This window comes from Brassica napus, chromosome C7 (genome assembly GCF_020379485.1).
Source record: "Brassica napus cultivar Da-Ae chromosome C7, Da-Ae, whole genome shotgun sequence".
NCBI lineage: Eukaryota > Viridiplantae > Streptophyta > Magnoliopsida > Brassicales > Brassicaceae > Brassica > Brassica napus.
This window is the reverse complement of record NC_063450.1, coordinates 37,193,692-37,304,100: the sequence shown is the minus strand read 5'-3', so window position 1 is coordinate 37,304,100 and position 110,409 is coordinate 37,193,692. Positions and strand designations below refer to the sequence as shown.

The 110,409-nt window shown below is 33.7% G+C and overlaps 9 protein-coding genes and 2 long non-coding RNA genes across 14 annotated transcripts; 8 read left to right on the top strand and 3 right to left on the bottom strand.

Annotated features, from left to right (window-relative positions):
• The first annotated feature begins 11,477 nt into the window (after nt 1-11,477).
• LOC106408118 (disease resistance protein RBA1-like) lies at nt 11,478-11,947 on the top strand. The gene is made up of 2 exons (XM_048764224.1): nt 11,478-11,692; nt 11,782-11,947. Exons 1-2 carry the CDS (start codon nt 11,478-11,480, stop codon nt 11,945-11,947), a joined length of 381 nt encoding a protein of 126 aa, XP_048620181.1.
• An 18,177-nt stretch (nt 11,948-30,124) lies between these two features.
• LOC106409826 (transmembrane emp24 domain-containing protein p24delta8) lies at nt 30,125-31,582 on the bottom strand. Its single transcript, XM_013850381.3, has 4 exons — nt 31,036-31,582; nt 30,737-30,946; nt 30,525-30,601; nt 30,125-30,415 (listed from the first exon to the last, which is right to left on the bottom strand). Exons 1-4 carry the CDS (start codon nt 31,246-31,248, stop codon nt 30,271-30,273), a joined length of 645 nt encoding a protein of 214 aa, XP_013705835.1. The 5' UTR covers nt 31,249-31,582; the 3' UTR covers nt 30,125-30,270.
• A 16,431-nt stretch (nt 31,583-48,013) lies between these two features.
• LOC106409554 (phosphate transporter PHO1 homolog 2-like) lies at nt 48,014-57,907 on the top strand. The gene is made up of 14 exons (XM_013850167.3): nt 48,014-51,005; nt 51,090-51,431; nt 53,286-53,607; nt 53,691-53,739; nt 53,825-53,896; nt 53,984-54,113; nt 54,209-54,329; nt 54,412-54,670; nt 54,760-54,864; nt 54,943-55,137; nt 55,226-55,516; nt 55,625-55,761; nt 55,903-57,271; nt 57,784-57,907. The coding sequence occupies exons 1-13, from the start codon at nt 50,732-50,734 to the stop codon at nt 56,000-56,002; spliced, it is 2,397 nt and encodes a 798-aa protein (XP_013705621.1). The 5' UTR covers nt 48,014-50,731; the 3' UTR covers nt 56,003-57,271; nt 57,784-57,907.
• Nucleotides 57,050-64,597, top strand: LOC106407514 (phosphate transporter PHO1 homolog 2). 2 transcript variants are annotated; one of them, XM_048763701.1, is made up of 15 exons: nt 57,050-57,271; nt 57,784-57,854; nt 58,576-59,526; nt 59,622-59,958; nt 61,409-61,735; nt 61,812-61,860; nt 61,952-62,023; nt 62,107-62,236; nt 62,342-62,462; nt 62,550-62,808; nt 62,878-62,982; nt 63,057-63,251; nt 63,322-63,612; nt 63,716-63,852; nt 63,946-64,597. In XM_048763701.1, the coding sequence occupies exons 3-15, from the start codon at nt 59,247-59,249 to the stop codon at nt 64,043-64,045; spliced, it is 2,403 nt and encodes an 800-aa protein (XP_048619658.1). In that variant the 5' UTR covers nt 57,050-57,271; nt 57,784-57,854; nt 58,576-59,246; the 3' UTR covers nt 64,046-64,597. The 2 variants fall into 2 exon arrangements, with proteins under 2 accessions (XP_048619658.1, XP_022562926.1); XM_022707205.2 differs by having other exon boundaries at nt 59,622-59,963; nt 61,432-61,735.
• Nucleotides 64,387-65,631, bottom strand: LOC106409176. Its single transcript, XR_007326602.1, has 3 exons — nt 65,426-65,631; nt 64,877-65,187; nt 64,387-64,787 (listed from the first exon to the last, which is right to left on the bottom strand). It is a non-coding gene; the product is annotated as an uncharacterized LOC106409176 (long non-coding RNA).
• A 10,442-nt stretch (nt 65,632-76,073) lies between these two features.
• Nucleotides 76,074-76,934, bottom strand: LOC106408115 (glutathione S-transferase T3-like). The gene has a single exon (XM_048764223.1). The coding sequence runs from the start codon at nt 76,932-76,934 to the stop codon at nt 76,074-76,076; it is 861 nt and encodes a 286-aa protein (XP_048620180.1).
• Nucleotides 76,935-79,519: 2,585 nt separating this feature from the next.
• Nucleotides 79,520-83,887, top strand: LOC106410301. Its single transcript, XR_001282297.3, has 3 exons — nt 79,520-80,799; nt 80,877-80,937; nt 81,016-83,887. It is a non-coding gene; the product is annotated as an uncharacterized LOC106410301 (long non-coding RNA).
• An 8,168-nt stretch (nt 83,888-92,055) lies between these two features.
• LOC106407516 (phosphate transporter PHO1 homolog 5) lies at nt 92,056-96,574 on the top strand. The gene is made up of 10 exons (XM_013848385.3): nt 92,056-92,754; nt 93,531-93,937; nt 94,028-94,099; nt 94,186-94,436; nt 94,541-94,799; nt 94,879-94,983; nt 95,301-95,495; nt 95,577-95,864; nt 95,946-96,082; nt 96,178-96,574. Exons 1-10 carry the CDS (start codon nt 92,118-92,120, stop codon nt 96,275-96,277), a joined length of 2,451 nt encoding a protein of 816 aa, XP_013703839.1. The 5' UTR covers nt 92,056-92,117; the 3' UTR covers nt 96,278-96,574.
• A 1,598-nt stretch (nt 96,575-98,172) lies between these two features.
• LOC106411127 (galactoside 2-alpha-L-fucosyltransferase) lies at nt 98,173-100,303 on the top strand. 2 transcript variants are annotated; one of them, XM_013851820.3, is made up of 2 exons: nt 98,173-98,527; nt 98,807-100,303. In XM_013851820.3, the coding sequence occupies exons 1-2, from the start codon at nt 98,248-98,250 to the stop codon at nt 100,201-100,203; spliced, it is 1,677 nt and encodes a 558-aa protein (XP_013707274.1). In that variant the 5' UTR covers nt 98,173-98,247; the 3' UTR covers nt 100,204-100,303. The 2 variants fall into 2 exon arrangements, with proteins under 2 accessions (XP_013707274.1, XP_013707273.1); XM_013851819.3 differs by having other exon boundaries at nt 98,174-98,527; nt 98,792-100,303.
• Nucleotides 100,304-100,470: 167 nt separating this feature from the next.
• LOC106411126 (fucosyltransferase 2) lies at nt 100,471-102,352 on the top strand. Of its 2 annotated transcripts, none has more exons than XM_013851817.3 (2): nt 100,471-100,802; nt 100,888-102,352. In XM_013851817.3, exons 1-2 carry the CDS (start codon nt 100,502-100,504, stop codon nt 102,309-102,311), a joined length of 1,725 nt encoding a protein of 574 aa, XP_013707271.1. In that variant the 5' UTR covers nt 100,471-100,501; the 3' UTR covers nt 102,312-102,352. The 2 variants fall into 2 exon arrangements, with proteins under 2 accessions (XP_013707271.1, XP_013707270.1); XM_013851816.3 differs by having other exon boundaries at nt 100,490-100,802; nt 100,879-102,352.
• A 249-nt stretch (nt 102,353-102,601) lies between these two features.
• LOC125590271 (aspartic proteinase nepenthesin-1-like) lies at nt 102,602-104,184 on the top strand. The gene has a single exon (XM_048763699.1). It carries the CDS (start codon nt 102,745-102,747, stop codon nt 104,128-104,130), a length of 1,386 nt encoding a protein of 461 aa, XP_048619656.1. The 5' UTR covers nt 102,602-102,744; the 3' UTR covers nt 104,131-104,184.
• The last annotated feature ends 6,225 nt before the right edge of the window (nt 104,185-110,409 follow it).

Genomic DNA, 110,409 nt, shown 5'->3' with positions numbered 1-110,409 from the left:
TTTGAGGCGGACAAGCTCGTGATTAGGAAAAATGGGATGTATTTGGGAAGAGGGTATGTTAAGGGTGGACTTGTCAAGTTGAATGTAATGACAGTCCCTCCGAAAGTTGTAGCTTCAAAAGTTTCAATGAATAAGAAAGAGCCAGTTGCTTATTTGGTTGAGTCTTTTAATATATGGCATGAAAGATTAGGCCATGTAAACTACAAATCTATACAAAGATTAATGAATTTAAATCTAATTCCTAAATGCAAAACAAGTAAACAAAAATGTGAAGTATGCGTACAGGCTAAGCTCACGAAAACGCCATCACCTCGTGTTGAAAGAACTAATAAACCTCTAGATTTAATTCACACAGATTTATGTGATTTAAAATACTTACAAACTAGAGGTGGTAAAAAGTACTTTGTGACCTTCATAGATGACTGCACAAAATATTGTTATGTATATTTATTACATAGCAAAGACGAAACCTTAGAAAAATTTAAAGAATTTAAACTCGAGGTCGAAAATCAGCTTAAAACAACTATTAAAGTAGTTAGAAGCGACAGAGGAGGCGAGTATGATGGTCCATTCAATGCATTCTGTAAAGAACATGGAATAATCCATCAAACTACAGCTCCTTACTCACCAGAATCTAATGGAGTTGCTGAACGCAAAAATCGAACTCTAAAAGAGATGATGAATGCAATGTTGCAGGAATCTGGGTTACCCCAGAACATGTGGGGGGAAGCATTGCTTACCACTAATTATATCCTCAACAAAATTCCACACAAAGTAACTGGCAAAACTCCATATGAATTATGGAAAGGTAATTTACCTTCGTATAAATACCTCAAAGTGTGGGGGTGCCTGGCAAAAGTTGCAGTACCGCCACCAAAGAAGGTCACTATTGGACCTAAAACAGTGGATTGCATCTTCATCGGATATGCACATAACAGTAATGCTTATCGATTTCTGGTACATAAATCTGAAATATCAGACATTCATGAAAATACAGTCATGGAATCAAGAAATGCATCTTTCTTTGAAAATATTTTTCCATATAAGGAAAAACAAGGTTCAAAACGAACTCGAGAAGAAAGAGACAATGACAAAAACTCAGAAACTGAGACAAACGTCGAGATTTCTATAAATGATATTTCAGAAAATGAAGAAAAAGATGAACCTCGAAGGAGCAAAAGAGCTCGGAAGGAAAAATCTTTTGGGGAAGATTTCCTAATGGCATTTTTAGTAGAAAATGTTCCAAAAACTTTGGCAGAAGCCATGGCTTCACCAGAAGCTCCATTCTGGAACGAAGTGGTCAGGAGTGAATTTGATTCGATCATGCAAAATTATACTTATTACATAACGGATTTACCACCTGGCTGCAAAGCATTAGGGAATAAATGGATAATGACACGAAAACCTGGTGGAAAATACAAGTCTAGGCTTGTAGTTCAAGGATTCCGACAAAAGGAAGGCCTTGACTATTTTGATACATATTCTCCAGTGACGAGAATAACATCAATAAGACTGATGATAGCAATCGCAGCCTTAAGAGACCTAGAAATCCATCAAATGGATGTAAAAACTGCTTTTCTAAATGGTGATTTAGAAGAGGAAATTTACATGAAACAACCTGAAGGTTTTGTCATTCCCGGACAGGAAGACAAAGTATGTCGACTTGTAAAGTCACTTTATGGGCTTAAACAAGCTCCTAAACAATGGCACGAAAAATTTGACAATACAATGATGTCAAATGGTTTCAAAATTAATGAATGTGACAAATGCATATACTACAAAACTACCAAAAATGCGTATGTTTTGCTATGTCTATATGTAGATGATATGCTCATTATTGGAAGCAATAAAGACATTATCAATCAAACAAAGAACATGCTCAAAGGGACATTTGAGATGAAAGACTTGGGATTAGTAGATGTAATTCTCGGGGTTAAAGTCACAAGAAATTCAAACGGAATTATCTTAACCCAATCTCATTATGCTCAAACAATATTAGAGAGATTTAAAAATTACTCTAATAGTACGGCGAAAACTCCGTTAGATCCCCAAATGCACTTGACAAAGAATTCAGGTGAAGCGGTTTCACAAAACGAGTATGCACGTGTGATCGGAAGTCTCATGTACTTGACCAATTGTACTAGACCGGATCTGGCGCATGCAGTAAACGTACTTAGTCGATATACAAGTAATCCAGGTCATACACACTGGAAAGCTATAACGAGGGTACTCAATTACTTGCGCTACACCAAAGATTTTGGGCTTCACTATGGTAAAGAACCAGCAGTTTTAGAAGGATACAGTGATGCTAACTGGATATCAGATTCTAAAAACTCAAAATCCACGAGTGGATATGTCTTTACACTAGGAGGAGCAGCAATATCATGGAAATCTACCAAACAAACAGTGTTAGCCAGATCTACCATGGAATCTGAGTTCATAGCCTTAGACAAAGCAGCAGAAGAAGCTGAATGGCTTAGAAATTTTTTGGAAGATATTCCTATGTGGGAGAAACCTGTGCCAGCTATACGCATACATTGTGATAGTCAATCAGCAATAGCTCGGGCTCAGAATAATCTCTACAATGGAAAATCTCGTCACATCAGAAGACGACATAAAACCATTAGACAACTTATCTCAACTGGTGTAATCACAATAGACTACATCAAATCGGCTGACAACCTAGCGGATCCATTTACTAAAGGTTTGCCACGAGATGTTGTTGCTAAATCATCAAAAGGAATGGGTTTAAAGCCTATAACGAATGAGGATGCTTGATGGCAACCCTACCTATCATGACTGGAGATCCCAAGACGTAGGTTCAAAGGGAAAACAAAATCAAACAGAATCTAACCAAAGCACTTGAGACAAAGTAGTCTATTCCCAGCTCCTAAGATGATAAAAGTGCTAACAAATGTGTGAAGGATAAGCATAAGCTTTTAATGATTCCATAGCTTCTAAGCGGGGTATTACTCAATACTTTTCATGGTCAATCACCTAATGAGTGTGAAATGGGGCCGTTTCTAGGAGAATGAATGCAAGGCTATATTCTCTAAGTTCACTCATGAAAACCAGGAATAGTTCAGGGCCACAATGAACACAATAGAGAACTAAGTTCTACGAGAAAATGAAGCTGCGTTATGCCTGTTGTCTCGGTTTACATAAAACACCGGTTGGTTCAAGACATCATGTTCACCTTCTGGTAAAGTAAACCCGACAGATATTAACTATGAGTGGTTCAAGGCTTAAAAATGCCACCAACTCAAACACAGTGAATTTTTCGCAAACACTCTCGATAAGTCTGTCTAGTCTAATCATGATTAGAATAAGTATAGTTTTTCTTTAGAGTCTATCGAGTCTGCATTTAGTCTGCATATGTTTTAGAAGAGTCATTTCTATTCATGTGGGGGATTGTTGGGCCTAATTATTAAGCCTAATGGCTCAAATAATATATGGCAAAATGTGAAAATGAAATGGGCCTATGGGTTCTTACAAAAACCCTTGTTGACTTTAATGAAATGAAGTTAACAACATCCCACATTGGTTGGGAGAGTTGATTTTGAGGAGTATATATATGTCTTCATGACATGAGAGGTTAAACAGCTCAGAGGAAGAGAGAGCTCCCCACGCGCGCGCCGCCGCCGCCGTCCGGCTCGGCTCGGCTCGGCTCGGCTCGGCTCGGCTCGGCTCGGCTTGGGCTTGGGCTTGGGCTTGGGTGGAGGGCCTTTGGCCCGATAAGAACTATTCTTTTTGGACCAAGTTAAGCTCAACGTTTTGCCAATTATTTCGGGAAAAAATAGCATACAATTTTATTTAAAACGACAAGTAGTTTGTCTAAAAAATAAAAAACGTCATGCATGTTATCCTCTCGAAAATTTAAAACGAGATAAGAGAGAGTCTTGAGGAAGAAGTTTCGGAACTCAACTTCCCTCGATCTCCGCGAGATTCTCGCCCACGTGCAGCAGCTGTTGCGGGAAGTGGGTCTTCCCCGGCTCTTTAAAATATCGTCTCTCCTCTTCCTTCATTTCAGAATTTTTTTTTCCTGATCGAAATCCAACAGCAAAATATCCCTCTGCGTAAGTCTATATTGCGAGAGTGTTTCGTAGAGTTTATAGTTCGATAGGGCCATCACGAGTGAGGCGTGATTCGTCTCCCATGGTTGTATCCTGGGACTCTATATTCGTACAGTCCCGTCTCACTAACGGAGCGAATATTTTGAGTTAAGGAAAGAGATCATATCTCGCCTCCATGTCTATTTGCGAATACGGTTTCTTATCGTCCTCGTATTCGTTTTTATATATTCGTCTATTTCCTTAACTTCGCTTTTGTTATATCGTTTACATCAGTCCGGTTTTCCGGCTTCTACAGTGGTAACATATTGTTCATGTAGGTAGCAATAACTTTCTATTAACATTATTTTATTACTAATGGAGGAGGGTTCAAATACGATGACCAAAACGTTCTCTTATTTATTTATTTTTTTTGTTCTGGAATTTATATTATACCTAAGATTCTTTTTATATAAAGCAAAACATTTCTATCTATATTCATATTTTACTTGATTTTTTGTAATTGTGATTGATAGTATACAGAAAGTACATGCGACTATCATAGTTTTGTTTTATTTGCTAATGTTGTATGCATGCGAATATACCCTTGCGAATATAGTTATCCCTACGTACCATGTGATTTTCGAAATCTTAGTTTTCCGTAAACTTTTGAAGCTGAAAAAAAATCAAAGATGAAGACGAATAAATACTATGATATACATCACATAAATCAGAAGAGAGATCAAAAGCCTCGTACCCATATGCTTTAGCCATTCACGCAAGCTTGGGATCATTTTTCGAATTTTATCGATAACAATCTACGTTAAGAAGAAGCTAGGTTTGTAAGAAAATAATTCGACTATAAACCAATTAAAAAACAATAAGAATATAAGCTAATAACGTAATTAATATAACCATGCATGCCAATTAAAATCTGACTATAGACATGCACGTGTATATAATGTATTGATCACCGAGCAGCATGAAATAATAATAATTCATAAGTATTAAATTTATTAAAATAGACACCCAACGATCATATCTTCTTATTGTATAAAGTTTCGTTACTCAAAATTGCTAATTAACATGATCGCGACACATGACACTTATATATTTAAGATTATGACATGTGTTAATCTATCTTATAATTAAAAATATATATACTAAGATATTAAGAAAAACAAATTTTATTAACAAATAATTATAAATTATTTAATAGTAATTTTCTTTTTTAAAATCCTAATCAAAAGATAATTTCAAAATATTATTTGATAATATTGTGACATGTGTTTGTATGTATAAGAGAAAATATATAAATAATTTAACAGAATTGTTTCTATTAAAAATAAAATAGCTGTATAAAAATGTACGTAAAAGAAAAACTAATTATCAAATAATTAGTTTCCCTTTTAAAAGTCTAAATAAAATAAAAATGTAAAAGTAATCTTATTTTTCTTATAATTAACTAACTTTACTTTTTAATAATTTTGTGTTAAGAAAATATAAACCAAAATTAACTTCAAATATTTCACTTGATATAATTATGACATGTGTCAACTAAAAAAATTAGATTGTGAATGTGTCAATAAAAACTGTCATTATCTGAAAATAATTTATTCCTTTCCTAAAATCCTGAATAAAAGAGATTTCTAAAAAAACTTATTTTCTAATCTTAACCAATCAAGTTTTTTCTTTTTTTTTAACATCCTGACGAGAGAGAATTGTAAAATTTCATTTAACAGTATTTTTTACTTAAAACATTAATGATAAACATGATAGTAACAATTATCTAACTAACAAGAAAAAATGTAAAAATATTAATGATATTGAAAAATCGAATTTTGAAAATGAAAACTCTTTCAAAAAATTATTATTAAATGAAATTAATTATTTGATAGAAATTTTATTTTTCTAAATCCTAGACAAAATATATTGTAAAAGATTATATAATATCAATTCCTTTTCTAATATCCTAAAAAACTGTAAAAGAATATTTGACAGTTGTTTTTGTTTTTTATAAAAAAATCCTATAAAAAAATTTGTATCATATTTTTAAGTCCTAACCAAAAGAGAATTGTAAAAATTTACTTGATAATATTTTTAAGAGAGTATTTGATGATGAACATGATACTAAAAATTATTTAATAGACAAAAAGTGTAAAATTAGTATTAATACGAATTGTAAAAATAGTAATTTTAAAATTATATATTAATCACTAAAAATAATTATTTGATAGTAATTTTTTTTTCTGAAATTCTAACGAGAAGATAATCGTAATAGGTTATACGAAAATAATTTTCCTTTTCTAAAATCTTTAAAAAAATTATAAAAGAGTATTTTTTATTTTTTATTTTTATTTTATTGTAAATAAAAAAGATATTTATAAAATAGAATGTTTTCCTTTTTAAAAAAAATCCTAGCAAAATAAAACTTTAAATACTTATTTAATAAAACATTAAATTAGTACATAAAATCATGTTTAATGTTGTCATTGACTCGATTGGTGTATTTGACTTTAATTTCTTTTTACTTTTCATTCAATTTCTTATTTCAGGTTGTGTTCAGTTTAAACGTTTAGGTGTAGTATTTTCTCTAATCCTTTGTACAAAGTTTATAACAATTCATCTATGCACCATGATTATAAAATACAAATATTAACTTGAACTTATATGTGAAAACGAGTTTTAATTATAAAATAAATCTCAAATAACATATGCAAAAACCAATCACAAAACTATAATAAATTATTTATTATTTTATGATTTTTTTCAAATTAAAACATCAAACAAAACCCGTTGCGTTGCAACAGGCTCATATCTTGTATATATATACTAAGAGTTTTGCCCGCACATGCGGACATAGTTATTTAATAAATATTTATTAATAAATATATTATTAGTTTTAAGATCAAAAAAATTAAATAAACATTAAATTTATACTTTTTTATGAATCTTTCAATTTCTTAATTTCTTAATTTTTATTAATTTAAAAAAATATTTTGGATAACAACACTAATATCTTGTAAATATGTTGTTATCTTGAACAAATTTTTATTATATTAATTTATAAATAATGATATAATTAAATAAACAAATATATAGTTGTTAATATAAAGTAATGTCATTAAACCAAATTCTATGAATTAGCATAACCTACAAAATCTCAAAATAAATCAAAAGCACAAGAATGTTAAACCAAACTCAGCTTTACATATTATATTAGTCAAAGTAAATAAGAATATTGATACATGTATAATTATATTGTGAAAAACTTCCTATAATAATTGAGTAAACACTCAGGCAGACCAACTATGTTGACAAACAAAACATTAATATGTAATGTATATTAGATAAATTTTAATTTAAACAAAGTTATAATTCCTTAAAACTCTTGAAAAATTCAAAGTAAAAAAATTAAAATTAAAATTTCATAAATATAAGGTGCTTGTTGTAAAATTTCATAAATATAAGGTGCTTGTTGTAAAAAAAATATTTTGAAAATATTCTTTTTTTAAAGTTATTCTTACAACTGGATGATAACAATAAACATTTAGTAAAAATAAAAGCAAAGAAATATTAAATTTTCAACTTAAATAACAAATACAAGTTATTCTTGCAACTGAATGATAAGAATAAAAATGTAAATATCACAAAAATCACGTTAACAAACAAATATAAATCAAATTTATTGTTATTGTTAATATACTTCTTTTTAGTATTTTAATACTAAAATAAATTTAATAATTTTTAAAAATATGCCATGACGTATTATGTTTACAAAAAAGTATAAATCAATTTTTGCTATTTTGTATAAAACTATTTATAATATTTTTAGTATAATGATAAATCTAATTATGATATGTGTATATATAATACTAATTATAAAAATAAATAAATAAGAAACAAAGATGTAGATAAACACAAAATAAATACATGGAATTATCTTCTTCTTTTTTCAAAAATGTTTTCCATTTATTTTTGAGATATTTTTATAATATTAGTTTGTAATCAGTTAAATAATGAATTATATCATTTATTTATTAGATATTAAAACTTTAATCAGTCAAATTAAAATTAAAATTAAAATTGTTTAATGACTAAGCCTAAAATCATAGAGAACATGACAAATAAGCAAATTCACTTCACAAATAATAGTATAGATATCATCGAGAGCACGTTAAGAAAAAAATACCAAAAAACGTATCATGCTAAATTTAACTCCTATATTTTATGAATGTGAATAAATATCCGGGACTGTAAACTGAATCTTTACTAAAATATTTATAGATATCTTATTGATTATTGATTGTAGAAATATTAGGCCATTTCCATCAGCAGATCAATATCTTAGTACTTATACTAATATTTACGAATTAATTTTTTAATTTGACTTCTCACGTTAAAAATTATATTGATTAAACTTTTATTATCCTTAATAAATAAATTTAGATTGGATTGATGGTTATAAATTAATATAATAACAATTAGTCAAAAATAAAAACGATTTATAAATTTATTAAGTTAGATAATTCAATTAACATTGATAAAAAAAATTACCCAAATAAAATTAAAATAGTTCATATATATATATATATTGTATTGTTATCCAAAAAATATTTTAAGGTATTTTAAAAAAACAAGATAATTTTTTGTATATATTAAAAAAACAAGATAATTTTGTATATATTATGTTGTTATAGCAAACAATCTTCTTACAGGGGAGCCTTTCCGTGTGAGTTCTCACTAATACTCACCATCTGTGTTTCCTTAAAATTTAAATATCAAAATGAGGTATTACAAAAAAACAAAAGTGTAGTTTTCTTTTGGCATAGTTAATGGTTTGGGTAACTTTTTTAAATTAGTGGTTTGTATTATAGGCAATGTTTCACTACTAAAGTTCAAATTCGCATATTGTTGCCTGAAAATAATAATTAGTTAAAATTCAGTTTCTAGTATGATATTTTCATGTTTTTGACATTAGATATTTTCATGTTCAATACATGTTTAGTCAGTTTTTGATGTTTTTAAGGCCGCCACTCGCAGCAGTACTCATCTTAATAATAGACACCATTTTCTCCTATGCAAGGTGAGTGATGTAACAATGTGAATGAAATTACTCTTAACTTTTCAGTTTTTTAGATCCTTACATATTTTTAAAAAATTGAAACAAATTAGCGGTTACCTACGGTATTCAAAATATGTTAGTCCATGTTTAGTATTAGATAAGAATTAGAAAACATAATATGACTCGGACTCTCAAATTGGCTTCATGCCAACAAAGGTGCTATTTCTATGATCTGATGTTTAAATTTTGTGCATGCGGTGATAAGCTGTATATAATATGCATCACTGCTGCGCAATACATGCTGGAGTAGATTTAGCAAATCATCCTTTCACAGAGAATCCTTACTGTGTATCAAAAAATAAATATTAAAATGAGGTATATTACCAAAAAAAAACACAAGTATAATTTTTTTTTGAACAGTAAAGAGTTAAATCCGAGTCTATTTAAAGTCATAGATCTAATCTCCGGGTGGGAGGTGCAGCCCACAGATAGATTATTTCCCGGGTATTCAAATAGACCGAAAAGCAGTAGCCCGTATCCGTGTAGGGTGATCAGAAAAATGTGACTTAGTTTCGTATGACAGGTGGATCGAATTTGAAATATGGTGACATCCCGAGCTATTCTCTTTACCACTTGATCACAAGCTCCCGGTCCACAAGTATAATTTTTTAATTAATATAATTTTCAAATGATTTTCATAGTAAATTAAGGAAGATAAATTTACAGGTAAAAGAAAGAAGATGGGGTGAGACACACTAATTAAATTTATCTAAGGATTGTGTTCTTTCATATTCGATATTTTTTAAAAAAGGAAACAAAATATCGTCAAATTATATTATGTTTTTTAAATTAAAAGGTAAAAATAAAAAAAAAATAAAAAAAAGTATTAACTACAAATTTTTTTTTTTTAAATCGTCAGCAAAACATTAAACCCTAAATCCTAATCCCTAAACCCTAAATCCTAAACCCTTGGGTAAACCCTAAACTCTAGGATAAATCCTAAACTCTAAATCAAAATCACTAAACACTAAAACACTCAAGGGTTTAGGGTTTAGGGTTTAGGGTTTTAGTGTTTTTTATTTAGAGTTTAGAATTTATCCAAGGGTTTACGGTTTACCCAAGGGTTTAGGGTTTACCCAAAGGTTTAGGGTTTACCCAAGGGTTTAGGGTTTAGGATTTAGGATTTTGATTTAGGGATTAGGATTTAGGGTTTAGTGTTTCGTTGACGACGTTAAAAATATTTTTTTTTTAATTCTTTTTCTAGTACTATCTCTTTTTTTTATTTTTTTATTTTAAAAACATAATATAACTAGCCAATATTTTGTTTCTTTTTTTAAAAGATATCAAATTTGAAATAATGAAATCTTATTGGTTGGTGAAACTAGAGGTTCAACCTAGGGGTTCAGAGTAACTCCACTAATTAACATAGTTTTTAATATTATTTCTTGAAAATGTTGCGGATTATACTCATTAATTGATATGGCCATTTGTATTGTTCATAGGTTACATTTCCTGGAGGTACCACTTTCATTCAAGGATACTATTAACATAGTTTTTTTTTACCAAAAAAAGACGGTTTCCACCTCAGTCCTTTGAAATTTCGTAGCATGTGAGTTTTAGTTTATTTAAAACTACTAAATTAAGACGGCGCATATCTTATAACCAAAATCTACTAAACCTCCTATTCCAATACACCCACCCCCTTATAGAAAAATATTTGGAGTTTGGACGTATTTAAACAAAGGTTTTATTCGTTTCCTTAAAGTACCTATTTCCATCTTTGTTTTTTGTGATATTATATTAGATGAGTTTGTTGTTTTGTAAGAACTGTAAAACCCACCCTTGTTTACATATCTATACAGATCGCCCGTTTTCTTCTTATTATATTTGATAAATGATATCAAATTACATATGAGCGTTTATTCGGTTTGTTTGATAAAAGAAAAATGCACGCTTGTTGCCACTTCTTATGCTTTTGAAAAACACACGTCTTAGCAACGTCAGTTCTTAACTTCCTACGCTATCGTGGAACGATGAAAATGTTATTTGCCACTGAAGCCCATCACGTCTTCTTGAACTACCGAGGGGAGAGCAATTGCGTTACAGCTTTGCTAGTCATCTCGTTGATGCTTTTGAAAGGCATGGTATCAATCTTTTCGTAGACAAATACGAGCAGAGAGGCAAGGATCTCGAGAATCTCTTTGAGAGAATCAAAGAATCGAGGATCGCGCTTGCCATCTTCTCTACCAGGTTTGTATAGTATTTCTTTCACGCTCCCACTTCACTGAACCAAAATTAGTAACAAGAATCGTAATCATTATAGGTACGCAGAGTCGAGCTGGTGTATGGATGAGTTGGTAAAGATGAAGAAACTAGCGGACAAAGGAAAGATCCAAGTCATTCCAATATTTTACAAGGTGAGAGCACGTGACGTGAGGAGAGTCAGGAGACAGACAGGTGAGTTTGGTGATAACTTCTGGAACCTCGCGAAAGCTTCTAGTGGAGATCAGATCAAGAAATGGAAGGAAGCACTGGAGTGTATCTCTGGCAAGATGGGTTTGTCGTTGAAAGATGAGAGGTACTTTCCATTCACATTCGCTCTAATTCCTTCCCTCCACAATATGAAATTATTTTTTATGAATTACTTAAGGTGTACTCTTATCGCAGCTCTGAAGCTGATCTTGTCAAGGAAATTGTTAAGGAGGTTGTGAGAGTTGTAGCAGCAGCTAGACTCAAGGAAGTAGAAACCCGTTTTGAGAAAAAAAGGAGAAATGATTGCAATTGCCCATGTCAGCTTCCCGTTATCAAGAGGATCAAAACCGAAAAGTTGTGACGTAATTAAATTTCTTTATTTTGTCATGGTGATTCTTCTTTATAGCCGTGTGTGTATTTTTGAAATATATTTTTTTTTGAAAAAAAGGTTAAACCCAAGTCTATTAAAGACACATACTTAATTCCAGGTGGGAGATGCAACTCACGACAAACCCTCTCCCGAGTTTTAATACAGACATATCCGCAGCCATGGTGAGCAGAACAATGTGACTTAGTTTTTACAGCAGGAAGATCAACCCCGTTTAGCAGGAGAATCGAACTCGGAATGCGTTTGAAATATATAGGAAAGGTATTTTTTCCTATTTGTTGCAGATTATCTGATTAATTCTCAACGAATAAAGATTTTTCGTGTGATATAAATCTACTAAAAAAGATATAGTAGATATGGGTATTCGGATATTTGATCCAGATGAAATGCCGAGGAAGAAGATATGCTTTTGACCCGATAACCTGTCACTTTCCAATTTCCATGATAATTAAACGTATCTCTTGTGTCACCATTATCCTATAATATGGTTTGTAACAAAAATATTATAGTTCTTTTTGAAGTTTGTCTTAAATTAACTGACCATAACCAACGTAAGTTCAAACGTGCTCAAGAAGATGACCGACTTTGTGAGATTCTTAATGTTAGACTAATTGGTTTATAGGCCAGCAAAAGTGAACAACACTCTGGATTATTTTATTTGTCGCATTGGTCATCTTTTATTTTAGCTGACGTTTGGTCATTATTGAATTTGGCCATACATGCATCGACGAATTTTCGCCGCATAAAGACTTCCCCTGACGTCACTATGAATTACCAAACTTTAAAAAAAAAAAGTTCTTTTGTGATTGAGGTGTTCATACTAAAAATTTAAAACAACTGATATGACAACATTAACTCGTCAAGAGTTTGTCATTCGATCATTTTGTTTCAAAAGAAAATCAGTAAATGTGAAATTATTGCTCAAAAAAGTTTTGTTTACCAACTTATATCATGTCAAAGCCAGTTACAAAAAAAAAAAAAAACTTATATCATGTTTTATACAATCTTACATAAATTATTTCATTCCAAAGCTGATGATTTTCTCTTCTATAAATTCTACTGTACATGATTTCTGATCTAATACTTTTTTTTATAAATATACGAAAATGTAATGACACAAAAGGCGTTATAAAAGGATTTAATGTACTATTCCCTTTTTATTTTTTTAGAAAGACTTTAATATTTTTACAGGATAAGTAAAATTGAAATAATAAATAATAAATTATTTCGAATTAATCTCATTTTTAATTTGATGCAGAAATAAAAATATAGAAAATTAAAAAAAAACTTTTGCTGCAAAAAAGAATAAGTAAAAATGGAATGAAATTATAAATGCTCCAAGGCAACAAGTATTTGGACTACTGGCACAATTAAAAAGAAAAATCTATTAAAATATACTAAATTGGATATCACTTTTTAAAAGACCTGCTTTGCGAGTCCATACATGGTACACGTAGTCCCAATAGACTGATTTAGCAGGTATGATGTATTGCAAGGAGTCTCTAAGTTCTTGCTGCAACCGCAGACAGCTGCTCACTACATACCCAATTCTCATAATTCGAGTGAGATTGTCAAAATACCATAACATCTGAATTTATAGTTTATTAATTATTATTTAGGATTTAGTATTAGGGGTAGAGTTGAGTTTATAAACTTTTACAAAAAAAAATTAAAACATTTATAAATGATTTAGGATGAATAACTTTCTCCATTTATAATTCTCAAATTAAAACTGCACGCGTTTACACTGTCAATCCCAATCAAACTGGAATCCTGGTTTAACGGCAATGGTAGAGAATTTCACTTAAAAGTATTGTGAATAGAAAAAGAAGAAATCGGTTAATCTTATTATTCTATAGATTACGATACAATATATAAGGATACAACATTAGGGTTTAAGAATCCTCTAGAACATGAGCTTATGGGTCTAATGGACATCCACATAATAGTTCATAACACTCCCCCTTGGATGTACATTAAAAAATATTTTCTAAATCGCATAAGATGATGCCTCATTAAAAACCTTACCAGGAAAACCCAGTGGGAAAAACCGTGGTGAAGGGAAAAAGAGTGTGCGCATCTACTCCCGCTGATGAGAACATAACTTGAGATATCTGATAGGACATAATCCAATGTGATGAATTAACTCCTTCTTCTTGGGGTTGGACCGGTTTACTTCTCTCGACAGATTTGACACTCCTCACTAAAACTTGAATATCTTGGTGACCATAGGACAAAATTACTTCAAACCACTTGGAAATCGAAGCTAACATACATGTCTAACTTTAGGCACCGATCTCGCTCTGTTAAGACGGAAATATCGAGTGGTGTTTTGAATATCATATGATATTAGGTATTCTAAGACCGTTTGTACATGTCCCACGAAAAAAGCTACATCTCGAGTTCTATAATGGATAATGACTTGATTCAAATTGGAAATGAAAATAGACTCAAAGATCTTTCTCTGGACACCAATTTCATATTTTAATTCCATCTAAAAAGTCTCCTTTGATTAGAAAACTATTGACCTTCGATTCTGTCTCAAAAATAGAATGTGTTCATACATTGATTCTTCTTCAAGACCTTGATAATTCTCTTCTCCTTCTCTTTTAGTCTCAAAAATACATTAGAAGATTAATATATCTTTATCACTTAAGTGATAATATTCCTCTCAAGGTATCTATCAATTGTGTGTTCTTTGTTGCCTCGTTAAAACCTTAACATAGAAAATCCAATGAGACAAAACTAATGATAAGGAAAAAGAGTACAACCACACACATGATAATATTCTCCCCCTGGAAGCATCATCTTCGGGGGATGTATTCTCATCATATATATCATCTTTTAAGGAATTGCTATAAACATATCCTTAGTGAATAAACTCGTTTGATTGTCAGATAATCTCTTAAGACCATTGGACTTCTTGTCCATAACATTTCTTTCACACAAAAGGTCATATCTTGGTCTATTTGAACTCTATTTCCAAATTTTCTCTTATAGACAATCTTCTAAACCTTCACGTTATGCATACTTATACATGCGAGTTATCCTTTTGCTTCTCGTAAAATTTACAATTATGACTATCCTTCTTGTCATACAAAATCACATCTTTCAATCATGAAAGAAATCAGTAAATTTCCCAATATTATGGTACTCATGACCAATAATTATTTTCTTTATATGCTCAATATATGCGTACGAAATTTGAGCTTTCTACGTATAAGAATTCGTGCATCTGCAAATTAGATATTTCGCAATTCTTATTATCAGATCTGATTAGTGCATAATCTGTGCGAATCTTGGCTCGTGCATAATTCAGGCGAATATTGCTACAAGCAAATGCAATAATAAAGGTTATTCGTATAAATCGTACTACTTTGTGCATACTTTGTGCATACTTTGTCCAGTAGTGTTCTCGAGAACTAGCACTTATTGTGCAGCCCAAGTTTTTATGGGGTTTACTGCTTCTTACAATTTACATCTTTCTGGATCTTTCACATAATTGTCATCTTCCAATGGCTTTCAATTCTTGCCAGACTAAAGAAACTTGAAAGTTGATGCTTCCACCACATGATGATGTGTTTCTTTATAATCAATTATAGGTCTTTGTGATAATCCTTGTGCAATTACTCTTTTGCATCTCATAACTTTTCATCATCTCATTCATTCTTTCACATAAATGCCTATTTATATGCCACTGGTTTTACACCATTAGGTGTATGGACTACTTGTCCAAATACTCTCTCTTTCCAAGAGATTTAATCCCGCATCTATTGCTTATTTCCATCTTGGCCAATCATTTCTTTTTGTACACTTTTCAATAGATGGTTCATGATCCTCATTCTCATCAACTGCTACATTGCATGCATATATATTTACGACGTCGATTTGATATCAGTTCCATATTTTTCCAGACATGACATAGCTATTTGAGATTTTTTTTATTCTCAGGTACCTGGATTCTTTCTTGTCATGTTTTCTATCTCTTTTGGAGATCCTTAATATTTCATTCCTCGATTATGCCATTCTCATTCATGCTCCTTTTCTTTTTAGAGGATTATTATATTTGGAACCGATAGGTCTTTCACGCTCCACGCTCTTTAGACTCACTAATAGTTTGATATTGTCCTTCTGGGACATCCATTTTAATTGGAGCATTTACAGCTGGTACTTGTGACTAAATCACTTTCTTAGGGTCAGTAAATGAGTCTAGCAACTCATATGCTAATCTTTGTAATAGAATTATCTCCATACATTCGTTTTGGACTTCTATTCACATTTTTTAGTCCGAGGATCATTGATAATTCGTTTTAACTCATTCATTCTCCGGCTGTTTATTTTCTCTCTCTATTGTTGGATAGACTGACTTTGAGTCTTTACATAAATCTTATAAAAGCTTCTAGATTTTATCATCAATGGAGATCAGATCCAGCATATTCATAACCTCCTTTGAGGTCCCATCTTTTAGTTGTATGGTGGAGCAATTACAACTTGTGCAACTCTAGATGGGGATCTTTGGTTCCCGACCCAAAACCAATTTAATAGAGAAAGTTTTTAATTACTCTTTGGCATTACGCGAATCATTGCTGCTGCATCTTACGTATGAACATTAGCTGCAATATGTTCATCACGTATATCCACATGCATAAAATAATCATCAAAGGCTTGTGAATTCACCAGTTTTACCAATTAGTCTCGCAAACATTTGGTTGCGATTTATGACAAGGATACATACGAACTTCTTGTCGATGCATTAACATATGATGGATGATCAGTCCACCAGTGGGTGATCAAGCCCACAAACATGTCCTTGTTTAAATAGGTTCTAAATCTATTTGACTGGTGAAACCCGTATTCTTATATTGCCTTGTAAGCAAGCAGCATATATCAGATCATTCGTAAGAATCTTCTGGTTCTTCAACGAATATGCATATATTATCTTTCGCATCATTACTAAACCGGGATGGCATAACCGGTTTGCCAAACATTACACTTTCGGTAAACTTCTGGTTATATTATCTCCATTTTCTAATCATTGTGTAGTACAATGCACTAGTGTCGTGCGTAATACTTCTGATTGAAGGTATTCAACATATCTCTTTACTTTTGTCTCAACATTATTAGATTCTAAATCAAATGGTTTTATTTTATAAATGATTTTTCGAGTCTATTTCCACTCACTAGGGATGTGAGATTCTCTAATTCTCCCCCTCGAGATAACGATACTCTAAGTTCATATATCTGGAATTGCATCCCATTTTAGAATCAACAACATACCCAACTTAAGGTTATATGTTATATATTAGATCCGTTTGACCTTGAGACTTGATAAAGTATAACGCATTAATGATTTCAAGTTGTCTTTCTATAGACAAACAGCTCTTCTAGAGCTTTCAGTAATCTTGATACTACAAAATATTGTACTCACGCTAGTTTCTTTTCTTATAAGGTATAAGAAATATCTCTTATTTGATACCATTTTTACTTTGACAGTATCTATATCAATAATCTGATAATAACTACTTTTATTGTCATTTCTTTTACCAATGTTCTTAGTGTGGTCATTTTTTTTTAAATATAATAGAATATGACCAACGGGACATGATTCATGATATTTCATTAATAACTCATTAATTATTATTTTTATATATATTACTGTATAAACTGTATAAGATGATATGCAAACTGTTTTAGCTAGTCATATTTTAGCTGATTATATATTGATAAAAGGCCTGAAAATAAGTAGTACTTATCTCAATAAACAGAACTGCAGTCGGAAATTTGATATGGAGCTGGTTAGAATGTCATGTAAACCTTGTCTTGTATTGATGTATCCCTGAAATAATTATAATTTTGCTCATAATACATGGCCACATTCTGTTAGTAATCATCAAGATTAATATTAAAATTAACAATAGATGATAGTATTAATTTTTTTTCTCGTATATTGGCACTAATCATGACAATCATATTAAAATGAATATGAACCAAACTAAGCGCAACATAATTTTATTTAATATCATAAAGTCTTTGATAATCTTAGACACAATCATAACAAAATACTAAATAAATTTATCTCTTGCATGCATGAATTTACTTTGAGAAAAAGACAAAAATAGCACTAAATCAAGTTTTTGTTCCCAAACTAGCACTCAAGGTCAAAAGTCACAAAAATAGCACTTAATGTTTTATCAAAAGTCACAAACTTAGGGTTTAGAGTCAAAGGGTGGGGTTTAAGATTTAGGGTTTAGGGTTTAGGGTTTAGAGTTTAGGGTTTAGGGTTTAGAGTTTAGGGTTTAGGGTTTAGGGTTTAGGGTTTAGGATTTAGGGTTTAGGGTTTAGGGTTTCGAATTTAAGGTTTAGGGTTTAGAGTTTAGGGTTTAGGGTTTACAGTTGAGAAATGAGGTTTTGGGGATAAGATTTCAAATTTTGAAAAATAAAAAAATTAAAATTTTCAAATGATAAACTTAGAAATGTGCTATTTTGGTCATTTTAGTTTTTGAGTGCTATTTTTGTGATATAAACTTATAAAGGTGCTATTTTGGAGATATGCCCATTTACTCTCGGTAGATGATAATTTTGATTTAAATAATTCTGATAAGTCACGATGCAATCACTTTACAAACAAACTAGGTGATAACCCGCGCTTTGCGCGGAATGAGATGATTATTTTTGGTATTTATAAGATAAAAAGACATAAAGTCTGTTATGTGGACATCGGTTTGATTGTATGTTGGATTTTGTTGTATTTTACTCTATTGAAATATAAGAACCATTCGAAAGTCTTATTTATTTTGGTTTGGAGAATTCACAAAAGTGCTGGAGGTTAACGATGAAAAATATTGTAGAAGAAGTCTTATAAATAAAAAGCTCAATTTTATTAAGACACATAGAGATAAAACTGATAGTACGATTTAAATCTATTGCCATAAACTAAGTTTTTGAAATATATGCAAATCACCTATTCATAATTAACTCAATCACGCATATTAGCAAAATAGGCAACCGTCGTATAGTAAACTTGAAATAACCGAACTGAAGCGTGGTTTATCTTCGTTGATTTCAATAGACGTTCCACTTCGGAACCGACCGGTTCGATTCGGTAAACCCACAATCAGAAGTTCCAACTTGGAACTAATAACAGTCGCGTATGAATATATCTTTTTTTTTGGTTTGTACGTGGCTCTCTTAGCCATTCATCTACAACAAACTGCACAAGTGAAGAAAAAAAAAGGAGAATCTTCTAGTTTAGCTTAAAAGCTGTGTGTTTATCCTATAGATTTTGTACCGATTATCAACTCTGTTGCAGAATCTCCATGATCTCATAAGACTTCGACCCTTTTTGCCTTCGCATGCACCGCCTCCATTAATTTGTACGTGATAATAAAGAATAAACAGTATGCTTAAAAGAACGTATGGTAGGTAAGAGTGTGCTGGCCAGCCATGCAAACGTAAAATTATTATCATTGGCAATGTAAAAATGTTATCATTTGTGTTCGTGAGCTTGACAAAAGAAAGGGGAGAAGAGTTCGTGAGCTGCAGTAGTTTATAATAACGATAATTCTAAGCTTGACGAAACAATGGGAGAAGAGTTCTCTTTTTGACAGTAATAATCAACAGCTACACACAAAATGCAAAAGAAGTCGCCTCACAAAGCCGATCTAATGAACCGAAACTTATAGGTTCTCTTCTCCTCTTCAAGACTTCAACAATGCACTAACGGATGCGTTGGATTTCTCACAGGTTCGGTCGAGAGACACAGTTCTTTTCATCTTAGTTTGTGTGACGTTTGTCCACGACTAAAGTCCCCATCTGAAGAACCTTGCCGAGAATAACCTAGATGGATCGTCGTGTAGGCTATGCGAAGAAGGAAGAGGAGACTTCTATGTTCATTAGACTAACAGATGTATTGGATTTCTCTATTTTGTCTTAAAACACAGTTCTTTTCATCTCAGTTTGCAATTTATAATCTTTTTTGTCTATAAAAATTGTCATCACCTGATGTCTGATGAGATATGTTGAAACCTCGAAGGTGTGAAGAAGATTACAAACTGTTTAGAAAGTGTTTCAATCCTCAGGCTAGTTTATAATCAAAAGCTCGTTAAGAAGATCACACAAAAAAAAAATACCAAGATGCTCCAAAAGATGGAAAAATAAGGAAATAAATATGTGAGAGTGTCTCTCTAAACGACACGTGTCAATATTGGTGTGAACACATTAATTGCAATGCTCCTCTTTTAATATATAAGAGATCTATTTATATGACATTGGTTTAGATTCTGTAACAAACAACTGTGCGTTCAGATTTTATAAGAATATTTAGCATTCAATCTCAAATCTAAACCATCTCAAAGTAAACTAAATAATTAAACATGAACGAAGATAAAGTTCAGAAATTCGATAATAAATAAACCCACATATCATTCGTCACATTCACTAATTTATTACTATTATTTTATAAAGTCAATGATTAATCAATCAATCTAGTGAATAAATTTCATATCAAAGGTGCCTAACATTCATACAAATCATCTTATCTAATCAAAATTCAATTGATTATGTATTAAAGCATGAGAAATAAAAATACTTATCTTAACAAAAAGATTGCATCGAAGATCAGAGATTCAGCCATCACTACAAGAAAACAGCGACATACCGAGGGAAAAAATCGTCGGTATGTCGTCGGAATAACGTTATTCCGACGACATACCGACGAAACAAGTCCTCGGAAATAACTCCTCGGAAATCCCTCGGAAATTTCCGACGGAATTCCGAGGAAATGAATTTCCGAGGACCACCAGTTCGTCGGAAAGGTCCTCGAAAGATACCGAGGGAGAACTTCCTCGGGATATTTCGATGGATTTTCCGATGGTTCAGTCCTCGGAAGTTCCGACGAAATGTTCCTCGGAATTTTCATCGGGAATTTCCGAGGAACAGATCCCTCAGAAAATTCCGAGGAATGAGTCCCTCGTTATATTTTGAGGAAGGAGTCCCTCGGTATATTCCGAGGAACTGTTCGTCGGAAATTTCTGAGGGTTCATTTCCTCGGAATTTCAAAAAAAATTAATTTTTTTTTTTAAAATAAAATTTTTTAAAATTCAAATTCGAAAATATAAAATTAAAATTAAAATTGAAAACATATTAGATAATATTCAAAGTTGTACAAATAAAAATAAAACATTCCGAGTTTTTGAAAAAAAAAAAACTACGGGTCTTGCACGTTCAGGAACACCTCGTTCGGGTACATCCTCTGCATCATCTCCATCATTTGCTGGTTCAGCCTCTTCTGTGCCTCATAGCCCGCCTGTTGAGCCGCCATCTGGGTCTCCAACAAAGATATGCAATCATCTTTGTCCTTCAACTGAGCCTTAAGTACTTCTGGATCAGCAAAGGGAGGTGGTGCAGAAGAAGGAGGAACCGACCGGGTGCGACGACCCAAACCGACCAAACGTCCCTTCTTCTTTGGAACCGACTGAAATAGAAAATAGCCAAATTTAAATAATATAAAAAGATGATAAAATAAAAATCAAGAAATAAATGAATTGAACTTTAAAAAAAGAACTTACCGATTCAACAATATCGTTGATTCGAAACCGGGACAAGTTGGTCGAAGCCGTCGAATCGTCATCCTCGGTTTGAAGCTGAGACACTTCGTCTTGCACCTGAGTTTGGACCAGGGTGACCACTTCTCTCACAAGACCGTCATCAATCTGGCCGGTCTTCTTGTTGGTATACGCCCTCTTCATTAAGGCGAGATCATCAACCGGCTCGCCATCATTTTCTTCCGCCTTGAAAAAACATAAATTAAACAAACATTAGAAATTAGAAGAAATTCACAAAAAATAAATTTCAAAACTTAAATAATTGAAGAAAAAGCGGCTGAACTTACCATGCAATCCCCCAAAGTGGCAATAGATTGAGCAACCAAGTTATGCTTGAAGACGCCCTTCCCTTTACAGTCGCTCCTGCGGTTGGTGGAGTTGGTGGAAGAAATTTCTTTCGTCTCTTCCTTATCCCAAATAATAGTTTTTAATCACAAAAAAATTTTATAGATATTAAAAATGTTTAATAAATATATAAAAATAGTTCTAATAAACAAAAAATAGTTTTAATAAATAAAAAATAGTTTTAATAGTTTTAAGTCCCAAATATTTTTTTTTTAAATCCCAAATATTTTTTTAAAAATACCAAATATTTTTTTTTAAAATCCCAAATATTTTTTTTAAATCCCAAATATTTTTTTTTTAAATTCCCAAATATTTTTTTTTTAAATACCAAATATTTTTTTTTTAATCCCAAATAATAGTTTTTAATCACAAAAAAAGTTTTACAGATATTAAAAATGTTTAATAAATATATAAATGATTTTATAATGCAAAAAATAAATTTTATATACAAAAAACGTTTTCATATTATATATACATAATAAATATAAATATTTTTATAAATATGAAATCGTCTTTTATAAATCCAAAAATCAAATTTGTATACAAAAAACGTTTTGTAAAATCCAAAAAATCGAATTTATACACAAAAATCGAATTTATATACAAAAATCGATTTTATAAATACAAAAATAATAAAACATTTATAAAAAAAATCTAAATCAATTCAACAAAACAAATTATTCAACCAAATCACAATTCTAAACCTATTATACAACCAAATCACAATCCTAACCAATCACCCTAACAAAAATCTATCAAAAAACTTCTAAAATCATCAAATCTACACAAAAACCTAACAAATAGAACCTAAGAGAGTGAGATAGGGTCCTTACATGATTTGTGTAGGTTAAGAGAGGATTCACCGGAGATATCGCCGGGAGAGAAGGGGGAGATCGCCGGAGAGGAGGGAGAGGAGCCGGAGAGGAAGAAGAGAGAAATGGGGAAGAAGAAGTGTTTCGTCGTTATAAAACCTAGGGTCTGACGGATAGTTTCCGTCGGAATTTCCTCGGTATTTCAATTTCAATTTTCGCGAAATATTTCGCAGCTGGTTTGCCCGGTTAAATGAAAATATTCCGAGAAAATTCCGACGGACACTTAAATATCCGTCGGAATTTCCTCGGATATTTCATTAATTCGAGGAAAAAGAATATCCTATGCATGTGTTTCTGTTGGTTTATATTGTTCCTCGGAATTTCCTCGGAATATTCCGAAAAAATTTAGAGGAACACATGTTTGGGGTTTCTAAACATCAAATTTTTTTGCCCTATATCATTTCTTATACAAATGCAATGCATACCATTGAGGAATCTTTGTATAGATGATCATAAACTATGAAATAACAAAATTTCAAAACGGATTGTAAGTATTCCCTTTACCGTTCATTAAAGTGTATAAGTGTTTCTCTTATGTTGTGGGGATTTCGTTCATACAATCGGAAAAGTGTTTATTATAGGGTAATGAACAAATTTTTGACTTCATAATCAGTCTAAGACACTTAATAAGGGTTATATAAGTGTTATTCAAACCGCAAAACGTTGTTTTCGGTTTAAAAACCCTACTTCCTCGGAATTTCCTCGAAATATTCCGAGGGAATTCCAAGGAAACCCTTATCTTCCTCGGAATTTTGTCGGAATATTCCGAGGAAATTTCGGGGAAAAAGACTCTATAATCAAATCCCTAAATCGACAAGGTCTATTCCGAGGAAATTCCGAGGATAACCTATCTTCCCTCGGAATTTCCTTGGTATTTCTATTAAAAAAAAAAAAAGTCGATGCTAGTCTGTTTCCGAGTCATCATCACCAGATGAATCTGAATCTGGATCTTGGTGAAACTCTCCAATCACTGGTTCATCCTCTACGTGAACGACGACTTCCTCTCCGAAGTCGGTTAAATCGACTACAAGGCCAACTCCAGCTAAATCTTCTGCTGCACTTAAGTTGCCGGATGTGCTTGGTTGTAGTGGGTCTTCCAGCTCAGAACTTCTCTGAACTCGGCCTCTCGGGTTGAGTCTTGTAACAGTAACCCATGGATCATCTCTGTTCCTTACCTGGGGGTACTTGATATAACAAACCTGTAACATTTAAAAAATTATTAGTAAAATTATAAATTAATACACATGATGATGAATCATTCTGAATAATTAATATTTAATTACCTGATCGGCCTGAGAAGCAAGAATGAAAGGATCATAATATTGCAGTTTTTTCCTCGAATTTACTGATGTAACACCAAATGCATCTGTTCTCACACCTCGATCTAGAGTGTTGTCGTGCCAATCACAATAGAAAACAGTACAGCGCAATCCAACCATGCCCAAATACTTGATTTCCAAAATCTCATGTATGTGTCCATAGTATACATCATCTCCTGATGCAGAACAAACGCCAGCATCATAAGTCGTACTCGAACGTCTCCTCTTCTGAGTTGTGAATGCATATCCTCAAAGTACAAAATCTCGGATATGACTTCACAACAAAGTTTGGTCCAACGACCATCTCGCGTATCCAATCGTCAAATGTTTTACCTCTGGCCAAACCAGCAGACACCTACTAATAGCACATATATATGTCATATCAATAAATGTGAATTAGTATAAATATATGATAAATGATATTTTAATTTGTTTAAAGCACTCACATAAGTAAACATTCATCCAGAAAATTCTCTCTGCTTCATTTCTTCTAGTTCGTCCTCTGTGGCGTCTCTATATTCGAACCGCAATTCTGCCATGAAAATCCTATACATATGATGACAATAATGTAATTAATTAAGATTTAAATTTCAACTTGTTAAAATAAAAATTTGTAAGCTAATTTATTTACCTCTCATATTGAAGAACATCTTCGCAGTTGGTGAGCAAATATGTTTGCAAATTACTGCGCTTCTGCTCAGTAAGTCGACGGTCCTTTGGTTTTCCGCTAAGTCGTCCAACATCTGTGAAAATGTCTGGAACCGTAACATGATATGTTGCCCGTTCGCCTCTATCATCATGCCGAGCAGGTCTTCTGTTTTTGGTCTGAACTTCTGTTGGAAAGTAGTACTCGGCAAAGTTTGAAGTTTCTTCATTGATCATCTGTGCGACTATAGAACCTTCTACCCTACTTAAATTTTCACCATCTTTTTCAAATGGAACATATACCGCTCATACAGATACATCCATCTATACTGCACAGGACCACCAAGTTCTAATTCTCTTGCCAGGTGAATAACAAGATGCTCCATAACATGAAAAAATGAGGGAGGAAATATCTTCTCAAGGTTGCACTGAATCACGGCTATGTTAGTCTTCAAATTTTCAATACCTTCAAGAGTCACTGACCTCGTGCATAAATCGCGGAAGAAACCACTTATTTCTGCAATTGCTTCATGAACATTTCGTGGTAATAGTTCCTTGAAGGCAAACGGAAGGAGGCGCTGCATCATTACATGGCAATCTTGGCTTTTCAAGCCAGTAAACTTTCCTTTCTTTCTGTCGATACAGTTACACAAATTAGATGCATAACCGTCTGGAAATTTCACATCGTTTGAAATCCAATCAAAGAACGCATATTTTCCCTCTGCATCAAGTCGGTATATGGGAAAAGGAGCCCTACCATTCTCATCAACATGAAGTTCTGAACAAGCACATATATCGACTAAATCCAGTCTTGACTTCAAATTATCTTTTGTTTTACCTTGAACATTAAGGATCGTGTTCATGAGATTGTCAAAAAAGTTCTTCTCAATATGCATGACATCTAAATTATGCCTTAGCAGATGATCTTCCCAGTATGGCAGATCCCAGAAAATATTTTTTTTGTGCCAGTTATGTAGGTCTCCAACAGCATCTACCGGAAAACGCTCATGTCCACCAACGTCTGGCGTCCTTTCTGCACCAAAATCTCTTAGTTGTGTCTTCAAATCTTTCCCACAAATTTCCGGAGGTGGACTGTCAAACACCCTCTTGTTCTTTGTAAACAAATTCCTACTCCTACGATATGGATGATCAGGTGGTAGGAATCTCCTGTGACAGTCAAACCAACACGTTTTCCTTCCGTGTTTTAGTTGGAAAGCATCAGTGTTATCTTGACAATATGGACATGATAGCTTTCCATGCGTTGTCCATCCAGATAACATACCATATGCTAGAAAATCACTTATTGTCCACATTAGTACTGCCCGCATTTGAAAGTTTTCTTTACACGAAACATCGTATGTTTTAGCACCTTGAGCCCATAGTTGTTGCAACTCATATATTAGTGGCTGAAGAAACACATCAAGTGATCTCTTAGGATGCTCTGGTCCGGGAACGAGAATGGAGAGAAACAAAAACTCTCGTCGCAAGCACAAGTTTGGGGGTAGGTTGTATGGTGTCAGAATGACTGGCCATAGAGAATACTGTCTTCCACTCTTGCCAAACGGGCTGAAACCATCAGTACATAATCCAATGTAGACATTTCTTCTCTCATACGCAAAGTCGGGATACTTTGATTGGAAATGCTTTCACGCTTTTGTATCTGAAGGATGTCTGATCTCACCATCTGTTGAGTGCTCCGCATGCCATCTCATTGGTTGCGCTGTGCGTTCAGACAGATACAACCTCTGCAACCTTTCCGTCAAAGGCAAATACCACATCCTTTTATATGGCACTGGAACTCTTCCACTCGTATCTTTATAACGAGGCTTCCCACCAAATTTGCATGTAACCCGCTGTTCATCCGCCCTCCAATAAATCATGCACTTATCGCTGCATACATATATTACCTGATACGATAAACCAAGACCAGCTACGAGTTTCTGAACCTCGTAGTATGAACCATGAGCTACATTATCCTTGGGTAGAACACCTTTTACAAAATCAGCAATCGCATCCACACAGTCTTCAGCCAAATTATAATCTGTTTTAATGCCCATCAATCTTGTAGCAGATGATAAAGCTGAATGACCATCTCTGCAACCTTCGTACAATGGTTGCTTTCCAGCATCCAACATATCATAAAATCTCCTAGCTTGTGCATTGGGTAAATCTCCCACTCTAAAATGATCATTTACCATCTGCTCAGTACCTACACCATAATCTACATCCGTTCTAATTGGTTCTTCTAATATAACCGCTGGCTGAGGTTCGCTAGTACTACCATGTTCATAATCAGTTTCCCCATGATGATACTAAATTTTGTAACTTTGTGTAAACCCACTCAAATATAGATGAGTCCAAACATCCCACTCTTTAATTCTATTTTTACAATTAGAGCAAAGACATCTTAACATACATGTTTTTGCTTCCGGTTGTCGGTGAACTAACCCTATGAATTCGGTTATACCTCGTTGGTATTCTTCCGTAAGCAATCTCGTGTTCGGATCCAAATGAGGTCGATCGATCCAAGAACGAAAATAATTTGAAGAAGACATGTTTTTTATGAATCAAATTCGTGTGTAAAGAGAGTAAGAGGAAGGATGAAGATATGAAGTGAATGAAGAGGAAGAGGGGGCTTGTATTTATAGTTGAAATCCTGCCGACAGACCGAGGAAATTCCAACGGAATTCCAACGCCAACGGCTAGTTCGTCGAAATTCCGTCGGAATTTTAAAAATCCCCCAACGGCTCTCTAACGGCTATAATATATCCTCGGAATTCATCGGTTTTTTCCGAGGAATACATGTTTCCTCGGTATTCCATAAGAATATTCCGACGGATTTATATTTCCTCGGAATTCCGTCGGTATATTCCGACGGATTTATATTTCCTCGGAATTCCGTATTCCGACGGATTTATATTTCCTCGGAATTCCGTCGGTATATTCCGAGGAAATTCTGAGGAAACCAAATTTTGTGTTTCCTCGGAAATTCCTTGGGATATTCCGAGGATATTCCGAGGATTTCATTTTCCGTCGGAATGTCCGTCAGAATACCGCTGTTTTCTTGTAGTGCATTCTATTTTTTTTTTCAGATGATTATATCTTTCCTTTTATATAAAATAATCCTGAAATACTGAAAATTTGCTCCTATATATATGGCTATTTCATTATTAGTTATGCAAAATCAATATAGTAAAATTATATGAACAAAGTGAAGTTAAATACTATCACGGAGAATAGTTGATTATTTTGTTTTCTTTATAAGCATCAGAAATCAGTTCTAAATCCATGTAACAATCATCAAAGCATTGTTCAAAAAGGGAAGACTAACGTGATACTTTCACTAAAACTTTGAGTTAGCCGAATAATTTTCATCAAGCACTGAATCTATACGAGCTATTGTTTTATTTATTTATTGATAACTCTAAATCCACGAACTTAAAAATAAATCGTATCTAGGAATAAGCTAACCATCAAACAGTGAATCAGATATCTAAAATCAGAAATCATATACATGATCAATAAGTAAGAGTATCGATATAAATTTGAAACATTGAACATATGTCACTAACACATGCATGTTAAAATTATAGAACAATAATCAATAGATACAAAAACATATGAATCAAATCAATAATGAAATATTAGAGCAATTGAGATCATGACAATACATCAATAAATCCACAAATCATAAAATCATAAAATATATTAATTACGAGATTCATGAATCATGACTATGCTTTGTTTTCATAATTATAAAATTCCAGCAAATACACGTCAAAGTCAATAGCTTACTGATTCATTTATGTCACGTTAAAAATAAAGCTTAACACAATAAATATAAGCATGAATACTTAATTGACAAAGAACAAAGAAGATAGATCTACCGTTAAAAAGACAGATATTTTCATAGTTGATAGTATACCGAACGATTTTATAAACTAATAAATCATTAGCCATTCAATTATAAAACATTAAGCATGAGGGTACTTATCTCTCGATAGCATGGCTTGGTGATTGGGGATAAGTTACGAAAGAAACGTCGTAGGGTAGGTTAGGGTTTTGGATTTTACTCGACGGCTACGTTTTGTTTTGCTCGGTAGTTACGAAGACGACGTCGATAAGCTATGAGATTTTTTTTTTTCTAAGAGTTAGAGTCTCGTGCTGATAACATGTTGTGAATAGAGAAAGAGAAAATCAGTTAATCTTATTATTCTATAGATTAGGATACAATATATAGTGATACAACATTAGAGTTTCAGAATCCTCTAGAACATGAGCCTATGGACCTAATGGACATCCACGTAATATTTCATAACAAAAATAATATTATTGAACTTTTATCTTGCTGAATTTTTTTCTCATGCCAATTTCCTTACAATCCATCAATATTGGTTTTGGAAAAAGGAGAGACAAGTGAAATCTATTGTGTATCAGTTAGTTTCCGGGGATGTCTCTTTTATCTGCAGGCTTTTGGTTCCAAAAACTTATTTCTTTGCCTGGTGGCTTTGACTATAGGAGTTATGTGTATAAATCGCTAGCTTTGGTTTCAAATCATGTGTAATCGTTGGATGAACGATAAATTTGATTAGGCCTAGGCACATTTATCTAAAATTGAAGAACCGAACCAAAAATGAGGTTTGGTTTGGATTTATATTCTATTAATTACCGGAGCAGATCATATATCTTCTGAACCAAAAATTGAAACAGAATCAAAAACCAATATGTAGAACGAACAACAACCAAACTAAATTTCTATATTTAGTTTTAAAATAATCAAATAATTTAGAAATATTATTTATAAATCAATTACCAAAAAACTAAATTAACAGAGTAATTTTTATCCTAAATATTTAAAATTATCCAAATACTTATACAAAAACCCGAACAATCAGAAATTTAATCCAAAAAAAAACTCAAATTTTCTGATTATTTAAACTGAATTAACCAAAACTAGCACCAAGTAAAATCCAAAATTACTTTGGATATTAGTTGTTTTCCAACTTTGTCGCCTAAACCGATCCAAAACCTCTAGATCCATAAAATCGACCAGAACCGAATGCCTAGGGAATAGGGATATATATGATCTTCTAGTGGAAAGGAAAATAAAAGGAGAAACAAATCAATGACAAAAGAATAAGTCAAATAACAGATATGTCGTGAAAACGTTATAGGACTTGAATAAAGCCCACACGCTAATCGTGCTTTGGCGTTAAGAAGTGTATTGTGTCATTAGGTTGATTGAGGCCCAAACAAGGTTGAGTGTTTTGTTGTTGTAACTTGTAAGTCGAGAATAAGGCATGGATGAGAAAGCAAAGAAAAAAAAATATTATAAACTCCATTAAGAAGAAAATCGTTTTGAGGGAAAAAGGAAAAAGCTTGAGAATTGCATTCTCCATGTATGATTGTTTCAGCATTATCATCAAATGTTTTCAGCTGTATGCTCGACACTTCAAAAGTTATAGCTTCTTTATAATGGTACTTAGTCTTAACACAGAATGCGTACGTACTAGTCAAATGAGTTTCTTTTTCTCGAAGAAAGATTTCAAGTGCCAAAACTGAAAACCAGCCACCGATAAACAAACCCCGAGCGATAAGAAACTCAACCACGCCATCTTCGAGTTTGTGGATCTATTCAGTTCATGCATTTCTTCTCCCCTGATCATGCCACCAAACCATAAGATATAATATTTAAGTATTTATATCATCTCATCATCTATCTTCAAACCAACAAATAAACTTAAGCAAAAAGGTATATATGTTCAACCTTTCGTGAAGATAATACATCTCCTCGTGGATGGAAACCATAGTGTCTAATAAGCTCTTAACCGAGGACTCCATCATCTGCCATTAACAACATCAAGACCACAACAACAACCACAAGCAGGTTAGAAAAAAAAACCCTAAACACACAAGTACACTTGCAAATCGTCAAAACCTAAACCATATGTACAGTAAAACAAACCCTAAAACACTTACTTCGACTTGGCTCTTCTTCACCACTTTCGACCAGTCTTGGGAGTGAACACCAGACCTCCAATCGAAATCAATGGTCAATGTTGTCTCCGGCTTATGATCGACGGCGGTGATGCACGCTAAGTAACTACCGGTCTCAGATGCAGTAAACGAGAACTGGCCAGACTCCGTATTATCGGCTTCGTGCAGCATCGTCCCTTGTGGCGACATCACCTACAAATAGATCACAAGCAAGATGAAAAGTATTGAGATCGACAAGTTTGAAACCAAACTAGATGTGATAATTTTCGGGTGTGTACTACCTGGACGATGATTTTGTGAGAATCAGGGAGAGGATGGTGTTCATCGTTAGGGTTTACGATGAAGTATTTGCCAACGGTCATGGATTTTGCGTGAATATCCTCCGAGATGCATTTCATCTGCCCAGAATGAACTTCATACCTCATTGATAGTGTTTTAGGTGATAAAAACGTAAGGATCAAAAGACAAACCGAGCTCCAACAAAGAAGATCCATGGCGGCACCAGAGCAAAAGAGAGAGATAGAGATAAATAATAATTAGAAAAAAATCTTAGCAGTATTCAAAGGTTTTTGGCTGTTTTGGTAAAATTTAGCAGGATCAAAAGAGAGTCAAACATTTACGTGTAAACGTTTAATTTGTTTAAACTTGTGAAAAGATTCTTATACATTATCACTTGATTTCTTTCCTATTTTTGCCGCCAGTAGATATATTATGGGCTTTATGCATTAGTGAAGCTAATATATCCTACCTCCTTTTCTTATTGTAACTAGTTTAAGAAAACTTCTTTAGTTTCAAAATGTAAATAATTTTCAAATATCTAGATAACTTTTAAATTTATTAGATATAATGTAACCAATCAAATAATATCAATTTTTTTATAATTGGTAGAATTAATTAATCTCTTATATATTATTTAAGAAACATTACAACTTCTTTTTGTAGCCACGTGTCATCACTAGGATGATTCTTAGAATCATTAGAGAAATATGTTGGTCCATCTAATTACATAATAAACTTTTTATTAAACTAACAATAAATTCATTATTAATGTACTTTATTATTTCTTTAAATAGAATTTACGGAATTGCCTAATGTGGCTAAAGTATATATGGCAATTAATGATTTTGAATAATAAAGATTTGATAAAAATTATTGTATCTTCTATCATATTTGTTTAATATTAAACTATTAAATAAATTAAACAACCACAATAACCATATAATAAAAAATTTAGATTTTTCTGTATATGTTATATTTTGAATTTTTAAAAACGACTATAAATTACTAAAACTGTTAAAAGTCTCACATTCAAATGATTACAAAATTATATAAGTAAAAATTATAATTTAATTAATTATTAAGATTAATATATATATATATATATATATATATATATATATATATATATATATATATATATATATATCGTTTTAAATTAAACTATAAACCATATAAATTACATAAATCTTATAGTTTCAAAATTTATTTTGAACAATTTTTTGGTAAAAGTTTTGAACAAACATTGACAACTTATTTTTTAAAAAATTATAAACTATTAAAACTATTAATCCCACAATGAAAATTTTGTAATCAGTAATTTATATTTTTTTTCTATAAAAGATACAAATGATCAAAAAAACTATATGAGTAGGAATCATCATTTAATAGACATTAATATTAAAAATATACTAAAATGTACTATGTATGTTAGTATCATTTAAATTTAATTATATATTTTATCAAATATTAAAAAATATATTTTTAGATTAATAAAATTGATTTATATGTTCGCACCAAATTAATTATATATTTAATAGTTGCTGACTTTTAATACATTACATAATTTTTATATATAATGTTTATCCCGCGCAAGGCGCGGGTCTTAATCTAGTTAAATATTATTTTTCTTAAAGTACCAACTTTCTTAATATTAGTGTTTTTAATCTAAACTACTTACATTGTAAAACAGAGGGAGTAACAACTTTCCAATGAAAGCCTTTCTAAAGTTACTCTAAGGCCTATTTAAGTTTATTATTTGATGATATTTTATAAATTTTGTTTCGTGTTCAAATTGTATTTTTTTGGTTTTAGGTTTTCTTCCGATTCAGTTGTGGATTTCGATTTTCGATTTATGAAGAGTAATAGTTCAGTTATGAATTTAGGTTTAGTTTGAGTTTTTTATATTTTGATTTGGTTCATCTAATTTTGCAGCTATAATTCATTAATAGTAAGCTTGGGCAGATTGTTTTTTAGTTATAGTAATAAGTTTATATTTATATTAAAGAGTATACGATGTTTGTTATGTATTAAGTACATAACAGTAAACTTAATTTGTTTTTGTGATATCATTATTAGGAAGTGTATTTTCTTAGATTACATATAAAATGTGTAAGTATTACATTTTTATATTTTGTTAAATATGGATTTATCTAGAGAATAAAATTTTAATATTTGAAACCACAAAGTAAGTTCACACTTCAAATTCAAAAACATAAATGTGTTTTCGTAAAATTCACAAAGCCATCAAAATTATACAATCTCCAGCATATTACTATTGAATATTTAATATTTAATTTTTTTTTTAATTTTTGTACATGACCCTATGTGAAGCTAAGTTATATATCATTATTTTGCTTCCTGTTATAGCAAAGTAATGTTAACACCATTTTATAGATTATAGCAACGTAAATAAAATAAACATTAAGTATCCAAATGATTCAACATAAAACTAAATTATTCAAAACCCTAGAAATTGATATATAAAAAACCCAACCAATCAAAAACTTCTCAGACTTCATAATATAGTTTCTCATAACCTATTCATTTTTAATCTTTTTAAGCTTCTTCTGCATATGTCCGTAGCAGAATTAATCTCACTCCAGCAAATTGAGTCTAAAACGACTGAAACTATACGGTTTTAATCTTAGAAACATTAAAATGAGAAGAAGAAGCAAAGTGTGTTCTTGTGTTTGATAATTTTAAGAACGTGTTTTATGAACGTGTTTTATGAACGTGTTTCATAACCTATTACCAAATTGTTTTTTAGAATTATGAAAACAAATTAAATATTTGCATATGCTTAAGAATATTCGGATGTATGTGAATTGTGGTAAGATCTTATATTATGGTTTGTTCAACAAACTTGGTAAATTCATTATCAATATTATATATGCGAAAGGACTTGCAGATATCTCATAACAAATTCTCTACATAAAATCCGTGTGTCTACTATATATAATATAGCTAAGATTATTTAATGATTTCAAATATATATAAAAAGATATTATCAAAATTACCAAATACCGAATATTCATTCCAAACGTGATATATAGCGTAAATTCAAAATATTGTAATATATTCTCTTTGATATTTTTACTAATATCAAATATTTGGTATCAATGGAAGCTGATAGTTTAAAATTTAAACAAATTTGAGAATATATAATTTTTTCTCAATTTACTATATCGTTTATTTTTTTAAAAAAATTTAAAATATTTGTTCAATATTTTTCGAGAACTATTTTACTGATTTATAGTTAATTATACATAACAATGATCAAAGATTTGTTTGATATCCTTTTGAGAATATGTATTTTCGAAATTTAAATAACAATTGCAAATTTATATTTAACATGATCTCTAAGATTTCAGTTTGGCATTTTTTAAATAACGATTGGTAGTTTCCAGTTTGTAAGCTAAACAATAAATAGATGGGAATGTTATAGCTAACGATGTTAATGTATATATCAAATTTCATAAACTTCTAGGTAGTGAATTAGATGTTTAATCCTAGCTAGCTAATGATGTGAATGTTGCCAACTATTAACATAAAGTGATATAGGCAAGATAAAAAAAACCTATAAAATTTGGTTGTGGTTTATAGGTAACTTAAACCATATGTTTATGCTATATGAAACTAAAAGGTATTCGTCGGATTGTTTAAATCTGTGTGTAAGAAAGTAAACCATTATCTTTAAGAAACGTCAAAATTTGGTTGTGGTTTATAGGTGGCTCAAACCATATGTTTGTGCTAAAGAAAACCAAAAGTTAAATCCTTTAAGAAAAAAGAAAAGAAAACCAAAAGTATTGGTCGAATGGTTTATTTGTATGTGTGAGATAGTAATAAATATATATAAATTAGTGGTATTTCGGTACATATGTTTTATTCTCTAATGAGTTCAAAATTGTTTTTTGATTCATTTGATAGTGGTTAGTGACAGGAATATAAGTGTTTTTCATTGATCGATTCAATAAAAATAGAATAAATAGCTGATAGTTGCACCAAATTAAACATAGTTAAACTTAAAACCTAAAATAAAGTTAGTGTTTCAAAAGGAAAAACGTGCAAATGCATGTATTTGCTACGCGTAGATTGTTTGCCGTTGAGATATACACATTTGTTTTTTGTTTTTTTTTTGTCTTGTTGAAAAGTATGTGACGTGTTTGTTATTGGTGTTTTTGGAATTGAATCGTAATAGTATGGTGGAATTTGTTTTTTGGAATCGTATAAATTTTCCTTGATAAATATTTGTTTGATTTTCAGTTAAACTATTGAGTTTTTAATCTATTGTATAAACGTTTATTTAATGTAGTATATATGTTTGAGAAAAGAAAGTTAGACAAAAACGTAATCGTAACAGAATAAAAATATTTTTATATTTGTTGCCAGCATAAATCAACAAATAATTATTATTGTTGAAGTACATAGAAGTAATTGGGATCTAATGTTCAAATGTTAAGCAATAAAAAGTGATTCGCCACGTATCAATTGAAATAGATGAATTTAATCATTTCTTTATAGAAATAACATTTCATGTATCTTTTGTTGATGTTGTTTGGATAAAGTATTGTAACCTTAGTTGCTTGTAAAGTGATAAAGTAACACTTAAGTTTTTTAACTAATATTCCATGAAATATTTTATTAATGCCATTGACTATCATTATCAGTGATTGCCTTATAGTCTTGCCTCCAACCAATTTTATCAATGTAAGTTTCTCTTGTATTTTTTTCACTTTTGCAAAGCATTATTATACTTTATACATAAACTGCACCTACGTTCAACCGTCTACTGATGTTTGTAGATGATGGAAGCCGATGTCAGAGTTGTTTTTTATCAAAATATTCTTGGATGCTTTTTACATGAAGAATTTCTAAGTTTCCAGCTGATAAACATTTTGTCATAAAATCGTTAGAAAAGTAAATGGATGGATGGTCAATGGTTTGATGGTCATTTCTTACTTTTTGTTCTTATGAATTTTATATTTTTATTCTTAAAATTTATATGCTTTGCATTATATTTTATTTTTAAATTTATTATTTTATATTGTATATTTTAATATATATTAATCTTTGAATACGGTTATCCATCTTTTATCTTATTAATTTCCTTAATTTGGTTTTGCTGACCAAATAAATTTTTCGTGTGATTCAATTTTTATTTTTATTGATCTGGATTTTATAAAACATGTAAAGCAATATTATAATGAATTTCTCTTCTTTGGGTTTTTATTGATTTTTCTGTTTATTATATTATGTATTTTGTCTAAATTATTAGTTGTCACAGCTCAAGTTATAGATTGTCACAAAATTATCATTTTTATTTGTAGTAGTTTGTTATTTTATTTTCCAAAAAATTGTTTTTCAAAAAAAATGTTCTGATGATGTAATAATATTTGATTATTGTTTTCTTTTTCTTTTTATTATTTTTCTAAGCTTTGGCTGCAAATCACTCTTTCTATGGATTTGATAAAACCTGAGAAACAATATTTTAAATATTTTTCTTATTTTTTATGTCAACAGTTTTTTTATTGCAATTAATTTGTTTTAAATTTATTATGTATTTTTACTGAATTATTGTACGTTAGCATCAAATTGATGTCAAATTATTGTACAAAACTAATTAACAATTATATAAATTTTATGGGTATTAAGTATTCTGTCAATATATGTGAGCTAAATTATAGAAAATGAAAAATATAGAATAGCTAACAAACAAATTTTAAAAAACAATTATTAAGAGATTCATACTTAATTTTAATATTTAATAATTGCATTTGTTTTGACTTAATGGTTTTCTAGTTTTTGCATTTGAATTCTTCCATATTTGCCATAATGTTTCTATATTTTCAATATACAGTAAAACCTCTATAAATTAATAATGTTGGGACTTTGAAATTCTATTAATTTATAGAGATATTAATTTACAAAACTTTCTTTATTTATATTTTTATTTTAAAATATATTTATTCTAAGATAATAAAAAATATTTGATTTTAGTGTATAGACATTAATTGTTATTTTTTTGAAATTTGACATTTATATTAGTTTTATTATATTATTTGTTGTGTATAATATATATTGCATAGAGCTTCAATGCGGTTTTAGATATAATACTACCCTTGTTCGAAAACGCGATTAACGCGGCTGGAAACGCGACGGTTATACGCTGCACGGGAAGATACCGTGGCGATTATGCTAAATTCGGTTGATTGTACGGAACTATTCCAAAACTTGAATTTTTTGGATATTTTGAAGTCCAGAATCCTTCAATATAGTGTAGATCTATAGCTTCAAGGTGTAAACAACAATTAAAAAACAATAAATTAAAGGATTTAACGAAACTTTTTATTGCGGCTGCTAAATATTGCAAAAACAGCTAACCCTTAATATTTGGGACAAAGGAAGATGATGAGAATATTACCATATTGCCACTCCAAAAAAAAATAGCAAAAATGAAGATGTCAGGCTTCGAACTCAGGACCTGATGCGAATGACTCAAAAAAGCACCCACCAGACTACACGCAATCTTTCCGTTTTCATATACGTTACTAAATATATCCAAAATTAATCACCGATTAATCTTAGATTAATCTCTGCTTTTCTCATTGCGCGCTAGGCCCAACCCGAGTGCACGCGTAACGCCTATCGAGTTTCCGAACAAGGAATATTACTAAATCTCATCAAAAATATATGAAGTATTAAGAAAATATAAAGATAATTTCACTTTGAATATAAAACAAAAAAATATAATAATAGGTGCTTATTTATATAAGTTATGTATACATATAAATTATTAATTTATTATTTTAATGTGACCATATATTTATATATAATTTTCTAAAAAAAATATTATCTTATTATTTTATCGATTTGTGTCAAATTTTGAACTAGCCCAAGTTGGGACCAACAAAATTTAATAATTTATAGAGATTATTAATTTATCGAGTATTAATTTATAGAAGTTCTACTGTACACCTATTGAATTTTGATAGTGACAGACTCCATGTATAAGAATTTAATATTTGATGGACATGGAAAGTAAATATCTATAGACCGTAGAGATTACTCCTTCAACATTGTTATTAGACATTCGTTCATTAAGCAGACTTTGTTTAAAGGTATTAGACACTTTTAAATGGATCTATATATATTTAAATTGGTACACGGTTTCACAAAGTTCTATGCATAATAACTTGTTCAAGGAAGTGTTTGTGAATACTGTGAATTGAAGGGGCAAGCATGCAATCATTTGATTGCAGCTGCAGTTGAATATGCAAATATGTGGGTAGAATGCTTTAAAGAAATAATGCGAACCAGTATCAAAACTATAGAAAGCTCTTTGACCAAGTTAATGTTTAGCTTCAATCTCCTTATGGATGATGATAAGTGTAGGTTATGATGATGTTCATGGTAAACATTACATGGATCATCGTAAGCCCCAATTTTTGCCTTCTAAATCAATCCTAAACCCTAACTTGATAATGAAGATTTTTCAAATGAGATTTTTTACTGATTTGCAAAGATCTCTGTGATTGCCTCGTACCTTCCATGACCATTAGAACTGTATAACTCAGAAGGGTGAGGTCTTAGCTTGTGCCATTGGTGTAAGAGAGGCAACTTCCCACACAGAGACACCCCACTTCCGCTAAATGAGGAAGCAACAAAGAGGACTTGGTTTGCATAGGAGGTGAGAATAGACGAAAACCAACTCAAGGAAAAAATCGCCATACTGAATCTCCCAGGACCTTTTGTCTGAGAAGAAAGAAGTGGAATGAGGCTGTTGATCGTAGGCAGGGGCCTTGTTCGGGTCACCAAGTCCCCAAAGAGGGTTTCCTGTGGATATAGCGTACTGTCTAAGAGCGGAAAGCATGTGTCCCGTGTTGATGAGAAGGAAAGTTTAGCTTCCCATCTGGTCCCAAACCAAATTTGATTCTCTTAAAAATCATATGAAAAAAAATATCAGAAAATAAAATCAGAGGGAACAAACTGAGAATGCAAGTGCGAAGCAATGACGTATATAATACTTTGATAATGTTGATCATATATGAGAAAGCAGAGTTGAAGCTCTTGCAAAAATAACTCAAGAATTAGAATACAAAACACGACCAATCATAAACTGCATTTAAATTATAATTCAAAGATGATTCTAATAAAGAACTTGGTTTTTCAATCCAAAAAAGTATATTTACATGGATGGTACAGACATGGAAAGATCGAATATTCTGCAAAAACCTTCAATACAACTAAAACATATTAGTAAAATAATTCAAAATTATCAACATAAGAAAGAAAGAGAGTAGTGAAGTACATACTGCAAGAGAATTGCTTCTTGAGAGCAGGTAGGAAACTGTATTATTCCGATTCCAACCATTAATAGACACTACAAATCATATCGCTATCTGGTGCAAACCACAACATGGTTACATCTAAACAATATTAGCTGTTTGAGAACAATAAGTAGCAAAAAAAAAAAGGACAAATCAGCAGGCTCGTTTACTTACCAACTGCAGCCAACAAAAGAGCAATCCTAAAGGTAGAGACTGCGACCAGCAGCCTCAAGATCTTCACCACGTGCATCATTGTCTTTGAAACAAAGATTATGTAAGATGTTGTAAGTAAGGCATGTAGACAGCAGAAAACAACACTAAAGCAATGCACTTTCACAATTACCATAACTGGAGCTGGTTATAAAAACAAAACTCCCGGCTCAAGACTATAGAAATTACGTTCCAAGCTCAAGAGCTAACCTCGGTCTGAACGTCTCTGCCGTAGTGTTGCGTCCATAGGGCTTGAAAAGATAAGACCAGCCGTGATTTTCTTCGCCGTAATCTTTGCTCGTCTCGTCGAAGGAACTGCACATCCATAAGAATACCTTCAGAATTCATGGAGTGTGTGATTATCAGCCTTCCAAACCCATAAGAATACAATGCTTTTATAGACAGGAGAAAGGTAACTATTTTTAAAAAAATATTTCTTCAGCATATATAGAAACAGATTATATAAAACGAGCAAGAGCATTTGAGGCTCATCTCTACTCATTGCTACGGTTGACTCACATGTTACACGCCTCCAAAATCAACTTTTTTTATCATTAGAAGAAAACATCTGCGAACCAATACAACTCACAGCTAAAACTCGAGTTGATCAGTAAAACAAAGAGTTTAAGCAAAATAAAGCTGAAACATGGAGTGTTCAAAAGCTAATTAACATATTCAATTAGCATAAATTCATTGGTAGGAAAGGTAATACAAAATTGAAACAAAGCGAATATGGTTTTCTATTTACTTTAGATCGTTTGAAGCCAAGTTTTCTCACTTGCATCTGGCTTTCTATTGAGAGAATGGGGGGGGGGGGGGGGGGGGGGGGTCAAAGAGGAACTATGATGTCGATGAAGTGAGTGGAAGAAATGTAGATATCGCAAAGGTCACGAAGAGAAATAAACAATATCATCTTAAAGTTAGATTAAAGAGGTCGACTGAATGCTTTCCAGTGGGTTGAGTGGGCTAATCATACAAAAACTCAGAGTTAAGAACAAATTAATGAAAGATTGAGACATTACGTGAGAGATAGGAAAGGTTCTTTAGTTTTGGAAATTTTTTGTCGGCTATCGCAACCAAGAAGAAGAAGAATAAACTTAAAATTATAGTGGGCTTGTCATAACGTTCTCAGAGGCCCAAGCAAAAGTTGTAATAATAGCCCAGTTTAGGATAGAGGCATGAGATAAACCGGATTACACGGAATCAATTCGAATGCGGGCTGGTTTGGCTCTGTGCCAGGTGTCCAAAAACTCTTTCTCCCTCCTGATGACATGGTGGCCTCTGAAGAGAGGTAAGTCTCTTTTATTGTAATAGATAGATAGATAGATAAGACTAAATTAAACCAATTTATGGAAATGAAGCTAAACCGGAGAATTTGAATTTTGTATAATTCTTTTATCTGTAGACTACCGAATGATGGCTTAATGTGATGTTGGTTTAAATTAAGTAATTCGGTTATATGTTATATTTATACTATTAAAACAGAAGTCATGACTTTTTTCATATGTGATATTTTGAAATGGATCATTACTCTAGAATGTTTATCAAATTTTACATAATTTAAACATCATATCTTTTAATATCTTTATCGTTTATTAAAAATAAAAATAAATATTGTTTAAGAAAAATCTAAGAAAATCTTTTCAGAATCATTTTAAACTTTATTTCAGAAATTATTTAATTTAAATTTTAACTATCATAAAATATAATTAGAATTTCAAATTAAATTTATTTTTGTTTTATGAACGAAAATTATAATCATATAAAATATTTTAATTACATTTTAATGATAATAAAAAATTAAATTAATTAATTTTCGAAATTACATTTTATAAAGATCTTAAAAAGATTTTGTCAGAAAGAAATATTCATTTCTATTTCAAATAAAATAAAATAATCTTATCCAACTTTGTGTATTTTAAGAAATTTTTCAAATAAGATTTTTACTACAAAATTATTTTGCATGTATAATATATTATAGTTTTTTTTAATATTTGTTTTGATGTTTTAAACAATATCTCAAAATATTTCTTCTCTATTATGTAGGTCCAATTTAATTTGACTTCCATATACATTTTAAACTTAGAAATAAAATTATGTAAAATAATATTTTTACATAATAATTTTCACAAAATATATTTTGTTACAAAAATTTATAGTAATAAAAATATAAGCCACTTAAATATAGGCATTATAGAGTTATATAATACATACAAATTACATTCAAATATAGCCAACCTTAATTTTTTTATTAAATGTATTTTAATAAGACTAATAATATATGGAATCTTTGAACTACTTTAATCTTAATATTTTTTGATATCTTTTCATTTAAAATCTAAATATATATATATACAAAGATAGAGGCATGAGATAAACCGGATTACACAGAATCGATTCGGATGAGGGCTCGTTTGGTTCTGTGCCAGGTGTCCAAAACTCCATCTTCTTCTTGATGACGTGGCGGCTGTGGAGAGAGGTAAGTATCATTTATTGTAATAGAAGATAGACTAAAGTAAACCAACTTATGGAAATGAAGCTATACCGAAGAATTTGAATTTTGTATAATTCTTTTGTCTGTAGACTACCGAATGATGGTTTAATGTGATGTTGGTTTAAATTAAGTAATTCGGTTATATGTTATATAAGTAGTTATAATATTAACTAGAACTTAGTTTGATTTAACTTGTATTTAACGTGAACTCATAAATCATTGGTTTTATAATAGAAATTTCATGTATTTTTTTTATATTTTGTGATTTACATATAGAGTAGAATATATTATTTTATAACATAGATGTTTGATAATAATAATTTTTATATGTACATAATATTATATTAAAATTTTTATAACTTGATGGAATTTGATGTAAATATACTATTCATATATTAACATGTTGTTTTTTTTGTTAATTTATTTTAAAATGAAACAACATACTAAATTTTTTATTTTTTTTGCATTGCCCAAAATTAATATTGTACGAATGTTAACTAAATTGACCATACTAAAAAGGTTTTCTCCCTTTAATACAATTGATTTAGTTAATATTCATACAATATTAATAATGGTCAATATATGATTATCGATTTTGGTTAGATAAGTTTTGGAATTGTAATTAATAATTTTAAATGCAGTGATAGAATCTGTAAATAAAAACAAATACAAAAAGAAAGTATTTAATTTATTGTAAATTCAATAGCTAATAGTATAAATAAAAAAATTACTAAAAATATTGTTATACATGTTTCCAAACAATTCTCATTTATATTATTATCCATATTTCCAAACAGTACCAAAAAATACTTCAGTTTTAATAGGAGTGAACCTTTAAATTCACTTCTCCTTCTATGACCAATCAAAGTGTCACGCAAATAATTAATTAAAAAATATTAAATTTATTTTAAAATAACTAAAAAAAAAGAATAATGCTAATCTTAACAACGTTCACGCCACCAGCTAAATCGTAAACCCAAAATCTTAAATTCTCAACCCTAAACCGTAAATATGAAACTCAAACCCTATACCCTAAACCCAATTCCTAGACCCTAAACCCCAACCGTATTCTCTAAACCCAAATCCTATACCCTAAATCCAAACCGTAAACCTTAAATTCAAACCCTATACCCTAAACCAAATCATATACCCTAAACCCAAACCGTATGCCCTAAACCCAAATCTTAGACTTAAAACCCAAACTGTAACCCGTAAACCCAAACCCTAAACCTAGACGCTATAAGGTTTGGGTTTAGGGTCTAGGATTTGAGTTTAGGGTATATGGTTTGGGTTTAGGGTTTATGGTTTGGGTTTAAGGTATACAGTTTGGGTTTTAGGGTATACAATTTGGGTTTAGGGTCTAGGATTTGGGTTTAGGGTATAGGGTTTTGGGTTTAGGATATAAAGTTTAGGGTTTAGAATTTAGAATTTAAGATTTAAGATTTACGTTTTAGCTAGCGGCGTCATCGTCGTTAAAATTGGCGTTATTCTTTTTTTTAGTTCTTTTTAAATAAATGTAATATTTTGTAATTAATTATCTACGTGACACTTTGATTGGTCCTGGAAGGAGAGATGAATTTAAAGGTTCACCCTAGACGGTTAATGCACAAGCTACGGATAATGCAAGAAACCAAATTATTCTGAGAATGCCTAGGATTCGTGCCTACTTGAGATCGTTGAGAGTCGAAGCTCTATCCGAGAACAAGGTCAGAGTTTATAAAAGCTCTTTAAATTAATTCAATGTAAAAGTCGTACCTTACAAAGCCAAGGTATCAACGTATATATAGCAAAGCTAAACACTAAAGCAATGTCAGTAAAGGAATATCACATATCCTTATCGACATAATAAAAGGAAATAAAACCTTAACCGATATCTAAACTTAAGATAATAATTAAAAGAAAACCAAAGCCCACGTAACATAGGATGTGTACTACATCAGGTCCCCCGGAGTAAGAAAAGATTCGTCTCCGAATCTTCAGGATCATCCTGAGGAACGAACTGCACCAATTAAATGCTTGACCTTAAAAGCGTCCGAGCAACGAACATTCGCTGGTAAAGAGACCCAATAAGCATTTGAATTGATCTTCTCTACAATCTCCAATGGTCCAATCTTGCGTGCCTTACGCTTGTTGTACTCACGAGGTGGAAAACGTTCCTTCGTCAAGACAGCCCACACCTTGTCACCCACGCTGAACTGGACGTCCCTATGATGGCGATCTGCAGCCTCTTTGTATTTAGCCGAAGAAACCTGTAAGTTGTCATGAACCTGCTGATGTATATGAGATACATCTGCCACGAAGTCCATAGCCTCGCCATGATCACGAGTCGCGTCTGGTAGAACCCCAAAGTCGACTGGGCCACGAGGGACAATCCCATACACAACGCGGAAAGGGCTAAACGACGTACTGCGGTTGACGGCATGGTTGTGGGCGAACTCAGCCTGGCACAAAACACTATCCCACGAACGAATGTGATCACCCACAAGACACCGTAACATATCACCCAAAGATCTATTCGTCACTTCGGTCTGTCCATCCGATTGAGGATGATACGCTGAACTCATATCGAGACTAGTACAAAGCAGTTTCCAAAGGGATCTCCAAAAGTGACTCAAGATACGAGAATCGCGATCGGAGACAATTGATAAAGGCAAACCATGCAGACGATAAATTTCCCTGAAGAAAAGCTGAGCCACTTTGACTGCATCCATAGTCTTCTTACAAGGGATAAAGTGAGCCATCTTAGAAAATCGGTCCACCGCCACAAAGATTGAATCATGACCACTTTGCGTACGAGGAAGACCCAACACAAAATCCATGCTTATATCAGTCCACGTTTGAGTAGGAATTGGTAAAGGCATATACAATCCTCCATTCGTTGCATGTCCTTTTGAAGATTGACAAACCACGCAACGTTCAACAAAACGAGCCACATCACGTCTTAAGGACGGCCAAAAATACGATTCCAATACGAGTTTAAGCGTTCGGTCCCGGCCAATATGACCCTCATTGTGTAACTCCTGTATAATACGCAAACGCCAGCTTCCCTCTGGCACGTAAAGCTTGTTATCGCGAAACAAGAAGCCATCATGAAGAACAAAGTCTGTTTGAACACGAGAGGCCACATCTGACCAAATTCTACCAAAGAAAGGGTCAGACTCATAAGCATCAGCGAACGTAGCGACTCCAGGAACTGAGGCGTGAAAGGTTGCTAGTAGAGTATGTCTTCTGCTTAATGCGTCAGCCACCTTATTGGTTTTTCCGGATTGATGACGGATCATAAAAGTGAATTGTTGAAGATAAGCAATCCATGATGCATGGCGAGAAGAAATTTTGGACTGGCTGTCCAAGTGTTTCAACGTGTCATGGTCGGTGAAAAGAATAAACTCCTGGTGAAAAATATAGTGGCGCCAATGACGAATTGCTTGAACAATCGCATAAAACTCCACGTCGTAAGTAGAGTAACGAGCGCGAGAACCAGCAATTTTTTCACTGTAGAACGCGACTGGTCTTCCTTGTTGGCTAAGGACTGCTCCAATACCTGTCTTGCAGGCATCGCAATGAAGCTCAAAGACTGTTGAGAATTCAGGAAGAGCTAAGATAGGTGCTGAGATGAGATGATCTTTGATTGTCTGAAAGGCCATTGCTGCTGCCTCTGTCCAAGAAAAGGTCGATCCTCTCATACAATCTGTAAGAGGCGCGGATAGAGCGCTAAAGTTTCGAATGAAATGCCGGTAAAAAGAAGCCAACCCGTGGAAGCTTCTGATCTCCGTGATTGTGCGTGGTATAGGCCAGGACTTAATGGCCTCGATCTTGCTCGGGTCGACCTCTAGTCCATGCGAAGAAACAATATAACCCAAGAACAAGACTTTCGAGGTACCAAACACACACTTCTTTCGTGCTGGAAACAATTTCTGTTGTCGTAGAAATTCATGCACGTCGCGAAGGTGATTGAGATGGGATTTTATATCGTTACTAAAGATGAGAATATCATCAAAGTAAACGATGACACACTTTCCAATGAATGGACGGAGAGCTTGATTCATTACCCGCATAAACGTACTCGGAGCATTAGAGAGGCCGAATGGCATAACCAACCACTCGAATAATCCTTCGCGGGTCTTGAAAGCCGTTTTCCACTCATCTCCTAGTCTGATACGAATTTGATGATATCCACTTTTAAGATCTAATTTCAAGAATATGGATGCTTTGCCGATCTGATCAAGAAGGTCATCGAGGCGAGGAATCGGAAAGCGATAACGAACCGTAATTTTATTCATCGTTCTGCTGTCCACGCACATACGCCACGATCCGTCCTTTTTGGAATCAATAATGCAGGAACTGCTGTTGGGCTAAGACTTTCTCTAATATGACCTTTTGTCAAAAGATCTTCGACTTGTCGACGAAGCTCATCATGTTCTTTCTGGCTCATCCTATAGTGCGGTCTGTTGGGAAGAGACGCGTTAGGGAGGAGGTCAATGTGATGCTGGATGTCACGTAAAGGAGGCAGTTCGGTTGGCAGATCCGAAGGAAACACATCTGCGAACTCGTCCAATAAGTTAGTAAACTCATGTGGGACGGGCTCCGGAGGTGTATTTGTGACTGGGGTTGAGATCAGTGCCCAAACGAATTCAGTATCACGTAGTTGCGCTTCGAAGGCTGCTTTTGGTAGTGTAAGAAGAGTTGAACCCGTTGTTTTGGTCGGCGTAGTAGTATTTGTTGTTGTTGTTGCGGAAGACTCTTCTGAGTTTGTTTGCTCTGGAGATGGTAGAAGAGTAATTGTACGTCCTTTAAACGCAAAGCTGTATGTATTATGTTTGCCGCGATGGGTGGCGTCTTTGTCGAATTGCCATGGCCGTCCGAGAAGGAGATGGCATGCGTCCATGGGAAATACGTCACAGCAGACCGTATCGAGATAAGATCCGATAGAAAAGGCGACCGAAACCTGTCGTGCCACGGTGATTTCTACTCCCTTATTGAGCCACGCTAGCTTGTAAGGCGTCGGGTGAGCGATCTTTTTGAGATCCAGTCTCTTGACGGCCAACGCTGATATTTCATTAGTGCAACTACCCGAATCAATGATAAGCTTACATATCTTCCCATTAATGGTGCAGGTAGAGCGAAACAATGTAGTGCATAGCCAAGATTCCTGTTATGAACTTGTGAGCAGACAATTACGGCGAAGAACGAGAGCGTGAGCTCCTGTATCTCCTGCAATAAGCTCTGGTTCGCCATCTTGAGGAGAATCGGGGTCATAAGTATCGTATATTGGGTCCTCGTCAAAAGTAACATCTTGATTAAGGAGGCCGCAAAGATTTTGATTAGGACAAGCAGTCTGTCGATGTCCGTTTTCACCACAGGTGAAACAACGGAGAGCACTTGTTCGTGCCGGACGAGATTGTGAAGTTGTATCTGTCGTTGTATTTGCATATGTTCGTGTTGCCGTTGGGCGCTGCTGAGAAGCTTCAGAAGTTGACGTTGTGCTATTGTTGACGCCAAGAGAAGTCGAGTTTCCTCTGTTGTTTCCCGTGTTCCAAGATGAACGAAACTGTATTTCCATGCTTAAAGCACGCTGGTGTGCTTCAGAGACGATGATAGGGTTGAACTGTTGTAACACGATTTGAATTTGGTATCGAAGACCCCCGATGAAACGGGAAACAAGTTGTTCCTCTGTTTTGACGAGTGTTGTTCGTGCAACCATGTGGAAGAAGTCTGTTGCGTATTCATCCACTGTCCGTGAACCTTGTCGCAACGATTGCAATTTGTTGTAAAGAGTGCATTCGTAATTGTATGGTAAGAAGGCTCTTCTCATATGTTTCTTAAGACGTTCCCATGTATCAATCCGAGATTTCCCAGCTCGGCGACGGGATTCTTTTATCTGTTGCCACCATGCCTAGCTCTATTTTTGAAGCGTGAAGCGATTAACGGAACACATTGATTGACGGGAATGCGTTTAAATTCCAATATTTCTTCAATGGAGCTTAACCAATCCAGAAATTCCTCAGTGCTAAGATTTCCCGAAAACTCAGGAATCTCGACTTTAAAACCTGAATCCCATCGTCTATCTTCAGCCTGAATTTCTCGTCTATTGAGTTAATGATCAGCTGGAGCTGCGACATGATCTTGGTTACGGAGGTTCTGAGGATTAGCGAATAAGTTCTCGGCCAATTCATCATCAGAGGTGTCTTCTTCGCGGGGCTGTTGACCCATGTTACCTTGTCGACGATGAGCGGCTTGAACTGGAGCGATTTGCTGTCGTTGCAGGACTGTTGCCAGAGCTGTTTCGACGGCGTGAGTAAGGGTATCATGAAGGCCAGCAGTAAAGGTCTCCAATGTATTGCGGAGCTCTTCTTGCTGTTCTTCAGGAGTTTGTTTTCGCGGAGGCATTGTGAGATAATGTCGTGTGATGGAGTTGGTGCGGAAGTAGCAAAGATCATAGATTCTGATTAAGAAATCAAAACCGAAAGTCTCTGATACCAACTAATGTAGCACAAGCTACGGATAATGCAAGAAACCAATTGATTCTGAAAATGCCTAGGATTCGTGCCTACTTGAGATCGTTGAGAGTCGAAGCTCTATCCGAGAACAAGGTCAGAGTTTATAAAAGCTCTTTAAATTAATTCAATGTAAAAGTCGTACCTTACAAAGCCAAGGTATCGACGTATATATAGCAAAGCTAAACACTGAAAGGAAATAAAACCTTAACACTTATCTAAACTTAAGATAATAATTAAAAGAAAACCAAAGCCCATGTAACATAGGATGTGTACTACATCAATCGTGAACCTAAATTTTGTTATTTTAATAATATAGAAGAAAAGTTTTGAATGTGTCCAAAACCTAATAACAACTTTTAACGGTAGATAAAAAATATGACGCTAAATTAATAGATTAGATATAATAAATAAATACTAGGCCTAGCCCTTGTCCGTTTAAACTTTCCCTTGAAACCGACAACTTTCGACTGCAACGGTTCTTTTATGTGTTGTAGCATCTTCCGATCAGTAGCATCATCAATTGCAAGTTGCAAAATAAAATAAAAAAGTTCGCCGAAAATTTCAGTGATCAAGCGATTTAGATTATGACTAATAAGCCGCAACAAAACAAACAACTTGTGACATTTAATAATAGTTGCAAATCGCAATTGCAATCACAAGTTATTGCGACAGCTAAACAAATAGGGTCATTAAGTATAAGTAGAAAGGAACGTGCTTTCATCATTTTCTTATATGAAGACACATCCACTGTATATGAAACATAGAAACGGTAAGTCTATCATACACACTTTCTTATACGAAGACGCATCATTTTTTTTTTTTTGATAACTCTGGTATCTGGGCATCCACATTCCCAACTATCCCTCCGTAGGGGGTCCAGCGCCCCAACGGAAGGGATGTTAAATTCGTTGTGGCCAAAGCTCGAACCCGGGTGGCGGACAGTACAGCTGTACCTCCTTAACCACCAAGCCACGAGCGCTTGGTTAAGACGCATCATTTTCTTTTATGCATCGCAAGATTTTGAAATGGTTTCACCCAATTTTTTTAATAAATTGCGTTTGTATTTCTATGTCTATTAGATTATCAAAGGTTGTTTTATGCATCTCAAGATTTTGAAATGGTTCCACCCAATTTTTTTAAAAAATTGTGTTTGCATTTTTATGTCTACTAGATTAATATCAAAGATACCATACATAGGTTTTTAAGCATCGCAAGATTTTGAAATGGTTTCACCCAATTTTTTAATAAATTGTGTTTGTATTTTTATCTATTAGATTATCAAAGATTAGAAGGTTCATTCTATACCTTAAATATTTCCATTTGGTATTTATTTATTAAAACTCGTCCTTCAAATGGTTGCTTCTATCAAAACTTATTTTTTCTCAACGGTTCTATTAAAACTTATTCCACAATATTTAATACATTCAGTCATTAAGTACTTTAGTCTAATTTACTAAAAACGTTATTTTAGCCTACTACACGCACCACTATACTATTACATTTTGTATATATGGTTCATACACAAACCAAACCTATGGTGAACAGGTTTCTAGGTATAATGTTTTAATGGACAAGTTTTGATAGATCAAAACATGTTATTAAGCTTTAAATACGACTTTGTAGATCTGTTTAAGATTTTGTTTTTAAAATATGTAGAATGAGCGAACACTTGAAATTTTTTACTTCCACTTATTTAAGAATTTTATTTTGTTTTTTGACGGAATATGATACGAGAAGATTTAAATGGAAAGTGCACTTCTCTTAAGTACTTAAAACAATATATGCAAGTCGTCTCATTGACCTTTGACCTTGTATCGTCCTGCCCACAATGGTTATTCTTGAATTTTTAATTGTACTGAATATATTGACTTTGTAACAATAGGAAACGACGGATATTGGTAGCTTTAAATACTGAATGTTTAAATATACATCTGCAATTCTGCAGTGACTTATAACAATGATTTTATAAAAACATACTGTAAGACAACGATATTCCACTAGCCGATGACTTTGTAACCATCTACGTATAAAATACATATGTAAATTACTCAATTATGTGGTTAAGTAATTATGGAAACGACTGTTGGTGTATATATATTCATTTCCTGTATTACTGCCTTCAGACACATAACAAAGAAAGGTTTCAGAGAAGGAGTTTAGAAAAGTGAAGATGAAGTTCGGAAAAGAACTGTCGTCACAAATGGTACCGGAGTGGCAACAAGCTTACATGAGCTACGACTATCTCAAAAACCTTCTCAAAGAAATCACCAAACTCAAACACAGAACTAACCCTCCTCCACCACCACATAATGCCGTCTCCGGCGAAGGACTTAGCCGCAAAATGACTCTATACCGAGCTTTTAGTGGTCTTGTCCAAACGCCAGGAAAGAAAAGACAAAGGTCGGGGCAAATCAGCCCTTCTCAAAAAACTGACATTGAAGAAGGTAATGTTAAATCACGTACAAAAAAATCTGACAATGGTCGAATTGTAGTTTTTAAATATATTATCGTTGTGAGATTCTTAACAGGTTATGCTCCAATACTAGTCAACAAAGGAGGTCATGGCTTAGAAACTACTTTCTTGATGACGGCAGAGGAAGGAGGAGAATATGAATTGGTGTTTTTCCGGCGACTCGACGATGAGTTTAATAGAGTTGAGAAATTCTATAAAGAGAAAGTGGAAGAAGTAGTGAATGATGCGATTATGCTTAACAAGCAAATGGATGCTCTAATTGCATTCCGAGTTAAGGTTGAGAATCCTGTTGGGTGGGGATGGGAGGAGCGGACTGTGGAAATGACTCGCTTGGCCTCCGACGTTGCCACTTCCACCGCTGCCCTCTCTGCGTCTACCCCCGCTAGAACTGGAACCAGTAAGATCTTTAAAATGCATTTTATTTATTTATAGGTTACATCACGCACTAAATTAATGATTCAATCTGTTATTATGTTATATATTCATGACTTATTCTTGGGTTAACCTTTTGGGTGAAACTCTGGGTTCACCAACTAATAGGATTGTCTTATTTCATATTCGATATCTTTTAAAAAAATAAATAAAATATTATCAAATTAAATTATGTTTTTAAAATTAAAAGGTAAAAAAAAAAAAAAAATATTAGTAACTACAAAAAAAAAAAATTTAACATCGTCAGCAAAACACTAAACCGTAAATCCTAATCCTTAAACCCTAAATCCTTAACCCTAAACCCTTGGGTAACCCTAAACTCTTGGATAAATCTTAAACTCTAAATCAAAATCACTAAACACTAAAACACTCAAGAGTTTACGATTTAGGGATTTAGTGTTTAGTGTTTTTTATTTAGAGTTTAAAATTTATCCAAAGGTTTAGGGTTTACCCGAGGGTTTAGGTTTAGGATTTAGGGTTTAGGGATTAGGATTTAAGATTTAGTGTTTTGTTGATGACGTTAAAAATATTTTTTTTAATTTTTTTTTTCTGTAACTACTATTTTTATTTTACTTTTTTCTAAAACATAATATAACTTGACAATATATATATATATATTTTTAAAAAGATATCAAATTTGAAATAATGAAATTCTATTGGTTGGTGAATCTCACCCAAAAATAACTCTTTATTTATTATCTAATATTTCTTCGAACGAGGAAAGATCTTTGTCTTTGAAAGAGAGCAACGAAAATGGAAATGGAAACGAACTAAATATAAAATGAAAAAAAAAACGTATATAATCATAATATTAGGTGTATATTTAGCAACTTATGACGAAGGAAACGGTCCAATTCTATTCAATTCCAGCTAAATAAGTTCAGCAAATAATCAATCAACCAAATCTATATAAGTCGTTTCTCAAAAAAAAAAAATATATAAACCGGGCCTCGTGGTCTGGTGGTAAAGGAACCTCGGCTGAGATGCCCGTCATCACGAGTTCGAGTCCCGGCCACGGAATGACTTAGGCCCCCTGGAGGGTACAGACACAGGCTGGTTCCGGGTTCAGGGGGATTAGTCGGTTGGTCACGGCCGCCGGATCACTTCCTGATTAATCAAAAAAATATATATATATATATATATATAAATAATAAAAAATTTCATATGATAGCATTTTTAGTTTATATTAAAAAATAGTTCTCATGTAAGAAAATGATCAAAATAAGTTTTATTGAATGGTAAAAATATATTTTTATCTAGAGTTAACAAATCTATACTTAGCATTTTGAATTAAGAGATGAGATTTTGAAGATAAAATTTAAATTTAAAAAACAAAAAAAAATTAAATTTTTAAAATAAAAAAAATTAGGGAACTGAGTCAACATAAACTATAGCAGATGGCGAAGTCCTAGCACCTGGTGCCAGCTTGTCCGCCAGAGTATTTTGCGTCCTTGGGATATGTTGGATAGTAAAGTTAAGAAAGAATTCCTTACATCGCAGAAACTCCTCCATGTGTGTAGTGAATGCCGGTCATGTGTGGAGTACTTTGGTTATTTTTTTTTTGAAAAAAACTATTTTTGTGACGAACTTAAAAAAAAACTATTCGGGAGAATTCTGTCAAACTCCACCGATAAAACTCTTGCACCGTTAAAAACAAACGGCGTTAAAGCAAATCCATATACAGTTGTTAACCAGAAAACAGAGTCGGTTGAAATTACTTAAATTAATTTTGAAAATTCGGTTTATTTCGGTCTCAAACTTAACCGGGACGCTAATTTTGAAATCGATATTTATATTTCTCTCCCGCCTTATGTTGCAGTGAAGCCTAGAGCTCAAGCTCGCTTGGAGGCAATACATGAAGGAGGCTCCAGCAGAGGTGACGATGATGAAGATCACGGTGACGTGAGAAGCAGCAGCTTGAGCAAAATGGCAGCTGGAAGGCCAGCCCCGATCGAGGTTCTAGACCACATAAAGATCAACAACACTAAGGAAACGCCTAGGTCCACCATTAAAGGCGTTCTCCATTCTTCAAGCCATGAAGAGATCATATTCAGTAGGCATAATCTTAGGGAAGTCGAAGAGAAGCTCAAAGTAGCCTTCGTGGAGTTTTACCAGAAGCTTCGTCTCCTCAAGAGCTACAGGTTGCTTTCACGTGTGCATGAATGTGTTGAATTTTGTTAAAAAATTGACTTATTATTTGATTGGAATCGAAATATATATGCAGCTTTCTGAATGTGTTGGCGTTCTCCAAGATTTTGAAGAAGTATGATAAGGTTAATATTGGTCATACTAGATTTTTTTTTTATTCTAAGGTTGTTAAAAAATATTGAAAGGTGTTTTACGTCATTACATTCACAGATAACTTCAAGAAAAGCTTCCAAGCCTTACATGAAAATGGTTGATAATTCGTATCTCGGAAGCTCAGATGAGGTAAGCTTTGAGTTCGATCCAAACTAGAGTTTGATTTCTCTGTTTTGTTCCTTGTAATGACCTTCTTTTGCTTATCTTATATCACAGCTAATGAAACTGATACAGCGTGTTGAGGCTACGTTCATAAAGCATTTCGCAAATGGTAACAGAAGAAAAGGAATGAGCATTTTGAGACCTCAAATAAAAAGAGAAAGACATCGACTTACATTCTCCACAGGTAGAATCATAGATAAAGAAAATAAACATGTTCTGATTTATGTTTTTAATTGTTTTGTCAGTGTATTGTGTTTATGAGGAATTTATTTGTTTCAGGTTTCTCTGCTGGATGTGTGTTTTCTCTTATAGTTGCTCTTGTCTCCATCATACGCGCCCGGAATATTTTTCAAAAGGACGGCTACGAAGGTTACATGAAAACTATGTTCCCTCTTTATAGGTAAAAACTTTGCCTCTGCAACAAAATATTTTTTTAGGGTGAAACTCGTTTCTTTAAAAGGTTTTTGTTGCTCTTCTTGCAGCTTGTTTGGGTTCATTGTGCTTCACATGACTATGTATGCTATTGATATATACTATTGGAAGCGTTATAGAGTAAACTATGCATTCATATTTGGGTTCAAGCAAGGAACTGAACTTGGTTACAGACAAGTTCTGTTTGTGGGATTTAGCATTGGAGCTTTTGCGTTGCTTTGTGTTCTTGGTAATATTGACATGCAAGCAAACCCTAGAACCAAAAGTTTCCAAGCACTGACCGAACTTCTTCCTCTTTTCCTTCTTGGTGTAAGTCTGCAAATCCGAAAAAAAAATCAGTTTTTAATGCCAACTCAGCTGTAGAATGGGGGAAAATATATATATGATGTTTGTTTCAGGCTATGTTTACAGTTTTAATCTTGCCATTAAACATTCTCTACCGATCGAGCCGCTTCTTCTTCCTCACGTGTCTGTTTCACTGCCTTGCTGCTCCTCTTTACAAGGTAGGTGAAACATAAACTTCAACGGCTTATTATTGTTGATAATAATATAAAATAGCTACTAATGACTACTCAATGCAGGTGACGTTACCCGATTTCTTCTTAGGAGATCAATTAACTAGTCAAGTACAAGCTCTTCGAAGCATCCAGTTTTATATATGTTACTATGGCTGGGGAGACTTCAAACAAAGGCAAGACACATGCAAAGACTGGCAAGAATACAAAATTTTCTTATATATTGTTGCTGCAATCCCATATCTATCTCGCCTCCTTCAGGTACAAAAAAAAAAATCAATTAAAAAATAGCATGATCTAACATTGTTCCAGCGTTCGATAGTTTTATGTGTTGTTCTACTTTATTCAGTGCATGCGACGAATGTTTGAGGAAAAAAGCCTAGAGCAAGGATACAACGGAGTCAAATACTTGTTGACAATAATAGCGGTTTGTTTGAGAACAGCTTATGGTTTTGAAACCAACAAGAATCATAAGTTTATTCTCAAAGTATTAGCTGGATCTGCCTCAGTTCTTGCTGCTGTTTTCTGTACATACTGGGACTTTGTCCATGACTGGGGACTTCTGAATAGAACCTCCAAAAACAGATGGCTTCGAGATAAACTTCTAGTCCCACACAAGAGAGTATACTTCATTGCAATGGTACATGAGCTATTAAAAACGACTGATTATCTAAAAAAAAAAGATTGTATGCGTTTCAGTTATGTAATCTCCATTACCCACAGCTGATTCTTGAGATTAAATTTGCAGATTTTGAACGTTGTGTTGAGGTTCGCATGGTTGCAAACAGTATTAGATTTTGAGTTTAAGTTTCTTCATACTCAGACGGTGCTTGCGGTTGTGGCTTGTCTTGAGATTATTCGTCGTGGGATATGGAATTTCTTCAGGTTACTACTTCACACTTGCTTATTAGTTTTTTTTGTGGATTACCAAGAAACTTTGGATATAATCATTCCATTTTTTTCTTCTTTTGAATTTTCTCTATCATGGATTTTTATAAGTTTTATTTTCTTTTGTTTATTAAAAAGGCTAGAGAATGAACATTTGAATAATGTGGGGAAGTACCGAGCTTTCAAGTCAGTTCCACTACCGTTCAGCTACGACGAAGATGATGAAAAAGACGATTGACATGTTAACAGAAGAACGTGAACATTTGACCAAAAAAAAAAAAAGAACGTGAACATTTTCTTATACATGAAACGAAGTGTTTGTAACAAAAATTATTCATTGTCTAATACAAATTGATGGAAGTAATTTATCCCGTATATGGACGTGTTAATGTGATTACTGATTACTGTTTGTCGAACCGACACAAGTGGCAACTGGAAAACCTCTCCGTACAAAATTGTACGATTAGTACTTGTAGCATAGAAAACGAAATGTAAAGAGAAGTCCACAATAATTTGTCAGCGACATCAGTTTATAAGAGCATGTTCAACCGGTAGAAAAGTTAAGAGTTGCTAAAAGAAAAAAAATATTAATATTATAATAATTTATTTGTTTTTCATTTTTCTGTAAAAAAGATAACCAATTACTGAATGCCACATATATGAATTGTGTTAGTAGTCATATCTTAAGAGCATCATTATCGCCCGTCTTTAGAGGGTATCTTATGTTTAATTTGATTAAAAAAAAATCAAAAAGAGAAATAAACCGTAGAGGCGTCTCTTAATTTGGTACATGAAGAGCCGTCTCTTCTCTTCCTCTCTTCGCCTTCCTCTCTTCCTTTCTCTCTCTCTCTTCCTCTCTGTCTCTCTCCACTCCCTCTCCCATGGCGGCTTCTTCTACCTTCTCCTCATCAGCTCTTCTCTCAAACAACCGCACTCCACCGCTATGCTGCTCTGTCAGACCCTCGATCTCTTCCTCCCCGATGCCCAGGAGAAGATCCGTATTTTTGCTGAATCCTTTTGTGGATGCGATGATTGCTTCGAAAACGCCGGCTTGGGTCCATGCGGGTTTGCGGAGATATGATATTTTGAGAGCCCAAGACTTGAACTTTCTGTTCGGAAGCCTCCACCCTTTGAAGGAAACGCTCAAAGACAGAGACTTTAAGTATGGTGGTGAACGGTTTTGACGAGGAAACATAGCTTCAGGTCTGTCAATGGAGGTGGTGAGACAGAGTTTTGAAAGATGGGTTTTTTGTATCGTGAGCTAAAGAAGAAGATGGAAGAGAAAGTTTTGTTCTTTCTGTCTCTGTACTTTTCTTCTTTGATTTAACGTTGAAGAATAAAATAACGTTGGAGAGATGATGGTGCTAGGAGCTGGAGTGCAACAGCTCCTTTTGGGATAATTAGAAAGAAACTAGATGCAGTCGAGCGGGATGGAGAGGCTGATAAAAGCGCAGCAGACTCATCACATCAAGAACTCGGAGAAGAAGGTTCTCATCAAGAAAGTTAGGTATGGGCAGTTTATAGCTTTTAAAAGTTACTGCTTTGATTGATTTAGTGAGTGAGATATGAATAAAAAGGTTGAGATTTTAATAAAGATGGAACAAGAACGTAGAGTTTAGGTTATGTTCTTTGACCGTTGGTGTAGAGTAAGTTTAATGGTTGCTCTGTTTGGTTGGTGAGATGTTTGGAATCATGTACTCACAGTTGATCTGCTAATGAAATGTTTTTGGGTATGAGAAAAAGAATGAGACTTTAGTAAAGATGTTACCAAGAACATACACTCTAGGATATGTTGTTGGACCATTGCTGCAGACTAAGCTTAATGGTTGGTTGCTCTGTTTGGTTGGTGATATATCTAGAATTATGTACTCACGTTTAATCTGCTTATGAAATTTTTTGGATGCTGCAAGAACAACATACACTCTAGGATCTGTTCTCGGATCATTGTTGTAGAGCAAGCTTTGTGTTTATAATAGGAGTCTACTTGATGTAATGTTTCTCTCGTGTTCTTCTTTGCAGAGGTTTATAAGAGATGAGCTGCTGCTATAACCATTCATTCCATTACATTCTCTATATATGTGTTTATTCAGGTCGGTCATTTTATAGACAAAGTCATTCACTCATCAAACAAGTTCCTTCTTCTCTCCTTCTCACAATCATCGCACAAGTTCTATTTAATCACAAAACAATTTCCATTCTTCTCACAAAGTCATCAAACAAATTCCTTCATTTTTATTTTTTATGTTTTTATTTTAAAATCAATATTTAAAATGTTATCCTGTACTATGTTTTAAGAAAAAATTTAAGTTTAATAAGAAAAATCAAAAAAAAAATTGGTGTTTCATTTAATTTTTTTTTAAGAACCCTTAAATAAGAAACTTGCAATGGAGTACGTAAATTTTCGGGTCTCTTAATCCAGTCTCTTAATTCACTTTTACAATTAAAAAGTATTAAAAAAAAATTAGAGACCCATTTAGGGTCTCTAGGATAATGGTGCTCTTAAGATCGTTGTTTTAGAAACGTTCTTCTTTTTCTTTCCTATTTTTGCTTTATTTTTAATTTTTTTTTATTATAAAAAATGCTGGTTAAGAACCTGCATTAAAGATGCTCTAAAGCACTTTTAAAAAGTTCCTAACCCTGCCTAATAGCAGTGTAAAGTACCTAATAATACTTTGTAAAGTTTAAATTATTTTTAAAAATATTGTAAGTACATACCAAGTTTTGATTGATAAGTACGAATACAAGTCAGGTTTTTTTTTTGGGTCAAACAAGCATTGCATTACTAAATCGGAAGCTATACTCCCGAAACAGAGTTCATTACAGACATGGAAAGAGCTGACTTTGCCACAATGTCAGCTTCCGAATTGAAACTACGAGAGATAAAGTGAAAGGAAATAACATCGAAAAGAGATACAAAGTGATGATACCGAACCGTTCAGGTTGATTCCCACCCTTCTTCAACAGGTTGATAAGGGATAAGGAGTCAGAGATAACCGCCAGGGATCAAACGTTTGAGTACACGGCCCTAGAAACCGCTCCATGGACAGCAATGGCTTCCACAAGTCAGGTTTAAATATCAGTATGTATATCTACAAAAAAGGTAAAATGAGTAAAACGTGAAAACCCCTAGGTATTTTTTGCGGAATTTGAATATGATTAGAGAAAGTCGGTTCCTTGACCATGACCTTGTATCGCACGTCATGTCCACAATGGTTATCTTTGACTTTCTATAAAGATGGGAAGGGACGGATATTGATTGATTTTAAATTTGCGGTGTGTCGGTGACTAAATAAGTCATAACATTGCTTTTAAAAATGTAAGACAGCGATATTCCATTAAGCGACAAATAATGCAGGACCAGTATCTAGACATGTTCGAGGGTCGATTATGTATTTTATTAAAACAACTGTTGGTGTATATACATATTCATTTCCTCTTTAATTGCTTTCAGACACAACAAAGAAAGGTTTCAGACAAGAAAGATGAAGTTCGGAAAAGAATTGTCGTCACAAATGGTACCGGAGTGGCAACAAGCTTACATGAGCTACGATTATCTCAAAAAACTTCTCAAAGAAATCATCAAACTGAAACTCAGAACCAACCCTCCTCCCCATCCTCCTCCACATCAAGCCGTATCCGGTAAAAGACTTAGCCGCAAGATGACTCTATACCGAGCTTTTAGCGGCCTTGTCCAAACGCAAGGAAGGAAAAGACAAAGTTCCGGGCAAATCAACCCTTCTCTAGAAACTGACATTGAAGAAGGTAATGTTTGTTTGACGATGAATCTACATTTCCCATGTCTTTTATATATTTATTGTAGGGTTTTAAAAGAAATTCCAATGTGAGACTCATAACAGGTAATGCACCGATACTCGTCAACAAAACGAGTAATGGATTAGAAACTATGTTCTTGATGACGGCAGAGGAAGGAGGAGAATATGAATTGATCTTTTTCAGGCGACTCGATGATGAGTTTAATAGGGTTGAGAAGTTCTATAAAGAGAAAGTAGAAGAAGTAATGAATGATGCGATTATGCTTGATAAGCAAATGGATGCTCTAATTGCATTCCGAATTAAGGTTGAGAATCCTGTTGGGTGGGGATGGGAGGAGCGGACGGTGGAGATGACTCGCTTGGCCTCCGATGTTGCTACTTCCACGGCCGCGATTGCTGCTTCTACACCCTCTAAAACTCGAACCGGTAAGATCATTTAAATGTAGTTAATTTTTATTCCATCACGGAGTAATTTTTGTATGATTCTTGAAATAACGAAAATAGTTTTATAATGTTATAGTAATCATTACTTAATATTTCTTTGAACGAGGCAAAGTCTGTGTTGAACTAAAGACGAAATAGTAATCATAAAACATTTAGATTTATATTTTATAAATACTTCTTTGAACGCGGAAAAATCAGTGTGAACTAAAGACAGAAAAAAAACAATCTATATAATCATATAACATTTAGATTTATTTCTAATAACAGCTTATAACGTAGGAATCGGTCGCAAACATACAATTTTCTTTGACAACGACAAATAAACAATAATTAAAACCATACAATTATAAATTAAGTTTCCAGTTAAACAGGTTCAACAAAGAATTAATCAACTAAATCAGGATATCTTCTATCTTATTAAAATAGAAGTACACTTATAAACTAACTTTTATCATCTAAAATAGCCATTAAACATATCTAAATTGATTCTTAAAACAGTTAATGTAAAAGTATAAACTTAAAATAACTATTTACTAACATGATAAAGACAATTAATGCCATATTGATTTAGGTAAACAACCATAAAATCATGACAAAAATAGTTTTAGATATATTAATACTATATTATTAATAACTAATTAATAAAAATGACAAAGACAACTACCTAAATCGATTCAGGTATCCATTTACTAAATTAACAACACAGTATTCTTTTAAACTATATTTTTATTATTTATTAGTAATAATTAAAATGTAAAAACCACATAAAAGAATCATTTATATATAAATAAAATATAAATTACTATATGTAAATATATTACTTTCTGTAAATTTTTCTATAAATAATAACCCAATATAAACTCAGTATGATAAATATTGAAGAGTATAAATATATAGCACCAAATTTTAAACAGTATATAACAATTTTATCATATATTAACATTTTGATCCGTAAAATATAAAAATAGATTCATGCGGATGCACGGATCATATTTTACATATGTAGATAATATAATTGATGGTTCAAAGAGAAAATAAAATTAATCAGTATAAACTAAAAGTTATTGTGTTTAGAAATGTCAGATAAATTTTAAAAAATTATATTACCATTTATACAAAATAAAAATATATTTTTAAAAATAAAAATATATTTTTAAAAATAAAAATAAACATTCACACGGGTACGCGGCTAATTATAAGATATATTTTCGGATTTGAAACTACACAAAATTTTCAAATTTTATCAGTACTTAATTACACAAATTTGAAACTCATTTTGAAACTTTTGCAGCCTTTAAATCTAATGGCGTTAACGCAAAAATCCATATAAATTATTAAGCACAAAACAAAGTTGGTTTAAATTTGATATGAGTAAAGCGATTTATTATTTTGGTCTCAACTTAAACCGATCGATATGTATTATATCTCTCTCGCGTTATTGGAGCTAAAGCTCGCATGGAGCCGATACATGAAGGAGGCTCCAGCAGAGCTGATCAATCCGAAGATCACGGTGACGAGAGAAGGAGCAGCTTGAGCAAAGTGGCAGCGGGGAGGCCAGCCCCTATCGAGGTTCTAGACCACATAAAGATCAACAACACTAAGGAAACGCCTAGGTCCACCATTAAAAGCGTTATCCATTCCTCGAACCATGAGGAGATCAAATTCACTAGGCGTAATCTGAAGGAAGTGGAAGAGAAGCTCAAAGTCGCTTTCGTCCAGTTTTACCAAAAGCTTCGTCTCCTCAAGAGCTACAGGTTGGAATTTTACGTGTGCATGAATGAATATGTTGAATTTTTTTATATATTCACTGGAATCAAAATATATATGCAGCTTTCTGAATGTGTTGGCGTTCTCCAAGATTTTGAAGAAGTATGATAAGGTTAAAACTGGCCATAATAGAGATATTTTATTTTAAGGTTTATTACAAAATTAAGAATATGTTTACGACTAAAATGTGTTTGACGTAACAGATAACTTCGAGAAACGCTTCGAAGCCTTACATGAAAATGGTTGACAATTCGTATCTCGGAAGCTCAGATGACGTACGCTTTGATTCGATCCAAACTAGAGTTTTGGTTCTGTTTTGACACTTGTATTGATTTCTCTTGCTTCTCTTATATCGCAGCTAATGAAACTGATACAGCGTGTTGAAGCTACATTCATAAAGCATTTCGCAAATGGTAACAGACGAAAAGGAATGAAATTTTTGAGACCTCTAATGAAAAGAGAGAGACATCGACTCACATTCTTCACTGGTAGAATCATATACAATAATAGTATTATTATAATACCATCCTCTGCTTCTTCTATATTTTTATAAAAAAAATTATGGTCAATTTATGAGAGATTTGTTTTTTTAGGTTTCTCTGCTGGATGCATGTTTTCTCTTATAGTGGCTCTTGTAGCTATCATACGCGCCAGGAATATTTTTCAAGAGGAAGGCTACAAAGATTACATGAATAGTGTGTTCCCTCTTTATAGGTCAAAAACTTACTTTGTCTCTTCAACAAAATTGTTCTATAAGTTGAAACTTGTCTCTCTACAAGGTTGTTGCTGTTGTTCTTGCAGCTTGTTTGGGTTCATTGTGCTTCACATGACTATGTATGCTATTGATATATACTATTGGAAGCGTTATCGAGTAAATTATGCATTCATATTTGGGTTCAAGCAAGGAACTGAACTTGATTACAGACAAGTTCTGTTTGTGGGGTTTAGCATTGGAGCTTTCGCGTTGCTTTGTGTTCTTGGTAATCTTGACATGCAAGCAGACCCTAGAACCAAAAGTTACCAAGCACTAACCGAACTTCTTCCTCTTTTCCTTCTTGGTGTAAGTCCATAAACCCGAAAAATTTAGCTTTTTTATGATGGTACTAACTATATATGGTGTTTGTTTTAGGCTTTGCTTTTAGTTTTAGTCTTGCCGTTCAACATTCTCTACCGTTCAAGTCGCTTCTTCTTCCTCACGTGTTTGTTTCACTTCCTTGCTGCTCCTCTTTACAAGGTGAAACATAAACTCCAACTGCTTATTGATGTTAATAATAATATCATATCGTTACTAATACCTTCTAAATACAGGTAACGTTGCCTGATTTCTTCTTAGGAGATCAATTAACTAGCCAAGTACAAGCTCTTCGAAGCATCCAGTTCTACATATGCCACTATGGATGGGGAGACTTCAAACAAAGACAAAACACTTGTGGACGCTCAGAAGTCTACAACATTTTCATATACGTTGTTGCTGTAATACCGTATCTATCGCGCCTCCTTCAGGTACATAAAGTTTCATTAAAACAAAGATATAATCAACTTTGTTCCAGAATTGATAGTTTTATTGATTTAGTGTATACGCCGAATGTTTGAGGAAAGAAGTCTAGAGCAAGGATACAACGGAGTCAAATACTTTTTAACAATATTAGCGGTTTGTTTAAGAACAGCTTATGGTTTTGACAAGAACAAGAATCATAAGTTTATTCTCAAAGTATTAGCTGGTTCTGCCTCAGTCCTTGCTGCTGTTTTCTGTACATACTGGGACTTTGTCTATGACTGGGGACTTCTGAATAGAACATCCAAAAACAGATGGCTTAGAGATAAACTTCTCGTCCCACACAAGAGAGTATATTTCATTGCAATGGTACGTGAGCGATTAAAAACATCTAATCATCTTTAAAAAAGTGTGTTCGATTATGTGATAACTCAATTCTCCACAACTGATTCTTGAAAATTAAAATTTGCAGATCTTGAACGTTGTGTTGAGATTTGCATGGTTGCAAACGGTATTGGATTTTGAAATTAAGTTTCTTCACACTCAAACGGTGCTTGTGGTTGTGGCCTGTCTTGAGATTATTCGCCGTGGGATATGGAATTTCTTCAGGTTACTACTTCACACTTACTTCTTCTTTTATCAATTTTCTACCTTGGTTTTTCGAAAAGTTAATTTGTTTTTTTTTTGGTTCGTTTTAAACAGGCTAGAGAATGAGCATTTGAATAATGTGGGGAAGTACCGAGCTTTCAAGTCAGTTCCATTACCATTCAGCTACGATGAAGATGATGACAAGGACGACTAACATGTTTGCAGAAAAACGTCAACTGACATTTACTTTATACATGTTGAACATACAAAATTAAGTTTTTCTAACAAAAATTATTAATGTTTATACAAATCTGAAAGAAGTGTCGAAACACTTGTAATAGCAATGCAGTGGTATGGTTAGCATCATGATTATCCCAAAGACCCATTAATTTAGGGTTTCTTATTTTTTTTTAAATAGTAAAAGTGACTTAAGAGACAACATTAAGAAATCCGAACATTTATGTGCTCTAATGCAAGTCTCTTAATTAAGAGTTTTTAGAAAAAAATATTAAACATTTTTTTATTAAGCTTAAATTTTTTTGATTAAATAAAACATATTAAAAGATAATATTATAAACATAGATTTTTAAATAAAAACATAAAACAAAGTCATAATATAACTAGGATCATTTGTTCCCATACTTGAACCAAGAAAGGTGATGCAAAGAACTCCACAGTGCAATTATAATCCTATCAACTGCACACAGTTATAATCCTATCAACAAGTAATGAAACATATTGTTGATTGCTGAAAGAAACTTACTTTGAAGACAAAAGAGTACTCAGCCTCCCAACGGAACTGATGTCGTCCATGAGCTTCAAAGACTTGACTCTTAACTTTCACTGATCCTTTAAGAATACAAACCAAAGATTCCCACATGTTCCTGTTCAGCGAATCTCCAACAAACGCAAGCCTTCTTCCTCTAATCATCTCCAGCAATTTGCCACCATTCAACCTTTTATATATAAATACAAAAAAAAACACCAACCTTATAAGACAAAGTATTAGACTTTAAAGTCAAAATTAAAAGTTTTATCCTTTTACCTTGGTAAAGTGCATTGCTTTGGCTTCCACTTCAATTTCTGAAACTCAACGTCGGGTCTTCCGTTGGTTATACAAGGAACCTGGTCGTCGATCAGATTACACGAACCGGGTTTGAACAAACTTCCAAATCCCCTGATGAACACAAATCTTGTTGGATGGCTTTAAGGTGTGCTTGTTATGATCACCCAAATCATCATCTGAATCAAAAGGATTCGGCTTGGAAGATGGGTGGAATGCAGAAGCAGAAGGCTTATGCTTGGAAATAGGGGATCCTTCAAACCAAACATTGTATTCATGTTTTGCTTCAAAACCTGAAAAAACTATATAACTATAAGAATGCTGTGATTCTGATTTTGAATTAGATAACCAAACTTTGAACTTCATCAAAAGCACAAAATATTCTATCATAATTTATCAATTATCTATTAATCAATCAAGTAGATCGCAGAACTAAGCACATCAAGAATTGAGGAGGAAGAGGAGCAACAAACAAAAGAGAGGGAGAGAATCAGAGATTGAAAAAGAAAGAAAATCGCAGTAGCGGCGTACCTGGATGAGCGAGCGGATAGAGAGAAGAAGAAAACTGAGTGGTGCTCGGTAACGAAGAAGAAGAAGAAAGGATTCTAGGCTGAGCCGTCGAGAGAGAGCCGTCAGGAGAGAGATACAATCTCTCAAATTCCTCTGCTCAATAAAACTGTAACAAGTGTGTCAAGAGACGTACCTTCTATCGCTTAATTAAGATACGCTTTTTCAAGGAGAGAGAGCCGTCAACAAATTTAACAGAAATATTTGATATCGTTTATTGTTGGCGTTAAGTGAAACGACGTCGTTTTCAAATGAGATGAAACGACGTCGTTTTATATGATTTGAAATTAAAAATATGTAGAACCCTAGATTCGAACCCGGGTTAGTTGGTTAAATGGCAAGGTATTTTACCACTAGGCTACTCACACTTTCAGTGTACTTACTAGTATGTTTACTTTTATTTGGTACATATTAAATATAAAAAATTCTCTAAAAACTTAATAAGATCTTTAAAATTCCAAAAAAATAAAAAATAAAGAAGATTTTTATAAAAAAAATTATTTTTCTATTTAAAAAATAAAATTTTATTTTTCTTTTTAAAAAATAAAAACTCTTCCAAAATTTTCTAAAAACTTAAAAAGATCTTTAAAATTCCAAAAATATTGAAAAAATAAAGAATATTTTTATAAAATTAATTTTGAAATTAAAATAGAAAATAAAATTTTCTTTTTTCTTTTCATAAAATAAAAAATCTTCCAAAATTTTCAATTTTTTTAATACATTTGCTAAAAGTTGAAATTAATTATACACACATAAAAAGTTGATAATTGTAACTTTAATTTTTTGCATTTTATTATAATTTTTAAAAAAATTGGATTTTTTTAAAAAAATGAAAATTTTGGAAACTTTTTGACTTTTTAAAGAAAAAAAATATTTTAATTTTAATTCAAAATTAATTTTATGAAAATTTTGGGAGATTTTTTTTTTTAAGAAATATAAAATTTTATTTTTTAAAGAAAAATAAAATTTTATTTTCAATTTTAATTTCAAAATTAATTTATAAAAAATTTCTTTATTTTTTTCAATTTTTTGGAATTTAAAGTTCGTTTTAATTTTATAGAAAATTTTGGAAGAAATTTTATTTTTTAAAAAGAAAAATAAATTTTGTTTTCAATTTTAATTTTAATTTCAAAATTGATTTTATAAAAAATTTCTTATTTTTCAATTTTTTTGGAATTTTAAAGATCTTTTTAAGTTTTTTGAGAATATTTTTATATTCAATCAGTACCAAATAAAAGTAAACATGTTAGCAAGTACATTGAAAGTTCCACTAGCCTAGTGGTAAAAGACCTTGCCATTTGACCAAACAACATGGGTTCGAATCCAGGGGTCTACATATTTTTAATTTCAAATCATGTAAAACGACGTCGTTTCACTTAACGCCAACAATAAACGACGTCAAATATTTCTGTTAAATTTGTTGACGGCGTGCTAAATTGGCAAGTCAGCGAAAACATTGTTAATTAATTCTAAAGTCAATGAAAGTTTGGTGTTTTTTTGGTCAGCTCAAAAGTTCATGTTTCTTTTGGCAATTCGTGCAAAGTTAAGGTTTTTTTTTGCCGAATTCTCCTTTTTCAATTAATAGCTATTTTTTTTTTTAAATCCTAATTATACTAAAAGCCCGTTTAAGAGCTCCAGATAATGGTGCTCTTAGAGCATATGCAATGGTGTACTCCACCTTAAAATCCTTAGGAATATTTTAGTAATATTTTTTTTTTTGAATAGTTAAGGATTTCGATCAAAACTGTGTGTCCAATGGTGTTTCCGAAGATGGAGTTCTTAGGAATAAAAAAAATATTTTTTTTTTAATGTTTTTTTTTAAATTGAAATTTAAATTTTATTAATTGCATGATTAAAAATAAAGATACAATGATTAAATATAAAGATACACTAATTATTAATCTTCATCACCAAATTTGTTCCAAATATTTTTGATTAAATCATTTTTCAATCGTTCATGCATATGCCTATCACGAAGATCATTCCGAACGCGAAAGAGATTATTCAGATTTGTAAGCCTCTCGGTTTCCACCTGTGAACTTTTGCTGACGTCTCCTTCAAATTCAGATATATCGTACCGCATGTATCCGCCTCGTTCATTTTCAACTATCATATTGTGTAGTATGATACATGCTCTCATAATCTTCCCTATCTTTTCTTTGTCCAATGTAAGAACCGGGTTTCTCACAATCGCAAATCGAGCTTGCAATACTCCAAAAACCCGCTCCACATCTTTTCGGGTTGCTTCTTGAACTTTAGCAAATAACTCTTGTTTAGGACATTGAGGGAGTGTGATAGATTGGATAAATATTGACCATTTTGGATATATACCGTCTGTGAGGTAGTATGACAACTTATACATGTGTCCGTTGACCATGTACCTTACCCTGGGAGCTCGACCTTCTAAAATGTCATCAAGCACAGGAGACCGATCGAGAACATTGATATCATTTAAGGTACCTGGAGGACCAAAAAATGTGTGTCATATCCAAAGATCGTGTGAAGCTACAGCCTCTAAGACAATTGTCGGTTTTCCTGATCCACGTGCGTACTGTCCTTTCCAAGCGGTCGGGCATTTTTTCCACTCCCAATGCATACAGTCAATGCTCCCGACCATCCCAGGAAACTCTCGTTTCTCTCCAATATCGAGGAGTCGTTGAAGATCCTCCGGTGTGGGTCGTCTTAGATACTCATCTCCGAATAACTGTATTATTCCGTCAGTGAAATTATGTAAACACGAAAGTGCTGTGGTCTCACCACACTACAAGAAAACAGCGGTATTCTGACGGACATTCCGACGGAAAATGAAATCCTCGGAATATCCCGAGGAATTTCCGAGGAAATTCCGAGGAAACCAAATTTTGTGTTTCCTCGGAATTTCCTCGGAATATATCGACGAAATTCCGAGGAAATACTAATCCGTCGTAATATTCTTATGGAATACCGAGGAAAAACGTATTCCTCGGAAAAAACCGATGAATTCCGAGGATATATTATAGCCGTTAGAGAGCCGTTAGGGGATTTTTAAAATTCCGAGGAAATTCCAACGAACTAGCCGTTGGCGTCGGAATTTCGTCGGAATTTCCTCGGGCTGTCGGTAGGATTTCAACTATAAATACAAGCACCCCTCTTCCTCTTCATTCACTCCATATCTTCATCCTCCCTCTTACTCTCTTTACACACGAATTTGATTCATAAAAAACATGTCTTCTTCAAATTATTTTCGTTCTTGGATCGATCGACCTCATTTGGATCCGAACACGAGATTGCTTACGGAAGAATACCAACGAGGTATAACTGAATTCATAGGGTTAGTTCACCGACAACCGGAAGCAAAAACAGGTATGTTAAGATGTTCTTGCTCTAATTGTAAAAATAGAATTAAAGAGTGGGATGTTTGGACTCATCTATATTTGAGTGGGTTTACACGAAGTTACAAAATTTGGTACTATCATGGGGAAACTGATTATGAACATGGTAGTACTAGCGAACCTCAGCCAGCGGTTAGATTAGAAGAACCAATTATAACGGATGTAAATTATGGTGTAGGTACTGAGGAGATGGTAAATGATCATTTTAGAGGGGAAGATTTACCCAATGCACAAGCTAGGAGATTTTATGATATGTTGGATGCTGGAAAGCAACCATTGTACGAAGGTTGCAGAGATGGTCATTCAGCTTTATCATCTGCTACAAGATTGATGGGCATTAAAACAGATTATAATTTGGCTGAAGACTGTGTGGATGCGATTGCTGATTTTGTAAAAGGTATTTTACCCGAGGACAATGTAGCTCCTAGTTCATACTACGAGGTTCAGAAACTCGTAGCTGGTCTTGGTTTATCGTATCAGGTAATAGATGTATGCAGCGACAACTGCATGATTTATTGGAGGGCGTATGAACAGCGGGTTACATGCAAATTTTGTGGAAAGCCTCGTTATAAAGATACGAGTGGAAGAGTTCCAGTGCCATATAAAAGGATGTGGTATTTGCCTTTGACGGAAAGGTTGCAGAGGTTGTATCTGTCTGAACGCACAGCGAAACCAATGAGATGGATTGCGGAGCACTCAACAGATGGTGAGATCAGACATCCTTCAGATGCAAAAGCGTGGAAGCATTTTCAATCAAAGTATCCCGACTTTGCGTATGAGAGAAGATATGTCTACCTTGGATTATGTACTGATGGTTTCAGCCCGTTTGGCAAGAGTGGAAGACAGTATTCTCTATGGCCCGTCATTCTTACACCATACAACCTACCCCCAAACATGTGCTTGCGACGAGAGTTTTTGTTTCTCTCGATTCTCGTTCCCGGACCAGAGCATCCTAAGAGATCACTTGATGTGTTTCTTCAGCCACTAATATATGAGTTGCAACAACTATGGGCTCAAGGTGCTGAAACATACGATGTTTCGTGTAAAGAAAACTTTCAAATGCGGGCAGTACTAATGTGGACAATAAGTGATTTTGCAGCATATGGTATGTTATCTGGATGGACAACGCATGGAAGGCTATCATGTCCATATTGTCAAGATAACACTGATGCTTTCCAACTAAAACACGGAAGGAAAACGTGTTGGTTTGACTGTCACAGGAGATTCCTACCACCTGATCATCCATATCGTAGGAATAGGAATTTGTTTACGAAGAACAAGAGGGTGTTTGACAGTCCACCTCCGGAAATTTGTGGGAAAGATTTGAAGATACAACTAAGAGATTTTGGTGCAGAAAGGACGCCAGACGTCGGTGGACATAAGCGTTTTCCGGTAGATGCTGTTGGAGACCTACATAACTGGCACAAAAAAATTATTTTCTGGGATCTGCCATACTGGGAGGATCATCTGCTAAGGCATACTTTAGATGTCATGCATATTGAGAAGAACTTTTTTGACAATCTCATGAACACGATCCTTAATGTTCAAGGTAAAACAAAGGATAATTTGAAGTCAAGACTGGATTTAGTCGATATATGTGCTCGTTCAGAACTTCATGTTGATGAGAATGGTAGGGCTCCTTTTCCCATATACCGACTTGATGCAGAGGGAAAAGATGCGTTCTTTGATTGGATTTCAAACGATGTGGAATTTCCAGACAGTTACGCATCAAATTTGCGTAACTGTATCGACAGAAAGGAAGGAAAGTTTACTGGCTTGAAAAGCCACGATTGCCATGTAATGATGCAGCGCCTCCTTCCGTTTGCCTTCAAGGAAACAGACTAGCATCGATTTTTTTTTTTTTTTTAATAAATATTCCGACGGAATTCCGAGGAAGATAAGGGTTTCCTCGGAATTCCGTCGGAATATTCCGAGGAAATTCCGAGGAAATAGGGTTTTTAAACCGAAAACAACGTTTTGCGGTTTGAATAACACTTATATAACCCTTATTAAGTGTCTTAGACTGATTATGAAGTCAAAAATTTTTTCCTTACCCTATAATAAACACTTTTCCGATTGTATGAACGAAATCCCCACAACATAAGAGAAACACTTATACACTTTAATGAACGGTAAAGGGAATACTTTCAATTCGTTTTGAAATTTGTTATTTCATGGTTTATGATCATCTATACAAAGAATCCTCAATGGTATGCATTACAATTGTATAAGAAATGAAATACGGCAAAAAAAATTGATGTTTTGAAACCCCAAACACTAGTTCCTCAGTATTTCCTCGGAATATTCCGACAGAATTCCGAGGAAGATAAGGGTTTCCTCGGAATTCCCTCGGAATATTCCGAGGAAATTCCAAGGAAATAGAGTTTTTAAACCGAAAACAACGTTTTGCGGTTTGAATAACACTTATATAACCCTTATTAAGTGTCTTAGACTGATTATGAAGTCAAAAATTTGTTTCTTACCCTATAATAAACACTTTTCCGATTGTATGAACGAAATCCCCACAACATAAGAGAAACACTTATACACTTTAATGAACGGTAAAGGGAATACTTTCAATTCGTTTTGAAATTTGTTATTTCATGGTTTATGATCATCTATACAAAGAATCCTCAATGGTATGCATTAAAATTGTATAAGAAATGAAATACGGCAAAAAAATTGATGTTTTGAAACCCCAAACACTAGTTCCTCGGTATTTCCTCGGAATATTCCGACGGAATTCCGACGGATATTTTAGTATCCGTCGGAATTTCCTCGGAATATTTTCATTTAACCGGGCAAATATTTCGCTAAAATTAAAATTAGGATTCTTACGGAATTCCGACGGATAGTATCCGTCGGACCCTAGGTTTTATAACCACGAGCCGCTTCTTCTTCCCCATTTCTCTCTTCTTCCTCTGCGCGGCTCCTCTCTCCTCTCCGGCGATTTCCCCCTGAATTCCAACGATATCTCCGACGATCTCCCCCTTTTCTTACACAAATCATGTAAGGACCCTATCTCACTCTCTTAGGTTCTATTTGTTAGGTTTTTGTGTAGATTTGATAGATTTTTGTTAGGGTGATTGGTTAGGACTGTAATTTGGTTGTATAATAGGTTTAGAATTGTGATTTGGTTGAATAATTTGTTTTGTTGAATTGATTTAGAATTTTTTTTATAATATTGTTTAGTTTTTTTGTATTTATAAAATCGATTTTTGTATATAAATTCGATTTTTGTGTATAAATTCGATTTTTGTATTTTACAAAATGATTTTTGTATATAAATTCGATTTTTTCGATTTTACAAAACGTTTTTTGTATATAAATTCGATTTTTTGGATTTTACAAAACATTTTTAATATCTATAAAACTTTTTTTGTGATTAAAAACTATTATTTGGGATTTAAACAAAATATATATATATATTTTATAAATTTCTATATTTATTAAAATTTTTTAATATTATGAAAACTATTTTTTGTAATTATTAAACTATTTTTTATTTATTAAAACTATTTTTTGTTTATTAGAACTATTTTTATATATTTATTAAACATTTTTAATATCTATAAAACTTTTTTTGTGATTAAAAACTATTATTTGGGATTTTGTTTTTAAAAAAAATATATATATATATATTTATATTATATAAATTTCTATATTTATTAAACATTTTTAATATCTATAAAACTTTTTTTTTGATTAAAAATTATTATTTGGGATTTTTTTTCTAAAAAAAAAGTAATTTATATATTTCTATATTTATTAAATATATTTTTCTTAATTTACAGGTCTCATGATGATCAGACCCGGCCTCGACAGCGTCGTGGTCGTGGTGGTACGGGGAGCCAGTCTCGGGATTCCAGCCATTTTTCAGGATTCCCCTTCGCCCCACAGCTCCTACCATACATCTCCCTCTGCTGCACCCGCTCCTGCTCCTTTCGCTGCCGCTGCTGCACCCGCTCCTGCTCCTCCGGGTCCTCTGGGAGTGATGAGTGTTGCGGAGTTGGTTCGACAGCCTGGTCGTGACCATCTTCCCTATCTCACTCCGTATCCACATGGACGGGGTCAAACATGGTAATTAAACATATTTTTTTTCTTTAAAATTTGATTCATTATTAACCGTTTGTTCTTTTTATTAGGTTCAACCGATCCGGGAACGGGATCAGCGCATGGATCAACCGTATGATGTACTCGGCCCTCGACAGGGGACATCCGACTTTCACTCACTTCCCTACCGACAAGCAGCATTTGTGGTTTCGTCAGTTTGCGATAAGTATTCTAATTTTTTACTTATATTTTTAATCTTTAATATAAATTTTCTACTAATTGTGTTTTTTTTTCAGCAAGAGTTCAACTGGAATTCCGATGAGACGCTCTTTATCTATCACCACTTCGTCCATAAAGTTATGGACAACTATGGGAAGCAGATCCACGAGTGGAAGAAGAAGTGGGAAATCAACAAGGTTTGTTTTTAATTTATTAAACAATTTTTTAAATTTATTAAACGATTTTTTAATTTATTTAACTATTTTCTTTTTTTATATTAAAAGGTCTCAAAGTCGATAAACAACACGGTCTGGACGGAGTTGTGTGCGCATTGGGATAAGGAAGAGACGAAAGAAACTTCTTCCACCAACTCCACCAACCGCAGGAGTGACCGTAAAGGGAAGGGCGTCTTCAAGCATAACTTGGGTGCTCAATCTATTGCCTCTCTGGGAGATCGCATGGTAAGTTCAGTCGCTTTTTATTGAATTATTTAAATTTTGAAATTTTATTTTTTTGTGCATTTCTTCTAATTTCTAACGTCTCTTTAATTTATGTTTTTTTCAAGGCGGAAGAAAATGATGGCGAGCCGGTTGATGATCTCGCCCTAATGAAGAGGGCGTATACCAACAAGAAGACCGGCCAGATTGATGACGGTCTTGTGAGGGAAGTGGTCACCCTGGTCCAAACTCAGGTGCAGGACGAAGTGTCTCAACTTCAAACCGAGGATGACGCTTCGACGGCTTCGACCAACTTGTCCCGGTTTCGAATCAACGAAATCGTTGAATCCGTAAGTTTTTTTTTTAAGTTTAATTCATTTATTTCTTGATTTAAATTTGGCTATTTTCTATTTCAGTCGGTTCCAAAGAAGAAGGGACGTTTGGTCGGTTTGGGTCGTCGCACTCGGTCGGTTCCTCCTTCTTCTGCACCACCGCCCTTTGTTGATCCAGAAGTACTTACGGCTCAGTTCAAGGATAAGGATGATCGCATATCTTTGTTGGAGACTCAGATGGCGGCTCAACAGGCGGGCTATGAGGCACAGAGGAGGTTGAACCAGCAAATGATGGAGATGATGCAGAGGATGTACCCGAACGAGGTGTTCCCGGACGTGCTAGACCCGTAGTTTTTTTTTTTCTAAAACTCGGAATGTTTTATTTTTATTTGTACAACTTTTAATATTAACTAATATGATTTCAATTTTAATTTTAATTTTATATTTTCGAATCTAAATTTCAAAAATTTTATTTAAAAAAAAAAATAATTTTTTAAAAATTTCGAGGAAATGAACCCTCAGAATATACCGAGGGACATGTTCCTCGGAATATACCGAGGGACCCTTGTTCCTCGGAATTTTCCGAGGGTTCAAATTCCGAGGAAATAAACCCTCGGAATATACTGAGGGACATGTTCCTCGGAATATACCGAGGGACCCTTGTTCCTCGGAATTTTCCGAGGGTCCATTTCCTCGGAATTTTCCGATGAAAATTCCGAGGAACATTTCGTCGGAACTTCCGAGGTAAATTCCGAGGACGTTCTCCCTCGGTATATTCCGAGGAGATTTCCGACAAACTGGTGGTCCTCGGAGTTTCCTCGGAAATTTGTTTCCTCGGAATTCCGTCGGAAAATTCCGAGGGATTTCCGAGGAAAATGGAATTTCCGAGGACTTGTTTTGTCGGTATGTCGTCGGAATAACGTTATTCCGACGACATACCGACGATTTTTTCCCTCAGCATGTCGCTGTTTTCTTGTAGTGCCAAGTCGGAGATATTCGTCAACCGTGTCAGCCACAGAACCATAAGCAAGCATACGAATTGTTGCCGTACATTTTTGTAGTGGAGAAAGACCAAACCTCCCCGTTGCATCTCTTCTTTGCTGAAAGAATGGAATGTACTCTGATAGGCCATGGACAATACGCAAGAATAACTCCTTATTCATGCGGAAACGGCGTCTGAATAAATGTGGCGAGAATGTCGAATCTTCGCTGAAATAGTCATTCCATAAGCGGTCGTGTCCTGCTTCAAGGTTTCGTTCTATATAAGCACGTCTCCTTTGCTTACTGGTTTGGGCCTCGACTATGTTGTTGAATGTATCTTCGAAGATTTCGTCAAAAACTTCGTCGAATCTTTCTTCGAAATCATCGGATGAAGATGATGACATTTTAAGGTATCCTGCTTCAAAAAATAATAATAAGTTTTTTTTTAATTGTCTATAATAAAATTTCAGATTCCATTAATAATAATAAGTTTTTTAAAATTTCAGATTCCATTAATAATAATGTTTTTTTAAATTTCAAATTATGTGCAAGTTTTATTTTTTTAAATCTATAAGATAAGATTAAGTTTTATTTTTTTTAATCAATATGATAGAAGTCTTAAAATGTCTATGTATAAGTTTTACAAGTCTTGTATTAATCTTAGTTTTGAAAGCAGTACTTGTGAATGAGAAACTAGTCTAAGATTAATACATTACTATCATCATAGGAAGCATTTGCACATAAAGAAGTTGTCTTCAAAACCAAACTCTTAATAAGCATTTGAACATAAAGGAGTTACCTACGCTGAAATAATCTTCTTCGATTACAACTTGTTGGATTACACTTCGAGTTTGTAGCAACAAGATTACAACAACATTTTACAACTTCGCCGAGGTAGTACTAAACAGAAACAAAAGGAAACAAGTTTGATAGAGAGGAAACACAGCAAAAGAGATAGCTAATATCTGGAAGCAAAGAGGGAATATTATACAACTACAACTCAAACAGAAGCACCCATGACTCGGTTCACTTGAGGAAAACAACAAAACACTTCACAACAATGCACCCGGGACTTGGTTCACATGTCCTACTGCTGGACCTGAATAAAGGCAATGCGCACATGTAACAAATACATAGGACATGTAACTACTCAATGCACCTACATACGACATGTAACTACTCAATGCAACAACAGACGCACATTAATACCTTAATATCATCATAACATCTCAGACATGAGTTTGAGTTTAAGAGTTTCTTCCATCTCAGATAGTGGATCTTTTTTGGCAAGTAAACGATCTAGAATTTTCTGTTTATAGAGTTTTTCTTTCATTTCCATGATAGCATGTAGCTGTGACATCTCTTCTTCTTTGCCACTCTTCTTCCTCTTACCAGCAGCTTTAGCAGCTTTCATACCAACTGGTTTACTTTCAGGTTCGGCAACTTCATCTTCTCTATAAACGTCCACCACTTGTTTGCGCTTGTCCTTCCCACCATCTTTAACGATATAGGTGGAGCACCATTTCTTGTCATGCCTCAGCTCCCTCCACGCATGTTCGAGGCTGAACTTGTGCTCGTAAATGTTGAAGAATGAGTCGAGGGCAGCTTTCATCACATCATCATCATTCTGACCACTTCTCTGCCCCCTCGACGCTGCATCATAGCATCCTACGAACTTACAGACTTGCTCGTTAATCCTAGCCCACCTCTGCTTGCACGGACCAAGCTCTCTAGATATTGTCCCAACCAGTTGAGGGCTTGCGTTGTAGTAGTCAACAATCCTCTTCCAAAAACGTTCAACTTTCTGGTCATTCATGACTACAGGGTCTTTACTGGTGTTAAGCCACGCACCAATGAGGATTTTATCCTCATTCGGAGACCATTTCCTCCTCTCCTTCATAGCAGACTCGACACTAGGCTGGATACAAGACTCGACACCAGGCTGGACACAAGACTTGACACCAGGCTGGACACAAGACTCGACAGGACCTTGGCTACCGAACCAAGCAGGTTCGGGTGACTCAAGGTCAACTGAAGATTGACTATGCAGTAGATTAACAAACCCAGTTCTTTTATTCATGTTTAGATGATGGTCTGTGATACTCTATTAGCAACACATACCCTTAAGTAAGCGATAGAAAGCAAACATTTACTTTCAGAGTAGTATGCAGATAGAAAGCAAACTAGCATTTACCACCAATCAAATCAGACTAATAAGTTCTCTACTAGCTACACTTAAAGCTAACAAGTACGATTCTATCAAATCTAAGGAGTTAGGAAGCAATACTAGCATTAAACACTTCCTTCATCATGACGACAAATGTTATTTTTTATTAAGAGAAATTATCTAACCTATATGTTTTTATTACTGAAACTAAAAGCAGTGAAAGTATCGTACCTGCCAAGCCATTCTCGAGTTCAGACACTGTGGTTTATCCTCCGAAGCTCTTCCTAAAAACACATAAGATTAAACAGTTAAAAGTTTTATTTTTTTCAAAGAAATTATCTAAACAAGGATTGAAACTTACAAGCCCATTACCATGACCGCTATAACCATGACCAGTAGACAAACTCCCTTTGCAAACCCATATTTAACCACTGATTTCTTCTTACTTAACACACCCACGATCTTCTCTAGCTTAGCCACCTTCTGGTCACTCTCAAAGAATTGATCCTTGAGCAGCCTAAGTTGTGTCTGCATGTCACGCATCTCTTCCATAATCGCCACATCCCACCATTTCCAGATGTGGCAGTCTCCATCGTCAACGTTGACGCACGTGAAGTACCGTCTCCCTGGATCTTTAGGAGTATACGACGTTTCAACAATAGACTCACAACCGCAATAGCATGTCCTCGGGAATCCTTCATCAGCCTCAGGTTGCGGTGGGTAGTGAACCGCCTCCGCAATAGTGTAGCTACTCTCAGCTTCATCCGCGTAGAGATCAGCTTCTGCTTGAAGTAAAGAGGTCATGTCAAACTCCTCTGATGAAGAAGGCTGAGTGTAGCTATAGTCTTCTCCCATGGTTCGTTGACCTGCAAAAAAGAACAGATACTATGTAAGCGAAGAAGAAAGACTAAACATTAAGAACACAGAGCAACAAAAGAGACTAAAGAACACAGAGCAAGAAGCAGGACTAAACAGTTTACGAATCAGAAAACAAGATAACCAACTGATATCTTGCATATTCACATTGTTTTATCCATTTATTCATGTGCATTTTCATCATATAGATTAGGATTTAGCCATGTCTAGGTTGCATTTTGCATACATATGTCTCTATTAGGTATTGGAGTACCACATGGAATTCTAGGAGACATTTGGGTACATTTGGAGCTCAAAAGAGGTGATTAGAGTGATCTTTGGACGAGCACTTCCCGGAGCGACTTCCCGGAGCGACTACATGAAGTCGCTGTGACACACATCCCGGAGCGACCTGGCCAGAGCGACGTAGAGAGGTCGCTCGCGTTTCTATCGCGAGACACCCCGCCCAGAGCGACCTGGACAGAGCGACATGAAGAGGTCGCTCGCGTTTCTATCGCGAGACACCCCTCCCAGAGCGACTTGCCAGAGCGACATGAAGAGGTCGCTCGCGTTTCTATCGCGAGACACCCCTCCCAGAGCGACTTGCCAGAGCGACTTGCCAGAGCGAAGCTCCAAGGTCGCTCGCGTTTCCATGGCGAGACGACACCCAACGAAGCCCGGAGCGACCTCTCAGAGCGACCCACTGAGGTCGCTCCCGAAGGCCGGAGCGACTTGTCGGAGCGACATGCCGAGGTCGCTCCGCGTCTATTTGCATGTCGAACTTATATTTTTCTAAGGGCCTTTTGGTCATTTCATTATGCACGTTTTTACTTTTCAAAAACCTATGTTTTAAGTACCTTGGTAAGCCACCAAAAAGACAATCTCTTTTTCCAGAGAACAACTAGTGAAAAACTTCTTTTGATTCAGATTTGATTGCTCTCATCTTGTGTTCTTGTTGATTTCTTATCTATTTCTCTACATGATTAATCTGAAATCCACCATGGGTTTAAGAGGAATCATGGAGATTAGTGAGTAATCACCTTTTGAATTCATGGGTTAGGGAGATTAAGGGTGATTAGGTTAGTTCTAGGATGTTTTAGTGTAGATCATTCTTGTTCCTTGCTAGTAGAGTATTCATAATGCATCTTCTGAGTTGGTCACTCAAAAGTTGATCTTTAGGCATTTCCCACCCACAAGGTGTTTGATGAAATGCCTGAGACAACTCTCCTAAGCTTTTAACATACTTTACCAAAGACATTTGTTGTTAAAGGTGTTAAGATAGCCAATAGACTTGTTAGTAAAGATTGCTTTCATATTATTCAACCAAAGACATTTGATGTTTGAAATATGTTAGCAAATGAACATTCATCTAGACATAGAGTTTGTTTAAGATTGTGTCTAAGCTTAAGGTTGATAGTTTGATTGATCGTTTGTCATCCTTAGTTCGAAACTTGATCACCCAAGGTCTAATCCCTATGCCCATGAGTTCTCTTTTCCCTTAGTCAAGAAAGTATCATTCTGTAATTGCTTTATAGTATTAGTAGTAGTTTAAAACCCATCTAAATCATCGGTTGCACTTAGATTAAGTGAGTACTTGCATTCTCATTGCTTTGATATCCCTCAGAACTGGTTCGACATTCACTATACTACAACATTTGTCTTAGGAGCCTTGAAAACTCCTAACATCACCAACTAAACAGTTTACTAGCTACACATAAAGCTAACAGAGGGATCGAGTAATGAGTTTTCGAGCTAAACAGAAAACAAGATAAGCAACACCAAACCATACAGATACGTTTTGTATAAAACAAACACATATAAACCCGAGTAAAAGAAAAAAAATCGACGTTGAAATCGATTGAAAACAAAATGGTGTTTCCAAACCGTAAGAACAAACAAGAAGATCCCTAAATCGATTGAAACCGATAACGTATTGAAACCCTAACTACAAACCAAAAGATCCCCAAAGCAACTGAAAACCCTAACTACAAACCAAAAGATCCCCAAAGCAATTGAAAACCCGGAAGCATAGAGGGAGACGAGAACAACAAGGAACCTAATCTAATCCTTAAATCTACCACAGAAAAACGAAGCATCGAGCTACGATTCAAACGGAAAAATGAAGCATAGAGGGAGACGAGAACAACAAGGAACCTAATCTAATCCTTAAATCTACCACAGAAGAATATGATTTACCTTTGAAGATCACGGAAGAACACGATCTACGACGGATCGAAATCGCCTTTACGTCTCGAGCTCTGATTTTTTTTTCTCGCCTTCGGTCCCGAATGAATTTTTTTTTTCGCAAAACCAAACACAATAGCTCACCGAGTCTATCCTCCTCCGACACTTGCACTAAGGATCAAGTCCTTCATATCTTTATTTACGGACTGATCCGTTGTTATGTTAGCCAAAATATTATTATTATATTTCATTAATCATATGATTACCTTCTAAGGACTCTTCTTGGACCGCTGTTGCGGATGGTCTTAGTTCATCTCTTGTGACCTTCAGCTTATCGGTTTAATATTTGGTACTTGGGTCATTGGCTTATAGCCTTATATATTGATATTACTTCAATTTTACGGGAGAAAACGCATTGCGAGAGCTTGCTATATGGGCTTTTAAGAATCGCCTACGTTTTGCACTACTGAATCGACCGGGCCAACCCACAAATTATATAGTCCAAGATTTAATTTAAAGAAACTTTTTAAATTAAGCAAAGTGCATGTGTAGAGGCTATGTGCCACGTACATATAAAATGCGATTAGAAGTCCACGCATGTCTTGAACGTGGTGCTGAGATTTGCGCGGAGGCAGACGTACTAGATTTTTTTCCAAATAGGGTCAATTTTACACACAGACGGTGATTGCCTCCGTTGCAAGTCTTGAAATCATTCGTCGGGGGTATGGAATTTCTTCAGGTTAGTTATTAGACATTAATTTACTCATGTTTTCTCAATTTACTGTTTACCCATTAGACTTTTAAAATTGACCACAGACGGTGATTGCCTCCGTTGCAAGTCTTGAAATCATTCGTCGGGGGTATGGAATTTCTTCAGGTTATTTATTAGACATTAATTTACTCATGTTTTCTCAATTTACTGTTTACCCATTAGACTTTTAAAAATTGACCACAGACGGTGATTGCCTCCGTTGCAAGTCTTGAAATCATTCGTAGGGGGTATGGAATTTCTTCAGGTTATTTATTAGACATTAATTTACTCATGTTTTCTCAATTTACTGTTTACCCATTAGACTTTTAATTTTCAACTATCCTGGATTGGTTAACGTTCGTTAAAACAGGTTGGAAAACGAAACATTTAAACAATGTTGAAAACTTTAGAGCTTTTAGGCGGTTTTATTACGTATATATAACTACGACTACGGACCAATAAATGTTTGTTGAAGACATCATAACCATTCTTACGTGGCCCTATGATCTAATCAATTTTAGTATGATAGAGCCCATGTGCATTGTGAAAAGGACACTAGTCAAATCATGGTCATATCTACATAAGTCATATGTTCAAAGATTTGTCACGAACTCGTCAACAAATTCAACCGTGGTATTCGTATGAATATTTATAAAAATTTTTTAATGTTCATATATCCCATCTATTTTATTTTTTCAATATAAGTACCTATCGATCGAGTCATACTATGTGTACTGAAATAACACTTTCTTATATTTTGTCATCGTTTACAACAGTTACTTCTTCTCAACTTTTATGAATTAATTGAAAAAGAAAACTACGCGGGATGGTCATGGCTTGTTTTTTAATAAGCATTCTTTTAAAAGAGCTAGAAAATTCCTGAAGAGAAAGATGACAAAGATTAATACCATAGACCTATAATAAGCTTTTTGATGGAATTTATTCCCTATAAACTAATAGAAAAGAGAAAGCTTATAAAACAAAGCTGAATTGAAAGCCATTCAAAAGTTAATCCAAAATTAAGAAACATAATAAAACAAAAAGTAGACGTATAAAGTGGGATTCACACACGTCAAAATTCCCAAAGCCCTAATAATTAAATCTAATTACATAACGTACGGAATCACTTATTTTTTCAACACGTACTGGAATAACTTTAACAATATCAAAATATTATTTGATTGGACAAAAAGTTATAACAAACTTTTAGGGTGCACGAAAATCATGCTTTTGAATTAGTTTCAAATAGTTACTATTAGATCTTTGGACACAAATTACAATGAAGGTTAAAACATTCATCAAAAACATAGACATCAACAAATATATTCGATATAAATTCCTTTCAAATTCTATACACACAAATAACTTTTGTTTAATTTTGTCAAAAAAATAATAACTTTTGTTAATTTGATTTTGATCATAACAATTTTTATTTACCAATATTAAATTATAGAATAATTATAGAAAATTTTGACGGTTATTCTTTGTAAGAACGTAATACAACTTTGTTGAACCTCCATCACTTGAAAACCAATAATAACAATCAAACGTTTGAACTCACAATAGACATGAATTGCCAAGAATTTCAATCTGAATTTCTACGAAACAAAAAAGCTATATTGCAATAGAAATCGACGTATTTGACAAGATCATATATTAGATCGCTATGATAATATATTTTCTTCATAACTATCGCGGGTTGAACACAATCAACATGAACGAGAAATTGGTTGCAAAGGACAAATGATACAAAGAGGGATCCGATGTTTTGTTTCCACGTTGTAATGATATATAATATCGGAATATTAGATACTACATATCATATCAATCAACTCATTGCTAATATGGTTGAAGGATCCTACTCAATACACAAATATCCTACTCATTGTCAAGCTTATCGTTCAAACTGTTATCTACACTATTTGGAAGGAGAGAAACTCTCGACTGCATATGAATTTATGCAGACCTCCTCAGGCAATTATTCAGGATGTCAAACAGACTTTGAGATTGAGGTTTGACCCGCTGTCTCGGAACATGAGGATCACCAGTAGCTCCTCTCTTACTTTTTTGGGAACTTGGTTAAATCTTTTTTGAGGGCATTGTTAATTCCTTTGTATAGTCTGGTCTCTAGATTTTCTTTATTAAAGGTAGGTGGTTTCTGTACGTTTCCTGTCTATGAAATAAAAGTAGTTTTTATTATAAATAAAAAACTCATCGCTAATAATTTTCATTTGGAAACTAACAGATAACAGCTTTCAAATACTCATAATAGAATTGGATGATACGATAAGAGTATCCGAATACCTGCCCACCGAGAATCCGACAAAATCGGGAAGGTCAAAGTGGATGTTTATGTTATCATTGATACAAAGAAAGGCTCGAGAACTAGACTTATCAACAAGTCGCTAAGAAACAAATCATTAATCATTCTACTGCCACAGCCAATCACAATTTTTTACTTTTCCAGAAAAGAAAAGCAGGAGACCTGTCCAGTGGTAATTTTTTTTATCTGTGTAAAAGCAGATGATCTTCATGTCCTTCTACCCTTTCAATTTTTGATACAGTTCACGGATTCCACCCCTTTTTTATCTAATAGAATTTTTTAGTAAAATTAAATTAATTCTGAAAATATTAATTCACCACTTATAAATAAAGAGAGTAAGAACATAACTAGTTCCATACTTCGATTAAAAGAGGTTCTAGGCAACAACAAAAAATATGATTTTGTATTATAATCTTCTAACAACATTAGAGATAATATTGCAGAAATGTTATGGGCAAATCAAAATACTTTTCATTAAATTATTTTATATTTGTTATGTATTGTTATATATTGTGTGTTTTGAAATTTTAGTATAACTTTTATTATAAAAATATATGATCTGCAACGCTTGAACTGCTTTTGTCATTCATATTATTTGATCTGCTTGATCCGCAACTCTCCTGCATAATCCATTTGATCTGTATTTGTTCTGCTCGATCTGCACCGCTTGAACTGATTTTCCAATTTGGAACCTCAGATCTCTATCACTTTTATTTTATCATAGGCAAATAGCCAAATACAAGTCAGTTCAAAGAAAAAACAGAGCCAAATACAATCACTACCACAACTGCAATTGGTCTATTGCTTTCATGATGTCATGCTGATGAATTAAGGCTTTTTAGAAAAAAAAATACTACCTTCAATTCTTCAAACTTCAAAGCAGTGCAGTTCTGTCACGCGTTTTTGTATCATTTCCCTTCAATCTCTCTTACACTTTTTTATTATATTATACTATTTATTGTTTACTTTAACACTTCAAAGTTTACCGTTTTAAACCACCAACGGAATCCAATCAATTAACTATTAATTATATCATTTTCTTAATATATTTAAATTTTATCTGTTTTATAAAAAATATCATTTTAACACTTTTTCTTACAAAATAATATTTTAAATTTATATTTATTTTCAACTCGATATTAATTACAAAACTGCATTAATCTTATAAATAAATTTTATTCATCTCATATACTATTAGTTAAATAAGATAATTAATAAAACATAAATGTATTTTAATCATTTTTTAATCAATGTAAAAATACCAAATGACACTCTTTAAAATATGGGTTGAATAATATATTATTTCTTTTGTTTCACGAAAAGTGGCATTTTAAAAAAAATAAGAAAATAATTGAAAATACTTTTGATTTTTTATTATTTACACATATTTAACCAATACTCTCTTCATTTCTAAATATATGATTTTTAAGAAATTTTTCGATGTTTCAGTATGTAAAATGTTTTCATATTTTTATAACTTTTAACTTTAATAAAACTGAATAATCAATGATATTTTGTTGTCTATTTTGTTATTGTATGAATCATTTTCAATTTATATTTCAGTGATATATTTTATGTGAAAAATAATTTTTAATGGTTGTGCATTAGCCTAAAACATCATACATTTTGGAACAAAGGGAATAGTATCTAAAATAACAAAATTATTTATAAGTTCGACTCATTTTGCAATTATATTAAACTTAATATAAATATAAATTATATTAAAGTTCTAAAATAATATTTTTATGCGACGAAAAATTTCAAAATAACAATGTTTATGAAACAGAGGGAATAACTCTTATAACAACATTTTTTTTATAAAAATGTGAAATTGAAATTGACGAAGATTAAGCCTAACCAAAGTTGGTAACAAATATCTCATGGGCTTAAGGACAAGAAAGTGCTATTATAAAATTTGCATAAGATGTTTTTAAGTTGAGATATTTAGCTAACTACATTCAATGGAAGTCTATATTTGCTAACTACACGTTGATTGATGTTAATGGGTGTATGACATTTAAGAGTGGACAATTTTGCCCGTCCATAATGATGAAAACTTCTGCCACGTACTCTAACGCTGCATGTAATAGAAAAATGTGTTAGTTGAGTATAATTGAGTATGAGGTCATAACTCTACAGCTAGAACACTTCTAACCACATGAGTTCTATCTATATTTACAGCCATATTAATAAAAAATAAAAAAATTGTAGTTTATGGAAAAAAGATAAAAGAGAAAAACAATTAAAATATGTCTATAACAATGTTAAACAGAATACTAGGACAAATTATCTCTCTCCACAAACTATCTCTTCACCACGATATTAACAATAGCCTTACCAAGAAAGACATGCATCCTACAAATCTCTCTCCATTAGTCTCAAACTAGAGGAACTACAAGCATATGAAAAATAATATATTTTGGGGATCTTCCGGTAACAAACAATATGTAAAAATTTCAGCTAATGTAATTTGTAACCACTAAGACATAGTGTTATATATCACCTAACATGCATAGGATAATATATCAAAAGATGTCGTATAAACATATATCAGCTAACAAAACATGTATCAGATAACAAATCTTTTATCAGATAACAAACCATTTATCAAACAATGTATTAACTTATAAACCATGTATGAACTCATTTGCCAGCAACTAAACCAAGTATCAAATTATGTACAAATTGACAAACTATTTATCAGCTACACAAACCATGTATCAGTTAACGACAAGTCTATGTAGCATACTGGCCATTTATCAATAGTTTTGTATCAAACTATGTATAAGCCAAAATAACATGTACCATGTAACAAATCATTTATCAGATAACAAACAATTTATCAAAAATTATATCAACTCGCAAACCATGTATCAACCAATTTATCAAGTAACAAATAATGTATGAAACAATGTATAAGTCGAAACCATTTACCAAAACATTTACCATCGAATAAACTATGTAGCAATTAACAACAAGTATTTTATAACATTGCTTACTTCAACAAATTTGTCATCTGGATCAGTTTGTTTGAAAGGTATTAACTCAACATGTTGATCATTAACACTAGGAATCCTCTACATTTCCTTTTTCACGTGGCTTTTCGTTTGGAAAAGGCTCTAGATTACATAGCTTCCCAAAGATCGTTGCTAAAAATGAAATATTACAAAACTTTTTAGATTAGAATTTTGAGATTTGGTTTAAACACAAAGATTGTGTGTTTACCACAAAGATTAGTAATGACGTTGGAGATAGGTAAAATTAAAAGGGGGTTTGTAAAAATATGGTGAAATTTCAAAGTGAACTGAATGTGAATTTTTATAAATTAGCATAATAATTAGAAACTGAAATTATAAAACATAGAATATAGTTCGTATAAGTGAGAGGAAAGTAAAGAAAGTTTAAAGAAAAAATGATAAGGATGTAAAAGAGAGAATGAGAGAATGAGAAAGAGGTAGGAACAATAAAATTATTTGTCTCACACAACCCTTACACACTTATCCACTAAATGAAAATCATACACACTTATCTGATAAACTGACATACTGCACCAGCTAGAGGATAGGAACATTTTCGGAATGGAAATGAGTTTAAAAAAGAGGAGGGTAGTCCTCTAATATAGGTTGGTCTTAGAGCTATACACACCAGTTTCCTCTTTTAAGTTTTTGCCGAGATGTTTTTTTCGTAACCCCATAAAGTTGCAATGTAGATGAGGTAGTCCATAAATTTTTAACTAATGTTGAATAATTTGTATTTCTTTATCCGTAATTTCATCTTTATATTGTATTATTAACAACAAAACTCGGGTGAGGCTGGTAGTACTAAGTGTGTTCCCTGTACGGCCGGCCGGATCTGTCGATAGATAGGGTATCTAAAAAAAAACTCACATTATCTTATCATTTCTTAATGTTTACAAACAACAACAGTCAGTGGCTTTTGCTTTAATAATTTCAGTGTTGCATTGTACTGTATTATTTAAACAACTACATAGAATTAAACTGATGACAAAGAAAAAGAACTTAAACTGTGTTATCATTTTATTAGTTTTCACATTTATGCATGCTTGTACACGATGTCGATGACAATGTCGAATAGTCAGTGTTTCTTTCTCAGTGATTTCAGTTAATGTACATAGAATTAGATATGTGTGTGGAGTTTAAAGTTTACAATAAAAAAAAGGTTTTTACAATTTATTTCTTTGGCACTTTTAATTTAGAGAGAGTTACATTTTTAGACACATTTGTCTTTCTTCTTACTCAATTAGACATTTATGTTTGTATGACACAATTACTGGTTTCGATGCAATATTGAGACCATAATATCCTTCTGCTGAGAAAACAAGATTGGCCGTAAGGGAAAGCATAAAGATAGTTTATTAGTTGTTTTATTAGTTTAGTTGACATATTAATTGGTTTTGTTTCCCCCAACATATTTATTGGTCACTATTGCAAATTACAATGTATAAAATTTTATATTTATGCGTAGAACAAATTATGATTTTTTCTCTTGTACGTTTTAATATCCATAATGTATATATTTCTTGTAAAATTTATAATATATATGTGTATATATATTTATGGATGGTGCAGTCGTGGATGGGAGATATGTGAACGTGTGGACAAGGTTTCGTGGACGAATTTTCGTGGACGAGGTTTTTAATCTTACAAGAGGTTTCGTAGATGAGATTTCGTGGACGAAGTCTTGTGGATGGTTTTAGTGGGTTATATGTTCATCATTTTCATAAAAAGATGATCAAGATTTTCTTTCATATATAGTAAACTAGGGCCGGCCTGCCCTACGGGCGGGAAGTTATAATAAAAGTGATTTTATAATAATTTATGAAGTAATTTAAAATTATGATAGATTAAAAAATATTATAAACGAAAAAATAATGAAAGACTTATGAGATCATTATAATTATTTTTTTTTTGTTTTGAATTATAATGACAGTAAATTTCACTATTCTCTGATAAATAACATTATATTTTTAATATTTATTTTAATTCAAATGTTTTGTTTTATAATATTCTTAATTAAACTAACTTATTTAAGATTTTTTTTTTGCGAATATGACTCAAAACTTGAAGTCATTCTTAAAGTAATTCATGCTTCTTCTTTTTTTTTTGTGATGTAATTGTATATTCCCTTTGTATGTATGTTTTGTAAAATTTTGTTAAGAGAAGTATATAATAATGTTTATGGTTTTGAGAATTTTAGGGTGTCAAAAGATTATTTATGTTAAGATTAGTTATATTTGAGTTAAAATGTTTTAATGAGGGGGTTCATTGAATGATTTAATGTGATATTCAATGAGGATGCATGAATCCAACCGACTTCCATAACGGTTCCAAAATTCAACCAAGGGTAGAAAAGTGGAATCGAACAACCAAATACGACGCCTTCCAACTGACTTTGATCGGAATTCAGCATGACCGGTGCAGTAAATCTTCATTGGTCGTAGGTTTGAACCGGAGTTGTTAAAACGCAGCAGATCTGTCTTTCGTTCGTCGACATTATTTTTGGAGAAGAAGCCGTCTCATGTGGGACCCCCTCATGTGTTATCCTAGAGCCCAGAAACCCAATTATGTTAAGCCCAAAACACCGATCTGAAATATTTATTAACAAAAAGAGAAAAGTCCATTAATAATTGTGATTAAGTGAAAGGGTGAGTATCATCCAACCCAGACACGTGTCGGTCTGTCAGGAACCGACTTTATGACGTGGCAAAGCAAGAGTGAGACGAACATATTTTTATATATATAGATTTATCATTAAAAGGACAATAACTAATTTCAAATGGACCAAAAAATTGTAACTAAAGTTTTTTTAACAGAGTTCCATGGATGAGATTGTGTGAATGAGGTTTGTCAATGAAGTTTCATCAACAAAGTTTCCAAACGTATCAACCTATATATTCACTACCACCTTCGTATCCATAACCACCACAACCTCCACTCCGGTATCCACAGCCACCTCCACCGTACCACCACCAAGTCCACCTTTCGAATAACCACATCCACCACCATTGTATCCACGAGTCTCTTGTATCTACCCTCACGTTTTTCATCTCCGTAACCACCTCCTCCATAACCGTCATAGCCTCCACTGGATCTATCTTCTTCATCATCAAAGAGATTGAAGTGACTAACAACTCATAAATCTTAGGAACTACTTGCTGCGGCGGCTTCTACGGTGGCGGAAGCAGCAGCGATGGCATCCTCCATGTTCTCACAAAATTTGATTGAACCGGTTCTTTTTTTTGCATGCGTGATTCTTCAGCATATGTTAAATCTGATTAAATAATCTGGAAATAAGAAAAAAAAAAGAGAAATTTACAATGACACAAGTAACCACTAACACTTTGGATTAATATGGACAAAGATTTCACAATGGAATATGAATCGGGAAATAAAAAAATTAAAGTTCTGAAAAAAAAACAATTAGTTCGCAACGAGATAGATATACTTTAGATGGATAAAAAAAAACAATAAATAAAACAAATTATATTTTTACGTAGAAAAAGATCAGCTTGGTTAAAAGATATGGTCGTAAAAGCATCTTCAGAAAGTGCTCTTCAAGTACTATGTGCTTTAGAGTGTAATTGTAAAGTGAAATGGTGTCTCTCACCGTAATTTTTTCTTTAATTTAACAAACTAGATGCTCTTGGGAAATCGTAGATCTTAATTTGTCAATAAATAAACTTTTTATTTTAAACACTGTCAATAAATAAACCATACTGTTTTTGAATCTATTGCAAGAATGCACGTGTCCTTTTGTACAAGTAAAAACGTGTTATACTGTGAGGTGCCTTTATACGTCCAAATAGATAGGGATCCACGTAGGTAACTTCGATATCACATAAAAATGTGTGGCGTTGGTCAAACCTCAAAACTAAGACCATACTAACTTTGTATTTTGGATTTTGTGAAATTAAAATCATTTAAATATCGAAATTTGAGTGAAATGTGTTGGTGCATGGAGAGAAATGGTTAGACTATGATGGGATTACAATAGAGCCTAGAAATTTAAGTGGTGGTTTAACTCTCTTTTGGAAATGCAGTATTAAGATAGATACGAAGTACTCGGATAAAAATATTCTAGATTTTCATAATGTTACATATACGTAGTTTCCTAACTTGAAAAAAGCAAACGGGAACTGTACACTCTTTATTTATATATCATCAACTAATGACATAAATAATGATATATGGTGTAATTATAAAATAAGCCAAGAAAATCTGTGTAAGGTAGGCGCAATAATCGGTGTAGACAGAAAGGGTCCAAATGCAGACGTTGTATTAAATTGTAAATAGTGGACTAATATGTACTATTATACAATTAGTCAATATTAATTCAACAATTTTTAGGGATAATGGGCTACACAACGTTTAATAGTATATTATAATTTGTTGAAATGACACGTTATTGAGGGTTGAATTTACATAAACTTGACTGATTTAGAAAGATGATCGAATTATTAAATAATAAAGAGTTTTGTGTATTTGAAAGTTCAATTTTGACAATTTCAAGACATGGGCATGCAGATAAATTCAAGGTGGGGGCCACAGTAAAATGTAATTGGTCAGTCTATTGTTTAAAAGGCTAAATTTTTTGGCCTTCATAAAGATTCCTGCCCCCCTTGATTTGGCTTGTGCTCAAATCCATTGCAAGTCTATATGGGTTTTAGTATTCATCGTCAGCAAAGTTATAAACATCGTTACAGTTAAATTACTTTTCTTAAAACATAATTAATTTGTACTTTTCACTTTTCGGTTAGTTATTTCTATTTCTGCTTCTACAGAACATCAACATGCCTTTATTGGACCAAACATTAGAAAGTCCGTTATTCATCATAACTATCTAGAGAATTTATAGCTTGTCCTCTCTTGATCAATCACATATCACACATGTACGTCGTCAATGTCATAACTCTAAACTGTAATTTTATGATGACACTATTTAAATATATGTATTATATTGCCTTCAAATTTTCTTTAGGTTTTTAGAAATAGAAACTCACAAATTGTATAATACTTTCACAAGTATTCAAAACTATTTCAAGCATAATCGAATTGAAGTGTTCTCTGTAATTCATTAGACCATTTCCATCAGTAAGTTTTGAATGGGTATTTGACTTATTAATAAAAAGGTAAAAAATAATGTTAAAGTAGAAAACATGAGAGTTTTTCAAAGAACAAAGTCTTAAAAAATTATAAGTATGCATGTTTCTTTTAATTAAATATTTTTTAGAAAATAAAACTAAATTATTTTGAAAATATTAATATTTTATCATTAAGAATTTCAAATAGGTTTCTCCACCGTTGAAAATGCTATTCATCTAATGATACGTCAAACTTTGTATCTGCTTTTGGAAAACAGTTCAGCATATTTGTTTTGAAGCCTAATAAATGTGTGAAAATAATCACCCTATAAAACATTACGAATTTTCTTTCTTACTATTAGTGACCAAGTTGAATTATTTCTAATATCTAAACTATTACACGATATGATCAATCACATATCACACATGTACGTCGTCAATGTCATAACTCATATGGCGACGAGTTGTATTCGACGGATACCTTTTATTGGCCGCTTATAAACATAACGCACCAAGACTCCCCCCCTCTTGTCAATTAGAGACTTAAACAGCCATTAGTTTCTTAATAGCATCTAGAAGGCTTCTTCTGCAATTTTTTTAAAGGTGATTATGAAAAAGACCACTCCAATATCTCTGTTTTTATATGAATAAGTCGGGCTGGTATCAAAAGTTTATTATTTAAAAAGTAATTAACTTTGCTTGTTAAATTCGTTTCAAGTTATTTGACGTACGTGTGGGGCAGTCCACACGCGCTTTGGTTACCATTTCTGAACACTTGTCACTGTTTATTACATGTCTATTTAAGTTATCCTCTTGTCTTCTTCAGACACACACACAAACAACAACAGAGAAACCAAAAGATTATATTTCAGGCAAGAAAGAATGAAGTTTGGGAAAGAATTCACGTCGCAGATGGTTCCGGAATGGCATGAAGCTTACATGAATTACGATTATCTAAAAACCCTTTTAAAAGAAATAATCAGATTCAAACGCAAAAACAATCCTCATTACCACGGTCACGGCCATCATCATCTTCGCCGGACGTTAACTCTCTACCGATCATTCAGCGGTTTACTCTCAACGTCCGGAAGAAGGAGACATCACCACGGTCACGGACACGGTGGTGGACAGATCGGCCATTTTTCAGATTCCGATGACGACATCGAGGAAGGACTGAGGTCGGCACCGATTCTGGTTCACTCAGCTAGTCACGGTTACGAGACGACGTTTCTGATGGCGGCAGAGGAAGGAGGAGAATACGAGACGGTGTTTTTTCGGCGATTAGACGACGAATTCAACAAGGTGAACAGATTCTATAAAGAGAAAGTCGAAGAAGTGATGAAAGAAGCTGTGATGCTCAATAAGCAGATGGATGCTCTTATCGCGTTTCGTGTGAAAGTGGAGCATCCTGATGGGTGGCCATGGGAGGAACGGACGGTGGAGATGACTCAGTTAGCTTCAGACGTCTCTAGTTCCGCGGCGGCCGTCACAGCTTCTACTCCCGCCAGAGCTAGATCCAGTAAGTAACCTCACTCAATGAGTCGATCGGTCTGACTAATGTGCATTTACCCGGTTTGATTCCGGTTTTATCAGACTGATACAGTGATAACGTACTGAGTCGCCGACATCGGCCGTCCGTACTAAATTGTCAAAAGTAAAATTGAATTTTTCTTTTTGTTGCAGCGACTAGTGACAGCTGTTAATGTAGTGATTGGTTCCAATATTAATCGATATAAATGATTGCACATTTAGGAGGGGACCCAAATCAAATTTCCGGGTTTTTGGAATTTTCGTTATCCAATATGTTACGGATCGGATCGATCCGTAAAAGTAAAATTAAAAATTAAAATATTTAAAGATAATATAAATTAATATTTTATTACAAATTTTATATTATGTACCTTTCAAACATTTAAAACTAAAATAATCAATTTAATAAATAAAAATAATTTAAAATTTACATAAAATATAATAATTATATAATTTATCTATATACTTCTTTATATATATATAACGAATCAGATCAAATATTCATTCACAGATTTATTAGTATTTGTGATCTGATTTTTTTTTTATGAATATTACATATTAGTATTTATTTTGCTTCATAAAATTACGGATATCCAGATTTTTTAGTTCGAATGAAACGAATCGAATCAAAATGTACAAATATATTTACAGTCCTACTTATAATGTTGCAGTGAAATTACTCTTTGGTTTGAATTAATGATTAATTCCGGTTTTATCGAACCAATACGTAACCGAGTCATAATAAAGAAATTTTATTATTTGAAGTTCGAGCTCATCAAGCTCACATGGCGGCCATACAAGAAGGAGGATCGAGCAAAGCTGGCAAATCCGACGAGGATGAAGATGGCGACATTATAGAGAAAGAAGAAGTTAACGTCGTTTCTGACGTAGGGACCAGTGAAATAAGTAGATTCAGAGCTGCGAGGCCATCTCATATCGAGGTTTTGGACCGTGTCAAGATCAACCACACGAATGAAACGCCACGGTCCACCATTAAAGGAGTTCTACAGGTCGGTAACACAGAGCTTAAGTTTAGCAGAGAGAATCTGAAGAGAGTCGAGGAGAAGCTCAGACGCGCCTTTGTCGAGTTCTACCAGAAGCTTCGGCTACTCAAAAGCTATAGCTTCTTGAACGCGTTGGCGTTTTCAAAGATTATGAAGAAGTATGATAAGGTAAGATTTGGTTTCAAGAATTGAGATTCTGACTAGGGTTTTGTGTTCTGCATGGCTGAAAGTTTTACGTGGGAATCACTCTTTTATCAGATAACTACAAGGAATGCTACAAAGTCTTACATGAAGATGGTTGATAACTCTTACTTTGGAAGCTCTGATGAGGTACAGATTTTCTCTTTTTCGATTCGGTTGATCGGTCATTAATTCTTATGTCTCTCCTTAAAAATATTGCTCATCCACTGTCTCAGGTGAATAAACTCATGGAGCGTGTTGAAGCTACGTTCATAAAACATTTCACTAATGGTAACAGAACAAAAGGAATGAACATTTTGAGACCCAAAGCTAAAAGAGAGAGACATCGAGTTACGTTCTCCACAGGTTTCATGGCTGGTTGTGTGTTTTCTTTAATAGTGGCTTTATTCGCCATCATACGCACCCGAAACGTTTTGCAGAAAGAAGGCCAAGATCAATACATGAACACTATGTTCCCTCTGTACAGGTAAAATCTATAAATGTTCATACTAGTTAATATCTGAGCATTTGAACAACTGTGGAACCTGTTTGTCTAGATGCATTTCGTCTTCTTTGTTGTTGTTGTTGCAGCTTTTTTGGCTTCATTGTGCTGCACATACTTATGTATGCTGGAAATATTTACTATTGGAGGCGGTACAGAGTGAATTATTCTTTCATATTTGGGTTTAAGCAAGGAAGGGAACTTGGCTATAGACAAGTTCTACTTGTGGGCTTCAGCATTGGAGTTTTAGCCCTTCTTTGTGTTATTGCCAATCTTGACATGGAGGTTGACCCCAAGACTAATGAGTACAAAGAATGGACCGAACTTCTTCCTCTTTTCCTGCTCATTGTAAGTCTCTAAATCCAAAACCAGTGGGAAACTAGGCTTATATGACAATACTAACGGGCGTTACTTTGTTGTGGTATAGGTTTTGTTTATTGTTTTAGTCTTACCATTCAACATCTTCTACCGCTCGAGTCGCTTATTCTTCCTCACTTGCCTCTTTCACTGCGTTGCTGCTCCTCTTTACAAGGTAGAACAAAGACTTTGATCATGCAAAAGTAAAATTTTCTTTGTTTTTAATTTTTAATTTTTTTAGAATTTCAACACAGGCTAAAAACTATATTAAATCTGATTATAAATACATTATCTTTATTATTAATTGTTTTCTATAACTTTTAGCAATATAAATTCAATAGCAACAATTAATTTTTCCTAATTTTACAATTTACCAATATTACTTAATAAAAATGCATAGAAAATGTAAAAGTGTATTTATTGAAACAATATTAAAAAAACATAGATCAAAAGTGTCTTAAATCTTGATTATTGTTGGCCTTTCTCGTGCAGGTTACTTTACCTGATTTTTTGGTGGGAGATCAGTTAACAAGCCAAGTCCAAGCTATTCGAAGCGTCCAGTTTTACATATGTCACTACGGTTGGGGAGATTACAAACATAGAATGAACACTTGCTCAGACTCAGATGTCTACAATGCTTTCTTATTCATTGTTGCTGCCATCCCATATGGTTGGCGTCTCCTTCAGGTACAATGTCACGAAATATAACCGTTTACTTCTTTCCTTCAAATAATTAATATCTTCTTAAACCCCAATACATTTGTGCAGTGCTTGAGGAGGTTCTTTGAAGAGAAAAATGCAGAGCAAGGATACAATGGCCTCAAGTACTTCTTGACTATAGTGGCTGTCTGCGTCAGGACGGCTTACAGTGTTGTCGATGAAGATCATAAATTTATCTGGAGAATGTTAGCTGTGATCTTCTCAGCTATTGCTGCCATTTTCTGTACGTACTGGGACTTGGTTTTAGACTGGGGTCTTCTAAACAGGACTTCTAAGAACCGTTGGCTCCGGGATAAACTCCTTGTCCCACAAAAAAAAGTATACTTCGTCGCAATGGTGAGCAACTCATATGCCTCCATCATTTTGAATAATAGAGCTAAACTGATTCTTAACTTTTTTTTTTTTTTTTTTTTGCAGATCTTGAACATTTTGTTCAGGTTCGCGTGGCTACAGACCGTGTTGGATTTCAACTTCTCATTTATGCACAGGCAGACGATGATTACTGTTGTAGCAAGTCTAGAGATTATCCGCCGTGGGATATGGAATTTCTTCAGGTAACAACACACGTTTGTTGTGTGTCATGCTTTATTTATCGTCACATAACATATAGTATAACCTTCTTGGGTTGGTTTTGGTTTCATTCAAAAAGGTTGGAGAATGAGCATGTGAACAATGTGGGGAAGTACAGAGCATTCAAGACGGTTCCATTACCGTTCAACTACGATGAGGATGACGACAAGGACAGCTAGTTGTTTCGATCTCTTGTCGTAAATTATGTAAAGAGAGATTCTTTAACTATTTATCCACAATAAAGACTGGATTAGAGTCTGGTTGGTCTATGAATATCAAGAAGGAGATGCTAATATATCAGATGGCTTGTAAGAGTTTTTTTTTTACCTTGTGGTTAATTGTAGAAGTTGCCTGATGTACCACAGTAATTAGGATCCAGTATGCAGGGGTCATTTGAGGGAGAGATCCACTATGCAATGTACTCTGTATTTTTTTTATTTTTTAGTTCTCTAATAATACCAGAAGTTCCTAATTAAGAGGACATACACCTATCAATTATCAAATTCTATTAATCCATGTTAGCATGCATACATGTCCTAAGCTTCATTTAATCATCTTGACATTTCGGGACGTCTTCTATCATGGTCCATGCAATTATCACCTTTTTTTTTTTGTCAACCATGCAATTATCACCTTCTATGGATCATTTCATTGTGATGAATTTTTTGTATTTTTAGAAAAACAGATTTGAAATGGTATATTATAATTAAGATTTTGTAATCAATACTATTAAAAGAGGATAATTCCCAAATTATACCCTTAATGAAAATTGCAGTTTTCTCAAAAACACCTTTATTTTTACAAGAGATTAATAAAATTCATTAATGACATTTAAATCTTTTGGTCTTGGGCCTACAGATACACCTAAATATATATATATATATATATATAAATAATAGGCTTATATATATTTAAAAGATATACTAACTTTAAATTTAATATAAATATAAATATATTATGAACTATAAATAAATTAAGAAACATGAAAATATTATTTTCTTAAATATACGTATCAATATTCAAAATAGATCATTTGAATATTATACAGATTTTCAATACAAACCAAAATCCTATATCCTACACCATATCATATACATATTTAAAATATCATTTTTCCATGTATAATGTTATTTTATACATAATATTGATATGACAATTACGAATGTTGAAGAATATTTTAAAAAAATATCTTAAAATCAATTTTTAAATCTAAAATAAAAATACAAACTTATAATAGGTTATTAATAACAAAAATAAACTAATATTGTCATATCAATAAGTTTTTTTTATATTTTCATTTTTTATTTGGATAACATAATAAAATTTTATCAAATTCTAAGGAATCACTAATTTATGTAATATTAAAAAAATATATGAATAATTTAATCAATTTTTTAAAAAAGTACTATAAGATATTTTGTAATCGGATCAATGGTATCAGATCGCAGGTTAATAGTGAGTTTTTGGGTTTTTACCGGGTTATATCGGATTTTTAACTAACAAATTTTTCATTAAATCCAAACCGGATTATATACAATGTATCAGGTCTATAGGTTCAACCATGAATCTAGGTCAGATATGAAAACAAATCTTAAAACTCAAACATTATTATAGAACAACTACCATATTTCGAACAAATACTATATTTTGAAGAGAGAAAAAAACAAATGATAAAAACTCAAAAACTCAATTGTTATGGTTTGAAAGAAAAATATTGGTAATTTGTAAATCAGTTTTTGATTAATAAATGAAAAACAAACAAATCCACGTTTTCTAAGCGCCAGTCAAAATGTAGTTATCTTATTAATTAAACTTAAATGCTTTAAATAAGCCCATTACTTTTCTTCTTTTCAAATATCACGACATGCTATCTTCTAATGAACAAAGAGGAGCCTAAAGGATTCATGAAACAAATTACAAACCCACAAGAAGTAAAAATGGTTACACCAGGGTTAAAACAAAACATTACAAAGTTTTCGGTTAAAAAGAAGTAATCTAAAAGTTATTGGACACTCAGTTGAATTTTTTTTTAATTGTTTTCAATTAAAAACTGTCGTGGAGCCATGTCTGAATAAGAAATAAAGTAATGAAGACACGTCTGAATAAAGTAAATGAAGTCGGTGACTGACTTCGCCAAGACCAATCATCTATGGATCAGAATCCTTACAGGAGGAAACCGTCTCCGATCAGCACCACCACCGGCGGTTCAAATCCCGTCACTTCCTCCGAACTACTTCCGATGAAGTTTCTAAGCTTTGGTACGATGAAGCTCACCAGAACCTTCACCACTTGCTTGATACTCTTCTCTGTGCTACTAGCATTCTCAATGATTTTCCATCACCACCCATCTGATCCGAATCGGATAATGGGTTTCGCTGATGCAAGAGTTCTCGATGGCAGAGACTACTCCAATGTTACTGCTACCAACGGTAAGTCAAAGTTTAGATCTTTACTGCATTTGCCTATACACTTCTGTCCCAAAAGATCCAAAGTTTGAATCTTTCTATAAAAGTAGACTCTCTGTTAGTTTAATTAGTTCACTGGATATTCACCTGATCTAAAGTTTGAATCTTTCTATAAAAAAATAGAGTCTTTATTGGTTTAATTTCTCCAATAGTATCTGAGGTTGTTTAGGTGAAGAAGTGTCCTTTTGTTTGGTCTTTAGCTTAAAATGATTCTCATTTGTTTTGTAGATTCAAATGATTCAGGTAGACTTCTCGGAGGACTACTCGCCACAGGGTTTGATGAAGCTTCTTGCCTCAGCAGATACCAATCACCGCTTTACCGTAAACCTTCCCCTTACAAGCCATCTCCTTACCTCCTCTCCAAGCTTAGAAGCTACGAAACGCTTCACAAGCGTTGCGGTCCGGGCACTGAACCTTACAAGAAAGCTCTAACGCAACTCGATCAAGAGCACATTGATAACAACGGTGAATGCAAATACGTCGTGTGGGTTTCTTTCAGCGGGCTAGGCAACAGGATACTCTCTCTAGCCTCGGTTTTCCTCTACGCGCTTTTAACTGATAGAGTCTTGCTCGTGGACCGAGGGAAAGACATGGAAGATCTCTTCTGCGAGCCGTTTCCTGATATCTCATGGCTACTCCCCTTAGATTTCCCTCTGACGTCTCAGTTTGATGGGTTGAATCAAGACTCCCCTCGTTGCTACGGACACATGCTTAAGAATCAGGTGGTTGGTAATGATAAAACTTTGTCTCATCTTTATCTTCATCTTGTACATGACTATGGAGATCATGATAAGATGTTCTTCTGCCAAGGAGACCAAACCTTTATAGGGAAAGTCCCTTGGTTGGTCGTCAAGACAGACAACTACTTTGTTCCGTCTCTATGGCTGATCCCTGGCTTCGACGAGGAGCTAGAGAAGCTCTTCCCGCAGAAAGAGACGGTCTTTCATCACTTGGGTAGATATCTCTTCCACCCAACAAACCAAATATGGGGCTTGGTGGCTAGATACTACGAAGCTTACTTATCAAATGCCGATGAGAAGATTGGGATACAAGTAAGGGTTTTCGACGTAGGAGCAGGTCCTTTCCAGCACGTGATGGATCAGATCTCTTCTTGTACTCGTAAAGAGAAGCTTCTACCTGACGTAGACACAGTAATAGAAAGATCTCGCCGAGTCACAACCCCAAAAAAACGCAAAGCTGTGCTTGTCACATCATTAAACTCAGGCTACTCCGAGAATCTAAAGAGTATGTACTGGGAGTATCCAACATTGACCGGAGAAATCATTGGTGTTCATCAGCCGAGCCAAGAAGGCTATCAGCAGACGGAGAAGAAGATGCACAACGGGAAGGCTCTTGCGGAGATGTACCTTTTGAGTATGACTGATAGTCTTGTGACAAGTGCTTGGTCTACGTTTGGGTATGTAGCGCAAGGTCTTGGTGGTTTGAAGCCTTGGATACTGTATAAACCCGAGAACAGGACAGCTCCTGATCCTGCTTGTGGTCGGGCTATGTCTATGGAGCCTTGTTTCCACGCGCCTCCTTTCTACGACTGTAAAGCTAAAACGGGCGTAGACACGGGTAAGCTAGTTCCTCATGTGAGACATTGTGAGGATATGAGCTGGGGGCTTAAGCTAGTTTGATTTTATTTTTGGTTTGGTTTACACTGTTTTTGATCATATGGTGATGTAACACGCTTTATCTTGTTACAATAAAGAGCATATTATAGAACTCTTTTAAGTTCTTGTGGTTTTGAAATTTTGCTCAAATTAGATATAAAGACAAGAGCAAGAAGTGTCTTTTTATTACCAAAGTTTCCGGTTATTTTGTATTATTGTTATCACATTCTCTTTTTCCACCTAACAGAAGATGAAAGGGCAAAAGAGAGAGAGAGATCAGATTTGATATCTACTTTCCTTTTTTCAGTCTTAGGGTTTCTTAATGGATCTGTATCGCTCCAGAAGGAGATTATCTATTCCCAAAGCCATTGATACACAAACAGAAGAACAACTTGGAGTCCAAGAAAAGAGATTCAGATTGTTTGGAGTGATGAGAATCACTGAGATCTTAGCTTATTTCATGGTTATTGTCCCTGTTTTGTTAGTGATCATGGTTATATTCTTTGGACACGACTCGTATGATCAAGGAAATGGCTTTGCAAAAGCATCAAGAATCATCCAGATCAAACCAAATGTGACATCTGAGGATGATTCATCATTGCAGACTGATCAGAATCCAAAAGGTAAAAAAAAAACATATGTTTAAAAGTCTTTTTTTTTGTTATTTTTTTGGATATGCTTTTTAAAAAGTTTCATCAGATTCTGTAGATTTGTCTCTCCTTGGAGGACTACTTGTTCCTGGTTTCAACAAAGACACATGCTTGAGTAGATACCAATCTCACCTCTACCGTAAAGCTTCACCCTATAAGCCTTCTTCCTATCTCATTTCAAAGCTTAGAGCTTATGAAGAGCTTCACAAACGGTGTGGGCCAGGAACCAGACCGTACACCAACGCCGAAAGACTCCTTAAACCGAAACAAACCGGTGATCCTGAACCAGACGGATGCAAGTATGTTGTCTGGATGGAGTTTAGTGGACTAGGAAACAGGATCATCAGCATCGCCTCAGCGTTTCTTTACGCTTTGTTGACGGATAGAGTCTTGCTCGTTGAAGGAGGAGAGCAGTTCTCAGACCTCTTCTGCGAACCGTTCCTCGACACCACTTGGTTATTACCAAAGGACTTCGCCTTAACTAACCAGTTTAGTGGCTTTGCTCAGCACTCACCTCGTTGCCATGGAGAGATGCTGAAGAGGAAACTTATCAACGGCTCTTCGGTCTCGTCTCTGTCTTATCTTTACCTCCATCTAGCTCATGACTACAACGACCAGGATAAAATGTTCTTCTGCGAAGAAGACCAGAGTTTGCTTAAGAATGTTCCGTGGCTGATCATGAGGACTAACAACTTCTTTGCACCGTCTCTCTTCTTGATCCCTTCGTTTGAGGAGGAGCTTGGTATGATGTTCCCGGAGAAAGGAACTGTGTTTCATCACTTGGGACGTTACCTTTTCCATCCTTCCAACCATGTGTGGGGACTAGTCACAAGATACTATGAAGCTTACTTAGCCAAAGCTGATGAGAGGATTGGTCTTCAGATAAGAGTCTTTGATGAGAAGTCTGGTGTCTCTCCTAAAGTCACTAAACAAATCTTGTCATGTGTTCAAAACGAGGAAGTGCTGCCTAAACTAAGCAAACCAGGAGAACAACACAAGCAGCCCTCAGAAGAGTTTAAACTCAAAGCTGTATTGGTCACTTCTTTAACAACAGGATACTATGAGATCTTGAAGACAATGTATTGGGAGAATCCAACTGTGACAAGAGATGTGATTGGAATACACCAGCCAAGTCATGAAGGACATCAACAAACAGAGAAGCTGATGCATAACAGGAAAGCTTGGGCAGAGATGTACTTGCTCAGCTTAACCGATAAGCTGGTTATCAGTGCTTGGTCTACGTTTGGGTATGTAGCACAAGGACTTGGAGGACTGAGAGCTTGGATTCTGTATAAGCAAGAGAATCAAACCAGCTTGATGAATCCTCCTTGTGGGAGAGCTATGTCACCGGATCCTTGCTTCCATGCTCCTCCTTACTATGACTGCAAAGCAAAGAAGGGGATTGACACAGGTAGTGTTGTGCCTCATGTTAGACACTGTGAGGATATTAGCTGGGGACTTAAGCTTGTTGACAACTCATAACTTGGAAAACAAGACAGTGCAATCCCTATTTTTGTGTGTTCCTTATTGACTTATTTGCTTAGCCCTACACAGATCTTTCCATATTCAGTAAAATAGGAAACTTCTTTGTTCTCTTCCTTAGTTAGTGGTTTAACGGGCCTGTATTATTGGGCCCAGTAAAATTGGGCCCATATAGTTTTCTCAACGGTTTAGGTGAGAAAAAATAGTCTCAAAAGATTTCTCAACTAACTGAAGAATAGGGATTGCTTGTTGGAATGGAACTCTCAAACGGCCTCTCCTCAGTTTAAGTAGGAAAGAAGTTTCCAAGTGGAACTTCTTACACGCCTAACTTTGTTTTGTAACTCTTTCTCTTGTGACCGCAAAATCTCTTTTATATAAACTGTAACCAACACTCCTTTAATCTCTCATCAATCCATTCACACACACACAAACCATGGCTTCTTCTTTTTCTTCTTCCTCTTTGTTACTACTTTTCTTTCTTATCATTTTATCATGTTTCATCGCGCTTTCATCTTCAAGAAGATCATTAATCGGCCATCCTTCAACAAACCTTCCAAGATCCGGTTTTAGATTAACTCTAAAACATGTAGATTCTGGTAAAAACCTCACCAAAATCCAAAAGATCCAAAGAGGGATTAGCCGTGGATCCCACAGACTGAACAGGTTAGGAGCTGCGGCTGTTTTGGCTGTAGCATCTGGTCCTGATGATACCAACAATATCAAAGCACCTACTCATGGAGGAAGCGGCGAGTTTCTTATGGATTTAGCTATAGGAAACCCTCCGGTTAAGTACTCGGCTATAGTCGATACCGGGAGTGACCTTATATGGACGCAATGCAAGCCTTGCACTGAATGTTTCGACCAACCAACTCCGATTTTCGACCCGAAAACATCTTCCTCTTACTCAAAAGTAGGATGCTCTTCTGGTCTCTGTGACGCCTTGTCTCGATCCAGTTGCAACAAAGACAAAGGCGCTTGTGGGTATGTGTATACATACGGAGATTACTCGTCCACAAGAGGGATATTGGCCATGGAAACGTTCACTTTCGACGATGAGAACTCGGTTTCGGGTATAGGGTTTGGGTGTGGGGATGAGAACAAAGGAGACGGGTTTTCTCAAGGGTCTGGTCTTGTAGGTCTTGGACGTGGACCACTCTCGCTCATTTCTCAGCTCAAGGAGACTAAGTTCTCTTATTGCTTAACCTCTATTGAGGATAGTGAGGCATCTAGCTCGTTGTTTATTGGCTCTCTAGCCTCAAATATCGTCAAGAAAGCCGGTGCAAGTTTAGCTGGTGAAGTCACCAAAACGATGTCGCTGCTAAGAAACCCTAACCAGCCTTCTTTCTACTACCTTGACTTACAAGGCATCACCGTTGGATCAAAACGCCTGCCTATTGAGAAGTCTACTTTCGAGCTAGCGGAAGATGGAACAGGAGGTATGATCATAGACTCTGGCACGACCATCACGTACCTCGAGGAGGCAGCGTTTACGGCATTGAGTAAGGAGTTTACATCTCGGATGAGTTTACCGGTAGATGACTCAGGATCAACAGGGCTTGACTTGTGCTTCACGTTACCTAGTAACGCGAAGAAAATTGCTGTTCCTAAGCTCGTTTTTCATTTTAAAGACGCGGATTTGGAGCTCCCGGGAGAGAACTACATGGTGGCGGATTCGAGTACAGGCGTTTTGTGTTTGGCCATGGGAAGCTCTAATGGGATGTCTATTTTCGGAAATGTTCAGCAGCAGAATTTTAATGTAGTTCATGATCTTGAGAAGGATACGGTGTCGTTTGTTCCCACTGAATGTGGAAAATTGTAGATTTTAAATTGTTTCCTTATTTTATTATTAATAAACTTTTATACTTTGTCATCACATTATTATAAAGGCCTCAATATTCTACACTAATAGATATCTCTGAGAAGACAGAAAAAAAAAAATTGAACAAAAGAAACAAAATGTAAAACAAGAAAAAGTAGTAAAACACCTTTGTAAATATCATTATTGATAAACGATGATTTAAAGTTAAGTAAATTTATGTGCTTGTTGATATGTCCGTGAAACCATAATGATAATTATTATATTTTGAGTTTGATCTCAAAGATCTCTAGAAATATATATAGTAACAAATAATAAATATATTTTGCATATATATTTTAGAATTTATCTAAATTAAAAGTAGACTCCTTCTGTTTCATAATATACTATGTTTTGGGTTAAATCACAAAGATTAAAAAATTGCATTTTTCTGAAAATTAAGCACTTCTAAGATAAAAATTAAAATAATTCAACTAATTATTAAAAAGATTTTGAAATTTAATTTATTGAACAATTTTCAATAAAATCAACTTAAAACCATAAAATTTCAAAGCATCTTATATTTTAAAATAACAAAAACTTTTTAATGATCATATATATGAAAATGGAGTGAGTATTACAATTTACGTAAAAGAGTGATGATTATTTTGGAAGGTCAGGTTCCGTCGTGAACAACTGAGAAATTGACATTACATGATTCTATGAAAATCATTAATAATAAGTAACGCTAATAATTATAATAATTACTTTTTGGTCAAAATAATTATAATAATTACTAAACGTGGAAGTAAAGAAAAGGGTTCGCTCAACCTCCAAGCAACTTTTGAAAGAAAGAGATGAAATGCATGCGTCATGCAATTCTAACCTATATGGAGATTTATACACGTCGCCCAGCAAACATAGTTGAGCCCTTACCAACGTACCTGATTATTTTATTTATCAAAATGTTTCAAAACCATTTATTGACCGTGTACCTTGCAGGTACCTTGTATATATATTTCCGAAAGTGTACATTTGTAGAAACATTATATAGATATTCTGGAACTAGTGTCAGGCATACATAATACATATATAATTAAACTAAATAATTGTAAGCATTGTTGGTTGCTTATGAGTTAATGAGCACATCAACTTATCCAATGGGTCAGGCAATGTCAGGCAATTTCAAGTTGTCTAGCTGTTTGGTGGTGATGTCGCTCGTCCCACAGTGTTTTTTCTTCTTCTTATAACCTAGAAATTTTGGGCCTTTTGCTCATAGTTTTGTAGGCTTAGAACCAGTATCTGATAATATTTGTGGTGAATTCACAAGCATACAATTATTTTCCAACATGATATTTAATTAGACCATGTAGCATGCATTAAAACAACATCACTGATCTATACCGGTTAAGCAACCGCACTTGAACAATGTGTAATCAAGTTACAACTTGTGATTTTTGGTAAGACTTTGGTGTTCTAGTGCAACTGTATGGACAGTAAAGATCAAATTGATCTCTATCGATAATACAACTCATCTTTTTATTATCCTTACTACATCTGCTAACATACTTTTTTCAATTATGATGTACATGAGTAGGTGTGAATATGTGTGAATATGTGTTTGTACGTATAAAACAGAATATATAATAAATTAAACATAATTTTTTATTAATATAAATTAGTTGTATAAATATCTTTAAAAATGAATTATAGTATCCTACAAATACAAGAAATTGTTTAATAAAAATATTAAAGAAAATTAATTATAAAATAAGTAAGTTTTCTTTTTTAATAGTCTAAATAAAATAAAATCGTAAAAATAATATTATTTTTATTATAAATAACTAACTTTCTTTTTAATAGATAATTTTGTCTTAAAAAAAGATATAAACTAAAAACAACTTCAAATATTTCACCCAATATGATTGTGACATGTGCCAATATAAAATGAGGAATTTTTATGTTTACCACTTTCATGGTACCATTATTCATTTTTACCACAACTAAAGGACATTTTCAAAAATATTTTCTTCATTAAATGGCAAAAGACAATCAACGTGTTCCGGTTGAAACCCTAATTCTCTCTAGCCGTCACGCCCAAACCCCTCTGATCTGATCCTCGTTCCTTCCCCCGGTGGCGCTTGTTGCTTATGCCGGGGGAGATCTCTTTTCTCTTTTAACTTTCTCATCAGGTTGGTTTTTTATATTTTGTTGCTTAGTTTTCTGGTTTTTTTAAATCTCATCGTCAGTTATGACGGATTATTCTACATGTGTTTCTGAGGCTATATTTTAAAGGTTCTTGTGGCTCCTCTTCACTCTTCCAGCTTGTTTTTCTGTATTGGAGTTGCACTTCACATAAAGAAGCAGTGGTGGTGGTGATAGCAGTTTGAGGAGTTCGGTGGTATTATTTGTGGTTGGTTTGTAAACTCAACCTCCTTTTTAGTGATTATTTTTTGGTGTATGTGTTTTGCAACGGGATCTGGTTGTGTTCTGGATTGGAAGTTCAACGGTAAGGTGCCTGGTTGGACTTATGCCGGAGCGGAAGATCGACGGTGTTTTTTTCACAAGAGACACAACAACTACTTGTGTGCTTATTTTCTCTGGAAATTTATTTTTACCATAGCCCCTATTGGTGTGCGTAGAACTGTTTAGTTTCTAATCTATTGTGTCCGTCTATACCTTCATGGTAAACGGTTCTGTTGTCTGTCCTGAACAATCCGCATTGGTTTTCTGGACTGTCCAATACTATTGAGTGTACTCGGCATGCACTGAACTGCTTCCAACACTGATGTGATGAAGTAGTGACTGTGGCTGCAAATAGAGTAGTAATTGAGATCGCTGTTAGTGTCACTAAAGATGGATGGGTTCAATCCTATTAGCTCATGGAGGTCCAAGTTGGCTTACTGATATCATTCGTACTGATGCCGTCTCCTCTCCATCTACATATTCAAGATGAGCATGCACTGGCTTCATAGGCTTCAGCTAATGGAGTATGAAGCCATTTATATCTCAAAAACTCTTTTCCCTTTGTATGGTTTTTTCGCTTAAACACCTACTAGTGTATGTCCTTTATCTTTGTTTGTCTTCTCTCTGTTTCCTTCAGAGCATTGAGCTTTGTAGACCAAACTTTTGAAAGTTATTTCAATGACAAAAAAAATGGCAAAAGACTTTTATACCATTGTTCTATATATATATATAATAAATAATTATGTAAATAAATATAAATAAAATGAAAATAATATATATTTTTTAATGTTTTCGAATTAAACTTTTTCAACTTCGAACTTTTTTTTGAATTTTTTTTCAAATTTTCTTTTTGAAAGTCAAAATTATGTTTGAAAATATTTTTTAATTTGTTTTTATCAATTTCATGATACCATTATTCATCTTTACCATCACTAAAAGAATATTTTCAAAAATGCATTTTTCATTAAGTGGCAAAAGACTTTTATACTCTTGTTCTCTCTCTCTCTCTATATATATATATATAATAAATTAATATTTAAACAAAAAAATAAAAAAATATTTTTTTTTATGTTTTCAAATTAAACTTTTTCAAATTCGAGCTTTTTTATATAATTTTTTTAATCTTTTTTCAAACTTTCTTTTCGAAAATCAAAAATTATGTTTGAAACTATTTCTAAAAAAAAATTTATAATCTTTTAAGTATTTATTTATATATTTATTTGAATCCTAAATTTCACATTCCAAAAATCCTACCCCACCCATCAACTCTAAACCTTAAGTCTAGATTAGTTAACCCTAGGGATATAAATATCTTTTATCCTTCATTAAAAGTGATGTTAAAATGATTAGTGTAAACATGAAAATTGGTGCAATGAATGTGGTATTTATGACAATTTCCCAAAAAACAATCCTAAAAGTACAATAAAATTATTTTTTATTTTTATTTTCTTTAATAAATTAAAACATCAAAAAAACCGGCTGCAATGCACAGACTTGTATCTAGTGTAAAATAAAAAGGAAAATAAAAGTTCAGTCAAAAATAATAAAAAGGAAAATAAAATAAGTAAATATCCTACAGTTAAGTTTGGCAAAAGGAGTTAGGGTTTCTGTTTTAAAATTTGGTTTTAACCAATCCCGGTGACAAATGGCAACTTGAGTCCCATCATATGCCAGTTTTCCATCAAGGTAGTCCAGAGATTCTATTTCATAAGAGCATGAGACCATCCACAACATGATATGTTAAAGGAATCCTTAGCGCAAATCTTTAGGTTTGTTTTAATAAAATATTATTAATTATCCTAATTGAACTAAGGATTGGTCCGTCGAGAAGGATATTAAGGATCAAGTCCTTGTGTACGTGTCACCGCTTGAGTGGGTCGGTCTTGGTTTAGGGTTTGGCTTGGGTAAAAAAAGAAAATCATTCTCGACCGAAGGAGAAAAAAAAAAGAGCTCTCGAGAGAAAGGCGACATCGCGGCGATCTCTCTCCCTCGGCTTGACCAAGGTAAATCCAAGCCTTAAAGTTGTAGATTTCTCGATTAAGATCAGTTTCCATCTTGTTTGTTGTCTAAAAAGGGCTGGGTTATGTAGTTTCGATCGATTTGGGAAAAGTTTTGAAATTAGGGTTTCAAAACTATTTGGGGAAAAATCTATTTCTGGATTCTTTGCTTTTGTAGATATGGTTTCGAAACAATTTTGGTTTCAATCGGAAGCAAATCTTCTCTTTATTTCTTATACGGTTAGAAATTCCATTTTTTGTTTCAATTGATTAACGGTTTCAAAACCTTTTATTTTTTGAATCGAAACCTGTTTTTATTGATTTGTCATTTTTAATGTTTGCAATCGATTACAACGAGATTGTGTTATCTTAGGTTTATTTGTGTTCGATTTCAATCTGTTCTTATTGATTTGTCATATTTGTTCTTATAAAAAATGATAATATTGGTTCCATGATAATATTATCATTTAACTTAGTCGGATATAACTTGCATCCTTGGTCGTTGGTTTCGTTGGTTGATGATGATTTTTGTGCTTTAACTCTGTTCTTACTCGTTGTTTGCGTTGGTTTGATGATGATTATTGTTTTTTAACCATGTTCTTACATCATTTCTTTCAGGTAAACGAATATGGGACAAGATTACAGTTACAGCCAGCCATCTTCATCATCAAACTCTGTAGACATAACCTCTCTCCTTGAAGCAGAAGGTCAGATGAAGCTGAGAGTAGCTACTTCAATGCAGAGGCGATTGAGTACCAACCTCAACCAGAAATGGTGCTCCATTTTTCAGGGTAAGGACAGTGGTAAGGAGAAGCGCAATGTTGATAGAGAAGAAGAGGCTGTAGGAGAACCAGAGGGTAGACCTCTCGGAGTGAAGGCTACGAAAGCTGCTCTTAAGAAGAAGAAGAGTGGCAGAGAACAGGAGTTGTCAAAGTTACAAGGCGTTTTAGAACTCAAAGAAAAACTGTCTAGGCAAAAGCTTCTTGATCGTTTATTCGCGAAAAAGGAGCCTCTCTCTGAGATGGAAACAACTCTAAAACTCAAACTAATGTATGAATTGATTTGATGTTTATCTGTTCGGTTTAAGGTATTACTGTTTTTTTGAGTACTAATTTCTTTAAAACTAAACTAACTCTTCTCTTGATTCTCCTTGTTTCAGGTTAAGGCTGAAGTTGTCACAGGTGCATTGAAGCTTGGGAAAGTCACGGGTGCATTAGGAGTAGGGAAAGTCACGGGTGCATTAGGAGTACTGAAAGTCACGGGTTCATCTCTTTCAGTTTATGTAGTATAAGTAGTTCTCGTTTGGTCTTTAGCTATGTATCACCTTCTCTTTGTTTCCTCTTCATCAAAACTTGACTTATGTTCTTGTGTTTTCTCGGAGATGTTGTAAGATGTTGCTACCATGATATTCTAAAGATCACAAAACCTGACTGATCTCTTGTAATATTTGCGTGTAAGAAGTTCTTCTCTTGATTCTCTTTGTATCAATATTAAGACTTGCTAGAATGTTATTGTAAAAAGGATGTTTTCTTGATTTGAACTCAACACTTGGTAGAATATTAAGACTTGCTATAATGTTATAGTAAAAAGGATATTAAGACTTCACAATATTAAGACTTCTCTTGCTTCCGATTGAAACCAAACGAATACACACATAATTTTAAGCGTAGGACTATTGATTATGTTAACATAAATTTGGAATTAAAATTTTGAACTTATACATAAAAATAACTTATACATAATTTAAGATTATACATAAAAATTAACTTATACAAAAAAAAACTTAGACATTATTTTCTCAAGCAGGATGTCATTATCTTCATCCGATGAATTGGAAGAA

What these genes read in the sequence shown, in the direction of transcription:
- LOC106408118 (XM_048764224.1), top strand. Translation starts at nt 11,478, where the DNA reads ATGAAGAAACTAGCGGACAAAGGAAAGATCCAAGTCATTCCAATATTT. An exon ending in TTGTCGTTGAAAGATGAGAG is followed by an intron (nt 11,693 to 11,781) that starts GTACTTTCCATT and finishes CTCTTATCGCAG; the next exon opens with CTCTGAAGCTGATCTTGTCA.
- LOC106409826 (XM_013850381.3), bottom strand. Translation starts at nt 31,248, where the DNA reads ATGGATCTTCTTTGTTGGAGCTCGGTTTGTCTTTTGATCCTTACGTTT. An exon ending in CTCACAAAATCATCGTCCAG is followed by an intron (nt 30,947 to 31,035) that starts GTAGTACACACC and finishes ATCTATTTGTAG; the next exon opens with GTGATGTCGCCACAAGGGAC. An exon ending in TGAAGAAGAGCCAAGTCGAA is followed by an intron (nt 30,602 to 30,736) that starts GTAAGTGTTTTA and finishes TGTTAATGGCAG; the next exon opens with ATGATGGAGTCCTCGGTTAA.
- LOC106409554 (XM_013850167.3), top strand. Translation starts at nt 50,732, where the DNA reads ATGAAGTTCGGAAAAGAACTGTCGTCACAAATGGTACCGGAGTGGCAA. An exon ending in CGTCTCCTCAAGAGCTACAG is followed by an intron (nt 53,608 to 53,690) that starts GTTGCTTTCACG and finishes ATATATATGCAG; the next exon opens with CTTTCTGAATGTGTTGGCGT. An exon ending in ATCTCGGAAGCTCAGATGAG is followed by an intron (nt 53,897 to 53,983) that starts GTAAGCTTTGAG and finishes CTTATATCACAG; the next exon opens with CTAATGAAACTGATACAGCG.
- LOC106407514 (XM_048763701.1), top strand. Translation starts at nt 59,247, where the DNA reads ATGAAGTTCGGAAAAGAATTGTCGTCACAAATGGTACCGGAGTGGCAA. An exon ending in CGTCTCCTCAAGAGCTACAG is followed by an intron (nt 61,736 to 61,811) that starts GTTGGAATTTTA and finishes ATATATATGCAG; the next exon opens with CTTTCTGAATGTGTTGGCGT. An exon ending in TTGCTGCTCCTCTTTACAAG is followed by an intron (nt 62,983 to 63,056) that starts GTGAAACATAAA and finishes TTCTAAATACAG; the next exon opens with GTAACGTTGCCTGATTTCTT.
- LOC106408115 (XM_048764223.1), bottom strand. Translation starts at nt 76,934, where the DNA reads ATGAATAAAAGAACTGGGTTTGTTAATCTACTGCATAGTCAATCTTCA.
- LOC106407516 (XM_013848385.3), top strand. Translation starts at nt 92,118, where the DNA reads ATGAAGTTTGGGAAAGAATTCACGTCGCAGATGGTTCCGGAATGGCAT. An exon ending in TTATGAAGAAGTATGATAAG is followed by an intron (nt 93,938 to 94,027) that starts GTAAGATTTGGT and finishes CTCTTTTATCAG; the next exon opens with ATAACTACAAGGAATGCTAC. An exon ending in ACTATGTTCCCTCTGTACAG is followed by an intron (nt 94,437 to 94,540) that starts GTAAAATCTATA and finishes TTGTTGTTGCAG; the next exon opens with CTTTTTTGGCTTCATTGTGC.
- LOC106411127 (XM_013851819.3), top strand. Translation starts at nt 98,248, where the DNA reads ATGGATCAGAATCCTTACAGGAGGAAACCGTCTCCGATCAGCACCACC. An exon ending in CAATGTTACTGCTACCAACG is followed by an intron (nt 98,528 to 98,791) that starts GTAAGTCAAAGT and finishes TTTGTTTTGTAG; the next exon opens with ATTCAAATGATTCAGGTAGA.
- LOC106411126 (XM_013851816.3), top strand. Translation starts at nt 100,502, where the DNA reads ATGGATCTGTATCGCTCCAGAAGGAGATTATCTATTCCCAAAGCCATT. An exon ending in GACTGATCAGAATCCAAAAG is followed by an intron (nt 100,803 to 100,878) that starts GTAAAAAAAAAA and finishes AAGTTTCATCAG; the next exon opens with ATTCTGTAGATTTGTCTCTC.
- LOC125590271 (XM_048763699.1), top strand. Translation starts at nt 102,745, where the DNA reads ATGGCTTCTTCTTTTTCTTCTTCCTCTTTGTTACTACTTTTCTTTCTT.